Genomic DNA, 128,049 nt, shown 5'->3' with positions numbered 1-128,049 from the left:
GGGGGAGCGCGGCGCTGGGGCCGCCCCCGCCCTGCCCCGCCCGGGGGCAGCCTGAGGGAGCCCCCGCGCCCGGCCCCTCACGGCCGCCGGACCCCGGCCCGCCGAGACCCGCAGGGACGCGGGGCAGCCGAGCAGGCTCGAGGCGGGCTGGGCGCTGCCCGTAACGGAGCTCCAGGGGGGTGTGCGGGATGAACGGAACGCAGCGGCAATTTCACAGAACGGGTCCCAGCGCCCTGCTCAGGCAGGGTCATCCCACAGCACATGGCACAGGACTGTGTCCAGACGGGTCTGGAGTATCCCCAATGAGGAGATTCCAGAGCCTCTCTGGACAATCTATCACCCTTCTTTCAGTGAAGAAATTCTGCCTCCTGTCCAGGGGAACTCGCTGGTATCAGTTCCTGCCCGCTACCCCTGAGCTGCTGATCTGTATCCAGGGAAGGTGGCAGTGATGGAGATTTGGGGAATGATTGCTGCTGGGTGAAGAAGAGGGACGGTGCTGTGGCCTTGGCTCCCATCAGGATGGATCCTGGGGCAATTCCCCTCACAACAGAGCCCCAGCTGTTCTCCAGGATCTCCCCTGACCTGCTGGGAATGCTCCTCCTGAAGATCCTCCTGAAGGTCCCACCAGGACACTCTGCTGGCTCAGGGAGTGCTCGTTGTCCACCAGCACCCTCAGGCCCTTCTCCTCACTTCATCCCCATCTCCAGACAGATTTTTGGGAAGGATTTGAGTGCTCTGGAGAACAGCTGGGGCTCTGTTGTGAGGGGAATTGCCCCAGGATCCATCCTGATGGAAACCAAAGCCAGGGCACCGTCCCTCTTCATCACCCAGCAGGAATCATTCCCCAAATCTCCATCACTGCCACCTTCCCTGGATACAGATCCACCTGGAGAGGATGAAATAGAGAACAGCAACAAAATAAAGCTGATCCCACAGAATCAGTTGGGGTGGGAAAGTGGAAAAGTTAGTTTAGTGGGGAATTCTGAAATACAGAACACAACAAAATAAAGCTGATCCCACAGAATCAGGCTGGGAAAGACCTCTGAGATCATCGTCCAACCTGTAATGCCAAGAGAACCCAAGAACTCTACTGGAGATCAGCAGGCACAGTGGCCCAGAGATCTTGTCCCACTTTTATTCCTCATCAGGAATGTGACTTCAATTAAAATCCATGCAAATTGGGAAAACAGCACCTGTGTGCTGTGCTGGTGACACGGGGGACAGGCACAGGGCTGTGACCTGCCATCCCAGCATCACAACAGAAGGACAGGATTTCATGGAATCACTATAAAATAAATTATAAATAAATATATAAATAATTATAAAATAAATTTTCCCTTCCATTAAGTCTCTGTCCATAAAAACATTTCAATCAGTCAGAACCCATTTTAAAAAATAAAATAGTTGTTCTTTTGGAAAATCCATTTTTCCTCTAGCACAGTTCCCTGCAGTGTCATTTACAACACAGTAAATTTAGCTCTTAATGTTGTCAGCATTGCTATAAATGAGTGAAGAATAATTTAAATATTTGTAGCCATTTTTAGACACGAGGCCAACCACAAAGAACAGGCAAAAAAGAATCCAGACCTGAAACATAAAGAGTCTTAAAAAGGAAATTGGAAGAATACTTTGAGTTAAATTTGGTATATGTGGCAATTCTCATCAAGAAAATCTAATTCTGATGAATAATTCTTGACTAGGTTCAAGGTGCCACTTTAATTATCAGCTACAGATTAAAAATCTCCACCAAATAAATTTTAGAAATTGCTTTAGACCAAACCAAAACAGGTTAAGAACACAAAGTATCTTGGACTTTTTTTTACCTCTAAAATGAACTTTTAAACTACAGTAATCAAAGGGATTTTTGGTTTATTATTTAAAAATTGACAGCTGACAAGCTTCTGTTCAAGGGCTGTTTTTTTTTTTTTCCAAACAAGCAATGTTCCTCCTTTTCCAATATTTGCATTCTTTTTAAAAAAATAAAATCATTGGAAATGAGAGGTGTGAAGGGTTCATAGATGATGGGATGTAAATAATTCTGGGATCATGAAAAAGGAACACTTTTCTCCTAGAAATACTGAAACATGAAATATCTCCTCAAAAATTATCACCAGACAAAGCTATTACAGCAGAAATATTGGATCTGCTCAAACACCATAAAATTTAGTGATGGTCATGAAGGAACTCAAGCAGAGTAATTAACTTTATCATTAATTTTCCACTTTGAAGGTGGACACTGCTTCACCTGTAACCAGTGCTCATTAATTCTACCTACAGCAATTACCTCCTCAAAAAATACCTTTTTTTTGGTCCTTTTTGATGGGCTGCAGGTGTCCCTGAATTTAAGTCATTCAAATTTAAATTGCATTGCTGAAAGAACTCAGAAATGAACAGTTTGGTATTAATGGCACAAACAAAATTCCTGCAGTAAAGAGTTCCAGAGAAACTTGAGAAAACAGGAATATATTCAGAGGATATATAAAATATCAGAGAAATATACTTTTTTTTTCTTGATTAGAGATAAATATTTAAAATATTGTATTTTGTAGGTGGAAGTATTCATCTTTTCCCCCAGTGTTCATGTCCAGGTGACACCAGCCTCCCAAAAAAAGAGCTGTTCCAGGAGGAAGAGGATGCTGAGCCAAGGCATGCAGGTATTTCCTTAAGGAATCTCCTCCTGTTGATTAGAGGTTTCCATGAAATATTTATATGACTTTGAGTCCTTTTCTGGAGCTTCCAAACCAAACCCTCCACGTTTATGCTTTGATCTAAACAGTCTTCCATTTTCTAAAATACTTTCATTGGGTCTCAATACTGCTGCAGAAGCAAGAAATATTGTTCAATTAAATCTATTATTAAAAAATAGAACAGTAACTTCAGTTGTGCTGCTGCACAACTGATAAACCACCTTGTAATAATTTAATTTAGTTCATTAAATTCCCTGCTAATTAAGAGTAATGTACCCAACCCCAGCAGTTGCATTTGTAGCTCTCCTAAAAAGATAAATTTCCCTGTGCTTCTGCAGCTTTGAATCATACCAGCCATATATATTTTATCATTTTTATGGAATGAGCGTGCATTAGAGTTGTAATTCCAAACATTCTTCTGGAATTACAGGTGCACTCAGGCAAAACTGTCCAGGCTGGGCTGCTGGAAGGTGTCCCTGCCCATGGCAGGGCTGGAATGAAATGGGATTTAAGGTCCCTCCCAACACAAACCAGCCCAGGATTTTGGGATTTTCTGGGATTCTACACCCAAAAGTACAAACAAACTCGGATCTGTGCAGGTAGAGTGAAAGCCAAGACTGACACATCTCTTGGACACAAGACCCACCTGATATTCCCAGGTACTGGGAATGTATCTGTGAGCTTTTTAGGTAAGTGATGGCTCAATGAAAGAGAAATCAAACAATTCAATGTTTCCTGCAGGGGATGTGGGCCCCATCAGCTGCTGCCCATTCCATCAGAAGAATGGATTTTACCATCACACCTCATGTCAACAACACAAACCACGCCATTCCCTTTTGTGCCTGCTCTTCCTGCTCCAGCTGCTCCCTTTGTTTCATTAAGACACTGAGATTTTGGATCCACGAGTTGCAGGTTTCATTTCAACACCAATAATTCGTTTGGTGATGATCACCCAGATCACCTCACAATGCACACTGCATCCAAAACACACCAGAGGTGCCAAAAGGAGCTCCTTTATCCTTTTCTTCCCTAAAAATTCCAACACTTCTAGCATTCTCACTGCACCACTCCATGACATGCCCAAACTTGGGATGTTTCTTTACTCCAGCTCTTCCACCCAGGCACGAAAACTCTCTGCCAAACATTTGAAGTGGAACCTGCTGCCAGTGGATTTGCTGCTCCTGCATTTGGGAAGGATGGATTCTCTCAGGATCAGCCTGCTGAGCAGCTTCTCCTTGCTTCCACTCTTTAACTCAGTGGCCTGCAAACAAACAGTGGAAAGGTGGGAGAGTTCAGAGCTGTAACTTCCAGAGTGAGTAACTCCTGCAAGGAAATCATTACTGGCCTCTGCTGTCATGGGCTATTTTGGGACCTGTGGTCTCTGCAGCAGAATTTCAAACCTTTGTTGCGCCGTGCATCATTAGCAGATCTGTGTGGTTGTGTTTAAAGGCAGCAAAAAAAGCAGTAAATATCAAAATAAACACCACACAGCAAAGCCAAGTTCTTGAATAATAACTGAGAACAAAGGAAAATGAGATCAAACAAATACAATTCTCAATAAATGGCCCAGTTACTCACAGGGGAACCTCTGCAACACTTTCTCCTGAATCAATGTCCTGCTTTAAATCACCATTCTTCCCACACAGGCTTTCTTTTTCCTCATTCAGCTTCAAATTTAGTCATTAGTTGTTGGAACCAAGTGCATTTTGGCAATTTTAGTATTAAAAAACATCCAAATGTTGCTTGGATTCCTGGCAAAAGCAGGTCCAGCCCCACATTCTTACCAGGAGTGTTTTTATTGGCCAGCCCATGAATGTAGTGCAAATGGGAATTCCAAATAAATCAGTCTCAGATTCCCTAAAAGCACCAATTTTCTAGGAACTGGAAACTGACAGTGACAATTCACAGGGAATTACAAAATCATTTACCACCAAAAACCAGGGAAATCATAATGCTGGGAATGAAGGCATTCCATAGGGTGAATCCATACATCTCCATTCCTGCTCCTTGGATCTGGCTAATTATAAACCTGGAGGAAATTTGCTGTGATTAGCCGAGGAGCTGGGATGGACTGGGAGGGAGCAGGCATGGGACCAGCAGTTTGTTTGGAGAAGATAAACCAGCCCATGATTTCTCCCTGCCAGCAGAGCCTGCAATTTCCAGCACCCTCACAATATTTTGTCTTTAAAAAACTTGTTACACATGGAAAAAAAAAACTTGTGCAATATGGAAAGCTGGCCTAAAGGAGGTAACACAAGAGAAACATTCCCAAAAAATTTATGAGGCTTTCAAATGTTCTGCTGTTCAGTTAGAAAAGGTTTCCATAGGAACTGTCACCCAACGTGCTGTGCCTGATTTCTCCATGTTCAGAGTGAAAAAAATCCATCCCCTTCCTGTTTTCCAGGTTCCCTGGCTGAGGTTTTTTTGCCTTGTTTATGGAGATTTTCTTGGCTCAGCTGCAATAGAAATAAATGATTAAGGAGGTTTTTATTATTATTTTGCAGCAATTAGATCATGTTAATCACTCAACCTTTAATCCTGCATGTGATTTGCATGAATTATGCCAAGAGAATGAATATTGGGAGCAATTTTGTGGAAGTGTCAGAATGTTGGAGAAGTGAAAAGAAGGATATTAAACTCTCTGACTGCATTCCCAGTTTCCTGCTGCTGGTGCCAGCCCATCTCAGGGTGTCTGCCCAATTTCATTACCTCGGTGCAATGGAAGAGTTTTAAAATTGGAAAAATCCACCCGTGCTGGCCCAACTGGAATGGTTCAACTGGATTTAAGGAAAGACCACCAGTTTTGTCAGGACCTTGCCAACACCTTCCTGCACGTTTTTTTCCTGCAAAGTGAATTTTTTTCCTGTGAACAGTGTTGACTTGGCAGTTTTGGGAGCTGTTCCCTTTCTCCATGGAGTTGTCCCAGAGCCAGGTGAAGGTGGGGTGCAAGGATTCCTTCTGCCCTGTGCCCTTGGCCAGCAGGTTCCCTTTTCCCTGCTGTCACTGCTCCTGTTCCAGAAGAGGCAATCCCAGCAGAGGGCACTTGCTAGTGCAGTGCTGACCTGGTGGATTTGCCAGTGCCTGCTCCAAAAACCTCCAACAAACCAGAGCAAACCAGGATTGCTCCTTCCCAAGGCAGCTCCCAGCACAGAAATGAGCCCAGGGATCATTTTTTTCCACAAGATTTAGAAGAGGCTCCTCTGAGCTGAAGAAAACCTCCAGATCCAAGACACGTTCTGCCTCTGCCACCACGTTCCCACTCCTCTGCTCACAGCAGGGCTGTTCCACAGGGGTATCCATGATCCCATGGGATCTTCTCCCGAGGAGGAACCAGCAGTGCTTCTGAGCAAGGGCTGGCACTCACCCCAGCTGTGTCTGGCACCTCACTAACGAGGCAGGGCTTGGAGAACTTCACTCTTGGACCGCAGTGTCCAAATTCCACTGCAGCCTTGGCTCCAGGAACGCCAGCCCTTCTAGGCCAAGGTCCTTCCGTGCTCAGCGCAGAGCACAAAGCACAAAATCATCACCTCTCATCAGCCCAAGGGCTGCCAGGCAGGAATATGAAATATTCCGTGGCACTGATGGTCCTTTTTCCCTCTTAGGCTCCCTGGCAAAGGGGGGTTTGTACAGCAAAACAATCCAATGGCTCCCGAGTTAACTGCTGCAGGAATTAATATTCCAAACATCACTGACAGCCCAGAGCAGGCTCCTTTGAAAACCCCAGCCATAGCTGGGAATCTCTTTTACAAACAACTGAAACGGGCAGCCAAGAGCTGGGAACGCTGCAAATTCGTCTTGGAACTCACCAACAGCCTTTTGGATTACCTGCACTCTCTTGGATCCAGACTTTTGCATCCTAGTTTTTTCTCCTTTTCCATATTTGCTGCCAGCTTACTCCCGCAGTTTTTCCTCTGACAAATCCACTTTCTGTGCTCTTGCCCATTTCTGGGTCACTTGACAGAATAAAGCCTTTGAGAGATCTCCCTTTGCCCAGTTATAGTCACAAGTCCTGCTGCATGTGAACGTCTCCTGAATTCCCATCCATCCTCCCTTCCCTGCCCTTGCCAAGGGCAAGGATAAAGATAATATTTCATGGCTTAAGTGGCTTTATAAAATGTACACGGGTAAACTGTACCAGGCTTTGCAAATCCCACTTTTTAGCCAGGCAATAACATAAATAAATTAAAAAAAAAAAATCTTAGTGTATTTTCAATCAATATATTCTGCCCAAAGAAATGCTTCTCCATGATTCCTTGGATATAGGAAAATCCATACACTTAGCAGATCTCAAACACTCCAAGCATCGAGTCAATTTAAAATTCATGAACAAAAATTAAAGGCAATGCTCATTTTCACTTTAAAAGAACCTTTCTTTTGTTGTTGGGAGAATGAACGAAAACCTATAGGAAATTAACCCAACTAAGTTGGGAAAATGAAATAAGTGGAAAATTAATGGCCATAAAGTCTTATCAGTTCTGGGGAAGGAGGATCCAGGGTTTAACTGCTGCTTTTATGATCTTGCTCCTCAGTCAATACAGTAAAACAATGCTGGGGAGGAAAGGCCATGGCAGAACTCAGGCAATAAAAGTGAAGAGCTCTCCTGCAGCTCCTTGTAAAGCCCAATCACATCCATTATCAGCAGTGCATCCCCTTTACTCCTGCTGGGACAAGGTCAGTGCCAGCACTGGAAGCTGGGATTTGGCACACCTGGAAATCAGAGTTTTCCCTGTAATTATTTTTACCAGCACGAGCTCGGGCTCTTCCCATCACTTCAAGTTAAGCAGGGCTGTGCAGACCCCTCAAATCAAGAACCATTTGTTCAGAGCAAACCAGGAAGAAGAAAAAAGATCCAAGAAGAAAAGAGATGAAGCAGCAGCGAGGAGAAGCTCTTGAAAAGCTTTTAAGGCAAAAGCAAAAGGGGTTTGATTGTTGGACTTCCAAGAGCTGTTCCAAGAGGTTCTGGAAGCTCCCGTGTTCCTGGCAGAGCTGCAAGAGAACCCTGCAAGGACCTTCTGCTGGCAGGGAAGGTGAGGAACCACCTAAAAACCTCTCTCCTGAAGTAATATTGTAGTTCAACCTGATGACTTTTTCCAATGGACGTGGCTATTAAAGATATTTCTGATCCATTTTATCCAAAATGATTTGTCCCACAGTATCCAGGCACCAGCATGACTTTGGATTCCAAACTGGAAATGAATCCCAGCCTGGTTGATACCCAGGGCATCAGCTGCAGAGCTCTGAGAGCACAAAGCAGAGGCTCAGTGGATTCCTGCACTGCCTGCTCAGCAAAAAGCCTCCACCAAATCCTGCACAAACACAGCACAACAGCAAATCCAGAGCCACTGAGGAGAGGATCAGGAAAATAAAACCCTTAAATTATTTGCTTTGGTGACTCTAAGCAGTGGCTGACCACTTCCAGAAACAGTAATTTCACAAATAATGACCAACCAGCTAAAAAAAGGCTTTAAAACTTCCATCAATACTGTCATTTATATATAAAGTTTAGCTTTCTCAAGGCTGTTGATAAAACTGGAGCAACTGGAGTGAATTTTCAGTCCTGTTCAGCCAGAGAAGGAAACTGAGGCAGAATCATTTCAGTGCAGCCACTCCTCCACAGATCTACACTTATATACAGTTTATTTCACTAGAGATTTTAATTTTATACATAGTATAAAGGGATATCCTGGTATCACACATAGAGTTATTTTACTGTACTGTTTAAGAACCCATTTTTTACATAATACAGTATTAAGTACCATATTAATTAAAACAAGTGATTTTTTAAAAAAAACTACATATAAATGGATGTTTACCATATGCACAGTGCAAGAACTGCTTGATAGCATAGTAATCACAAAATGTGAATCTAAAATACAACACTGTGATTGAAAACATATTGATAATTATGATGCCCTTTGTTGTAGACATTGATTAATCTCTGTTTGAATTACCAAGCAAGGTTAAAATTCCAGACAAACAGCAGCAGCTTCTCATTATGGTTTCAAGGTTTCTTCCACAGTACCCAAGTTTTACAAAACACTGGTTTATCCCTACTTGTGGTCCAAGGAAACAGAAGAATGGCACAGATTCCATTTGGGATTATCTGGTAACTAATGCTAAAGAAATTCTTTATTACTTCCACACAGGAATCCTTTAAGGATGAGCGAAGAGATGAAGATGGAGAAGTTTCTGGGCAGATTCTGGGTAGAATTCTCTGAATTTTAATAACGGAGTACAGGATTTCTCCTCTGCAGACAGGAAGACAATACTGGAATAGAAATCAGGCTGTAATATTTACAGGAAACAAGTGTGGAAAAGAAAGCAATCCTAATGTAAACACCGAGGCAGAGAGGGCTTCTTCATTTTCCCTTTGCAGAGTGGGGCACTGGATGAAGGTCAGCTCCCAAGGAACAGCTGTTTTCCTGGGAAGAGCCCCTTCCCCAGCACAGAATGCACGTGGTACTCGTTGAGAATCCCTAACAGGTTTTCTCCCCTCCCTCCCCCCAAAGTTTCAAGTTCAATAAATAGTAGAAAAATAATCCTTTACTTAAAAATCTTGAGATGCATTGTCCCAGGTCCCGCAGAGCAACGTGGGCACAGGGAGCCCTCCACCTGCAGAGAAGCCAGCAGCTTTCCTGCTCTGTCTGGCACTTCTGGGCTCTCCAGCTGCAGATTCCTGCTCTTCCAGTTAAGGAAACCAAATCATCTCTGGCTCTTTAAGCTCTCTCTCTGCTCTTGGCTCAGCACAACAAACTCCAGCTGCTGGATAAACTCCCATCCCTGTTCCTGGAGGTCTAACGTGCCTCCTGCTCCATTTTTCTCCATGTTTTGGCAGGTCCATTCATCAAGCACGTTTGCAGGCCAGAGCCAACCTTCCATTTGTAAAAATGCAAAGCTCTGATGCCTCAGTTTGGTGGGGAAACCTGTGAGGTTGTCCCTGGGGAGCAGCACAGTCCCCATGGCTCTGGAGTGGCATCTGTGGTGTCCTCAGTGCACGGTGCCAGCAGCCTGCAGGTGGTGGCCGTGGTGTCCTCAGTGCCACAGCCTGCAGGTGGTGGCCATGGTGTTCTCAGTGCCACAGCCTGCAGGAGGTGGTTGTGGTGTCCTCAGTGCCACAGCCTGCAGGTGGTGGCCATGATGTCCTCAGTGCCACAGTCTGCAGGTGGTGGCCATGGTGTCCCCAGTGCCACAGCCTGCAGGTGGTGGCCGTGGTGTCCTCAGTGCCACAGCCTACAGGTGGTGGCCATGATGTCCTCAGTGCCACAGTCTGCAGGTGGTGGCCGTGTTGCCCTCAGTGCCACAGCCTGCAGGTGGTGGCCGTGGTGTCCCCAGTGCCACAGCCTGCAGATGGTGGCTGTGTTGTCCTCAGTGCCACAGCCTGCAGGTAGTGGCTGTGTTGTCCCCAGTGCCACAGCCTGCAGGAGGTGGCCGTGGTGTCCTCAGTGCCACAACCTGCAGGAGGTGGCCGTGGTGTCCTCAGTACCACAACCTGCAGGTGGTGGCCGTGGTGTCCTCAGCACTCGGCATCCACGGTGTGCACGGTGACAGCGGCCTGCAGGTGGTGGCTGTGGTGCAGGGTGGGGTGGTGCAGCCGGTAGTGGTGGAATTTGTGGCTCAGCAGCGCTGCCGTCTGCGGGGGCGTGTCCAGCTCCAGGTCCTCGTCGTGGGTCCCCACGTCCACGCCGGCCGAGAGGGGGTCGTTATTGCAGGGGGGGTTCTCGCTGTCCTCCTGGGGGCTCATCGTGCTGTAGCCTGGCAATGAACAGCAGCAGTGAGCACAGCAAGGCTGGATGCTCAGAATTCCCAGGGCTGGCTGGGTACTCTTTGTGGAATCAACACAGGGTGCTTAGAGAGGGAACAAAACTGTTTTCTTACTAGAACAAACCCCAACAGACTCATCCTCTTCTCTAAGTGTATAACAGATCCCTTTCCCTGCCACTCAGAATTCCCAGGGCTGGCTGGGCACCTTCATGGAATCACAGAGTGCTTAGAGAGGGTGTAAAACAATTTTTTTAACAGAACAAACCCCAGCGAACTCATCCTCCCCTGACAGTCCATACTGGATCCCTTTCCCTGCCATCACCTTTGGTTCAAAGCTTTGGGGACCTGTGGTTTGTGCCACCCCAAACAGTAACAGCACCCACGTGGTCAACAGTTTGTAACAACAGAATTGCTGGCACTGATTTCAAACCAAAACATAAAAAATACCACCCCCAAAAAATCTGTTAAGATATAACCTGGATTTATCCAAATCAGCTGTTACCACCCAGACCAGGCTGCAGGGCAAACAACTCTCTCTCAGCATTTCTAAATACAAAACCAAATGAAATTTAAAAGGAAGAAGCTCTTGCTTGAATTGGAAATAAATCTTTCTCAAAAAACAAGGACTAAAGGCTGAGGAAGCACTGGTGCTCCTGAGCATCTCACTCAGGTTTTCAGCTGGAGACACCTAAAAGGAGGGTGGTAAAAATAGCAGCTGAGTCCCCAAAGCTGCCTCCCATTTCCCATGCTCTGAGTCATGGCTTGGAGCTGGCATGGAGGAATTGGGGAAGAAGCCTGGGCAGCCCTTTGAAGAAGATGGAATTACAGAAACTAAAAATAGCAGTGCACATTCCAGATGGAGGTAGACAGCTCCCCTGCTAACCCAGGATGACTAAAAGATGGGAAGGATTTGCTGGGACTGCAAGAAAAGGAGCAAAGGGAGCATTAATCTGGCAAATCTGCCTCAGCACAGGTAATCTCAGCCCAAATCCAGGGTAATTCCTCCTAGAGCAAGATTGTCTAGGAGACATCTGTTCATCCACGTTCCAAGGCTTTGGCCTTTGGGTTTCCTGTCCCAATTCCATTAGTGCAACCAGAGTCTTAGTGCTGGGCCAGGTCTGTTGGAAGGTCCTCAGCCTTGCAGAGCTGACAGCTTGCAGACTGCCTTGTCTAGCCCTACTCTTCCTCATTTCCTAATAAATTAAGCCTCTTCATGGGTCAACAGCATTACACCCTTCTAGCAGCTTTCCAGATTTAAGAAGATTTAGTCTCAGGGCAGGGGAGACACATCCCAATCCCCTGAGCCTAATGGTGCCCAGCATTTGCTTAAAGGTGCTGGATGATCACCAGAATGGTTTGGGTTGGAAGGGCCAATAAAGATGATCCCATCTCACCCCTGCCATGGCAGGGACACATTCCACTATCCCAGGGTGCTCCAAATCCCATCCAGCCTGGTCTTGGACACTGCCAGGGATCCAGGAGCTCTCTGGGCAGAACAATTCCTTCCTAACCTCTGATCTAATCCCACTCCCTTTCAGTGTGAAGCCATTCCCCTCGTCCTGTCCCTCCAGTTCCCTCAGGGGGAAGAACCTTCCCCTGATCTCCAGCCCAACCCTGCCCTGGCACAGCTCCGGCCATTCCCTGGTCCTGTCCCTGTCCCAGGGGGCACAGAGCAGAGCTGCCCCTCGGGAGGACGCTGAGGACCCCCGTGAGATCTCCCGCAGAACAAACCAAGCCAGAACTGTCCAACAGCAAAGCCAGAAGGAGCAAAGCATTTAGTCAGGCTTTGCTTCTGCACAGAGCCAGCCTCCTGAGGGAAAAAAGCCCCCAGTCCCCGGGGGCAGGGAGGGCCCAGCACTCACCGTGGTCGCTCTCGGTGCCCGAGCGGCCCCAGTAGCGGCGGCGGCGCTCGGGGCTGTGCGCGTGGCGCTCGATGACGGCCGCGATGAACCGCGTGTTGCTGACTGCGACAGACAAAGACAGCTCAGAGCACAGCCACAGCCTGCAGCCCCGCTGCTGCACGGGGCACTGCCCAGCCACTGAGCTGGGCTTTACACGGTCAGCATCCAGCCAGGCGCCTTCACCTGGGCTGAGGGTCCCGTGGCAACAGTGTAAGGACTCCAAAGGAAATGAAAAGGGACGTGGAGAGGCAGTAGGTGCAAGCCACGGAGCTCAGATATGCTTATTTTTCCATCTTTGATTGTTGACATGGCTTCAAATCTCGAATATTGTTTAGTGAGGGCCCAGAGCCAGGGATCCAGTCTGACCTGGAGCTCCCTGGAGTTTGGGTGCAGCAGCTCAACTTACAGCACACCAGGATCATGCAAAGTGCCATTTTTATTGGACGGCAGAGAACTGCAGGCACCCCAAATCAATGCAAAAAAGATTTACTGCCATGTTTGCTGACCATACTTGCCAGACTTGGCTTCTGCTTTCTAAGGCCAAATAAGGGGAAGGGTATTCCATACCCTGTGCTGTCACAGTGGCAAGTTTTAAGCTGATCAGAGCTGTTTCTGGAAGTGCTCATGACAAGAGGTTGTAAGGGGCAAAACTCCTCCACACCTAATGGAGAATTATCTTTTAAAAGTGAAAAATGTCATTTTTCAGCATGAGACTAAAGGTGCACTAGATGTCTGAATTAAAACATTGCTCTGTCATTTTCTACTGCTGATCAGCACAGGGCTTCCTCACATATTCAAATCTAGGGTGTTAAAAAACAAATGGCTGATTGAATCTCACAGTTTTTCCCAGTTTTTTTGGTACTTACTGATTCCTCTGTCTTCATGGCTGTCGTCGTCCCTCTCATCCCTGTCATTTTCCAGGTTGGACATACGCACTGACATTTCTACACAGAATTACAAACAGAAAACACAGCTGGTGAGAGAAAGGTTCTGCACCATCTGACTTCCAGCTGCCACCCCAGGAACAAGAGTGGAAGCACTTTGTGTTACTGGTCTGAGCTGGGGCTGCTCTTCTTCCAACGTGGGGCTGGGATAGCAGAAAATGCCTCATCCCACCTCCCCCTGAAAGGAACTCCTTAAAGTTCTGAAGGAACCGATTTACAACAGAGCTGGGAGATGATCAAATATAGAGGTAATTAGCTCTGATCATACTTAAATTCCCAGAATGGTTTGGGTTGGAAAGGGCCTTAGAAGCCCACCTTTTTCCAGTCCCTGCCACAGGCAGGGACACCTCCCACTATCCCAGGCTGCTCCAAGCTCTGTCCAGCTGGCCCGGAACACTTCCAGGGAGGTGTCCTCACCTCTGGATCTTTATCTTTGTACCAGTATCCCTTCTCCCAGCACAATTTTGCCTCTCAGACTTCAGTGGTTTCATCTCTCTATGCACAGACATTCCATGAACATCACATGGACCAGAATGAGGAAACACAAGTGAAAGAAGACACATGCCAAACCCAAGGCAAAAGGGGGTGAGAAGTGTGTCACTCCCAGCAGCTGCACAAAATAAACGCATGATGGATCTGCTGGGCCGAGCTGCAGAAAGCCGGGATTAGTGTCTGAGCTCTGGCAAAGCTTAGCTTATCTCCTTCTGGGTCTGGGCAGGCTCCTTGGGCAGCAGCAGCAGCTCTGGCTGTACCCAGGAGAGGGCAGCAGGACACAGCCCCTGCGCCAGGCTCGGCTCCCTGCAGCTCCAACACGGACTAAAACCGGGGAAACACTGCCACAAAACTGGGGTACAGCTTTGGGATTGCTTTTCCTTTGGGTTTAGTTGTGCTGCTGGGTTTTTTTTCATCCCCAGCCTGTTGCTGAGTCCCTGAGTCGAGCTCACCCTGTGCTGCCAGCGGGGACATGTGCTGGTGGCTGCGGCGGTGGATCTGGTGCCGGTACGCGTACACGGCCAGCACCAGCACCATGATGCAGCCCATGATGCCTCCAGCCACGGGGCCCACGGGGGCACTCTTGATCATGTTCAGGGTGATCACCTCATCTCCTGAAGCAAAAGGGACAAAGCAAAGGGAGAACAACACCGTAAATGCTTTGCAGGAAGGGTTAAACCAACATGGAACATGCAGGAGCTCTGCAAGGATTTCTGTGTGCCTGACTGTGCTCACTTGGAATAGGAGAAGGAACACAGAGAGGGTGCAGAAAGGGTTAAACCAACAATATGGAACATGGAGAAGCTCTGCAAGGATTTCTGTGTGCCTGACTGTGCTCACTTGGAATAGGAGAAGGAACTCAAGAGAGAAGACAGTTACACTCAGCTCCATATCAGCATTTTCCAGAAGGTGATATTCACCATGTCTTTGCTGCCTGGTGCACTCTTTATGCTGATTTAACACTGGCTAAGAGGTAAATGTTATGTGCAGAACCTGCTGCATGCTCTGGGACACAAACAGCTGAAGGCAGCACCTGCTCAGAAAGGCAGAGTTACCTATTGCTCCCAGGTCATCCACATAGGGGCTCTTGGCTCCCACGATGCCACCAAAGCATTCCTTCTGAGGGGCACAGTAGGACTTGTCCAGGTGAGTCTTCCCATCGCTGTCCACCATGCACCACTCGCAGTCCAGCACTCCAAAGCAATCCCTGCATGGCAACACCCAAGCAGGACATGGTTACTTTCCAGTTTAACACCTCTCCTTTGCAGAGCTCAGCCTGGGTTAGAGGAATGAGACAGGGGAGGCCAAAAACATCTGTAAACCCTCAAGTACGTGAGTGTAGCCAGAAAAAATTCCATGGAAGTGCTCAAGTACCACAAGGGAAGTTACACAGGGAAGCTGCATTTCCAGCATCCCTTTCCCAACTCTGTCTGCTTTGGTATTTTCCTGCACCACTCAGCCTGAGCAAAGGGAGAATCCTACTTGTAACTCCTCCAATTAGACATTTCTTGGTGTGGTGAAGTCTGGCTGCAGTTCCAGCCTTTCTCTGCAGCCTTTGGAAGAAGGAAGAAAGGATTTGGGCAGTCTGGTCAGAGCTTGGAGTGTTTTACCAATCTCAGGTCCCTGAAGACTGCTCACAATAAGCAAAAATGAGCCCTTAGTGCCAGGAGTAGAACCTCATTCTGGCATCATGCCCTTTTTTCCCCCTATATTTTTTTCTTCAAAACATTTAAATCAGAACTATTGCAGCCTTTGGAAGAAGGAAGAAAGGATTTGGGCAGTCTGGTCAGAGCTTGGAGTGTTTTACCAATCTCAGGTCCCTGAAGACTGCTCATAATGAGCAAAAATGAGCCCTCAGTGCCAGGACTAGAACCTCATTCTGGCATCATGCCCTTTTTTCCCTATACTTTTTTCTTCAAAACATTTAAAGCAGAACTACTTCCATTGGATTATTTCCCAAGGGGTGGGGAAGGCCACCTTACCCACTCTCTGTCCTCTGGTTGCACTGGGTGTTGATGCACTGGGGGAGTGCATCCTGCAGGCTGGGATCGATGGCCGTGAAAGTCATCGGCTCCTGGTGCACCTCACAGCTCGGATTCCTGCAGGGCAGCAAAGAACAGAGCACCCAAAGCACAATCCATTAAAAACATCTTTACCTCCTGCATGTCATCTGCTTCATTGTACTGAAAATTCTGCCTGTGGGATCTCAGCAGGACCAACAGGGAATTTGTTCCTGCCGTGTCCTGGCTCTCACCTGCTCTCGGCGTTGGTCAGGTTCCCAGTGCACTCGTTCACCTCCAGTGGGCACTCACAGGGACACTCACACTCATTCTGTTCCATCCTGCAGGGCAGAAAACACAGGGAAAACCCATCAGACACCTCTGGGATTTTAACCCCACGGTGGTGCAGCTCTGGAGCAGCAGTTCCCATGGAAAAGGCTGTGCAGTGACTCTGCTCCTTCCCCAGGAACAGGGATTGCTCTGTCCTGCATCAGGACTGAGGGGGATCCACCCCTGGAATTCCAAAAGCCAATTCCTCAGATTTGGCTGTAGGGATCTTTCCTGGCAGTGCCACAAACACCTCAGGATGGTGTGGGCAGAAACTCCTGGATCCCCCCAATCCATGTAAAATCATGGGAATTTCTATGCCATGGGAATTTCTGTACCTCCTTCACAGTAACTGCTCTTGAGCCACTGGATCTCTCAGTGTCTTTCAGCATTACCTACCTGAACTCCCCTGAGTTAAACTCTCTGACAACCTGGCATACCCTGCACCTCTTACAGGGAGCACAGGCAGAGCAACTCTTTATTTTCCCTGATCTCATGCTGAATCAACTGATGAACTCACTGTGCTCTCTAAACCTCAGACCAGGGATGAGGACAGGAGTGTCCCAGCCCAGCCAGCGCTGTCACCTGTGGCAGTTGAGGCACAGCCTGTCCACCATGCTGCAGGCACAGAAGGCCAGCGAGTCGCACGTCTCGTTGACGATGCCCACGAAGGCGTTGGTGCCCGGGATCCTCGTCAGCCTGTACTTGGAGCAGTGACTGCCATGCACCAGGTTGGTCAGGTCACCCTGGGCAAAAACAAGGTGTCAGATATTCTTTTAGGGAGCTGAAGACTCTTCCCTTCCCCAGGGATCCTACAGAGCTGTGGGGGACATGAATTCTGCCACGGCTTTCAGAGGTGGTGGCTCCCCTCAGGAGTTTTTGTGAGGGAGTGCCATCCTCACAAAACAGAGGCTGGTTAAGGAGTGGATAAGTTTTTGCTACCCAGATACTTCTGGGTGAAAAGGCTTTGCTGAAGATAGAAAGGAATTGGCTTAGTTGTGAAAATGAGATGTGGCAGCAGAGGTGACATTTCACTCCTTCCCAGCGCTCGCTGACCCGTGCCCACAGTACCAGCCCTCAGTGACCTCCCCAAGGCTCTGAAGGGAGCCACCACCACGTGCTGGAAACTTCCTGAGCCTTAAAAAAAAGCCACCACAGCACAGCCCAGCTCCTGCAGACTCCTTCCTGATTCCTTTCTACAAGTTTCTGCTCCATCCTACACAATTTCCTTCCCAACATCACACTTCCCACTTGGCATTTCAAGTGTGGGGAAAATGTTTAAGCCAACCTGACATAAATCAATGTATTCTGACATGACTTGCAAATATTATCCAATCTTCTCCCACAGTGTAGTAGCTTTGGAATCATTGTGGAGGGACTTTGGCAGGGTGGATGTGTGGCTCTGTGAGGGATGACAGCCCCTGGGTTAGACTGCTCACGAGAGGAAGCTCACACAGGATCCATGGAGAGCACAGAGTGTGTAGGACCCCAGAGATTTCAGTCTCACAAATGACAGTCTGGGAATGCTCACCAGTAAATGGATTTATTTGGGCACCTAAAGGTAAGTTATTAGAGACCTGACAGGAGGATGTGACACTGGCCAGAGCTGGAGCCAGAGGTCAGCTCAGATCCAAAGCAACACATCCCAGCTATAGCTGGAAAATCCTCACCCAGCAACAGCAAACTGCCCTTCTCTCCCTGATGCTGGCTGAGACCCTGCAGACAGCAGCCACACTTGGCCAGGACTCACATCCACAACCCCTGGATGTCAGGGGACTCTGTTTGTGCAGCCTGGTTTGTGTCTGGAGAAGGGGAACAGAGGCCAATCCCCACTGAAGGCTGGCTCCCAGCCCCGGCTGCTGAGCCTGGCAGGGACTTGTGTTTCCACCAGGAGAAACCCAACCCAACCAAAGCCCACTCAAAAGCAAAAGCAGACAGAAACCACGCTCACCACTAAGCTGGTGTTGAATTTATAGAAGCGCTGCACGGTCCTGTCGCTGAAGCTGTTGCAGAGGTTTTTCTTGACGAAGTTGGGGTGGTTCAGGATGTCGTTTGCTACCAGAGGCTCCTAAGGGGGCAAGGCAGGATTTGATGCCTTTGGAATCAGACCCAGACAGGAATGAGAGGTATGGAATAAGGCAAGGGAAAGCAGGCAGACCTTGTGTGTGATGTGCTGCTGCTCCACGGGCGCGTGGCCCTTGGGGTCGATGAGGGTTGGATGCGCCACCAGGTACCCCCTGTCCTCCATGATGAAGCACCTGCCCCCAAAACACAGCAAGAGCCTCCTGTTAGACCTCCTTGGGCTTCAGGGGAACAGGGTGAAATAAAATATGGTCTTAAAGGGTTTTTAAAGGTTTCCATTTAATAGGGCCATGAAACAAATTCCCTGCAAAATGTCCTTAAAGAATGTGTTGGGTATTTCCCCGAAGCTTTTCCATCTGTTACTGCTCCAGAGAGCCAGGGCCATCAAGGAGTTGAAACCAGAGCTGATTAAAACCAGAAAGGAAAAGCCATCAGTGCATTGTCTGATTGGGGGAGAGCCAGAAATGAACAGAGCCTAATGAACTTGGAAAGCTTTAATGGTTTATTAATTTACTATGTGACTAATTAAAGAGAGATTTCACACTCTCCTTTAATGCCCTCCCCCTTCAGAATTCGATTTGAGTGGGAGATAAATCACTCCTGCTCCACTCCCAGCCCTCCCAAGCCATCCTCTCCCTTGTCAGCTCTTCCCACGTTGGAGCTGTGTCCCAGTCCAGAATCCAGGAGTTCAATCCATCCCTTTTTCCTTTTCCCCCTCTCCCGTTTCCATGGCCACAGACGGCAGCTCTGGGGAAGGCACAGGATCCCTGGCCAGGGTGGCACCGACATCAGGGACTCGGTGGCCATGGAGGGGACAGGGGGAGCTCCAAACCCCACTTGGTGTTCCCAAAAGCTCAGCAGGGTGGCAGCTACAGCCCTGGCACAGCAGGGATCTGCCTGGATCCGGGGCTGGAGCAGCTTTCAGTGGGATTCCCATGGCATGTGTCAGGTACCCACAGCAGCTCGGGGGAGCAGAGAGCAGGGGAAGCCTCTGTGCTCTTTGGGGGTACAAAGGAGGCAGGAAAACTTGGATTTATTGGGGGTTTCCATTAGAAATACACATGGGATGTGGTGTTTGCTCTTTTTCCTGACAGAAAATCCTTAGGAGAGATACACTACAAAACCCCAAACACCTGCTTTTATATCGAGACTGGAAACACTGGATCCAATTTCTACATCAGAATGGTCTGAAAAACATCCTCAAAATTCCTCATTTGGGGAATGCAGAAACAGAATAAAGCATCTGACCTTGCTGATCAGCAGCAGTTTTTTACTGGGAGGGAGTGATGCCAAACCAGAAATCCTGATTTGTTTTTTTTTATATGCCATAAAATATATAGAAAAATACCCAAACCAGAAAAGTACTGGGAGGACGACAGAAAACCACTTCCCTTCCCAAATTTAAGGTTTAAAAACAAACAAGGAACCAACAGCAATGCCCAAACCACGTTATCAAGTTACTCCAGATCCAAACCAGAATTTATCCCACCCCCACAGGATTTTTCAAAAAAGGAACAATTAAGATACACAGGGGTCTGACTGAAATTAGATACTCCAGATGAAATCAGACTTCTTCTGCCTAGGCTGTGCTATGGATTTCTGAGAAAAACATCCCAAAATTGTATTTGAATAATTGGAGTTAAAATAACTGAGATCCTGTATCATTCTTACACGCTCACAGGAACTAAAGAGGTTAAATTAAAACAAACAGGAGAACTAGGAAGTGTGTTCATTTAATAAGGAATGTTTTTTCTACCCAGAATTTCAAAGAAATCTAAATATAACCAAAAAAATCAAATCAAATATATTATCTTCTGCTTTTGTAATCCTGCAGATTGTTTATTTAGCTGATGGCAGTTTGATCTGGAATAATAAAAACATCCACATAATCTTTATGAGAAGGACAAGCACAAGTTCTACTGGAAATCAGAGAACACACACTGAAAGTAACAGAATCCTTGGAGAAATTAAGTTGGAAACGACCCCTGGGTCACCAGGTTAAAGAAAATAAATATTTTATTTATTTTTACCTGATTTTGTTCCCCCCATCTTGGTTACAAACTGGCAGCAGGTCCATGAGGACTTTGTAGAAATATCTGAGGGTGAAGTCAATGCCCATCACGGCCACGGAGTGTCCTGAGGACATCTGAGCACTGCAGTGAGGAGGAAAGGGAGAAATTATAAATACTATAAATAATAAAAAAAATTTTATTATTAATTTTCCAGTGTAATAATAATAATAATTCCTGTTTTAGTCACCCCTTGTACAGCCAGCACAGGAGACAGCCCAGGAGTGGATCCCACCTTACACACACCCCCACCACCTACAGATATTTAATCCTGATTGACAGAAATTAGGATGAAAAATTCCCCATCCACACAAACAAACAAAAGATGCAGCCCCTGAATTTTCCAATTCCCCACAACTGGAAGGAGTTACCTGCACCTCTCCTCTGCTCAGCCCCCAGCAGGAGGAATGAATGTGAAGGTGCCAGACTTTGAGCTAAATCCCTAAAACTCCGGAGTGTGGGAGTGATTATGAATGGCAGGCAGAAAATGAGAAGAAAATAACATTTCTTGGGGTGAGTTTTGAAAAGGATCCTGTGATGTGGTGGTGTGCAGCAGCCTGAGGCTGCATTTTGTCCTTCCTCCATTCCTAACACCCCAGTGCTCCCAGTTTGCTCCCAGTAGCACTGAGAGGCCACAGCCAGAGCAGTTCCCTCTCACCCCTGCAGGACACAAAAGGATCAGCTCAAGGCTGTGGGATTTGCACCCATGTGGACCTTACACCTCTGACTTGCTGCTCCTCAAAATTCACTTTTCTCCTTAATTTAATCTCTGAAGACAGGAACAAAAATGTTTAGAAAAAGAAAAAAACATGAAGATGCTGCAAGGCCCAGCTGGACTGCACAAACAGCTCTGGCCACCCCTGCTCTGTGGAAACCCAGCTCTGTTTACTGGGCTGAGGTTTGTTTGCTTTTCAAAGAGGTGCAGTGGACATGCAGTCAAATCCCATTTGTAGACAGATAAATATAGATTTTTAAAACCTGCATTTGATTTATTGTTCACATTTCCTGGAGGAGGAAGGGAAGGATGGCAGTGAAGCAGCACAGACACATTTCATGTGTGACAAGACATCAAGCTCTGAAGTTCTGCTCTGTCCTAACAGACATAAAGCCATTAGGATGTTGTAAATATTTTAGCTTCATTTTCAAGCATTAAATCCTCCTGCTTTGCTGATGCCAACTGCATTAAACCACATCAGGCATAAATCTTCTCTTCCCAGCCTCCATAAAAAGAAATAAGATATGCATAAAATGGGAATGAGAGGTGTCAGCTCTGGCTGCCCTGATGTGGGTATTTAAACCCTCCCAGCAGTCCCTAATGCCAAAATTCCTGTTAACTCCACAGATTCCTCCCCACCCCTCTGGATTTGGAGCTCAGGCCTCTTTGGGGATTATAACCACATGTGACTATGAGCTTCAGAGGTCATATTTACCCAGGAATCACACTCACATCTGCCAAACTTTGTTTAACTGCTCTTTAATCATGTTCTAATAACCCACAGGAGCTTTAAGTTCTTAGAGCTGAGTAAACCATCCCTTGCTAGATAAAAATCAGAATTTTGATTAATTGCACTTCTCTCCTTACAGAAGTGTTTCCCCAAAGTAAATTCCTCTGTGAGAAGCACCACGCAGGGGCTGGGGCTGAAAATGCTCCTGCCAGAACACACAGGCAGAGGTGCAGTGGTGGGAAATCCCACACAGAGCAGGGGAATCTCTGGAAGAGTGGAGGAGCCACGTCCTGATCCCTGCTGGCTTTGGGGTCCCTGGTTCCCAGTACAGCACTGGAAGTTCCCTCAGTACTGGTGGGCTGTTGGGTAGGGAGCTTGGAGGAGACTCCATGTAAAAACCTGGGCAGGTAACTGCTTTTTTGGGAATTTGGGAGCTTGGGACAGCAAGGTTGGGTCCATGTTTTACAAACTGGGCTCCTTTAAACATCCTGCATCCCTAATCCTGGCCTCAGCCTGGGGCCTGGCCAGCAGGGAGCTGGAACAGCAACAGCCTGGTCCTCCAGGAAAAAGTCATGTCATGGAACCATGGAATATCCTGAGCTGGGAGGGACCCACAGGGATCATCCAGCCCAACTCCTGGCCCTGCTGTTCCCACTCCAGTCTGTTCCCAGCAACCCTGGAAGGGCTCTTGGAGATGCACAGGCTTTGGAAGCCCAGAAGTGCTGGACTGAAGCAGCCCAGGAGAGGAGCTCCCCCATTCCTGGAGTAAGGACAGCTCTGTCCTTAACCCCCTTTGTGGCCTCCAGTTCCCTTCCAAACACCTCCCTGCTCCTTAAAACCCCACAAGCAGAGGTGTGGGGAACTTCAGGGAATGGGGAACTTGGCAGTCCTGATGGAGAAGGACTGAACTTCCAGCAGAGAGGGAACACTTCCCAAACTGCCTCAGGAGAGCAATCCCTCTCCTGCTCCCAATTCCTTGGATATCCCACCTCGTGTTTATCCAGGAGCACTTTCCCACCAATAAATCCTTTTTTAAATGTGCTGTTATTTCTCCTCTACCAATAAAGCCACAGAATGCACATATTCCTATAAACTGGATTTCTCCCAATGTTTCAACACCCAATTTCCACAAGGTCAGATGACATTTCACCACCAGCACTTTAGGACCAGCTTTGGTTTTCAGTTCTTGAGCAAAGAGAGTCACTCAGCTCTGGTAATTCAGAGTCCTCCTGCCTGCCCCAAAGGCCCAGAGCCCCTCACCTGGAGGAATGGACAGTGTGGCTGATGGTCACCACATATCCAGCCCCTCCCACGTCCAGGTAGGGCCCAGTAAAGGTGATTAGTCCTGGATTGGCCACTGCATGCAGGTACCTGAGGGAAACCAAAAGAAATGCTCAGAATCAGTGCCAAAGTTTGTAACTTCAAAACAGAATCCTTGACTTTCCCAAAATAACACTGAATTTTGGGCACTGTGAATAACAGGCACCAAATTATTGGTTTTTAATATCAAACTAGTACCTAAACACAACTGGGACTCCAAACTAACCCAGACTGGCTCAATAAATGGTCCCCCAGTAGATCCAGCTGCATTAAAAAAGCTCAGTTTACTTCTTCACAGAACACATTTAATGTAATTTCAGACATTTTCCCCCAGAACAATGCGGGACTTGGTGCCAGCAGAGTCTCAAACTCAACCCTGGCAAAATGATTATATTGCAAACTGAGGAGAAAAAACAGAAGTGAGGCAAGAAAATTCAGAAATATCAGACAGTGATTATAAATTACAACCTCTTAAAACTTCCATCAGCATAAAATGAACCACAGTCATTGGAGAGTTGTTAAAACTGTCATAGGAAAGTTGATAAAACTTTTGGCAACACTTTTCTGTAGGAAAAAGTGATCACTTTGCTTCTCCCTACCCAGAGCACCAATCCACGAGCAGCTGAACCCATTTCTGCTTTATTCCCAGTGTTTGACTTGCACCTTTTCCCCGTAACACTACAAATCCCAGGGAAAACAGGGGGCAGGAGAGCTGCCAGCAGCACTGCAGAGCCACAGGGTTGGGATCTATGCCCTTTCCAGTGTGGCAGCACCTGGCTGGCTCCTTCCCACAGATCCCAGCCTTTGGAGCACACCCAGAGCCTGCTCCCATCTGCAATGTCCCCAGCTCTCTGCCCAAATCAGATGCTGCTGCATAATTAATCCCTCCTTGAAAGCAGTGAGGAAACCCACAGTAAACAAACAAAAAGGCTCAGATATGAACAACCAAAAAGAGCCCAAGGAGCTCAAACACTCCTGAATTAGCTAATCCCTGAAGGGGATGCTCATTTTCTGAATATTTATGTCTCCATCTGCCATAGCTGGGCTATGAAACACCAACTACCCCACAAAATAAAAAGGCCTGAAATTAGAACCAATAAATGTTTGAACTGCATTTAGGCTCTGAACTTTTTCCCCATGCTGAAAACATTTTCAACTAAATTAAAAAAAAAAACCAAAACCAAACAACCCACAGGCTACAAAATCAACTCCAAAAACGAAATCAACTCTAAATATTTCCCTTCTTGCCCTCGGAGATGATTCAAAGCTTTGCTTTGGGGACCCTAAAAACTCACCATTGTCTCCTGGTGGGATCAAATGCTTTGTCCATGAGGGAGCCGGGGTAGATGCGCAGCACCCCATTGGGGGTTGCTATGTAACGCCTGACAATGTAACTGTTGAGGCCACTGATCTCCATCTGGGTCATCCATTCATCCGTGCCGTGACTGGTTGCCATTACTTCATTCCTGACAGAGAACTGCAAAACAAAGGCAGAGCTGGCAGGGTTCCTGCAGCACTTGCATGGCAGGATAATAAACGCTTCCCCGAGAGCCATCGGGGATCATCGCGCCTCAATTACTTGGTTCAAGGCTTCTCACTCCAGACATTCCAAGCAGATTAGTAGAGTGAAATATTGGTGGTGTTATCTCTGTGGCTTTTCTTAACTTGGGGTAAATGTAAATATTGTGCTGCACACACAGAAAATAGAGATTTCTCAATTGTATGCCTAGGAACACCAAGGTGTTTCTGCTAAGAACTTAGTGTGGTTTTAACTTTTTTAGTGTTTGTTTCAACAAAGTCCTGCCCTCTTAGATCAGATATTGGGAAGGAATTCCAGGCTGGGAGTGTGAGATTGTCCAGAGAAGCTGTGGCTGCCCCTGGATGCCTGAAAGCATCCAAAGCCAGCTTGGAGTGATGCCTATTTTGGGGCTTACCTAAAAGCAGAGGCCAAAATTAAGGGAATAAAAAGCAGTTCTATTTATTGAAGGGCCTTCTGGTACCTTTAGGGCAGACAAAGTCTCCCCAAGGGGCTACATCCAAAAATGGACCATGGGACACAAATTTTCACACTTTTATAAGTTTGGCCTATTTGCATATTGGGGGTTAATTTTCCAATTACAGCTTCAGGCAATGAAGTCATTCACCCCAAGTTTGCTCCCCCAACTCCCTTTTGTTTCCATCTCTGGGACCTGAGGCAGTGAGGAGTCCCTGATTGCCAGGCCTGGAGAGGAATTGTTGAGTCTGCCCAAAATGGGACAGCAGCAGCTCACACTGAACATGGAGTTTGGAGTTACGCACTACAGAACTGCAGGACCACAAATACATGAAAAATAGAAAAGTCAGAATCCTAAGGCATCAGGAGCACCCTGGGCTAGTAGAAGGTGCTGGCCATGGCAGGGATGGGATGAGATGGGCTTTAAGGTCCCTCCCAATGCAAACTGCTGGGATTTGGGGATTGCTGGTGCCCACCTTGAGGCCGGGGTTGGCGATGAGCCGCGTGTTGTCGCTCAGGTAGGCCGTGTAGTGCTCCACCATCCGCTTGGTCTCGGGCTGGCTCAGGTGCTCGTAGGGGGAGGAGAAGCTGCCTGCAGACAGCATCACTGTGGGGCTCTCTGCAAACACCAAAGCACCAGGAATTTCAGCGTGATGAGCTGCACATATGGCAGGTGAGGTGTTTGTACCACGGGAGGGTCCCTGACGTGCTGTCCTTGTGGCAGGGATGACCCCGCTGCTCTCCCACACCTCAGCACACAAAGTGTGTGACCAGCTGTGACCAAACCTTCCCAAATGTGGAACAGGTTTTACAGTGACTTCTGTGAGCCAGAGAGAAGTTTGAGAAGAGGATCCATGTTCACCCCTGAAAGAATTTCCTACCAAGGTTGTTGACATAGAAACCAAGACAGAAAGAAGGATAAATAAGAGAAACCTGCAACTATTCCATGAGCACTTTGTCTTTTGTGACTAAATGAATAAAGTGTAAACTTCTGAGTTGTGTAAGAATGTATAAAAAGCATGCATGCTAGAATAAAAACAGATTGAAGCCTTCTGAAAATGGAGTGTGTTGCTCTGTATTGTCTCCATCTCACCTATGACACCCAGCTCCTGCAGGATGCTCTGGACTGAGAGGGAGGGCAGGAAACATCCATTTTTCCACCCAACCCAGAGCACTTCCAGCAGAGTTTCCTCCTAAACTCAGGCTGAACATGAACTCCTCCCCTTCTTGCCTCAAAACACAGAAGTCACAGCATCAGCCCCCTCCTCTGATGTCCGTGTGTCATTTGGTACTTAATGCCCTTGTTGCCAAAGCCTCAATAATTTCTGAATTACTGCTTTCTGTGAGATTACAGAAGCTGTTTTTCCTTAAGAAAAGATGATGGGCTAAAGAAGAAATTAAGTATCCCTGTTTAGGTTAGATATCCCAGAGGAAAATGAAAATGAGCATTTTCAGTTCCAGGAATGAGCATCTGGAGAATCCCAAGTGCAGAAGAGGAGCTCCCCAATAAAAGTGCAGCTGTCTGGAGTGGTTTCCAGAACAAACTCAAAAGCAAACTTTCATCATGCAAAATCTGCAAAACCAGACAGCTTTTCCTTTTTAAAAAAGAGAAATTATTATGATGGTGCAGGGCTGGGGGTTGAGAAGATCTTTCCTGAGGATGTGACCCATGGAACCCAAATTCCCTGTGTGGAATGGTCTCCAGAGGAGAAACTGCAGTGCAGTATGTGAAGTGCTCTGCTTATAGTCACATTCTTCTCAAACACATCCCCACATATGTGCTGCAGTCCCCGCTTCCAAACTTCTACTCCAGTCCTTCATCTGCTTCCCAGAGCAAATATTCTGATTTTGCTTACGTGAAGTTTTTCCACTTGACAGCTTAGTACTGTATTTTTGGGATATTCTCCATTTATATCTTTCTAGATATAAGACAATCAAGATTAGGCACCACATTAAAGAAAAAAAAAATCCCTGTGTTTTAAACAACTGGCAAAGCAATTTCCACAGGTTTGTCAGGTCCCTCCTCTAGTCTGATCTCACTGAGCTATTCTGCAGGGCTCCAAAGAGCTAAGAAAAATCTCACAGCTGTGCCACTAATTCACCATTAGACCTTCAAACCCTGCTACAAGCAGAAGCATTTAATTCAGAACTTCTTACAGTACAGATTTTAGGGACCTCCCAAGGCTATACCTAAATATGACAGCTTGCAGTGTATGATGTTTATGTAAAACCTCTCTGTTCTTGGGATATTTCTGGGTTTTGAGTTCTCCATCCTTCCCAGACACTGGAACTGCCATGGACATTCTCCCTTTTCCCCAGCAATGTTTGAAATCAGTCAGGAAGAGCAGAATCACTTTAGCCTATCAAAACCTGAGAGCTTTGAAGCAGGTGAGGAGGGTCTGGAAACCATCAGAGCACTGAAGTTCTCCTTCTTCCCAACAAGTTTAACCTCTGCCTCTGAAGGTATTCAATGCTTCTGGCAGTGGAAAACTCCCATGAATCCAAAGCAAAAGAGCAGCAGTCCTGCACAACTGGCTGGGACTTCATCCTACTCTGCTACTGCTCAGGAAGGTGCTTCAGAGCCAGGAGAGGACTTGGGTTAAGCTTGGTGAGACACCTCCACTGCTCCCACTGCACTGTCAGGGACCCTGCTGGACTCCCAGGGCATTTATCTCCTACTCTGACCAGCAGCCCCACTCATTCATCCTACAAAAAGTAAATTTGTTGGTTAAAACCTGGTGCTGATGGTAACTAAGTTATGGATTCAAACCCTGGGTGGGCCCTTCCCTCAGAGCTGGGCTCCATGATCCCTGTGGGATCCAGCTCAGGCTCTGCTGTGGTTCTGGAAGAGCTCAGCACTGAGCAGGTCACTGTGACCAAGGAGAGCTGTGAGAAGGCAAAAGCTGATCAGAAAATCAGCCTTGGAAATAAAACCTTCTCAAGGGAAGAGTATTTCCCACATTTTGTGAGAAGAGCTTTACTTTGTGCTGCCACGCTCTACAGAAACACACAGGGGGTGTGACTGTGCTAGGGTGGCTCAGGCTGGACAGCAACAGGAATTCCCCATGGAAAGGGTGGTCAGGCATTGGAACTGCCCAGGGATCACTGAGCTATTCTGCAGGGCTCCAAAGAGCTAAGAAAAATCTCACAGCTGTGCCACTAATTCACCATTAGACCTTCAAACCCTGCTACAAGCAGAAGCATTTAATTCAGAACTTCTTACAGTACAGATTTTAGGGACCTCCCAAGGCTATACCTAAATATGACAGCTTGCAGTGTATGATGTTTATGTAAAACCTCTCTGTTCTTGGGATATTTCTGGGTTTTGAGTTCTCCATCCTTCCCAGACACTGGAACTGCCATGGAGATTCTCCCTTTTCCCCAGCAATGTTTGAAATCAGTCAGGAAGAGCAGAATCACTTTAGCCTATCAAAACCTGAGAGCTTTGAAGCAGGTGAGGAGGGTCTGGAAACCATCAGAGCACTGAAGTTCTCCTTCTTCCCAACAAGTTTAACCTCTGCCTCTGAAGGTATTCAATGCTTCTGGCAGTGGAAAACTCCCATGAATCCAAAGCAAAAGAGCAGCAGTCCTGCACAACTGGCTGGGACTTCATCCTACTCTGCTACTGCTCAGGAAGGTGCTTCAGAGCCAGGAGAGGACTTGGGTTAAGCTTGGTGAGACACCTCCACTGCTCCCACTGCACTGTCAGGGACCCTGCTGGACTCCCAGGGCATTTATCTCCTACTCTGACCAGCAGCCCCACTCATTCATCCTACAAAAAGTAAATTTGTTGGTTAAAACCTGGTGCTGATGGTAACTAAGTTATGGATTCAAACCCTGGGTGGGCCCTTCCCTCAGAGCTGGGCTCCATGATCCCTGTGGGATCCAGCTCAGGCTCTGCTGTGGTTCTGGAAGAGCTCAGCACTGAGCAGGTCACTGTGACCAAGGAGAGCTGTGAGAAGGCAAAAGCTGATCAGAAAATCAGCCTTGGAAATAAAACCTTCTCAAGGGAAGAGTATTTCCCACATTTTGTGAGAAGAGCTTTACTTTGTGCTGCCACACTCTACAGAAACACACAGGAGGTGTGACTGTGCTAGGGTGGCTCAGGCTGGACAGCAACAGGAATTCCCCATGGAAAGGGTGGTCAGGCATTGGAACTGCCCAGGGAGGTCTGGAGTGCCCATCCCTGGAGGTGACACTCAGTGCTCTGGGCTGGGGACAGGGTGGGGATTGGGCACAGCTGGGACTGAATCCTGGAGGTTTTTCCCAAGCTGGGTGCTGCTGTGTCCCTGGGGTGGCCAGGCCAGGCTGGCAGAGGCTCTCACCCAGGGTGGCCAGCTGCTTGAAGTGCAGGCAGGCGTTGGGCTGGCCCAGCAGGTCCAGCCTGTGGTAGAGCAGTTTGCTGCTGGGGACAGTGTTGAGGTTCTTCAGCTGCTTCACGGGAATTTCTGGCTGGATCACCACCACACACAGGATGAAGGACGTGTCCTGCACCTGCAAAACACCAGCCAGTCACCAAACAGAAACAAAGTGTGGGGGATGAACAGAATTCCTGTCTCGGAGTCACTGAGTTCTACAAAAAAATCTTTGCCACGGTTAACACAGAAAATAAAAATGCTGTAATTTCTTTTCCTGAAAACCAAACAAGACTTTCATTTTGTTGCTCAGTTAGCAAGAATTTCTAATTCTAACACTGTTTCATGGATGTTTTGTCATTAACAGAGGAGAGGCTGCAGGTTTCCAGTTGCTGGGCACACACTGGTGTTACCTTTATGGAGAGTACAGACAAATTAACTCTCAAATGCAAGATTTTATTATTTCCACTCTTAATTGTGTGCTGCATGTGCCACGTGTTTTACTGCTTTAGGTATTTTAAGGACTCTAAATCACACCAGACCAGCAAACCTTGGAGTGTCCCAGCTGCTCTGCAAAGGGAGTTTGCTATTAAATGCAGCATTACAATCTTAGAAAATCAGCTCCAGACACCTTCCTGTGTGATTTTCTGTTAAACAACGACAGATTTAATCTCTTAAAACTGCTCATCTTAATCCTTTAGGTTGGATTTAACTTAATGCTGTGAAATGATCCACAAGTACCTTCTTGAGTTTGTTGGCACAAAGCAACCAATTCTTGCTGGCATCAGTGAATTCACCTGGATTATGTTTAACCTCAGATTCCATTTTAACCCCCAGGCTGAGATTAGTGATCAGATATCCCCAAACTGAAGGAAGGACACTAGCAGAGCCATGAATTCCCTCTGTGCCATCCCACACTTGCTGTCCTCACCATTTTCCAGGCATAGCTGACATTGTAGGCTTCTTTCCCAATTTCCCTCAGCTTGTTGACGTGCCAGGACAGTGAGGAGTTCACAGGAACTGTGATAATCTGGCTGCCCAAGGGAATGCTGCAGTGGCAGATAAAACATCCAGCAGTTTATTAAACACTGAGCAAAACTGTTAGGACTTCAGCAGAATCCTTCTATTGTGTGTTTATATAATTATCATAAGAATTGAAGGAATTAACTGCTATTTGTGCTTGGTGAAGGAAAGCCTGTGTGTGTGCCGCAAACGCACTTATGTACCCTCACATTTTGAGCTTAAAATTCTCAGAATAGAAAAAGGATAAAGAAAAACCCAGACCAAATAGTGGGAAATCTTCCTGACAGAGAAGAGAGATTAGAAGGCATACTCCCCAGATCAGCTGGGAAACACTACATAATAAATGACAACTGAAAAAAGTTGGAGGAAAAATCAAACCAGAATTGCTAATGGGGGAAAAAAATTCATCCAAGTATCCAGATACTGTAGGAAAAGGAATTTTACCTTACATACTCTTAAAACTCCTCTAGGAATACTCCCAGTGCTGCTCATTTGGGAGCTGCATCCATTCCTTACCTGAGGATGTTCTGGCGCACCAGCTCGAATTTGGGAATGTTCTCGTAGTGGATGATGTCTGTGTGGAGGGGAGGCTCAGACAGCAGGTAGGGCCTGGTCAGGGAGGGGTGCATCAGAGTGTACCCTAAAAAACAAACACACAGCCCCAAACGTGGAATGCATTGCAAAACCAAGCCTGGGATAGACATTTTAGGGGGGAAAACAAATATACAGTAATCACATAGAATTTTGGCAAAGATGGCAGTGACCAAACAATCTCGTCATCAAAGGGGTTGTAAATGAAAACCAGCTTGAAAAATTCAGCAATAAAATAAGCTGGATCAGAGGGAAAGAGCTGGGCACACACATTAACACCAGTTTTCCCCCTTTCCCAGAAAACCTTGGATGTCACAAGTGTAGGAAATCCCCACAGCAAGAGTTTCCAAATCAGATCTCCAGGACAGAAGTTTCATGTCATGAATCCACCTAAAATCTCCAGCAACATTCAGGCAGAACTAACCAACAACATGCAATTAAACTTTTAATAAATATTATCATTCATTACTCAGAAATGTGAGAATTCAGAATTGGTAGTTCACAAGCTCAGTGGAACTAGAGGAGAAATTATCTAAGGATAATTAAATAATAATTTATAGGATAGATTTAGGATAATAAACTAGAGGAGATGATCTGAGTCAAAATTACCTTTATTATCAATGAGGAAGGTGTAGGATCCCAAGGAATCCTGGTAATAGGTGACATCTTCCAAGATATAGGCAAGGTTGACATCTACTCCAACAATTCCCAGCAGGAGGTTCCCGAAGTAACAGGGTTTACTGACAGTCATTATCAGGCCTTGGAGGGAGAGAAACACCACAAAACCATCAGAAAAATCATCTGCTTCATTATTTTGAGAGGAAACTGAGCATTTTGAGATGTTACACAATTAAATTTTGTATCTATTCCTTGCTGGAATATGGCCAGGGAAGCTCAGCAGGGTTTCTGTGGTGTCTGGCTGTTGTCAGCCATTCTCCCTAATTAACCTGTGCTCCTGATAGTGGCCTGAAGTATATTCATCAATTCATTAGAACACACACCACCACTGGTGTTTAAGGGGCTGTCAGTCTCCAAGTGGATTCCTTATAGATATGAAATAAATTTGTGTGAAAAGCCAACACAGTATTCTCTTCCTTTAACAGAATTTAAGGCCATTAAAAATAGGAAGGAAGAAGAAGGAAATTACTTTGTCCTTGTAAAGCAACAGTTGGGATGAGTTGTTTCTCACCTACTGCATAAGTAGAATATTAAATCTCTGCTTAACTAAATTCCAGTATTGCCACTGTGCTGGGAATCATATCCATAATTACCCAACAGTTTGGGATTGATCTCATCCCTGAGGTGAGAACTCTGCAACACCTTACTCCTATTTTCTCCACCACTGTTTGGAAACTCAGCAGCTCTTCCCTCACCCCAATATAAAACTCATTTGCATGTACAAACCTTTAAGTACACTCTGAAATCCCTGTAAGACAAACCCATCTATTTGTACCTTTCCCAATCCTTTGTTGCTCCCATTTTCCCTTGGATATGGCTTTGGGAGAGAGCAAGAACAGAGATTAATCACTGAGGGAGGGAATGCAGGAAGGAGAAAAAGCTCAGACTCAGATTTGCTCAGGAACAGCCTTAAATTCAGTTTGGGTCTCAGAACAGTCCAGGTGTGCTGAAGCCAAAGAAGGGCTGAGGGTGGCCAGCTTGGGACAATAATTAACAATAATTAACAATCTCTCCTTGTGCCATTTGCAAGGCTGCTTTTATTCTGCTCTTACACAGGGTGACATGGATGCCATTCTACCTATCTCCCTCCAGTACAAAGAATTCCTTTCCACAGATTAAATTATGGATTATTTGCTCCCATGTACTCATACAGAGGAACAAATTTCACCACAAGAATCCAAAGAATCTGTTGACTCCATGTCTTGTTAGCACTTTTTTCGCAACTAAACCTTCTGCAGATGAAAATGCTACAGACCACAAGGCTTGGAAACACACCTAGAACCAAAAACTTGTAGGATTGTGGAAGAGGTTTTACAGTAACTTCTGAAAGCCAGAGAGAAGTTTGAGAAGAGGATCCATGTTCACCCCTGAAAGAATTTCCTCTCAAGGTTGTTGACATAGAAACCAAGAAAGAAAGAAGGATAAATAAGAGAAACCTGCAACTATTCCAATGAGCACTTTTTTTTTTGTCTGGTGACCAATGAGTAAAGTGCAAACTTCTGAGTTCTGTAATGATGTATAAAAAGCATGCATGCCAGCATAATAACAGTTTGAAGCCTGCTGAAAATGGAGTGTATTTGTATTGTCTCCATCACAGCTATGACATAGGATTACAGTGTTTGTGGGGGCATGAAAGCAAAGAGAACCTGATCCCTGATGCTTTTACTCACCATCTCCCATCTCATCTGAGAAGGGCAGGCTGAACACGGCCTCATCAATCATCCTGTTGGGCAGGTTGGTGTAGAACCTGCCCACGGTGGTCTCCAGGTTGCTGAGCTGGTTGAGGACCATCATGCTGCCCTTGGTGACGGGCAGGGCGCTGCGGTCGGGCACGCCGTACTTGGCCGAGTTCTGCTCAGCCAGGTCCCGCAGGAAGGCCAGCTCCTTCAGCCCTGTCACCCCCTCTGCAGGGGCACAAAACACAAGCAAACAGGTCAAACAAGCTTCATTTCCATCCAGGCTCCTGCATCTTGCTCCAAAGGAAGGATCCATACTCTGTATCACAGCACTGAAAATTCTATATTCTTATTTCAGTGCTTAAAGATTGGTTTGAGGAAAATTAATTACTAACACCAAATGTAAAGAGATTGCCTCTCTCCTACTGTTGCACAGTGCAAAAGATTTGCCATGCTGTTCACATCCCCCCTTTAAACAAAGGCCTTGGTGCAAAGAGCTGTGTGCCCCATAAATCCACAGGACAGCTCTTTGCTCTCCACTGGTGGCTCGCCCACAGGCAGGACCAGGAGCAATCCTCAGCCCTGGAGATAACAGCCTTTGTTCTCCAGCTGAATCATTCCAGTTTCACACTTCACTCAAGTCCCAGGCTCAACTCCTGCACACAAATCAAAGCCTTTTGCACGCCCCAGTCTCAAATGAGTATTTAAATTTACAACCAAATCATATATTGGGTTAAACATTCATTTCCTTGGCTATTTTCAGTAATACAACAAACTGCCTTCGTGCTGAAAATGCTTTTTTGGAAAATGGGTGGGTGATCTTCATGTTTAACTTCACTGTCAGGTTGGTTCCCAGGTTATCAAAGCATTTCAGACTTGGTTTGATCTCCCATTCACCCACCCTGGCTGATGAAGTCACATTTAGTCCCAGCTTGCTGGCCCTGGAAGCCCCCAGGAAGGTTTGCAGTTGCAATAATTAACAAATTTAACTCAGTCTGGACAATCCAGGCCACAATATTTTATATCCCTGTAGCTGCACTGGGATACACAAAGATAGAGTGGCACAGCTATAAACACCAAAGTAACAACATCTGGATGCAGCTTCTGGATGAAATGTGCCAAAATCCATGAACAAACTGCTCCCAGTAAGGCCTGGAATTACCCTGGAATGAGTTTAATAAACAAGCTGTGCTGTGCCAGGAAAGGGAATTTTATGGCCTGGAAATCACAAGCATCTCTCACCATTCATGAGGGCATAAGTGAGGATCATCACTGAGTTATTGAGGAAGCTGTTTTCTTCGTTGATGACACGCAGAGTGGCTTTTTTATCATCTTCTGAGGACTCTTTTGATGTGATCCCAGCCGAGAGATAAATGATGACCATGTCAGTATCTGAAACACAATCACAGACACAGCACAAAGCGCATCAGGGCTTTAACTCTTGTGCTGAGAGCCCTGAAATCTGCCCACAGCAGCTTCCCCAGGGATCCACAGCACCTCCAGGGGATGAACACACTGCAGCCACATGGATTCCAGCCTTTGGTGCTCAAGTTTCACCCTTGGCACTCACCAAACCTGTGTTTGGTTTGGTCCTGTCGGCCACCCAGGAGCATGGGGCTTGTTCTCCTGAGCAAACCCCACAGGCACCTTCTGGCTTTGGAGTCATGGAATGGTTTGGGATGGAAGGGACCTTAAACCCCATCCAGTGCCACCTCCCACTGTCCCAGGCTGCTCCAAACCCTGTCCAGCCTGGCCTTGGGCACTGCCAGTGATCCAGGGGCAGCCACAGCTGCTCTGGGAATTCCATCCCAGCCCCTCCCCACCCTCCCAGCCAGGAATTCATTCCCAATCTCCCATCCATCCCTGCACCCAGCAGTGGGAGCCATTCCCTGTGTCCTGCCCCTCCATCCCTTGCCCCCAGTCCCTCTCCAGCTCTCCTGGACCCCTTTAGGCACTAAGGTCTCCCTGGATCCTTCTCACCTCCACGTGAGGAGCTTGGCTGCCTCCAGACAGGAGCACACAGATCCAGCACCTGGAGCAGCTGCTCCAATTCTATAGAAAAGGCTCCACAAGGTCAAAACCTGCACTTTTCATCTCCTGCCCCTCTGTTCTCCTTCCACCCTGCAATCCTAAGGCATGGAGCTGCACAGGATGCCCTCCATGGAGCAGGGCAGAGCAGAAAGCTTGGGAATTCTGTGAATTCTGTGGGATGTGACCTGGCCCCTCACACTTTCCCTGGAACATGTTTTTCAGGCTGAGGATGTTCCTGGCCAAAGTCCTGCCCCAAAGCCTTTGAACACAACAATTCACAGCCCTGTGCTGACTCCCCAACCTGTTCCATCACATTTATCTCAGCACTGAGAGAGTGGTTTGTGTTTATAATGAACATACAGATCAAAATCATCCACAGAAAATCCAAAGCACTGGGCTGATGTTGTCATGTCCCAACTTTCTTGTTTCACCTGGATATTTGGTGGATTTGCTGTACTGGTTTATTAAACAGGTATCAGTGCTTTGACTTGCACATTTTGTCCTTGTGGCTTGACCAGAATTTCAGCCAGAACTAGATTTTGACACAAACAGGAGGGGCTGTTAATTTGGGGAAATTTCTACCTTAGTTTTTTGTAAGGGCTAAAAGTAGGGAAAAAAGTAAAGCCAGGTATTAAAGCAGCTTTGGGCGGAGTTTAAGGAAAATTGTTGCTGTGTTTCCTAGGCTACAGCTGAGATATTTTATCTGCAGCCAGGCATGGTGCTGCAGCCTCAAGGGGCCAGTCCTAAATCTCCATGAGGGACCAGAGCAAGCAGCTTTTGGAGCATTTTTGGAGCCCTTTGGGATGAGGATGTGCTGAGCAGGACTGCAGTAGGACCTGAAGCAGAAAATCCAGATGTGTTTAACAGCACAGTTCTCCCATCTCACCAGCAGCTCCCTTCTGGCTGCACCAGTGTGAATTTGGGATTGAGGCTGTATCTCAACAGCTTCCCTGACACACCCACACATTGTTCTCTGGGAACAGGATGTTAGAAAATTAACAGTAAAATGAAGGATTTTTTTTTTTTTTTTTTTGCTGGGTTTGTTTTTCTTTTTTAAAAAGATGAAAAGATTATTTACAAGAAAATGAGACATGTTTTATAAACATCCTCTTCTGAAACCTATTGTGTCTCACCCCAGGAATTCTGAAACTCGTTATAAGCACGTTAGATCTTCACAATCTTCCACATGTAGAGAAAACCTAAACTCAAAGCATTTGCATTTTAACTTTCTGTGCTTCTGCCCCAAAACAGTTGTTTGATATGAAACCTAGTGAAGTGTGAATATGCCAAAACTTCTAATCCTAATACAAAACAGTGCCAAACATAAAAACATGGAATCCTGGAATGGTTTGGGTTGGGAGGGACCTTAAAGCCCATCTCATCCTACCACTGCCATGGGCAGGGACACCTTCCACTATCCCAGGGTGCTCCAAGCCCTGTCCAAGCTGGCCTGGGACACTGCCAGGAATAGGGAATAAGCAGGAGGATGCTCCAAGACTCCTCAGCTAATGTTCTTGGAATAAGTCCTGATGACAAATTCATCTTATCCCAGCCAGCTGCAGCAGCACTGCAATGTTCATTTTGCATTTGCTGGAGTTGCTCCCCTGTCATCATTTTGCCAGAGGATGGTAAAATCCTGCCCTTGCCAACCTTATCCTTTGTCCAGTCACACAAAATCTCCCTGTGCCAATGTCCTGAAGCTCAGGAATTGGCTGAACCTTTGGTAGCAAAAGCACCATTCCATAAACCCAAGGAAAGTCACGTGGAATGGGGGTATTTCCTCATTCTTTCCAAAGCACTTCAGTTCCTGGACTTTTCCCTCTCTCTGGCTGTGCACAGCCTCTGAGCTGCTGCCCTTTGGGACACTGAAGGTTCTGCTCTCTCTGGAGCAGGCACAGGGCCAGGGTGTGGGAACTGAGTTACATAATCCAAGTATCCTGATGGAGATGGCTGTTCCCTCCACCCTGCCCTGGCACTGCCAGTGTTACTCAAATCCAAGGAGCACTCAGAGCACAGGATTTGCCTTCCATGGCTTCCTTGCAAGCAAATCTGCCACTCAATTTCACATCCATCTTTTCCACCACATCCTCATCACAAAAAATGCCCAGAAAAACCCCAGTCTTGGGAAGGGGAAGGATAAAGCTCACAATGAGTACACAGAGTTCAGGGGGGTTACCCTGAGATGAAGGAAAATTTAGCCAGGACAGCTTTGTGTTCCACAAAATATCACCCACAATTGGCATTCTCAACAACCCATTGCCCTGGGAAGCTAGGGGATCCACTTCCCCAGGATTCCAGTAATGCATATCATCCATATGCAAATGTGCCAGCACTCATTAAATGAACCTACAGAAGCTGCAATTTTCCTGGAAAGGCCCCCTGTCCCCCCATACAGACTGAGGAAATAACTCAGCTATCACAGTGATCAATCCTGCATCCTCCTCTTTCAGCTCAAAAGAAAGGCAAGGCAGCAAGTTACACAAATGAGAAGGGAATGGACACATCCAACAGCCCCTCACGTGGCCTGCAGCCCAAGCAAATGCTCCTTAAAATAAAAGTAGGAGATGGAGCACGTTTTTGTTCCTGTTCAACACACTCCACTCCATTGGCCTCTGCCAAAGTGAGAATGTGAACTAAGAAAACACTGGCAAGGCCCTGAAACAACCTGGCTTGCACAAGAGGCTGGCTTACTTCCTTGGAGCCTGGTGCCGTTGTTGGTGTTCCGGAGCAGCTGGAAAGCCTTCTGGAAGCCCAGGGCGTGCTGCGTGGAGCTGTCGGACGCCTTGATGCTGCTGACAAAGGTGGACATCTTCCTCTTGGTCTCACTGGTGGCAGGGGACAGGAAGGTCTTGTAGCACTGGTCCAGGGAGCACGTCCGCACCGCGTCGGCCACCGTCAGCACCGAGATCTGCCGGGAAGAGATCCCATGGGGAGGAGATTCCATGGGGAAGACATTCCATGAGAAACAGGTTCCATGGGGAAGAGATCCCATGGGGAAGAGGTTCCATGAGAAACAGGTTCCATGGGGAAGAGATCCCATGGGGAAGAGGTTCCATGAGAAACAGGTTCCATGGGGAAGAGGTCCCATAGGGAAGAGGTCCCATGGGATCACCTCCCCTGGAGGTGGAGCAATGCGCTTGAACAGCTCAGGCCACAGTGTGCTCCAGCCAAATTGTTTTTAGTTATTCTTATCAGAACCCTCAAGGTTACCAAGACATAAATTGTGCTACATTAAGAAGGAAGAGGCTGAAAAACAAAATGCCAAGACCACAAGAATTAGATAAAGGAGGGCCTTGAGGCACTGGACTATAACCACTCACATCTCCTGAAAAGTGCACACAGAAAATGTGGACAAGGTAGAGGCACCAATCAAGAAATGTGTGATTGTGTGTGTGCAGTAGTGTCAGAATGTATAAACAGAGCTTATTGTAAACAATGAAGTGGCTTCTGTTTAATGACATTGATTAGTTGTCCAGGAGTTGTCCTGCTCTCCTGCATGGAGAACACAACACACATCCTTACATCATCTTCACACACCCAGACACACAACACTGGGAGAAGCCAACAGAGGAGATTCCGTGGGTTTAAAACTGCATTGTTGGAAAAGAAATGCTTGAGGCACAAATCTGTCAGATTTCAAAAGGATTATGTGGAGTTCAAGGAAAAGAGATTTGGGTCTTTGTTTCTCAGCAGAGTCAGCTTCACTCTGCTCCCTCTCAATGGTCAATGCACTGCTCTGGGCAGAGCCTGAGTGGGCCAGGGAGAGCTGACAGGGAATCAGCAGAGAGCACTTTCAGGAAAGCCTGGAGAGCCCAGAGAGAAGTGGAGTGCACTGAGAAATGAAAAAAATAAACCAAACAACTCGTCTAAGGACTGCTCCCAGCAAAGCTCTTTGCTGTTTCAATGTTTCAGTCAAAGCAAGGTGACTCTGACATCAGCTTTTCCTGTAAATAAGTCAATGCAAGTGTTACCTCTATGCCTTAATGACATCTAACACACCAGACTCATTAAGTGAGTGACAAACTTCATTAGGGAACATGACTGAGGTAAGACAGCCCCAGAATTAAGCAGTAATTAGATACCTGTGTAACAGGTTCTATAACCACTGAGCTACTGACCAAGGAATAGGTGCCTTAAACATATTCTCTGTATTAACACAAACCTTCTGACACTTGAATTTAAGTGCTATTAATCCTGCTGAGCTGTAAGATTACTTTACATATTAAATCTCTCTAAAAGCACCATGCTACAAGTGGTTTTCCCATACTATTCATGAGAAGACTTAAGGCAAAGATTATCATCAGTTTTCTTCAATTTGGTTTAACTGAAACTCTTCCTGCTCACAAAAGAAAACCCAAGCACAGAGACTGACCAAGGTCTCACCAGTAGTGAGTTACTAAAAGACCAAACTGGAGACTTTTTACAGAAGCACTTTATGAGTCCATGGTTGTCTGTTCTGAAAAAAATGACAGGTTAAGTGACTTTCTCACTGTCAAATGAGTACCAGGGACAGAGCAAGAAATCAAACCCAGATTTCTCAGCCCTTTGCTGGTACCATAATTATCTGTGAATCTTCCAAACACTAATTATATGTTTGGAGCTGTTGAGCTTCAGCTCATATCAGTACTGCAGGAGAATAAATAATTTCCACTTTCACAAGACAAAAAGAGAGGCTCAGAGATGAAATGAATTGCTCAAAGCAGTTTAGGATGTGAGAAGGAGTCATGTTTGGAGCATGGTTCTTCTTCCTGTTGACGACCACTGAAATATCTGCTGAGATAGAGGAGCCTTTAAAGATTGCTCAGGTGCAAGATTTTCCCTTAGATCAGTGGGATATCACTTTTTTCCCAGCCTGCAGATCCCCTAATGTTTCCCCTGCAGCAGAAAGGTTCCAAGAGTGAGCTCAAGGCTCTGTCACCCCTCGGAGGCAGCTCCCAAATCCGCTGGAGTCCATGACTGAAAACACCACTTTGGGTGAGAGCTGAAAACCCAGGGAAAGCTGCTCCTTGCCTGGAGAAACCTCACCTTGTCGTGCTCATCTATGGAGCTGAGGATCACCTGGGCAGCATCCTTGGCAATCTGCAGCTGTGTCTCTGTGACAGAGGCGCCGTGGTCCACGATGACCACGATGTGCTTGGACTGAGGGCGAACGGTGGAGACGTAGACGGGCCTGAGGAGGGACAAAACCCAAACCAGCATCATCATCAGGCACCCTGGCATCCCCACTGGAATGCTCACAAGTGGAAATAGGCAGGAATTAGAACACCCAAGCAAAGAACCAGGCAGAAACAATGAATTTGAACAGGATTTTTTTTCCCTTATGAAAATTTGTACCAGAAAAGGCCAGCTGAGAATCTGAGCACGCAGAAATGCTCCTCACTTCCTGAATTTTTTAACCTAACCAAGTTCTTCTCTCTCTGTCACAGCAAGAGCTTTCAGGAATTAACCCTGCTGCTTACACAGCAGCAGCATTTAGGATCACTGCAGCAGTTCACAGCAAGGTTTGAATGCAGCAAGAAATGCCTCCTGGTAAATCCTGGCTGCTGGGAACTTCACCCACACGTGAACTGAGTGCAACAATGGGGATGTGCTGGGGCCATGACAAGTAAAAACCTGTGCAGCTGCAGGGAGCTGATCAGCCCAGGGTGTTTGGGCTGTTGTAAGAAGGCTCCTGGCCAAGGCAGGGTGCCCTGGGATGACTCTCACTCAGGTCATGCTGCACAAGCCCTTGGTTCGTCCCAGTTTTACATCCCAACGTGAGCTAACACCAGTGGGGACTCTCAGTGCTGCCATGTGTCTGTGCTAACACCAAAAATCTTGTTTTCAGGGAAGTGTTTTCAGATCCAGCTCAATACTGAGAGAGGTGTGAAAGAGTTCACAAGCTCTCACGCCAAGGTTTCAACCTGGAATAAATTAGGAAGATCCTCAGCATGGAGGAAGGATTAAAATAAAATGGCAAGTTTCTCTCTTTAGTCCAGACACAAAACTAGTTACAGTCAAGGGAGAGTTTTGGGATCTAAATTTTATAATATCAAAGGCAGACACAGAAATCTTATTAAAAGGAAAGGAAATGCAGAAGATTTGACACAAGGCACTGCAGTAAACAACTGGCACAAATCAGTTCTTAACTGTAAAACAGCCTGCAGCTCTAGCCTGGATTAATACCTGCAACTGAAACAGGGCCTTTGATCTTCAAAGCACTGAAGCATTAACTAATTAATTCATCCAAACTACCCTCTGAAGTAAATATTAGCAAAAAGAGACCCCTTATTTAGCCATGGAGGAACTATGACCCAGACTAAGTGATTTGGATAAAACCACTGATGGTTTTAGTGTCAAAGTTCTGAGCAGCACTGGGGCACCCCCAGCTCTCACCTCCTCAGACCTCACCTTTCCAAGGCCCCAGAAAACTCAGTCAAGCTCAGAACTCTGTGCTTTGATGGCACACTGAAGATACCATCAGTAAACTTTTGATTGCTCAACCCTGACAGAAAACCAAAGCATCCTTAGTGTCCCAAAAAGGTTCCTGGATGTGCTGCTGCTTCCCCTGCCCAGACTGATTAACTTGTACAATTAATTAATGTGTGACCAGAGATATTAAAGCCACTGCACCTTCCCACCCTCAAGCCTTCATCTATCCCATGGTACTGACAGAAAAAGCAGGGAAAAATACTGGACCTTGAATTCTTGGCTTCATGTCTAGAGAACAGAAATCCCAGTGCAGGAAACCCTGCCACCAGCTAATGCTTTATTTTTACTTTTTTATTTTAGTGGAAAGAAATTTTCACTGCTGCTTCCCTACTATCCATGATGTGCCACCTGAACCTGGGGAAAAATGCTCCTACCTATGTGCCCTTCCCAGTCTCTCATCCTTCCCCTCCCTCCCAAAGTGATGCACCTGCCAAATCAGCAGAATGTCTGCTCACTGCTTTATTAACAGGGGTCAAGCATGAGTCAAATACAAGTCAGATTTTGCCTGCAGGCTGACCTACAATTTCCAAGTCACTGCTGTTTACAGCTGATTTAATTTGGGAGAGGTGAGGAACCTGTTTGGAATTTTAGTTTAGTTCCTTAGAAGTGAAAAGTGGTGCTTTAAAAAACAGCCCTAAGAAAACCCAAGGGACTGCATTAGAAGTTACTTGTGAATGTTGGCAGCTTGGCCAAGGACAGCAGTGAGTGAAATCAGAGCCTGAGGAATCCACTGTGAATGCTTTTCCCAGGAAATTGGAAGGAGGCAAATCCTACCTGCTGCGGTGTTCGTAGCTGCCTTTGCACCGGAACTTGTGGGCTGGGAACACGGTGAAAATCCCTTCTTCTGAGCTGAAATATTGCCACTTGATTCCTGGGTTAGACTTCAGGTTATCAGCAAGGACTGCAGGGTGGAAGGGACAAGGAAGCAGAGTCACAAAGGCAGCCCAGACTCAGAGGGTTTGTTACTCAGGGCCTCTCAGGTGGAGTTTGGAGAAGAACAACCAGGGTCCAACATGAAACACAAACTGCTCTGCTTAGGATGGGGAAAACACACTGGTGAAACTTCACTGATCTGCAAACAGTTCAGGAAACTCAACACTGGACTGGACAGATTTTGTTTAGTATGTGATGACAGTTCCTGAATCTCTGAAGTACACCCAGGTCCTGGAAGGCAAGGCCAGAGTGAGGAAGGAAGAGATTAAGGCAATTATATATAATATATATACATCTCTACATCTCTGTGTAATAATAAATACCTTGTCAACATCCTTTCCAAAGAGGAAAAAGCCTTCATGTTAAAAAACCCTTTTCTTTTTGGTGGAATAACTGCAAAATATTCAACAGGTTTTGTGCTCACAGCTTCATGACCAACATATTGCCAGGGAAAGGAACAGATCCCATGGGCACTGGGAACAGATCCTATGGACACTGGGAAAGGAACTGATCCTATGGACATTAGGAAGAACAGATCCCAGGGACATTGGGATTTCTGCCTCATGGTGCAGTGGGAATGTCCCACAGACCTTGTCTGCTCTCCCTCCATCCTGGAGAGACTAAGGATTGATATTCATCCTTGGAACCACCAACTTTGCCACACCACTGATCTTAACTCTAAGTCCTTTAACACAAAAGGGAAATGCTCCCAGGAGAGAGAGAATGGGAGATCATTAGCATGGGAGGCACAAACCCCCTCAGCACCAGAGCAGGAACAGGATTATTTGCCACTCAGGGCTGAATATCCTCTCTGCTTGCAGCAGACTGAAAATAAAATCTGGATATTTGAAATCTTTAGTTTTTACTGAGCAAATAAAGTGGATCACAGCAGCTTAAAATGCATGAGAAAAACAAAATATTTCTTTGCCATTTCTCCTTTCATGTTCTTTGATTGCAGAACTCAAAGAAGGCAGAGGGGGGGCTCTGATTTCCAGTGCTACACCTTTTGCTCAGCATTTCCCTCCAGCATTCCCTCAGGACTGAAAATAAGCCAGTTTCATCTCCTTCATTATCAAATATGCCAATATTTGGGTTGGAAAGGACTGCAGGGCACATTCAAGCCTTAGCCAGACACTCTACACCCAAATACCCACGCTGAGGACAGTCTGAGCTCCACATCCTCCACACTTTAGCACTTACTCAAGTTTCCCAGACTGGCTGTGGCTGGATGTTCTCTCCACATCCAGCTCAGTGTAATTACCCTGCACAAACCACTGTCCTGGGCTTTCCCCACTCCTCTTTGCCACAGTATTTGACACTTCCCACAGTGCCTACAAACCCCACTAGGATGCTGGGCTGGGACTGCTGAGCTCTGTGCAAAAATGCAGCTTCCCATGAGAACAATTCCCTGCCTTGATGGACCAAGGACTACCAGAGACTCCTCACTCCCCTCCAAAATCTTTTTTTTCTCTGAACTGCTGCTTCCTCCTGCAGGCAGAAGGGCCATGAGACTATAAAACATTTAAATCCTTCTTTTTATGCCCAGCCACCAGGATTTCATCGTTCTGGGAGTGAAGTTGTTTTGTACAAAGAGGCTGAATTTCTGGTGTTGAAGTTTTTGTTTTGAGTTACAGAACTCGAAAAATGTAATTTCAAAGTTGACATGTGAACATTCAGTTAAAGCCTGGATGAAACAACTTGTCCAGTCTCATTTTACCAACAACATTACAATAAAGGAGTTTATAATTTAAAGGCTTTGGCTTTTTTAATCCTTGCTATATTAAACTTCTCATTCCTGCAAGGCCACGAGCTGTATTTATTTCCCCACGAGAATATGTGGATTTAAAAGTGTTCATTTTCCCCATAAAACAATTGGTTTTGAAACTCAAGCTCTGCTGTTCTTCCTTTTCACACAGTTGTGCTCATGTTTCCTCCAGTGAGTGTTAGTTCAATAACACCTCCCCAGGGACCACCAATTCTATCCTAACTCTGCTTTTTCCCCCTTTTTTTTTCATTTTCCTATGACCACAGCAGACAATCTCTCTGCAGATAAGCCATGGCTGAAAAATCCAGACTTTTTCTCTTTAAACACATTCTTATTTTCCATCCACTCAAGCTGCAAGAATGCCCTGCAGATATTGCCTCAATTCTTGCTCCTTGCCAGGACACAGTAGATGATTTTTTCTAACCTAAATCTCACTCACCCCAAACTTTCCACGCCCTCAGTGCCTGTAGTTTATTCCCACCTCCTCCTCCCAGGAAAACCAGCCCCTGGACAGGTTATTCCATCCAAATAAAAAGCTGATCCCTTAGTTCTGGACACAGATTGGGAATAAAAGTGGCCAGCTGCCCATGAGGTGGCATTGCCAGGTCACTCCAAAACCTCTGTTCCCTCCACTTCCCCTGACCCCAAATCCTGCTGCAGACTGGAAAAGTTGGGAAGAATTAAGATGACAGCATCTGAAATGATGGTTCTCTCTAGTTATAAATATCTCACAAGGCAAAAAGGACTTTTAGGAAGAAAGCCCTGTGTGATAGAGTTTATAAAACTTCAAAGGGAATGCGATATGATAACACTTAGCACTTCTAGATACCACTTTACATCTTCAAAGCACAGCCAAATCATTAACTAATTAATCTTCAAAGAACAGCACAAACAGTCAGGGGAAAAAAAAAGGAACTACTGAACATAATTGCTCATTATAAAAGGGTTTCTTACAGCCCTCCTCTTTAGCATTACATTTGCTGAGCTGCCGACCTCGGATCTCATCCCACAAAAACCAGAAAAGTTTAATTTCCAGTTCTCCTCTGACAAGTCCCTCCATTAAAAGCCCTCATGGTGAAGAAACAGCACAAAGAAATGTGTTTATTGCACAAGTGAAGACATCCTCTGACTCCCCAGACAGATCTGATCCAGGATTTTCCAAGTCAAACACAACTGCAGCTCCTGTGTTGTCACCAGGAATAAAAGCTCTGCAGCTCAGCCACAATTAACATTCTGCTGGTGGCATGAGCCAGGACAGAGCCCTGCTCAATCCTCAGGACTCTGAAGGGAAAAGAAGTAAAAAACCCTTTCATTTTAAGGAATGGGTCCAGATTCCTCCATTGGAAGGATTTGGAAGGAGGGGTATTAACTCTTCTGCTCAAATAACTCCCAGCCATTTTAACTCAGCCAAAAATCAGTTTAAAATACAGCAATTTAAGGAACATTCCAACTCCAGATATTTTACGATTCTGAGATTTTAAATTATCAACACCTCGAATAAAACAGACAAAATTTACTGGGCAATTTGGTGCCATCTCTGCATATTTCTGGGGAGGAGCACTCTGCCAAAGCTGCCTGACTTGGAACAGACATTTCAGCACTTTGAAGGATGAGAAGGAGAAAGATTTACTGGTTCCCTGTTTATTCAAAAGGCAAAAAAACCTACAAAGGAATCTGATAACATAATGCACTGGCTCTGGGGAAGATTTAATAAATAAAGGACTATTCAGAGTGGTGAGGACAGATCTCTTCATCTAACTGCCCAAAGCCTGTGTCTGCATCTGGAGAATAAAGACTTTCTCCTTATCTGTTTTGTAGTAATGGCTAAAAGTAATCCAGATGCAAAACTCCAACCAAGATAAAACAAACTCTTTCTAACACATGAAAAACCATTTTAAAAGCCACCTAACATCAAGAAAAAACAGTGGTAAAAGTGATATTTTTTAATGCTGAGGAGACACATCTATTTCCTTCTCCCTCCCCTAAGATTAATGTTTATTTTAACTAAAAAAATCCAATAATAATGGAAAAAACAGATTTGAAAGTTTCATGAGCTCCCTCACCCCTCTTAACACCCTGCTCAGGGTGGAATTTGGGGTTGCTGTCCCTGAGGGCTCTCCCAGGCTCTGTTCCTGCGGCTTTGTGGTGCAAATTCTGTTCCCTTCCAACACCTCCAACTTCAGCACTCCAATCCCACTTTTTACTCTGGGCCAAGATTAACATTTCCAGAGCTGAGCTCGAGGTCGAGCAGAGCTGAAATTTATGTTTTGCCAGGAGCTTTTTATAGGCAGGATTATTTAAACTGCAGAACTCATGTGGGAAAAGGGGGGATACTCATGGGAATTTTGCCTTTTATGTGCAGAATGAACTGAAAAACTCATTCAGGAAGACAACGATGAGAACACCCAGATGTACCCACAGTTTTTAAAGCATAAAAATAAGTGAGGCAGAAGTAGTGCAAACAGATATTCCTCCCCAGCTCTGCATGAGGACACTTATGAGAGAAGAAAGAAAATTATGGGATGTGAGAATTTTTTTTTGTATTTGATCACTGTCTTCTTTCAGAGTGGTTTTAGTTTAATGTGAATATTGATTGATTTATTGAGAATTGGCTCCTGTGCACACCAAGGGCTCTGCCCTGAGGGTAACCTCAAAGGTAAGAGGTCCAACAGAAATATAAAATTAAAGAGTTTTAAGACACAGATACACTAATTAGTATTTTTAAACCCCATTTACAAGGTGACAGCATCTCCCCAGCTGGGGGCATGCCGGGGCACTGAGAGCACTCCATCCCTCCAACCAAAACTGCTTCCCACTCCATTTCTATCCCAAGCCAATTCCTGTCCAGCCCATGAACTCTGGGCACACACAGATTTCCTGGCACAGGTGACAGCCCATGGCTACAGCAGCCAGTGCTACAGACACCACCAACACAACACCCTGAGCACAAATGCCCCAAAGACTGCCTACACGTTTATCCCAGAGCCCAATGTTCCTGCAGTCCCACATTGCTCCAGCCTGCCCAGCCCCGAGGAAGGGGCTGACAGCTGGAGAAGAGAGTGGGAAAAGTCTTGTTTGTCCCTGAAATGAATTCTATCAAGGTTATGGACATGGAAACCAAGAAGAAGAGAAGACAAAGGAGGGGCCTGCAGTTGGACCTTGGCTGAGGACAGTGGTGGAGACTGCTCTGTGCCAATGAGCACTGTGGGGATTTGTTGTGGCCAATGAACAAGGATAAACTTCCTGAAAAGGTATAAAAGGTATGAAAGGTATAAAAGACATAAAAGGTATAAAAGGTGTAAAAGACAGCATGCTGTTAAAATAAGCAGAGAGAAGCTTTCTGAAAGGCATGGTGTTCTTCTGTGTCTCAGTGACACAGCCCCACCCCAGCCGTGCCCTGCTGACCCTCCTGAGTGTCCCCAAGGGTCACTCAGAGCCCTGGTGCTGGGGTTGGGCCGGTGGAGCTCGTGTGGCTGAGACGAGGAGCAGGGATGGGAAGGTGGAACTGTCATCAGTCCCAGCTGTGGCTGCCCCTGGATCCCTGGCAGTGCCCAAGGCCAGGCTGGAGCACCAGGGACAGTGGGAGGTGTCCCTGCCAGGGCAGGGTGGCACTGGATGGGCTGTGAGGTCCTTCCAACCCAACCTCACCTGTGATTGATCTCCCAGACTTTTAAACACAACAAGGACCAAGGGTATTCCTTGGACTTCACCTACACAAAACTTCACTAGGTGTGCACCCAGTACCAAATTGTGTTCCTCAAATTAACCATTTCCATCCTGTTTTCCTGCCTCAATCCACTCTTTCCATCCCATTTCTCTTACAGACATTTCCTCCCTAATCAAAACCTCCCCCCAAGGCTGATTCTGTAAAAGGACAGTCAGAGGAGAGTCTGCTGTCAATAAATCCCTGCTCTTACTCTCCCTCAATTCCCTCTCCTCTCCTGCTGCCCTTTCCTGCCAATGCCATGTTTTGAAGGTTCTCCTTTCATCAGGAATCTTTCAAGCCAGAGGCAAGGGAAGAGGAGGCACTTGAGCCTCACTGCTGAGCCACGACAGCAGGAACCTTGAACACCCACTCACTTTATTTCTCTGAGAATTCAAACCAGAAATTTAAATTATGTTTACAAGAAACTGCAATTTATTTGCTTTTCATCACTCAAAAATAAGGAATATTTCTTGAATACTTCATTAACCTCCAACTTCTGCAGTAGAAAAAGATTTTTATTTAATTTAATTAAAAACCATGAAGTGATTCATTGTATGCTTTGCTCTTACAACAGTGACTCTAAACTTGCTTTCAAAAATTATTCTGATTAATTAACAGCTGCATGTGATTTAAACATTATTTTAATGAGTCGTTTGGGTTTGGTTTTTTAATAAAGAGATGAGTAAAACAAAGCCCTGCAAATCACAGTGAGTGAACAAAGAGTGCCTGGCTTTAGGATGGAAAACACCACACAAATCATGGCTTGTCAGGAAATCAGCCTGGCCAGCACCTGCATCCAAGATGTGGGATACCATGGACGGGATGGAAAACAATCTATGGGGACTGCTCATTTGTATATTCCATTGGAATCCAGAAAGCAAAGCTATAAGAAGCTAACAGTAAAGGAGTTTATAAAAATTTGGGGTTCTTTCCCCCTGTTTGTTGCAACAGGGTGAGAGTAGAATGGCAGGGTTGCCACTTCATCAGTCAAGTTAATAAAATAAATCAGCATTTTATTCCAAAAGACCTCTAAAAATGAAAATAAAATAAATCCCAAGTTTGCATTATTCCTCCAAAAGAATGAACAAACGCCTCCCCAAAATGAAGTTCACAAAGTCTATTAATGTTCCCTAATTTGTAACACCGAGCACCATAAAAAGTTGAAAAGTCAGATGGAACAGCTGGGGCAAAGTCTGACTAAACCCAACTGAAACCCCTGTATTAATCCACACTGATTAGGATGCAAGAAAAAAAAAAAAAAAAGAAGAAAACATTGCTGCAGCAGAGGCCCAAAAGCTGAATTTTTCAGGGATAAGTCATGTGTATTTTGGTTCTAAGCATATTTCTAAGTCCTTAAACGTGTTGAGAAAATGCCCTGACAAGACAAAGACAGGAAATATTTTAAGATGCCCTCATATTTGGTCGTTTTTGCATATCACTGCAAAGGCAGCCTCACATGGGCTGAACTCAGCTAAGAAGATCAGAGAAACTTCCCTGTGTGGCCCCTGCAGCAGCTGACACTGCTGATGCCAAAGCAGACAGACCAAGGAAGGAGAAAACCTTGGAAAAAAAAATAAAAAGGAAGAAATAAAAAGTGCAGAAACCACAACAAAATTATCCACGGTAGGCTGGAATAAAATCTTCATGACATTTTTATAAAGTACTTAGACTAAGGGCATTACTGTAGGTATCAGCTTTCAATCATGGAATCTCAAATTAAGAGCAGTGTGACACTTGCAAGGAGAAATAAAAGCTTGTTGCTATGGCAATCAATGCAAATTCTCTGTGCCAAGGAAATGTTCGAGTCTAATGGGAAAAAAACCCTACAAGAGAAGGAAAAAAACCCCAAAGTAGAACTGGGCTGCTCACCAGAATTTAAGTCACGTCCAGGATTGAAGGCTCTGCTGTTGACAGTGGTCGAGAGTCGATCGCAGCTGATGGTTCTGGACACATTGGTGTTGAAATTCCCATCAAATCTGGAAGGACAGCAAGAGGATCAGCAATCAAACATTATTTATTGAACCTACATTTACACTGAAAACACAGCTTTTTAATGTTTCAATGTAAATATTTATAGAAACACAGAGCTGATATTCCCATCAAATATGGAAGGACAATAACAAGAGCAATAGCAATCAAACATTATTTATTAAACCTTTATTTACAATGAAAACAAAATGTTTTAATGTTTCAGTGTAAATAACTATTAATAGTGAGAGATTAGTGTTGAAATTCCCACCAAATCTGGAAAAACAAGAAAAGGATTCATGAAAAGATGATTATGGAATCAAAGAAGGGTTGGAAAGAGCCTCAAAACTCATCCCATTGCACCCCAACACCTCCCACTGTCCCAGCTGCTCCCAGCCCCATCCAGCCTGGCCTTGGGCACTGCCAGGGATCCAGGGGCAGCCACAGCTGCTCTGGGCCCCTGTGAGGGCCTGCCCACCCTCCCAGGGAGGAATTCCTTCCCAATTTCCCACCTAACCCTGCCCTCCTTTGCCATAAAGCCATCCTGCACGTTGTTGTCCCAAGTCCCTTTGATCGCCTGCGCTGTCCTCGCTCTCCTTTGCCAGGAAGAGGAACGGACAGACAGACGGACACCAAGGTCTCCTGTCTGTCCCTGTGCTCAGCCCCAGGCTGAAGATCAGCCTGGGATGCTCTGACAGACCCAGAGCAGCCAAACCTGGAGCTCTGCACGGGCCCATCCCCTCTGCTGGAGCTCTTTGTTGACATTATTGGCAGTCTCCTCCCAGAGAACTTCCCAAGCCCTCTCTGTCGAGGAAAAGACATTTCCCAGGAATGCAGCTCTTGGATGGAGGCTGTGGCTTTTCTTATCACCCTCAAAATGTAACCACTTCAAAATATCACAGCTCTTTCCAAGAGAGCAAAACTGCTGTTGATTTTTTGTTGGCTGAAGAATCTCCAGCCTAAGATTGATTGATAACGGATGGGTTCCACAAAAATTGTGTTTATCTTGGGGCAAACCCAAAAAACTGCACATTAAACATCTCCATCCTAAAGAAATATTTCCGAACACAGCTGAGGAACAACCCCACAGTGAAAAATAATGACTTTTCAGGATGTAAACGGATTGTCCCAGAGCTCCCATCAAAATCTATTAGTGATGGCAACAGGATGCCTTGTTAGCAACCAACATTATTCATTTACTGCATTAAAATGCTTCAACATGCTCCAAAAATCATCCAAGGCCTCAGCTCTTCTCAGGAAGCCACTGTTAGCTACCCACCAGGATGATGAATTTGTGGATGCCTAAATAATCTGCAGGAGAACTGAAGAAGAAACAAAAAAATTCCTGCAGCCCAATCCTATCCCTCCTTCTTACAGCAAAAAGGAAATACAGTTAATGGGGGAAAAAGTATAAATAAAAGATGAAAAACTGTTTTCAGTCCCATAAATTAAAGACCAGACCTTGAGCCTTGAGCAAGAGCTGCCCCAGACTGGGCTAGGTGGGATGTCTGCCTCAAATCTCCTTCAGCTGCTGTTTGCCTTAAAATTGACTTTTTGCATCTTGCAATGGAGTGGTTTTGGTTCCATGGCACAAGGACCTGGAGGAGAGAGCAGCTCCCATCACAGCTGAAAATCAGGCCCAGGAACTGGCAGCACTGTGGCAAATCTACATTGCAATATTTGTCATCATTTTAATGACACTGCAGAATTTTCCATGTGCTTCTAAGTTTCATTCAGAATGCATTATTAATATATTTAAGTATCTTCCCCATTAAAGCCACAAATAAAACCAAAGCCCAGCACTGCTAAGTGGCCTTTCCAACTGATGTTTGTATTCTTAGCTGTAAATACTGGTTTTACCTTTCCTACCATGTTCATACCTTGCACATCTTCCCCTCAAGTTTCAAACTGTACAGACCTTCCCATCGTTCACTTTGGAAAAAGTTAAACACCAAAAATATTTGTATTTTGATATTTGAAGGCAAGCATTGACCAGCACCTTTTCTCTGCACAGAGCAGACAATTTTTACCAGTGTCTCCCAAAACTTTTACCAGTGCCTCCCTCATTTTTCACCAGTGTCTCCCTAAATTCTTACGCTAAAGTCTCCCCTTTTTACCAGTATCTTCCTTAATTTTTACCTCCCTTAATTCTTAAATGTCTCCTTTAATTTTTACCTGTCTCCCTTAATTTTTACCAGCATCTCCCTTAATTTCTACCAGTGTTTTCCTAAATTCTTACCTGTGTCTCCCTAAATTTTTATCAGTCTCCCCTAATTTTTACCAGTGTCTTCCTACATTCTTACATGTATCTCCTTTTAATTTTTACCAGTGTCTCCCTAAATCTTCACCAGCACCTCCCTAATTTTTACCAGTATCTCCCTTAATTTTTTGCAGTGTCTTCCTAAATTCTTACCTGTGTCTCTGTTAATTTTAACCTGAGTTTCCCTTAATTTTCACCTGAGTCTCCCTAAATTCTCACCACTATCTGTCTTCATTTTTACCAGTGTCTCCCTAAATCCTTACCACTATCTCCTTTAATTTTTAGCAGTATCTCCCTTAATTTTTCACAATATCTCCCTAAATTCTTACCTGTTTCTCCGTTAATTTTAACCTGAGTTCCTTTTAATTTTCACCTGTGTCTCCCTAAATTCTTACCACTATCTCCCTTCATTTTCACCAGTGTCTCCCTTGATTTTCACCAGTGTCTCCCACTTTTCCCAGAAGAATGACCACAAGGCCAATAAAAGCCTCTTGAGATTTCACCCAAGATACTTGAGATGACAACACTTAGAAACCCCTCCAAAATCCTCATCAAAAACCCCACACCAAAATTATCAAGCTATAATTTTGGGGTTTTTTTTTCACAGATTTAAAGCCAATAAAAGACATAGGCTGAGATTCACTTCCAAGACAGCTTCCTCCAGCCCATCCCCCTTCTCCCTCTCTTCCTGCTGGATTCCCTTTAATGAAGAAGGGATGGAAGCTGCATCCCGAGGGAGCAAACAGAGCCGCCACTCCCACTTTGATCTGGTCCCCACGGAGCTCCACGCTCCCTGCCTGCCTCCCCAGATCCTGCCTTGATTGACGTTGGCTCTGATGTGCAAACTGCTTTGAACTTCACACATGAAATTCCCATCAGGCCGCGCTCATTTTTATTCTCCTTCAACAGGATTTACGAGCGGGAGACGGGCGAGCGGAGGAGATAAAATGAATTTGCAGGAGCTTTGAATCTGACATCAAAACGGAGCTCGAGTGAGCTCCAATTGGATTTTGCTCGGCCTGAATTTACAGTGTAAATCAACTTCTTTTGTGTGTTTGGAGTTTAGGGAAAAACGAGGGAGATGTGGATAAAAATGGCACTTGAGCAGCTGCTCAGGGCTTCATATTGTTTTAATAGTCATTTTTTCCTTTTCTCTTCATTCTTACTAATTCAAGCTGACATTAATATGCAAATGAAATTACATAAGTTCACTCAAAATTCAGGGTTTCCTTTGAAATTCCCAACTAAGCCTTGTTTGCTTGATTGCAAGGCAAGATTTTAACTCATATTTTACATAAATACTTAAATATAGGGTTCCCACTGCATCTAAACAGAATGCTGGAAAACAATGTTTTTATGAATAAATTCAACCAAAAAAAAAAAAAAAAAAAAAAGCTACTGATGGTTCAGTTACACAATTTCTTCTGGCAAGGCACCAAAGTTGTTCCCATTATTTCAAGTATTCTTGAAAAATCCAAGTATAGTTGCTCTCAGCTGCAAAGAGAATGTACTATTAGAAGGAGGATTCAACTCAGGAATACAAACTATTCCCAACCTCATTTTTTCACAAGAATTTCTATTCCAAACCCCATTTTTTCATGAGGAATTTGGCCACATTAGAAGCAAAAGCAAGAGCCCAGGAGAGAAATTTCCTAAATGCCTGCTGCACTTTATGGACAAAAGCTGCCAAGGCCAGGACTGTGCAGAGTCCCTCCATCTCCTAGCATCCCCTGGGCTGTACTGCAGCCTGAAACTCTGTCAGAACAGCAAATACATCTTAAATTTCATTTACTGTGGCCCCCCCAGTCCTCCTCTGGAAGTGCAGCTCTTCAGGTACTGCAGCAACCCAAGGAACTGAACAGGATTCCTGTTATCTCCCACTCAACTGCTCCAGAGAGGAAAGATAAACACAGAAAGAGCTGTGATAAAATTGAACTGCAATAGCAAATATTTAACCATCTGTTTAAAAAAAAAAAAAAAAGCAAAAACCAGACCACTTCTGAAGGCAGTATCACAGCCAGGGAGTAAATGATTTTCAAATAGAGGTTTGTAAACTCCCTTATTCAAACAGCTCCATTCATGTTTGCAATGCACCACTGCCAAGCAGGGTGTTTTACCAACAAATATTTCTCCATTCCAGCTCCTTCCACAAATTTGGATAAATGCATTCCCTAAGCTCTTATCAGCATAGTTAAATAAAGAGCAAAAACAGATTTCCAGCTGCCTTGCAAGGCAGCCAGAGTGGGAGCATTAATGAACACCAGTGCCCCTGAGCAGATGGATTTTGGAGACCTGGGGCAGCTTCCCATGAACACCCAGCAGTGAAATCCATTTGTGGCCTCCAGGGTAGGAGGGGGATGAAAAGGCACCACACAGGACCCACGTCCAACAAGGAGGAGCAGTGAGGGACACTGGGGCAGCCTCCTGGGACTGCCACTCTCTCCCTGCTCATATTCCACAGAAACTGCATTTCCTTTCTCTCCCACAGCCGAGGACATGAAACGCTGGAGCACGTCAGAGTGATGGGTCTTAAAACTGGATCAAGATCAGCTCAGGAAAGACTTTTTATGTCCCTTTAAAAGCATCATCTGGTTTTTGTTGGAAAAGCTGCAGGAACAGTTGCATTTCCTCACAAATGCATCTGAATAATGTATTTTATTTTCTGGAAGGTGGTCCTCCTGCAGCCACCGCTGTGTTACAAAGCACTGGCAGGTGCTCTATGAGCTCTAACACAACCAACTTCTCTGGCAAACTGCAACTACAGAAAGCCACTTCTGGAAGTCTCCCACAAGAGAGCATCAATCACAACTTCTCCAGAAAAAGACATTTTGTGTAGTGGGTAGAAGACAAATACTCAACCACTACCCACATATCTGACTTACTCTTAGAGTAGAAGGAGTTTGATTTCCTTTCATCTGCAAATATTCACTATAAACCACCTCTTTATCTGCCTGTAGGCATCCAGGCCAGCAACATCTCTATGAATGAAGTTATTCCAGTCATCACTCCCAAGCCAGACCATGCAGACCTGCAAAGGTAGAACCTCCTAATGCTTCCAAACCTGCTTCACAAAACTCATTTCTTAAATTCCTATTTAGACACTTCCCACAACTGACACACATCCCAGGAGTTCCCACTACAGGTACTCAGGACTTTTGATAAATAAACTCTGTTTATTCTTTCCCTCCCTTCTTGGTGCTCCATCAGCCCAATCCAGATCCAAGATTCCCTCAATAGCTGCTGAGGGCTTTCAGGCAGGAAAACCAGGAGACTCCAACTTGCACACAAAGGCTTTTATCCTCCTCAGGAGAAAGACACTTTTAATCGAAACATTGTCTGGTAAATCACCACCCAGCTCCATCGTGATAGGAAATGTCTGGGGACAGCATGAAATCTGCTCCTCATGGCTTATTGAGCAGCCTGTGTTGGTGAGGGACACAAAGGCTCGTTTTTCCAGCAGGGATTTCTTCCAGGATTAGAAGATGCACCTCACTTGACATCCATTTTGCTTATCTCCCATCGGTTTGCTAAGAGCCTGGAGCACTTTATCCAGATTAACTCTGTCTGCTTGGAGCAGCCACTTCCCCAGTGCCTGGGAAAAGGAGCTGGTCCTGGTGCCCAGGTCTGACCCCAGGGACACAAACACAGCCCGGGCGCTTGGGCAGGCACCAATTTCCACACCAACCACGTGGGAAGAGCTGGGAAAGCTCTGCTCCCTGCCTGCCCCTGTGCCATTCCCAGAGCTTGGCTTGGTAGAGCTGAAAATGCCAACAGAGACCTTTGCCTTTGGAGAAAGGATCAGCAGAAACCAAGGGGGAATGTGGGGATTTTGAATGAGATGATTTAGAGGTGGGACCTCTGGGTCACTTTAGATGATGGGATTTATTTTTCTTATCTTCTGCATAGGCAGCAAGGGTGAGTTGGGCTCACATCTTCACTGCATGGCTCAGAAGGTCACAAGGCCTCTAGTGACAATCCTTTTAAGGGTTTATTAACCAATAAAGCACTGCCAACAAGGATATTTATGCTTTTCACCCAATCCCTACATATTTGGTCTTATGGACCCATGCTCCAGCGTAAGCTTTCTTAGCCAATCATGTTATGGCACACAAACCTACAGTGCTGCATCCTAAACTCCTTGTTACCTTTGTAACTACTTTTATTTTTTCTCTATCTTAAACTCTAAAACTCTAAACTTTCTTTTACTGAGCTTAACATGTCCCTGCTTTAAACTATAAATCCACATTCTTGCTTCTAGCACCTCAGTTTGGGAGCCTTTCCCAAGGTCTCAGGTCAAATCCTGGGTTTAATTCTAAGCTTTGGTTTACAGGTCCGAAGTTCCCAGAGTTCCCTGAATTTCGGATTCCAGCAGGGGAACACAAGTCCCTGCCCTGCTCACTGCTCCTCGGCAGCCCCTGCACATGGGTTTAGGCCTGGGATTATTTCCCTGTGCCCAAGCACATTCAGAGGCTTTGGTAAAGCAGCTGAGCGTAATTTTATCAGGAAATGTTTGTTGAATTAAGGCCTTGCCAAAACCACTCGATAGCCACCAACTGTGCTGCCTCATCCACTTGGGTTTGCATATTCCAATTCATTTCTTTTCACCACTTTCCAAACCAAGGCAGCTCCATTGCACAACCCTGCCTTGGAGGGGGCACAAACACACAACTGCTGGTCTTACACCAGTGAAACCAGAATATTTGGGGTATAAAACAGCAACCAAAAGCACAGTCAGGCTGAGAATTTTAATCCAGACTGGAATCACATGGAAACTCACTCTTTTGGGCTCTTCACTGCAAGAGCCAACACCACGTAATGGCAATAAAATAAATATTGCTTTCCCTGTCGTATCTCACTACTCATTAAACAACCAATTTAAATGCCAGGTTCGTTTTCTAAACCAGTCTGTGATGTTTTCTATCATTTATTTATACTCACCAGGTGTGGAAATCTCACAGTTTATCCCAAACAACATGAAAAACCAACGCTTGGATTTTCAGAAGAAATACAAGCAAACTGATAGATAATTTTCTTAATGGTAACAACAAATACAAACTGAAGTCAGCAATCCATTTAAAAAAAAGAATAATAACAATTTAAAAATCCTTTCCCTGTAGAACAGTTCATCCTTCCCAAGTTAATTTTTTCCTGCAGCATTCCCAACTCAATGTCAATAAATTGGACAATAAGAGGCTGAACACCATGGGACAAACAGCCTTAAACACTGTGGGGAAAATTTTCAAACCTACCTAAAAATACCTAAAAAACCACTGTAGATATGCACTTCTGACACTGTTCTTGCCCCAAATGTTTGCTCAAATGAAGAGGCCACATGAGGAAACAGCCAGAAAAAGAACACCAAAAATAAAAATACATAAAAATACCTAAAAGTACTTGAAAATACATAAAAATAGTATGGAGATAATGCACTTCTGACACTGTTCTTGCCCCAAATGTTTGCTCAAATGAAGAGGCCACATGAGGAAACAGCCAGAAGAAGAACACACAGAGTTCAGGAGCTGTAAGACAAACATTTCACAACCCTCCAGAACGAAAACCACAGCCCTGAGGACTCAGACATGGCCATGGCACAATCTGAGGCAAAGGATCTCATGGAAAAAGTGATTTTCACAGACAAATCTGGGTCTTTTTCCACGTGACCTCTTCTGCAGCAGCAGTTAATAAATACTTTAACCAAAAAATTATACTTATTGTTGCTTTAACACCAACATTAAACATTTCAAACACCAAGGATAAGCTGATATCAGCAGCAGCACATCCAATTTAACTTCCTGCAAGTGCAGACCCAGCTAGTCCACAAATTAAACATGGAAGAATTCAAAATATGATCACAATATCCAGGGGTATCGGCTTCTTTCCTGATATTTTACCTAAAATGGGGAATCTCCCAGAAATGCAATGCCATGGGAAAGGAAAATGAAAGGAAGAGCAGATGGGAGAGGCAGAAAGGGGAGAAAAACTGAAATGATGGCAGAAGCATTTAGACAAATCAGGCAATGAACAAAGCATGGAGCTAAAACTTGGAAGTTTCAAACACAAAATACATTTTCACTTTTTTTTTTTGTCTTGCAGATGATTTCCCACAGACAGCACTGGGTCCAATGGTCAGATTAGCCTCAACCAGGTCCTGCAAAGGACCAGAACATCCTGCAGCTGGTAAACTGGTCTGGGAGGCATTTAATTATTGAGCCAAGCAACTAAATGATGAGAATCACACTGTAGAGCCTGAATGAGCTGTGCTTTGCCCTCTGCTTTGCCAGCTGTTTGTGTTCTAAACCTCTGACTGGGAAGGATTCTTATGCAAGCTCACCACAGGTAAAGATATTTCTGAAGGACTTCCAAGCTATGAAATTTTGGAGGACAAAGTGAAAAGGAATTCACTGAAGTTCCAGACTAAAACCAGACTTCTCTTTTTAATGAAAAATGAGGCCACACTGATAAGGGGGTGATAAATCCCATTTCTCCTTCCCCTCAGCCCTTGCCTGGAAGGTGTTCCTGGTGATTCCTACATGGATTTTGTGATCAGAGGGCAGAAAGGTTTTTATCCTCAAAGAATTCCTGACCCTTTTGTCCACACTGCAAACAGCCTGGATGTGGCAGCATTTTCCACAGGCACCTCATCCAGCAGGAACTGCACAGAGACTCCAAACCTGTGTTCTTGGAGTCACCTGATGACCCAAATTACCTTCCTCCCTCTCAAATGTGTTTAAATCAGACTGAGATAGAAATAATAAAAAACAGTCTGTAATCAAGGTTTGCATAAATGAAAAGTTACTCTTGTTCTTTTCAAGTCCATATGGAAGTAAATGTTTAAAACGTTCAGCATTTCAAGAAAATTACTCCTCTTTAATTGGAAAAATCAGGGCTTTTATCACACATTTCTACAGCTAGAAAACCCAAAGAAATTTCTGCAAATATGCAGCACAACAGAAATTATTAAAGACAACCAACTGCCTGGATTTAGCCTACTCAAAACTCCTGTACTTAAAACCAAACCAAATGGAACATGAACAAATGCAGTTTCCAAGAAATGGACTCGATTTCATTAAACCTCTGCTATCAAACAGCAGCATGTCAACCTGATTAAACTGGAGCACAGTGCTGTTAGCATGTGATGGACTGACCAGCTCGTGATTTTGGCTACTTCAAAGGAGAGGAAAAGGTCCCATGACCAGCCTGAGGAGAGTTATTCAGGGCAAGCAGTGCAAAAACAGTGTCTTGGATCTAGACAGACTCTTTTTGTACAGAACACTATGAACAAACTTTCTTCCTTTTATTGCTTCCAGCTGATTCCCAGCTCTTGTTTAAAGCCCATCATTAAACACTGGTGTGGGAGAAATGTAGAAGAAGATGAGGACAAGATAAGAGGCACCTTTGGAGTTTTGCCTTCTCCCTTTTTACCAAAACCAGCAGAAAACTCAGGCTATTTTGCAAAGAAACCTTTGTTTTCTTCCCAGATGAAATGAGAGCATGAGGAATTCCAGAATTTCATACTCACTCCATCATGGACGGGGGGATGGTGCAGCAGTCCTGGATGGCAGTCAGGGGTGAGGTGAGGTGAGCAGTGTATGAGGCTTCCACGACCTGCTTGTTCCGATTCACAACGTCCAAGTAACGGTTGAACTTCTCACGGATTTTTTTTGCCAACTGAAAAAAAAAACATAAGGAAATTTGAAATCAACCCAGTTTCTCTGTATTACCCCATGCCTTAACAAGCAATTAAAACCTGTGTTAAAGACAATTGTTTTCTGATTTGCTCATTGTGTTTTTATTTTTGTGGCTTAAGCAAGAAATCAATTAATTAATATTGGCTGCAGCAAGGAAACTATATAAGAAAATAAAATACATTTACCTTCCAGCAATGGGTGCTTCGACATAGTTTTGCATGTATGGAAAGTGTGATTTCCATTACACAAACTTTCCTTTCACTAAGAACTGACAGCTGGATGTGACACTGGTGTTTGCTCCAAGGCCTGACAGGGATGTGATGGAGAATAAACCAGGCCACAAGTGAATTTATTGAAGTTCTATACATGGACACTCCAGGAAAGCCCAAATAATGGTGTTAAAAATGCCTTCACTCTACAGAACTGCTACTGCTCCAAGAGCCAAAAGGAAATCTCCCACTGATCCAAGGAACCCAAATAACCCCAAATACTGCCATGAATATTCCTCTGCTCCTCAGCAGCCTCTTCATCAGGTGGATCTGTGCAGAAGTATTTCACCACCTCTTTCATGGAGATTTGGGCAAAATAACCATCCCAGTTTTGCTTTTCTGCTGCATTCCCTGCTGCTTTCCTGGGAGGCTGAGCAATGCCTGGGTGGTTTCCTCATCGATCCAGAGCTCGCTGTGCCTACTCACAATCCACAGCTTCAACCACAAACTGAAAAGTCTCTAACTGATGTTATACTATAGCAGCAAGAAAATAATGACAAAAGTACCGCACCAGTGAAATTCCTCCTGAAGCCTTTTGTTGTCAGAGGGACTCCTTATAAATCAGGACAAGGTTTAGAGGTGACACTGTGATTTGTAAGAGCCAATTTTGCTCCTTTCAGAAAGTAAAACAAACAGGTTGTGGCCCCTCCCATGCAATTCTCAGACCATTAAAAAAAATTAGGGTGGCTCACTTTGAAAATAGCAAATTGGGTACTTCAGCCCTTCTTTTTAAATGCTTCTGAAAAAAAATTAAAAGAAAAGTAAAATTAGTGGGTTTTTGCTGGCAAATACTTCCAAGCTGGTGTGATCTGAGGGCTGGTGGTGCCTGTGCCCTCTCCATGCCAGGCAGATTCCAGGCACTGGGAAGGGCTGAGCCTGCTGGGACACATCCCAGGCTGTTGGAATGACTGTGCTGTCACAGAAGAGCTCATTTGTGTCCCTTCATTAGGCACTTCACAACGAGCCTGGCTAATGACTGCCAAGGAAAATGGGAAAGGAAAAATCTGTGGCTGCTCCTGGAGCAAACGTGACAGTGAACACAGTTACCAGGAGGCATCAGGTTTTACAAGGAACATTTGCTGAGATTTTCACTCCTGGTCTTTCATCGAAGGCAGGAATTGATGAAGTGGATCAGGATTTTTTTTTTTTTTTTTTTTTTGCTCTGCATATTCTGCATCCCTTTCACACCAACCAATTATATATTTAATAACTAGCCAGACACATCCCAAATGAAAGAATCATCTCTTAAGCAACAGACAGAGGTGTTGAATAATCAGAAATACTGCTTTGCATTTCTGCGAACTTCTCCAGAGCTAAATCAGCTCCTCAATCCACAGCACTCCTCTCTCCTGCTCCTGCACACCCCAAACCCTACAGGGATGATTGAACAGTGCTGCTGCTTTTGTGTGCTGGCAAACAGCCCTGGATTCTCCAGATCCCTGCACTAACAAATGTCTCTCCTAACTCTCACCAACAGGCCGTTTTGTCATGATTTACTTGGTTCTGTGAGGCAGGAGGCCTCCCTGATAACAGCACTGCTCTGCCTCCCTGCTCCAGGGAATGCTGTGGCTCCGTGACAGGTCTCCAAGGAGCACAGGTTTAATAGGACCCCGCTCAAATGACTTGCAGAATTACACCTAATTAGTTCTGTGGAATGATTTATTGCCAAGGCACCAGAGGACTGCTAACGGGCTCCTCCATGTTAGACATCCAGCACTATTAAATTGTTCCCAGTTGTTAAGATAATAAGCTGTTGGGGAGAGCCTTTCCTCGTTTCCAATAAACTTTATTTTTGTCTGGCTGTACCCCTCAAATGTGTTTTTAGAAGTGGATTCTCCTGGATTTGTTTAAAACCCACCATTAAACACTGGTGTGGGAGAAAGGTAGAGGAAGATGAGGACAAGGTAAGAGGCACATTTGGAGTTTTGCTTTCTCTATTTTTAGCCAAAGTAGCAGAAAACTCAGGCTATTTTGCAAAGAAATCCTCATTTTCTTTACAGATGAAATGAGAGCATGAGGAATTCCAGAATTCCATACTCACTCCATCATGGATGGGGGGATGGTGCAGCAGTCATACAGCACGAATTGTGTGTGTTCTCAAACAAACACAAACCAAATTTCCTAAATCAAAGCACTTAGATTTGGTGGGTACAAAGTTCTCCTCTCAGGCTGGGCAAATGAAATGCCAAGGTAAACCAGATATTTGAATCTGAGATTTCTTTGGTTTCCCTACCTGAAATCAGGAAGAGGGGAGAGAGCTGAAGTTTGCTGAGCATCATTAGCAGCCATAAAACCATCACAGGGCCCCAGAACAAAAGGCCTCTGGTTTGGAATCAGAGCTGCTCTCTGATAAATGAATGCTGTTCAAGCTGAGGGTTCGGTGTTGATGAGTTTTCACCTTCTAGGTTGAACGATAAAAGCACCCCACAGCCTTTGAATTTCACCCTGCTGTGCCGAGTCTAAAGATCTGACAAATCTGTTTTTCAGAAGATCCTGTACTTCAGAAGCTGACAAAAAGCAAATGCTTTGTTCCCAAACTGCATCTCCCATGGAAAAGCCTCTGAATGGCTCAAAGTCACTCCGTTATTTTTCTGAAACGGGATCCAGCGCCTCGGTCGGGGTGGGGAGTCAAGTGCGTGTCAGCAGCGAGGGATCTGAAACCTCCCAGAGCTCCAGACACCATTCCCTGCCCACAGCTGGAAGATCTGACTTTGTCTAATCTAAAGAACTCTAAAAATATTGCCCTCTGATACCAAGACAATGCTCGCAACAATCTAAACCACTTCAAAACCAGCGAACTCAATAAAGTCACCAAGGACAAGACGATCCAAAAATAATTTTCTGTTGAAAATTTCTTCAAACCAATAAGCTATGATAAGAAACTGAGGGTAGCACACCAATGAAATACTAGAAACAAATGGTTCTAATTAATCAAACTGAGAAGCATCACCCAGATGAAGCCTAACAAAACAAAGTTTTCTTCCATAGCTGGGCTTCACTTCCCTCCCAAACTTTATTTCCTCTGCAGGGTGATGCACTCAGCTGCTGGAGTCTGTCACAGTAAAAGCTGCAGGCTTAAATCACCTTCTCCTCTTTCTAAATAAAAACCTGAAGTTTTTATCCAGCACATACCCTGCTTTTTTTAACCTGCCTGAAGCTGGAGAGCTGCTGGATGCTGATGGATGCCAGACCCACAAAACCTCCAAAGTAGAGAAAAGAGAGATAACAAATAATGAAAGGACAGAAGACTGAACTATGAAACCATGCTTACGTAATTGTTGAAGTATTTTTAAGGCAAAATGGAAAACTGCCCTCAATCAGGCACAGGAAAGGGGCAGGGGTGTCCCACACCTGGGTGGGTACCAAGTGTGACAGACATTTCCTGCTCCCACAGAAATCCTCCAATTCACCCATTTTAATGAAGACTGAAATAAATCTGGATACCTTCAGATTGACATAAAATATTATTATCCCACACAAAGTGCTCTTTGCCTCATCCCAAAAACAACATCAAGGGGAAGCCTCTGTGGGCGTTTTTCGTATTTCTGTGTTTTCTCCTTAACTTTAATAAACAAAACAATGAGCAGTGAGTGCTCTCTGTGAACAATGCAGCCATTAGCCCTGTTTTCCCTGGATTTCCTCTGGCAGCTGACACGCAGCCAAAGCCCTTGGGTTTGCAGACAGGTTGGACTGTAACACCTGTTTCTATTACTGCAGCACCCCTGGGTAATGCACTTCAATTGTCACCATCTCCACTGACAACCTTTCATCACAACATCACTGAGCTCCTCTAATTTTCCCAGAGACATTTCCCTCATTTGCATCGTTCCCCCGAGCTTTTTTTTAAAGCTTCTTCCCCCTCAAAGCTCCACAGCTCTGAAGTCTTCCCTTTGCAGGGAGCTCTGAGGGAAAGCAGAGCTCCAAGGTGAGGTTTTATTTCAGGCTGTAGCTTGAAAGCCAAGGTATTTTTCATGTTTCCAAGCCTGTATATAAAATATGCATCAGTGGGGTTGACAGGCAGGGATGCCAGGACGGACTCACAGCCAGGGATTTAACACTGTCAAGCTCCTTGGAAATGATTGCTTACACATGGAAGAGCTGAGTTAGAATTTTGAGGCTTAAATTCCCTCTGTAAACCAGAAAAATCTGGAAAAAAGCACCTCTCTCCGACACCCACCAAGCATTCATCCTGCTGCTGTATCACAACTGAGCATCCACGGGTTCCTAACCTAGGAAACTTTTAATGTTCATTTATTTTCCATCTGCATGGCTCTTGAAGGAACCACTGGTTTTGTACCAACCCTGAAGAGCCCGAGGTCAGCAGGGACATGGCTCAAGGAAGTACCACAGAATCACCTTCAGCTTTCATCCCACACCTCTGTTTTAAAGGATTCTAACCATTCATGGAATCCTGGAATGCTTTGGGCTGAGAAGGACCTCAAGGATTATCCTGTTCACCCCATCCTGGGCAGGGACACATTCCACTATCCCAGGCTGCTCCAACCTGGCCAGGGACACTGCCAGGGATCCAGGGGCAGCCTCAGCTTCTGTGGCCTTCCCACCCTCACATGGAAGAATTTCTCCCAGAAATCCCATCTAAACCTCCCCTCCTTCCACTTAAGTCCATTCTCCCTTGTGGAAAGTCCCCGTTCCTGCTTCTCTGGATGACACTGAAAATATATTTCATTATTGCAACCAGGATGCAGGAAACCACTTTCCAGTGTGCACTTTGTCACGGAAACCAGCACTCATTTGAGGTTTTCTACTGGCCAGTACCTTTGGCAAAGCTTCCCAAGACTTATTCCAAGGAAGATGTTAAACAGGATGCACAGCAAAACCTAGAGAGAGGTCACAATTCCTGAATCATTCTGGAAGTACATTAAACACACAATAATTGCCTTTTATTGTGAGGCTCACAATTCATTAATGTGTGTGAACACACCACTTCTCACAGCCAGGGAACGTGCTGTGCTCAACAGCTAAATGTAATTTTTTCAGCACATTTCAGATCTATTTCCTCCCCAAAGACCTCTTTGCCCAGTCCAAAACCAACCAAACTAAAAATCCAACCCAACAGCAGCATGGCCTAAGCTTTTCAAGCCTTTTCTCCTCAAAGCTGGTCAATCTACTCCTGCTTGAGAGCACTTCACCCTCTCTCCTGTGTGGAGCCCAGATCCCTGCTCTCCACATCACGGAAAGCAGATGTCTGGCAGGACACTGAACACACACTGACTTCCTTGACATTAGCTAATGTAGATTTTCCCCTCATAAAACTCCTCCTGTCCCACTTTATTTACATCACTAACTCACAAAACTGCATTCTCATATCATATGAGAGTTCTCTGATACTGAAATAACTCACAGGGAAGGAATCCAAGTTAGTTTTGGCCATTGCCATCCCATTTTTAATAACCTATTCAAAGCAGAAAAGTTTTATCTGTCAGGTACAACAGTAATTCTATAACTGCAGACCTTAAAAGTGTAACCAGTTCAATGCTGAGAGGTAAAACTGCTTCTTGTGTGGCACGAAGAAAGCCAAAGGTATTGAACAGTTAGGCCTGAAGGCCAACAGCTGGAATCTTGCACTTTTTCAATAAACTGAGAGTCATTATTTACATGGTTTGGTACAAAAACCCAGCACCCCCACAACAATGCAGTGCTCTGCCAAAAAAAAAATCCCAACTGACATAAAACTGTCATTAATTGCCTTTGGATATCAGTTGCTATGAAAATGTTAATGAATGAGCAAAGCAGAAATGAGATTTCTCTGGCAGGGGATTTCATCTGCTTACATTTGTTTGCCTTTGCTCAAGATGATCCCATTCAATGTCCTACTCTTATAAAATTCAGGTTCTATTGCTGGGGATTCATTAGGGTTAAAAGATCTGGTTATTAATGAACCAGAAGTGCTCAGTTATTCTTCCATCCACTTCACTGTAGAGCTTTTAAGCACAGTAATTACACTTTAGCAGAGCCTCGTTTTCTCCCCTGACAGCTCCAAATCCATCACCCCACCTCCAGTGTTTGGACAGCTCTTTAAATCCACTTGGGATGAACACAGACATCTGCTCTGGGAAACAAGGACTGTCTTTTCCTCAGTGGAGAATCCGCAGCCAGGACTTCAAAGAAGTTTTAATCCAGTTTCTTGGTTTCCCAAAAACAGTTTTGCCTTTCAAAAGCCATCTGATACATCTGATCCAGCCCACATGGCCCTTCTGTGGTGCACAGACCACCCAGAAACACTCCTGGAAATGCTGCCCTACACAACACAGAGCCAGAGAGCCCATCCTGAGGGATGCTGGGATGGTTTGGGATTGAAATTGTTAAACTCAGGTGACAATTACATTCCCATGGTCTGTCTGTTTGCAAGCACCCACCTGGGCATGCCTGCAGGGAAGCCAAAGCCTCCAAAAGGCTGGGGAAGGGTCTGGAGCCCCAGGAGAGGCTGAGGGAGCTGGGAAGGGGCTCAGCCTGGAGCACAGGAGGCTCAGGGGGCCCTTGTGGCTCTGCACAGCTCCTGACAGGAGGGGACAGCCGGGGGGTCGGGCTCTGCTCCAGGGAACAGGGACAGGAGAGGGAATGGCCCCAGGCTGGGCCAGGGGAGGATCAGGGTGGATTTTGGGAATATTTCTTCACAAAAAGGATTCTCCAGCCCTGGCACAGCTGCCCAGGAGTCCCCATCTCTGGAAGGATTTAAAATCCCTGTGCATGTGGCACCTGGGGACACGAGGTGGCCTTGGCCGTGCTGGGGAATGGTCTTAAAGGTCTTTTCCAACTTGAAAGTTCCTTATCAGGGGGCCCTTGTGGCTCTGCACAGCTCCTGCCAGGAGGGGACAGCCGGGGGGTCGGGCTCTGCTCCAGGGAACAGGGACAGGAGAGGGAATGGCCCCAGGCTGGGCCAGAGGAGGATCAGGGTGGATATTGGGAATATTTCTTCACAGAAAGGATTCTCCAGCCCTGGCACAGCTGCCCAGGAGTCCCCATCTCTGGAAGGATTTAAAATCCCTGTGCGTGTGGCACTTGGGGACACGAGGTGGCCTTGGCCGTGCTGGGGAATGGTCTTAAAGGTCTTTTCCAACTTGAAAGTTCCTTAATGATCCCATCTGAACCAGCTGTGCTTTGACTTTTTCCTCAGTAAAAAAATTAAAGAAGACTGGAAATGTCACCATTTCCAGGAAGCACAACTTGGAGAGTTAATTATTTCTGTATTTCAGGAGCAGTTTGAATCCACATGAACATGCTCTGGGAAACCACAGTGGGGATACCTGCAGGGCTGAACTGCAACCCCCTCTTCCCCAGGGAAAGCCCCACTCTGAGGAGCTTCTGGTTTTCCTGAACACTGAAACTGGTTTGATAGGGGTCTAGGAAGGTCAGGTTACTCCTGAAGGTTGAGCAAGTCCATGCTTACACTGGGAAGAAAAGCTGGTTCTTTGTTCCATTTCTTCAACCAAAACCCATCACCTTTACCACAAACACTACTGGGACTTTAATTTCTGAAAGAATAAAACATTACCTACTTGATATGTTTGAAAACTGATCCAAAATTAATTTTAAAAATAGACACATGTATTAAAACGCAAACTGCCCAAGTATTATCTCAGTGTTAAACTGAAGAGTTAAATGTTGAAATGTGTTCCTGTAAAACCCCACAAAATTACAAGCACCCCTCAACCACACCTGTGATGCACCAGGCTGTCCCATATTTCCACATCATAATAATATGAATGGGTTTACTTTGAATTTGAAATTTAAGAAGAGACACTTCCAACATGAAAGCCTGACAATTAATGGGAGTTACTTCATGAGGGCCCTTTTGTTTCCAAGGGACAGCCCCACACCAAGCAGATGGAAAGGCTTTGCAAAATTCTCAAAAGCATCATCAGCACATGCAGCCCATCCCCATTTCCATCCTATTCCTGCCTGTAATCTGAGGTTAGGAAGGGGCCACAAATGCAGAGAGAAAGAACTCCCTGAGCTCACTCTGCCAGTGGAGGTGAAGGGTTTTGGACTCACCTGCTGAACTTCGCTTTCTCCATTCGATATTTTCTCTGTGTACACGAAGGAGTTGAATATCCTCTGCAAGAAAAACCAGAAAGGAAGTGAGAGAGGCTTTTTGGTCATCAGTGTCTCAGGAAAGCAGCTCCAAAGGGTGGATGGGTGAGGAAATGGGGTCAGAGAAGGGCCTGGGGACTCTCCCTATGCCAGGCTTCCCAAGGGGAATCATGTCTCCATGTGGGATCTGCATGCAGAGGTTGAACTTGGAAGGCAAAGACATAATAGGGTTTTTTTTCCAAATATCTCTTTATTTACCAAACTGACATAAGGTGCTAAAAATAGTTCCACGTGCAAACTATGACCCTTCTTTTGCTAAACATTCAACCCAATATAACTACTTTTAAAAATACTTGTTTCCAACTAAAACATGAGAGCCTGGGAGCCAAATTTAGTATGTGGAAAAGACAGATGAGACCCAAACTGAACACAACCAGATTAACCTCATTAATAGCAAAAAAAAAGAGATGTATCAGAATATAGAGGTGAGAGCTGTGTCCTCCTGTGGGAAGTTCAGTTCCCAGGGGGACAGGTGACAGCCATGCTGCCATCCCTGTTTACAGACACAGAGGAAAAAACACTCAGCACCTTGTTCTATTCTGCTTCCAGACTGAAAAATAAGACTGGAAGGATTTGGGGTTACACCAACAGCATTACTAAAAGGTTTGCCTGATCACCTGAGCTTCTCTTCCAAGATTTCTCACTGCCAAGTGCAGCTTTCCCCTTGGGGACAGTGGGGCCATCCCCACTGGAAAATGTACAATATCCCTAAAATATTCCTTTGCTCTCTTAACAGCAATCAGTGGTATCAATAGCTGTAATAGCAATAAATGGAGGTTATTTAGGCTGTCAAGACACTTCTCCAGGAGAGCTGGGGTTTCACAGAGGGGATGGGTCCCACTTCTGTCAGTGCTGAGTCACACACACGGCACTGCATCTGGCCAAGGACAGGGATTCTTAAACACCCTGGATTGCATTATCAGCACTAACAACTGCAATTACTAAAAAGTTTCCATTTCATCCAAATTCATCTCCCTGACAGCTCTTGGAGTCCACAGCTCCAAGGGTTTTTTGATGCAGGTTCAGCTGATTCCCTCCCAGCAGTTACAGGCAGCAAAACCAGCCTGGAAAATCCTTTGGTGTGCTCCCCATCCCTTCCCCTTATCCCTCTCCCTCCTGAGGACTGGAGGAATTTCAAAAATGTGAACTCTTCATTCTGAAGAAGCATTTGGAAGGGCAGCAATAAATCTCCTTGGCTTACAAGGCTCAGAGAGCCAAGAAGGGGGGGCAGGGGAGGGGGAAAAAAAGGTTTCTACTCTTAAAAGCTGCCTGTACATCGAGACTTCATCAAGACCTTTGTTTAAAGTTCTGCTTGGGTACTTTAACTACAAACATGTTGGCTTTTTTCTTCCCTCCCTCATGAGATGAAAAGATAACTTAAACATCAGAAGGAAATACATTAAAGCATGTCATTTTGATGCAAAATGTTTTAAATGAATTGAATTTTTCTGTCCACACAGCGTTTAGTGTGCAGACATCAAAAGGAACGAGGAGGAAATCAACTGTCAGCTCCTGAGAATGGAGCTTTCTGTCCCTAACACAAAGCTGACCCTTCTTCCACCCTTTTCACGTGTAGCCCATTTATGAACTTGCAAAATAATGCCAGAGAACATCACCCGTGGTTATGTAACAGTCACAATGCCAGCAGGAATTTATTTGGCTTGGTTTTTAACCTATTTTTGCTTGATTTTGAGTTAATTTCTTTAAAATGCTCTGGTATATTCTGTTGTTTTAATTAAAAGCACTGTGCATGGCTGAGAGGGGGGGAGCAGGAATTCCTCAGTTAAACTAAACACACATAATGAGTAAACTAACAGTAAAAATCGAGTAAGGATTGAGAATCCAACCCTGAGGCTACACATGAACTGCTCAGCCCCTGCCTGGGTCCAGTCCCTACTCAGGATATCTGCTCCCCACTCAAAAATTCCTGGGCACAATTCCACCCAGGGGGAAAAAAAAAACATCTTTAAGCTAATTTCACTGACTTAAAAGTGCCCTAACTTTAACCAGAAAATCAGAGTTAAGTGGCAACCTCAAATGAAGTTGAGGGAACTTCACAGAGCACAGAGAAAGTCAGCCCCACACACAACCTCGGGAAAACAGTCTAAATATTTAGGAGAACTTACCCTGCAGTTTACACAGCCCATTAGCATCTGTACTTTATTCTCCCCACCCCTCTTGTTTAATTGGCTCTGTGGAGCAGATGGCAGCAGGCTCAGCTCCCTCACAGAACAATCCCACACGTGTTTAATGAGATGCTTGCCCAGCATTATTTGTCATAACCCATCACCACTCGCCCTCCCAGCATGGGAAGGCTGTGCTGGATCAGCATCTGGATCAGCATCCAGCCTTTCCACTCATTCAGTATCCAGCCTTTGCTCTGGATCAGCATCTAGCCCTTCTCCAGCTCAGCATCCAGCCTTTCCCACAGATCAGGATCCATCCCTTGCCCTGGTTCAGCCTCTTCCCTTGAGCTGCTCCTCCCCCAGCCATGGAATATCTCCATCCCCACCATCACTCCTAACATCCCAGCACACATGTCCTCAAGCTCCCAAATGCCACCTTATTATATTTTCCTTCATTTGCCTTTGTATGCAGTAATTAACTGGGAAAAACCCCTTTATCCAGGTGGAACTATCCCAGTGCTGTGACTGAAGCAATGTCTACTTTCCAATACAAAAAAATAGTGTTGGAGAGTTTGATTTATCCTGACACTTTCCACAACAGCAAGAGGACAAGTGGAAACAGCCTTAAGCTGAGACAGGAGATTAAGGTTAGATACTAGAAAATTTCTTGCATTGTTTCTGGGGTCAGGAATTGGGATAGCTTGCGCAGGGTGGTGGTGGAGTTCCCATCCCTGGAGGAGCTCTGGATCTGGGAGATGTGGTTTAAAGGTTCCAGTAGGGGTGGGTCAACAGCTGGACTGGATGATGTTAAAGATCTCTTCCAACCCTGACGATTCTCTAATTCTACCATTTCAAAGCTTATTATAATCTTCCTAAAGATTCTGTTGGGATTACTCAGACACTGGAGACAACAGCACTTGCCTGGCTGTACCTGCAGCTTTCTGCTCAGGTTTAGGCTCAGTGCTGCTCCCGGGGGCTCAGCACAAAGCCCTGAACCATCCCTGGGGCCTCTGGCAACACCCAAACCCTGGGCACATCCTCCTGCTCCTAACCCTGCCCAAACACAAGCCTAGACAGAGAAAATCCTGGCTTCTGCAGGGATCACCACCAGGGAGGGATCCATGACAGCTCCTCAGGAAAGCTGGGAGATATGGCCCTGTGAGCCTGCAGGGAGCCCTGGATGGAGCCCTGAGGAAGCTGAGGTTTGTTTTCCAAACACACATTCCCAAAGTATCCCACTCTTGACTTCCCAAGCTCTTGAAGTACCTGGCTGGGTCAAAGCACTTGCAGCTTCCTAGGAAATTCTTCTGTGGTACCTGCATAAATCCTTTAATGACTCCAACTGTCTGGCTGTTAGCTTTGGACAACAGGTCAAGTATTTGATAAGAGAGAGAAATCAGGAAGTAATGAGGAATTTGGGAGCAGGGGGCTGGGACAGGGAAGATTTGGGCCACCAGCATCTAATGCCTGGCACAGGTGGGGTCTGACAGTGATGGATGGGCCCAGCACCCAAACCACATCTCAGGGCAGGATGGAGTCAGGTTTCCCACCAAGCCAGAGATAAGCTTGAGTTTAGCTCTGTGGTGTCCCAAAAAATCCTTAATTAAGAGACTTTTATTTATCTGAAATTGAAGGCAACTCAGTTTTGAATCTGGGAGAAGACTCTAAACCAAGCACTGCATAAAGAATAAAATGTTAACTGGCTTGTTCCCTCAGTTCCTCAGGATGAAAATGCACTGCAGTGAGAAAAACACCTCCAAAAGCCCCAGTCTGGCTGTCAGCACAGCATCAAAACAAACACAAAAATCCACCACCCCCAAATCTCCAAGGCCCCCAAACAAACACAGGCACCAACTGCTCTGCAGAGCACTCAGCCATTTGCACATCACTTTATTTGCCAGACAAGACACGAATCCATCTCCCTGACAACAAAAATAACATTTCTTTGAGACAAAGAGAATGAGGGAAAACAAACACAGGATTAGTAAAATATCCACTGAGCTGTAAATACACTGAAGCTGCTTCACCATCCATACAAGCCATTTAAAAAACAACAACAACAAAAAACCAACGAACCACCTATTTTTCTGCAGGTTTAGGGCATGGACTGCTGTTAGCTGTCATATTTGGGTAAGGACTCAATGACAAAAATCAGCAATATTAAAAAAGTTACACAGAATAATAAAATGTAGGTGTGTAAAACACAGGCAGAATTAGCTCAGCAGGGCTGTGATACTTTGTAAACTTCAAGCAGCCCCTAACCAGGGTCTGGTTCCTACTTGAAAGGTTAATGTTTTAAAAAGTGGTGAGCCAACAAATATCCAACAAATCCTTTTCCTGGTGGAGCTCACCCAGTGAGGTTGTTTTCAGGGAAACCTGTGGCTTCTGCCTGGAGTTTATTTTTGCAGTGTCTGAAGCCATCTCGTGTTCTGTTTTGTTACCATTTTCTAAAACCAAGGAACATTAACCAGAGACTTCCCAGGAGATCAGGGACATGCTCCGTGTTTTCCTCCAGGAATTTCCACTAAGACATGGAAAGAGCTGAAGGGAACTGGAGGAAAACACTGGAAAGGCAAATCCAGAGGGATGGGAGCACTGAGGGCAGCAGTACAGATCAGAAAGGAATATCCCAACACCAGCCCACAAATGACTTTCTCCTCCTGTGGGTTTCAAAAACCCCATGTTTTCAGAAGGGATTTAACTAATTAATGCTCTTTCTCATTTCATGATTTGTGGAGCAGCCACAGACACCTGAATGAGAGAGAAAAGTGATGCTGAGCTCAGCTCAGTCCCTGCCTTCACAGGCTCTTGGAAATGAGGACTTTCCTAATTCATTTTTCTAACTAATGCCTCCAACTTTTCTAATCAATTGTTGTAATTAATCATGAGCAGTGTGATTTCCACTTCAGCCAGCACGTAGCTACCTTTCTTCTCAAACTCATATTGTTGGAGTTTGATTGAAAAATTGTTGAAATTTGAAGTTTTGCTGAACTAACCCTGATCAGCTTCAATGAAGCCGAAAACTGGACACCTAAAATGCAGATTTTATATCCCTCCAAGGAAATGCTGCAGAAAGCAGAAGGTAAAGAAGAGCCTAACAAAGACAATCAGCTAGAAACTCCCTGTCTGGGAAAAATATCCTAAAAATACTGAAAAATGTGGATTAATTAGCATGAGAACTGAGAAATCAATAACCAGCACAGGACAGAATAATCCTGTTAATTAATAAAGATAATTATATAAGTTAGAACCAATGAACATTGCAGGCTCATAACACAGCTTTTGGGTGCACACATTCCCCAGTATTTTAGGTTTTAATCATCGCCCTTCCCATTTTTTCTTTTCATGAAGGTTGCTCACCAAGTCCCTATTTGGGATTTATCCCAAATTTTGAGTCTTATCCCTACAAGGCTCAAGCTCCCACCACCTTCCACCAAGTGCCCATCACATTTCTGTAGCACTGGAATATGCTCTGGGCAACACAGGAGAACTGGAATTCAAGTTTGACCTTAATTTTTAGGGCCAAAAGCATCTCATTTATATATAAATACAAATATATACAATTAAGATTTCTGTATCAGCTGTGGGGGTAAAATCCCATGGGATCATTTCAGGCCTCAGAGGGGAGGTGGGGAGTAGGCACAACACTGAAAAGGAGCAAAGGAGAGCACAATTGTTATGAATTTGTTTCCTTGGAAAACTCCGGGCATTTCCAAGGAGAGAAAACTCTGGAAAAGTGAGTAAGTGCCAAAAAATGCAATCAGGAACCAGCAGGTTTTTTTTGTCTTCTTTTTCAAGGGAGCAGAGAAGAGGAAGGGAAAAAGGGTGAGAGGGGAAAATACCCCAAGAAAATGAGTTCCACATGTTCAAGAGATTATTCATTTAGCCAGTGTAACTTGACCAAGGTTATTCTCCTGACAATGTGTATGGCAGAAAAAAAGAAAGTCATGCTACCCAACCCTTAAAATACAAAGCAGATGGGCTTCTCAATGGCATTGGATTTCTTTTCCTTACACTTATTCCTCATTCCAGCCTCTAGGATGTAAAACAATATTTCTACGTTTTTTTTTTAGGGTGAGAATATTTTGATTAGTGAACTCTTTTCACCTTTACTGCATCTTGTTGCTCCTTTTCCTTTTATTTACCTAAAATTGAGCATTTAAAAGGAGCAAAATTGAGCAAACCTTCATTCTATTGGGAGAACTCTGGGTTTCAGTTTTCTGGTTTGCTTTCAAACTCATGTCAAAATGACTAAAAATTGGGAAAATGTTAAGCAGCAACCCAAGGCTTGTAAATAGTTGAAATCCTAGAGCCAGAAGGGTTTGATACCACTTTAGTATAATTACTGTGCTTGTCCAATTTGCTCATGAATTCAACATACAGCAAGTCTGCAGAAAAACCATGGATCAACTGATGTAACATTCCAGGCAGGATTGTGTAATTTTACAGTAAAGTCAGAAAAAAATCCCAGAGCACAAAGGGACAGACACACCAAGAGAGGTGACTGCTCCCTCACCAGTTTTGCATAATTAAGGCAGAGGCTGATGGGTTTCACTTGGAGAAATGCTGCAGCACAGGAACGTTAAAAGAAACAATACCCAAGCAGACAACCTTAAATCCCGGGATTTAAAGATCATAAATCACAGGGCCGAACTTCTGTGCATGAAACGAATGGGCTGATGGCAACCTAATTACAGAAATGTTTGCTTTAAATGTCCAAGAGTATAATTTTTCAGGGTCTCTCAGCAGGAAACCATCAGCATCCACAGGATAAATGTCCCAAAAGCCTTCCCTACAACCTCTCTGGAACGGGAGCTGTCTCCCAGTGCCTGCACTTGGAGACACCCATGTTTAAAATCTGAACACAAACTGCAGTCCATGTGCAGGTGCTTGCACCAAAACACCCAGACTTTTGTCAAGAGGTAAATAATTTATGAGTAGTAATCTGAAAAAGACTGGCAGGACATAATTATCTCTCTGTGAGTCAGTGTCTGCAATAAAAACTATAAGGTTGCTTTCATTTACAGTATTAATTGTATTAATAAGTACAGAAGTTTTAAGGTCACCTGCTTAAATACCTCATCTGCATCATTTTCATATGATGATTTGTATATTATTTATATTTTATATAATCCCCACACTTCCTTTCCTGAGCAGAAACGAGGGGGTGCAAATCTGTGCAATTTTAAACCCTTAGGTTGAACCTCTCACTTGAAACTTAAAAGAGCTTTAAAAAATAACTCAAGAAGATAAACCACTTTGCATTATTTATATGAATCAGTCCCTGGGTGTAAAGTTATTTTCAAATAAAAAACTACATTCCAAAGTGGCTGCAGACACACCAGGAGAGGCGTCCTGGCCAAGCAGGGCCTGAGGACCTCAGCAGGTCTGGTGCCACCTCAGCTGCCCTGCAGCTCCCTGGGGACACGAGGCCAGCCCAGGGCTGTGACCCCACATCTAAAAGGGGGGTCAGACACCAAACACTTCCAGAAGCAGAGGAGAGCCCATTTAAGCTGCACTGATCTGACCTCGGGATTTGAAATCCCCTGGGAGGCTCTGTGGGCTCCAGGAAACACCATTTTGCCACACTTCAGTGCTAATGAAAAGAGAATTACTCATCCACCAGCACTGGAAATGGGTATTTTCCCCTCTGCTCCCAAAACAGGGGAGGAATGAACTCAGACATTGAGCACAGTGATGGATCTGACAGCTTGGTATTCCATGAGCCAGAATTCCACCTGGAACCACTGATGCCTCTTTGGGGCTACCTAAAAACAGAGGCCAGACAAAATTAAGGGAATAAAACGTGGTTATATTTATTGAGGGGTCTTCAGGTACATTTAGGGCAGACAAAGCCCCCCCCCCCCCAGGGGCTATACCCCAAAAATTGACAATGGGTCTGGGGTTTTCATATTTATAAGTTTGGCCCATTTGCATATTGGGGGTTAATTTTCCAATTACAGCTTCAGGTAATGAAGCAATTCACCCCAAGTTTGCTCCCCCAACTCCCTTTTGTTTCCATCTCTGGGGCCTGAGGCAGTGAGGAGTCCCTGACTGCCATGCGTGGAGAGGAAATGTTGAGTCTGCCCAAAATGGGACAGCAGCAGCTCACACCGAACATGGTGTTAAGCACTAAAGAACTGCAGGATCACAAATATCTAAAAAATAGAAAAGCCAAAATCCTAAGGCATCATCACCAACACCCTAAACACACTGACAGCACTGACAAACTGCATCCTGCAGCCCAAAAAACAACAGACAGGTGAAAAATAGCAACTAATTCCTGGGTAAATAAAGCAAAGAAGGTCATCTCTGGAAGGAAGTGCTCAAGCACTTTTCCAAGGAGCTCAGCTGTCCCACACCACCCACAGGTCCCCACAGCCCCTGGGACTGTTCTCTCCTTTTTCCAGGGAGCTGTAGCCCAGCATAAAAAAAAAAATTCCCAGTACCAAAACCTTGGGAATGCTCGCTGGGAGCTGCTGCTGAACTTCCCCCTCGTGTTGAACTCATTATCTCGGGACACAGGAGGAGGCAGAGCAGCCCTCAGAAAACAAATGTAATCTCCTGGAAAGAGCACAGCCATTAGATGTTATCAGTGTGCAAAAAAAAATTAAAGATTGAGACTGGAGGAAGCTCATGAATTGAATTCTTACAGCACTTCAAAGCAATTTGTGCATGAATGCAAGCATTTATTCTTCTAATTAAAAAAGGGAAAAAGCAAGCAAAATAGCAAGACATCATTTACATGAAAGAGGGGGGAGTAAAAAAAAACCAAAAAAACAACCAAAACTCAAACAAAACCTCCAGTGTTAATCAAGCACAGTGTGGATTCCAACCCAGAAAAGGGAGAGAAAGCTCCAGATTTAATGAGGGAAGGCGAGGATGAAGGAGAGGAGCAGAACTCGCCTTGGTGCTTTCTCAGCCATCCCACAGGAATTTCTACATCCAGCCTTTGGGAGCAAAAAATCATCAGATGTTGTGCAAAGCAGGGATTTGATGTTATTCCTCCCCCTCACTGTTTTCCAAACAAGCCAAGGGTGGGGGCTCCATGGTCCTGGCTCTGGATCCCAGGGGATGGGATGGTCCCACCACAGCAGGGATGGAGAGGGACTTTTGAAATATGGTTTATCCTAAATAAAGATAATGATAATGATCCCAGCCTTCTAAAAATGAGCAGTGCTGAAATGATAATGAATATATTTACCTTTCAAACAGTGAGCAGCAAGAAGTTACACTCAACTCCAATTTAAAAGTCATGGTGTGCTCTTCTGAGGAGCTCTGATTAACAACCCTGAATGATTTCTGTGTCTGAAATTAGCATTAAATTAGCAGCTGAAATTTGTAAGAACTGCCCCCCTAAAAAATCTCCCTAAAGGCATTTCACCTGTGCAAACACAACCCCTCGGGTCACTATGCAGGATTTTTTCAGTTTCCATTCAGGCAACTCCTCCTTAGCCAGGGGAGGAGCTTTTTGCAGTTATTTCAATGCCAGGGATGCTCTTTGGCTCCAGATTCCCACAAATTCAAGCCACACATCCTTGGAGTCACTCCAGGAGGAGAGTTCTGCTGGGTTATCCCAGATTTCCCACTGGGTATCCTCAAGTTTTCAAGGCAGAAATGCACTACCTGCAGCTTCAGCTCTGCTTGGAAGAATTGCCCATTTGGGGCTTCTTGTGAGGTCAGTGATATTGATCAAAGATAGAGGAAAACATGGGAGAGAAATCACAAAAATCACAATGCAAAAAAGCTGCAGAGCAAAGAGGAAAAAGAAACCAGCCTTGAGGATGTTTAGAAACAGCCTGGTTTCTTTTGGAACATTGTTTTTTCCTCTGCTCTCAGTTGTTTTTACCTCCCCAATGCAAACACATCCAGGAACAGACTGGGCTGAGAACTGCACAATCCCAGCTGTGGAGGATGGAATTAATATCTCAAATTGGTATCAGATTCATGTTCTGCAACCTAAATCACAGCAGATCTTGCCACAAACCTGTAAGCACAGTCCTGGGACCCTGCCCATCCACACAATCTTGTAATTTCTGGCCAACAGAGACCAACATCACGAGGACAGGGCAGCCAACAGAATGTGGGAGCAGATTTCTGCTGTAAAAAAGGGATTTAAATTGGAGGGAAGCAGCTTTCCAGAAAAAAAAAACAAGCCAGGAAGTTGACAGTGGCAGCATTAATTCCTTTCCTGATGTGATATCATTGCCAGTTGGGTTGTACCTATTAGAAAGATCAAAAAGGCCTCAAGTGCACACACACTGTTAAAATTCAAGCACTGACAGAGGCAATTATTATTTTTCATTCCCTCTATAAATATTATCACAAGCTGCTTTTTAACAAAATGTTTACAAACTATGAAGCAAATCCACTCTCCTGGTAAATGGACACAAACTGATTTCTCTTTCAAAACAGGAGAGAATGATCTGACCTCTTTTTTAATCTCCAGTCATGTTTAACTTTGTCTAAATAAAATATTTTGGAATCTCTGGAGAAAAGGCTGCTCATTTACTCCAAACAAATCTCTGCTGTGATTTCCTTCCATGAACTCCCTTATTTGAGAAGTACTTGTGCTGATCATGGGTAGTGTCATCTTCATTAAAGATAATCAAGAATCCCTAGGCAGATATTTGCACTTGCAATTAGATGTTTCATAATATTTCAACATTTCCTAACATCCATTCATATTTAATTCTCGAGGATGCTTCAATGCACATAAAATATGGATCAGTCCAAGCAGTTTTCCAATTAGAAATCATTCTGAGCACGAGGCCAACAGGACTGAGTGGCAAACCTGAAATTGAATTAGGGATTTAAGGCTAGATAGAGACCACCTCCAGCTCAGCAACTAAAGAAATTCCCTTTCTGTTGCCTTTCTGTGCAATTATCTGTGTGTTGCACATCTGTCTGAACACGCAGGAACGACACCATAATCCACTTTGGGATCGGGATTAGCGAGTTCAGGCTCCAAGGAGAAATAAAGGCATTAACACTGCTTTGAATGGAGAATGCAAGTGGATTAATGCTACTCAGGGAATGAATATTCCTGTTGTCTCACAGTTACTCCTGCACTGGTAGCAGGATTTGACTGTCAGAAAGTGGAGGGGGGAAAAAATGTTAATGGGCTGAAAAATTTTCATTACACTGAGAGTGATAATTTATCTTCACAAAATAATGAATAAATTTCAACTTTAATAAATTGCTAATACCCAGGAATTAACTTAGGTCTCTGTTTCAGCATGCAATCTGTATTTTAATTTCCAGATTCCATGTGTGTTTTCACAAGGCAGTTTTTGCATTGGGAACTGACAGACACTGGAACAGCTCAAAACTCCTGTCTCACCTCCCTAGCAGGACTTTTATTCTGGTTTTTCACTCCTAACAAGGACACAAACACAAGGCTACAAAATCAAAAGCATCAGGAGATATGAAAGTTCAAAACATTCCAAAAAGCGATGTCCATCCTCAAACACAGAGGATGAAAATGAAGGAAGAGTGCAAATTTCAGGGTCAGAATGAATTGAAAGAATATTGAATTTCTTATGAAGAAAAAGTCCACAAAACGTTTCCAGTCCGAGCATTGTCTCATGGAAAAAATGGGGAATGCCAACCCAATCCTCCCAAACACCAAGTCAGGCATTAATAAATGAGAATTACTGGACTTTAGGACAGTTTAGGAGTGCATTCTGATTGACAAACACAGCAATCACTAGTTGCTTATGTTAATTGGATATTTTTTAACGTATTTGCATCCGATTTCCACCATTATTAACCACAAGCTACTATTTCTATAAAAGTGATTGGATCCTCTCCATTAAATAATCAAAAAAGAACAGGAGACCCCCACAATGAAGCTAAAAATTACATAAAGTGTAGAAGAAACTGGTGGAAAGAATTAATTTTGATGTGTTCCTTGTGGAGAGAGGGGACACAATGAAACAAGTGGTTTCTACAGTGTCAATGCCATTTTAAGTTAACAAGTTGCAAAATTAGTTTTGTTTTTAGAGTTTGGCATATCCAGATCAAGCACTAAAAGACAAAACCAAAACAAACTCACACAAAAAAACAACACCCAATCTGCATGGTTATAATTAACCTATAATTACAAGTTAATATTCAACTGCTGACAAAGCCCTAATGAAAACAGAGATATTGATTTTAAAAAACCCCAAAGCTGCATTTAACACAAACCCTATTAATCAGCTATTTTCCCACCTGTTCTGAAGATTCTTTTACATTAATTTTACATCTCTGCATAAAAAAAAGAAAAGCTTTCTTTGATATTTGTGGAATCCCAGACTGGTTTGGGGTGAAAGAGACCTTGAATTTGTTCCACATTACATAAAGTGTAGAAGAAACTGGTGGAAAGAATTAATTTTGATGTGTTCCTTGTGGAGAGAGGGGACACAATGAAACAAGTGGTTTCTACAGTGTCAATGCCATTTTAAGTTAACAAGTTGCAAAATTAGTTTTGTTTTTAGAGTTTGGCATATCCAGATCAAGCACTAAAAGACAAAACCAAAACAAACTCACACAAAAAAACAACACCCAATCTGCATGGTTATAATTAACCTATAATTACAAGTTAATATTCAACTGCTGACAAAGCCCTAATGAAAACAGAGATATTGATTTTAAAAAACCCCAAAGCTGCATTTAACACAAACCCTATTAATCAGCTATTTTCCCACCTGTTCTGAAGATTCTTTTACATTAATTTTACGTCTCTGCCTAAAAAAAAGAAAAGCTTTCTTTGATATTTGTGGAATCCCAGACTGGTTTGGGGTGGAAGAGACCTCGAATTTGTTCCACTCCATGCCATTGGCAGGGACAGCTTCCACCAGACCAGGCTGCTCCAAGCCATTACTCAGGAGAGAAAACTCAGATTATTTCACTTAGTTTGAAATAAGAAGATGAAATATTCTGCATGGAAACTTCAGGAGAAGAAAACAAGACTTGGAAATAGCACTGATGAGCTGGAAACACTTCCAGGACCAACAGGGACATGGAGAGCACACGAGGTCCCGATCTCAGACTGTTCCTACAACTTTCCTGTTCAGGTATTCAAAATTGGGAACCAATTTCTTGGGAAAACCAAGGTAACCCGGACATGGAGAGCACACGAGGTCCCGATCTCAGACTGTTCCTACAACTTTCCTGTTCAGGTATTCAAAATTGGGAACCAATTTCTTGGGAAAACCAAGGTAACCCACACAAAGTGACAAGAAACCCATCAGGCACAGCTCTGTGACACCCCCAGGTGCTGCAGCAGGAGCAACCACCACCACTTGACCCAGAAGCTGCCCCCTCAGCAGTCCCAGCTCCTTCCACAGCTCAACTTCATGGGATTCCATCAGGATTTATCCCTCCAATCAAAACCAGCCCTGAGATTCAAAGCATTTATCAAAAAGAAGTCCTCATGCGACACCAAGGTTTGATCCCTGCATGAGCCACTCATTTAAGAGCTGGACTCCATGATCCTTGTGGGTCCTTTCCAACTCAGAACAATCTGGGATTTTCTTTCCCTCTGTTTTAAATATTTATCCCCTTTGCCATGCCTTGGAGGATTGTTGTTCACCACAGAGGTTACACAGATGTTAACAGCCACCAGAAGAGGCTGCCCAGATTTCAATTTCTCAACTAAAAAGATAAATTTCTGCCTTCTTCTCCACATTTCAGCACACAGTGGTAGAGGAGGAGCCACAGCCATGGTGAGATGTGAGGAGTGCATGACCTGCAGCTCATCTGAGAGCACAAGAGCTGAAAACAGCCTCCAACCACTCGTTTTTTGGGGTAGAAATTTACTGAGCAAAGGAAAAACACAAAAGAAAACCAAATTGCCATTTTGTTGCCCAGACAGAAACAAATCCCAACACCACATCTCACAGAGCAAGAAGTTCTGCTCAGATTTTATAACTCCATAATTTATTACCACATTCGTTCCAGCAGATTTTTATTTTAAATATGAGCTCCCCCCCAAAAAAGCCACAATTCGGTTTTCAAAGATTCTTAACTTTCTTTTCCATGAGGTATTACTGTATTTCCTTGTCCTTGGAGAGTTTTATCTGGGATTACACACATGTACCAAAACACAGCTGTTCCACTTCTTGGCTCCTTTATTTTTTTCCCAGAGAAAAACCTGCCTCTATCAGGCACCCAATTAGCTGCTCACTATCAAAAGGCTGCTTGGGCCTTTCATCTGCTTGAAAACTGGATTCAAGTGAGAGGGTGTCATGGAAACTGTGGCTGGGGTCATTTCCTGTTGCAGTTTTTCAGTCACCAAAAATAAAATAGCAATAACAATAATAGAAGAGTTTTTTGCTGATTAAAAAAAAAAATGAGTATTTGTTATCCCAGCCTGCAAAGCAGTAGCTGTGTGAAAAGGAAAATTAGATTATTTTTCATGAGAAATCTTCATCTGACAAAGTAGAAACTGATTTCAATTCCATGTTCAACACCCCCTTAAAAAACTGAAGATCACACATGCAGAACACAGTATATGCAGTGAAATTAATGAAGAATTTAAAATTAAAAGCCCAGTACTACCACAATACTACCACAGACTGCTCCTCTAAGTATTCCACTGAGCAATTGGGATAGAAAATTACAGATAATTATATAGGAGATTCTAGCTAATGAGCTAAGGACAGTACTGAAAACTAAAACAAAACAAAACAAAAGGGAAAGTTCATGAATCAGGGAGCCTTTTGGCGTTGAGTCATAAATAGAGGTAATTAAGAATAAAAAATAATAAGAAAACTTCAGTCCTTTGCCAGATTTTCCTCTATCTTGGTGAAAAAAAATGGAGAGAAAAAAAATTTGCACACATTCCCAGAGAATGGATTTCTTAAACGCAAAGTGGAGGAATAACAGGGAAATACAAATAAATTCCTCTTAGAGAGGAATTAAATCACAGATCTGACTTCTGTGAGTGATCTTTGGTGAGAGGAGATTGAGAAATACCTGGCACACATCCACTCATGAGCACACCTAGGAAGGTCCTCACTTGGTTTATACAGAAAAAGCCACAAGCTCACTGGGCAAGAAGGCCCTGAGTGCTTTGTCTCCAAAAGCTTCTTCCAACTATTCAGATGAAATTCTCTCTCAGCTCAACAACACCAGCGCAGAACATCCTGGCTGATCCTGAGACAAGAAGTGCTTCCAAGCCCCAGAAGAACAGGGCCCAGCCCTCTGCCTTTCACCCCGTTCCTATTCCTCTGGCAGCATTTCCCAGCTGAATTCCCTCCCAAACCCTGAGGGCACCTGGGTGCAGCCCAGCCCTCGCTTCCAGCCTCAGCCACCCCACAACCAACAGCTCTGCCCTCGGAGAAGCTGCAGACACTCAGCTCAAGACAGAACCACTTTGGCTCTCTTGACATGATGGCATCTCCAGCATGGAAAACCAGCAGCAAACACATGGATGAGATGGAGATAGGCAGCCCAAGGCAAGGAGCACGGGGAGGTTCATTGTGGTATCCCCATGTCTGCCTGGAGCTGCCCAAGCAGCTCCTGGATCTTCCTCACTGGGATGTTTTCTGGGGAACACATGAGCAGCGTTTGCACACTGACCTTTCCCACCTGGGATGGCTCAGGGTGGGCACCAGCAGGAATTTCTCCATGGAAAGGGTGGTCAGGCCTTGGCAGGGGCTGCTCAGAGAGGTCTGGCTGCTCAGGGTGGACACCAGCAGGAATTTCTCCATGGAAAGGGTGGTCAGGCCTTGGCAGGGGCTGCCCAGGGAGGTCTGGCTGCTCTGGTTGGACACAAGCAGGAATTTCTCCATGGAAAGGGTGGTCAGGCCTTGGCAGGGGCTGCCCATGGAGGTCTGGAGTCCCCATTCCTGGAGGTGGCACTCAGTGCTCTGGGCTGGGAACAAGCACAGCTTGGACTCCACGGTCTTGGAGAGCTTTTCCAACCTTATTGATCCTGGGATCTGACCAAACTAGAATCACATCTATCCAATTTAAAATTTAATTAAATATCTGCATTTTCCTGTGTATGTTCCCCCACCATTTGGGGTTTTTTTGTTAATAATCTTCTCTCACTTCACCTTTACTCAGCAATTTCCAAACTGGTATGGATTTCCCAAAGTTTTTGCAGGAGCTGAAACTCTCTCTGCTTGTGACCCCACAAAGCACTACATGAATTAGCAACAACAGACAATCAGGACTTTTTTCTTTATCAAACAATCCAGGATTTTTTTTTGCTTAAGTTTCCCTCTTTTTGTTAATGGAAAGTTAAATATATGTCCACTAAATTCTTGTTGTCATGAAGACTATTGCCAGGCCAAGCTGAACACATCCATGACCTTGCAGCTTTATTTTTTGAGGATGAAAGGTAAGGTTAGAAAAAGGTTTTTTAAGAGCTACAGACAGGAAACAAAATGTAACTGAGAGATTAAACAGAAGATGAAAGACATCAAATCTCAGTTGACAAAAATAATAAATAACAAAATATTAAATAAATCAAATGCTGTTGTGCTACGTGGCCCTTACAGACAAACCTGAGAAATAAAGGGACTGAGAAAAGTTGTCCCAGTGTCCCCAGTGTGGACACTGCTGCCACTGCCACCATCCGGGCTGAGATTCCCGGGAAGGTCATCGGGAATGCAAAGCCCCAGCTGGGGCAGGAGGAACTGCAGAGCTCAGAGCCCTCCCCCACGGCCGTCCTGCTCCCCATTATTCTCCACTCAAGCTGAAAGCCACAAGGGCTTTTCCTCGGCCCCGCAGTGTCAGGCAGACTTGGGAAGCTCCGCAGGAATTGCTGAGGGATCCAGGAAGGCACAAAAGGCTCCTGCCACAAAGAGCCCTTTCATCTGGGCCCTGTGGCCATTAAACACGTCCTGCTAATGTGCATGCGCTTTATAAAGTGATTATAAAGTGAAGGCTCAGTCACTAACTCAACTGCACAATAAGATTTTTATGTCTGACAGTGGAAAACTGGGATTTGAAATGAGGAGCTGGGAATGCTGCACAGCTACTGAGTAACACTCAGGGCCTGGTAACCCAGCTGAACGTGGGTTTTGTATGTATTTTTGTATTTTTTAAGGCTTTCATTTCTTTGTTTGGTGACACTCAGGCACCTCACACTGCTCAGAAAAACATGGAAAAGAGGATTCAAGCTCTGAGAGTGTTCCTGCACCAAACATGATGCTCTGAGGACACTGGAATTGCTGCTCTGGCAGGCTGGACACAAAGTTAACAAATAAATAAATAATAGAAATAATAGATCAGATCTTGCTGTTACACCATGGATCAGGATCAACTGGTGAGCTGCCCCTCCTGCTCTTAGCAACACCAAAGCAGTGAACAGCCACTTTATCCTCTTTCTCCATCTTTTGCCTCCCTTTCCTTTTCCCACAGGGGCTCAGCATCTCCTGAGATTTTGAATAACTAAGGTAGGAACAGACTCCTGCCAGCTCTGCGAGAGAGGATGTTATCTTCTGTCCACCAAAAGAAAAGAAATGTTTTTTAAAAAGTAATCTAAAAATAAAAAATCTTTTCTTTCTACATCATCAAAGCAAAGGCAGAAGTTGAGAATCCTCCCCACCATGGGTGTGGCTGTGAGCCAGCTTTGCATTCCAGCCTGTACAAACCACAGCCTTGCTATAGCAAGGTTTCTGTATTTTAAATGTATTTTTAGACTTAGGGCCTGATGCTGACACTGGTTCTAACTTCATTTCTGAGCAAGGATCCCAAAAAGGATCGCAAACAGGCTGTGAATCTATTTTCAGGATTTAAATGAAATGTCCTCTCCCCGCAGCAGCGGCTGAACTCCAGTCCAGCTCCTCATGGGACAAGGGTGGTTGCAGAGCTGCTGGGGTTTGTCATGCACACCAATATCAGGTGTGTGCTCCATCCATCCATCCATCCATCCATCCATCCATCCATCCATCCATCCATCCATCCATCCATCCATCCATCCATCCATCCATCCATCCATCCATCCATCCATCCATCCATCCATCCATCCATCCATCCATCCATCCATCCATCCATCCATCCATCCACATCCCTGCAGGAACAGAGAATCCCACACTGCTTTGGGTTGGAAGGGCCTTAAATCCCATCCCATCCCACCCCTGCCATGGCAGGAACACCTCCCACTGTCCCAGGCTGCTCCAGCCTGGCCCTGGGCACTGCCAGGGATCCAGGGGCAGCCACAGCTGCTCTGGGCCCCAGTGCCAGGGCCTCACAAGGAACAATTTCCTCCAAATATCCCAGCTAAGCCTGCTCTCTCTCAGTTTCAAGCCATTCCTCCTTCTCCTATCACTCAATGCCCACATCAAAAGCCCCTCACGGATATCTTCCACCAAGCACAAAATTCCAGGGGATCTGGTGGCATCCTGTAATTTATTCCCTACTGGAATAATAGGAATAACGTATATAAAAATTTATATCTAATGTAGAATAAATGTAATAATGTATATTAAATAGTACTGTATATAAAATAATAATATGTATTAAAATTACATATATCATTTATATACATGATAATGCATATTAAAATAATAATGTATATAAAAATAATACTGTTGGAGAGGTCCCTGCCACACTGAGCTGCCACCTCAGCTGTGCAGAGTGAAGCCAAGTGCCATGGGCAGGGAAGTGACCTCCAGCACCCCAGTGGCACTGGGAAGCCAGGAGACAGGGAATGGCAAAGAGGGAATGGCAAAAGTGACAGAAAAAAAGCAAAGCAGGCCAGGAAATGGTGGAGTGACACGGGAAGGCAGCAGAAACCCAACCCTGCTGCTCCTGGCCCGCACTGGAGTTTGATGTAGGAACTGCACAGGAAGCCCCTGTGCTTCCCAAGGAGCCACAGTTTGGGATCCAGGGCCCTGGACAAGAAGGGACAGTTTTTGTAGCAAAGTTGCAGGAAGATGTGGGTTAATAAAAACAGGGAAGAGCCTGGAATGAGCCTGACCTACACAGTGTGCACCTGCACTGTACATCAAGAACACTCCAAAGAATCCCAAATTAACACCTTCCTTCACTAAATATCTGAATCACTATTATCCCTTTCCCTGCTTATTTTTCCTCCTCTTCCTCCTGACTTTTCAGGCTCTGTGAAGTCACCAGATGACACACACACCAAGCAGGTCTGAGGTTTCCAACGAGCCTTCCCAGAGCAGCTCTGCATTCATTTCATCCCCACCCCACATCTTCCCTTCCCAAAATAGCCGCTGCACCTTTGCTCCTCCAGGAGAAATCCACCATTCCAAGCACTGAACACCGTGGTGATGGATGTTGGGTTTCATTTATTTTTGGAGGCTGAGATTCTATTCTTGGAAAGGTAGGAAAAAGCAGCATTTCAAAGTCTGAGGTTGCAATTACCAGAATATACTTTTTAAAAAATGTATTTCTAGACTTTCAGCCAACCACTTGCTGAATAAATACATAAATAATGAAGGGGGAGGCAAAATTCTATTTATGTGACATCACAGTGAATTGATATTTTAAAATTCATGAGATTGAATTTCACACCAAATAAAAATAAACAACTGGTCATTTCTATTTCTATTAAACAAGTTATCTCCTACCATGGCTATGTTGGGGTTGCTTTAATTTTGGCTTTGCAACCAGTAGTTTTAATGGAAATACAGCATCACCAGAATGTCAGTATTTAAAATTTCAGAAACCAAACACAACTTTTGGAATAAAATTCTGTGTTCCCAGTGGTGAGCTCAGCACAGCAGAGGTTCCTCTCTGCCAAGAACAGCTGCATCATCAGTGAACTGAATTTAATAACTTCAAGACCATCAAGAACATCCATCAAAGCAGCTACTGAAATGATCTGGGGATTGTAAAATATAACAGCAGCAGAATTCAAAAGAAAGAGCCAGAATAGGATCATTTATAATTAGAGCTTCATTTCAGTCAAAAATAAGAAATTAAAGAGAAGATTTCTTGTTCTCCCCAATTGCACTAATGAGAAGCTTGGCTACTTAGTGCCATCAGGTTTGGGTTTGCAACCTCCACCTTGGTGAAGCTCATCTGAAGCTAAAAAACTCTCAGAAGTTCACAATTTCCATCCTCCTCCTGCAGTGTATGTGAATATTAACTTTCTTCCATTTCTTAAATCAAACCCTCCTTCAAGGAAGACACGAGAGACTGTGTACCCAGGAATAAGATTTTCTAATTTTAATCACACAGATCAAAGACAGAAATTTACAGTTTAAAGGCAGCTGCCTGACCACAGCTGCCTACTGTGACAAACAAGCATCCTCAGTGCTTATTCCTGCCTGCTCCAGAAAGTGCAGTTTCCCTGTAAAATGCTGTGTGCAGCTGAACTCCACCAAAACAGACCAAGGGAATAAATCCCACAGCACACCTGGCAGTCCTGGCCACTGGCAAAAGGAATCAAAGAGAATTCTGAAATTCATATTCCAGACAATTCCTTGGGCAAACAATGTGCCCAAGGAAGTTGAACTACCTACAGCTGTCGCTTATTTAAATTAAATATCCTTTCATTGTTAAAACTGCTAAGTGTATTAACCTCAAATTACAAGCATGTCTATTTTTATCTTTCTGTGCCTTCCACACCACACAAAAATCCTGTGTCCAAAATACTGGTTTGGTCCCTCTGGAACACATCTGTCCATGAGGGTTTGACCAGACTGTTGCCAACTAGAAACAGAGAATAGAGGGGGAAAAAAAAAGGCCTTTTTTTTTGTTTGTTTGTTGTTTTTTTTTGCAGCTTCAGCTTCCAGTAACAAAATATGAACTGCAATTTAGTATCCACAGACTGGAAGTGGCTTTTCCTCCTCATTTCACACTCCTTGCAATGATGGGAGATCCTGTTCTTTCTTATTCTCCCATTAGTTTTTATCAAAAGTCAGAAATCCCGCATGATTTCAACATTGGAGAAAAGAGAAAAAACAATCTGTTAATTCACTGACCACGAACAAGGCAATAAAAATATCCTGGATGTGGCCTCCTCCTGCACCCACCTCCCACCAGCAGCTGCCCTTGGGTTGGTTTGCAATGGACAGGCAACCACTGAAAGCAAAACTTACTGTCTGGAAAATTTACTTCTGCTCCCACAAAATGCACAATTCCATAGCCACGCCAAAGAAACCATTGTAGGGTATTCCCAAAAAGCTCTCCCGGCTTCCAGCACATCCAATACCTCAGCAGCCCAAAAAGCCTCACATCACTCATTTTTCTCTTCCAGTACAAGACCATAATCCCAGTTCCTGGGTTTTGGGAAGCATCAGGAGCTGAGCCATCATCCCATGCTGGAGCAATCCCACCTGACACAGCTCCAGGAATGGTCCCTGGGCAGGAGGAGCAGCTCTGCTGGCACCCCACAGCTCTCCTCAGCTGCAGCACTGCTTCACCAGTTCCCAGTTTCTCATCCGTGTCACGAGCAGGACAAGGAATCACCACTGGCAGGGGGGAGCACAGAGCTGAGCTCCTGGGGAAAGTGCTCTGATTTGGATAAAGCCCAGACCTCGTGCTAACTCCCCGCCCATTCCAGTGCCCAGTGCTGCTCTGACACTCCTGCCCCACACAGTTTGGGGTTCCTCTCTTTTCCAACAAACAAAAGCTCTCCTGGCTCTTCCTGTGCCCTCCCCAAGGGCTGGGAAGCCCTGTCCAACCTTGGCTCAGAGCCTGCTCCAGGCAAACAGGCTCCCACTGCAGCTATTGCTGGGAGCCTGTCCCCTCTCCCCCAGCCCACCACCACAAACACCTCCTGGGTTTTGTCTGATACAAGTCCTGAGGTGAAATACAGCCCAAAAGGAAATGTTTCTAATTCTTCCCTTGCTGAAAGGGAGAGAAGCAGGGTGTGAGCAGGGCCAGGGAGGTCACGGGAGCACCTCAGCCCTTTGCTGTGGTACCAGCACATCATCTCTGCCAAGCTGAACTTATCTCCACGTGCACTTTGGTGTGAAATCCCCCAAAAACAGCACAAAAACAACCCCACCCGGGTGAACACACCAGAAATTCTGCTTAAGGCGTTCCAGCTCCTAGGAACTTTTATGGCAACTTCCAGATGTGTCTATTTTGAAGGGTTTTTTTCCCCTGGCCTCATTCCCACCTGTGACAAGCCAGAGTATAGCCAGAAATTCCTACAGCATCGCAGGGATATGTGCAAAAGAAGGTCAAAACCGGACAGGGAGCACTGGCTAGACAGTTCTGCAGACATGCCGAATGGAAAATTACAGTTTTTTATCCAAAAGGTGGAAGGAGGTTCAAAGCAAACAGTCCAAGTTGTGCAAATCTGTGAGCTCAGAGGCCAACAGCACCACAAAAAGCTGGTTTTATCAGTTGCTCCTGGCTGGGAAGCTGCTAAAGGGAGATGTAATAGTTTGCTTTTACTAATTATTGTAATTGTGCAAATATACTTTTGCAAAATCTCTTGGGAGACTCTCCATGGAGGCAGTTGATAAAGTGACTCCATTAACACTTTTCCTGGGATTGGAAATGAGTGTTCCTGATTTGTGGCACCAGGATTGTTTCAAAAGCCAGCTCAGATTTTCACTGCTAAAGCAGACACATAATTTCATCCAGATTTCTGCACAGGGTAAGAACACACAGAGCACAAGATTCAAGCAATAACTTGGCTTGTGTTTTATATCAGAAAAGGAAAATTTCCATAACAGACATTGCATAAGCAGTAGTGTTTTTATACTGTTTTTCATGGAAAAGAGAACACACGGATATCCTTTCAGATTTCATCAAAACTGCATGGTATTGAACAACAACAAGCTACAGGAAAATTATGATTGAGGAATGCAGGCTCTCTACATTTTTATACTTTATTCTGCACTAAACCTACAATATAAGAGCTATTAATCAAAACCTCAGCAAAATTTCTGACCTACAAAACAAAGATTGATGCATCAGATGGGTCTCTAAAATTGCAATTATTAAGTTATATTATTCATCTACAGAAAAAAAATTAGAAAGAAAAAAAATTACTATTTTCCTATTCAACTGCATCAAAACAAATCATTCCTGGGCCATTATCCAACCCTTATCTAGGAAGCACTGCCATTTCCAGGTTCACAGAGACCCAAGCTCAGGTAGCCCCAAATCCCACTTCCATCTGTGGAGTGCCCCAACAATGGAAATAAACAAAATTTGGGGTACTTCCTAAGAGCTGGGCAGTTCCATACACGAGGGCACTGAACTGACAAGGCTCCAAGCATTTCTTGGCCAATTCCTCCCCAGAAACTGACAAACAAAAAAATCCTGTTTATACTTAATTCTCCCTTTTAAAACACAGATACAAAAGAAAAACTGGGAAACAGACACACAAGAAAACTTCCTATTTTTTTTTTCCAATTCAAACACATCTTGCCTCTCTGAAAGAAGAGAATTTCTCGATGTTTTTTACAACAAAAATTAGGATTTTTTCTCCCCAGTGCCTGGCCAGGCTATGACAGCAGAGCAGCTTCTCAGGCACTCCAAAAAAAAAAAGAGTGCATTTCCTTGTGCGCCTTCCTTGTGTTATCAGCCCTGCCACAGCTGAGATCCCCAATCCTTTCCCAGAATATCTGAATTCCTGCTGTCCCAGGGACCGCGGGATCCTCGGGCACAGCTCATTATCTGCCAGCCCACCTTGCTGCTCCACATCCCAACTTTTATCTGGCCGGGCCAGCTGCATTCCCGGTGTTTGAAGTGGAATGTCAGCCTTGGCCGATGCCACGGCACTAAGGATGCCCCGACCCTTTGAAGAGAGGACTCAAAGCCTAATTAAAAATTCAGATTTGGTTTGCCCTTCCACCAGGACCTCTCGCTGTCTTTTGGAAATGTTTCATGGTAGGAAAATAAAGGAATATGTGTGGAAAAGGATAAAAAACTTGGGCTGTCAGAGAGCCTCGGATAAAGCTGCTGTAGCTGGATTCAAACTAAGGCATAATCATGGAAAACAGATGAGGTTTTGCTCCACTGGTTTCTGCTCCGTAATTATTACTACAGCACACGCTTCTGCCAAATAATATTAAAATAACCCAAAAAGGTACAGTTGAACGCTTAACAGCCTTCCTTACTTATGGGTGTTTTTTTGTATTTCAGCTTCACAAGATGAAAATAATAGGAAAAAAAAAAAATAAGCAGGTTTTTGTGCTGAGGGTGCACAAGGTCCAGGTTTCAGAGCTGGAGGATGTGGGGTTTTACACCACTTGCTGTGCAAGTACCTCACAGTCAGCACAGATTTATTAATAAAGACCCATCAAGAGAAATGGAGAAATGTGTGAAACCCCTGATTTCAGAGATAGAGGACCACCGTTCTGCCATTTAAACTGGTCTGCAGGACAGCTCAAAATGGGATTTATCTCTTCTAAGTAGTAAATCCATTAGCATAACCCAATTAGAAAAAATAAGTAATGCTGTGTTCTGTCAGCACTCATTTTCAAAAGGATTGAAAAAATGGACAGTTCTGGTGACTCCAACTCTCTGCCATTACCCAAAAATCCTCAAAGAATGTGGATTTTTCAGCCCATATAAACCCTTGGACATGTCTGTGTCTCCGTGTTGTGCTTGTCTGAGCACAATCTGTTCTTCTTGAAAAACATATGGCCAGACAAGCTATTAGGGAGATAAATAAATAAAAAATATGCTTGCCAATCAACCAGGAGAAGCCATACTAAGCTGTTATTTTACACATCACCGCATCACCTGATGTATTAATATATTATTGTTTGCACAGTATTAATATTAAAAATAAACAGGGAAAAAGTGACCAGCAAACTGCTTTTTCTTCAGATTCAAAATGCATTTTTTTAATTCCAGCCCCCAAGATCAGAAGCAGACAATGAGAAAGGGCTGTGCTTCCTTCTCAGAGTAGGAGCTAAGGATTAAGATGGCAGAGCTGCCTTCACAAGTATTCGAGGCCCTCTGGGCCTACAACTTTTGTTACTGTCTGGCTGGAAACATCAACATGCATTTTGGGAGTTATAGAGGCATTTAATGCTTTTCATCTTCAAAGCATTTCTTACTCCTTTCAACTCTGGCTGCAAGTATTATATCCCTGTTTTGGAGATGGAAACATTACCTTGACCCACAATATCAAAATATATTCCTCACCTCACCCAGAGCAGATTTAGAGGATTAAACCTCACCAAAACCAAACCAACCACTCGCAAAAGTTCTGATTTATTCTTTTCCTGCCTTCGCCTCCCAACTAAAGAATTTCAGTTGTTTCAACCAACAACCTACCCTGTAATTTCAGGCAGGCCAGAGAAGCCGGGATCAGATGAGCCAGGTAACAGCCATGGTGAAACTCCACCCACAGACCAGGTCATGCCACAACCACCAATTTAGTCATAATTTTAGTAAAAGAAGGCTCTTAAATTTAATTAGTGCTGAGTGTCAGCTCTGCCCAGGAGAATATATTCCAGGACTGTCACACAAGCAGTCATTGACCGAGCTGCAGCCCTTGGGAAGCCACGCCATGGGATATTGGGAGTTTGCTGAGGAACGGCAAGAACACGGAGCTGGGACTGCACACTGCCCCCCAAGGATGCAGCCTGCTGCCAGAAGCGTTCCCTGGAATGACAGGGATGCTGCCAACGTGCTCTGGCTGCCGAAAAACAAAGGAACAGTTACAGGTGACTATGGTAGAGCATAACCCACAATCCCTCTCCAGCACCCTCCGTCCCACAGGAGGGAGAGGAAGGGAGGAGATTGTGGTGAGGTTGTTTCTGCTTGATTTGGGAAATCACTCTGGGCAGAAACAAACAGATCACCTCTTCTGCTCAGGGCAAAAATCCCTGTAAAGATGTGAATGTACACGCCACTCACACCCCAGGACGTGGAAGGGAAGACACAGAATATTAAGACACAGCAACATCATTAACTGGGGGTTTGGCAGAACTGCCAAACAGAGGGGGAACAATAATTAATCAGAGCAACCGAGAAAATCAGACAACTGATGAACTTTCAATATTTAACCACTCCTGGAAAAAGAACAGAGGCAGACACTCAGGAACCCACACACACTGCACAGCCCAGCACGTGTTCTCACTAAGGGAATCCCTGGTACGGTACAAACACGTATATTCTAATTGGAAATTTAAATAAGAAACTCTTAAGCTGCTGTTCAACACATCCAGCAAATGATGCAACTCACGAGTTGTCACCTACACTACATGATCCTCAGCTGCTCTAGGCAGTACCATTCAAGGAATAAATTTATAAATGAAACCAGAGCACTTGCACGGCCGAGGAAACAAAGCACTCCCAAAGGTAACAGTCAGACACTGCCCTCGTGCAAGTCTCTGGAAATAGAAAGCAGTGGTGTGAGTGCCAAAATCAATTGTCACACTGGTGTGCCACCAGAAACCTCTCCCATCCTCAGTCTGCCTGTAGCTTCAACCTCTCTTCCAGCTGTACCTCACTCCTCTCAACAATGCAAAATGATGTGATTTTACGAGAAACACTCGGTCCTCACTGCTGCAGGAGCAGTGCCATGAAGCACAGGTAGAAGGAGAAGGTACCACAGGAAGGAGACACCACGCAGAGAAGGAGCTGCTTCACAGCACCGCCAGCGCTCCCGCAGAAATCTGATCTATTTCATATCCCACAGCCTCCACGCTCATTACTCCCTGCCCCTTCTCACAGGCATTTAAGGCTCACAAATTCCATCCTTCTCCTCTTACCTCGTCCACTTGCTGCTCTGGTGTCTGCTCTGGAGACTCCAGCTCATCCTGCCTTCCTGCACTTACGGAGGCTCTGTCCACACCTTCCTCTTTTCCCAGACTCAAAACACACCCAACCAACCTCTCACCTTCACTCTTCTGAAGCATTTCCACCTGCTCCCGCACTCATTGGATGCTTCCTCCCCACCTCCAGCTCAGACCGACCCTTCCTGCAAAGCCCTCTGGTGACACCACCTCCTGCCTGTTAGCAGGATGTGCAGATGTGGGAGCCACAGCTGGCAAGGGCCAGAGCGTGGGGAGAGCACGCAAGGGAAGCATTAAATCCTGCCACTTCCTCCTCTCTGCTTTATGAAGCGAAATAAAACTAGCGGCTGGATATCAACCCTTCCTCCCACCACCACAGCTTCCCCTCACCAGTCCTGATTTGGGGCCTGTCACCCTGTAAACCAGGACAACACTCTTGGATTTGTACCCACTTAAAGCATGGGAGTGTTCTCACTCTCCTTCCAAAATCTCACACCTTCCTTTTGTCTTTTCTGCAGACACAACCTGTTTGCATCATCCCAAGCGTCCCCACTGTGGCACCTGGCACCAGGTGCTCACCACCACTCACCAACAGCCCTGAACAAACAGAAAAAATGGGGAATTCTGTGCCAGCTACACCCAGCTCTGCCTGAGCAGGCTTTGGAGATTTCAGCCCTAAAACCAAGTGAGAAGCACAGGCTGCAGTGACACATGTCATAACATTTTTTATTCTACGGTAGGAGGTCAGCAAAAAAAGCTTCTAAAATCAGGGGAGGTTTGTTCCCACCGGTTTTTAATCTTAAACAGCTGTAACAATGTTCCAGGGGGGAGCAAAGGACAGGCTGGGCATTAGCGTGATGAGAGTTGAGACAGTCAAAATATGAAGCATATAAAAATAGAGCTGCGTATGAAAAGGGTTTCAGTTTAACTACCAGTTCCACCACATTGAATTACTTCAGGGCCTTAAATATCCAACTAATAGTAAACAGAATTTTAACATTATTTGCATCTCCGTGCACTGGCATCCAGACTGTTCCCGAGCTCGGATCATCGGTACAATTCTTGGAAAGAAAACCTGGCTCATCCTATGGTTAATTCTTGTAACAATGTATATTTTTATGAGCTGCTTTTCCAAATACAACAGACGTTGAGGTGATCGTATTATAATTTTTTTTTTTTACACCAGAAACGGATTTAGCAACGCAATTATACTGCCTTAATTTGCATTAACAGAGACTCCACCAAAGCAAAGGATTATGCTTATGTCTTTTGAGGGGAAATATACACATGCGTATGCACGACAGAAGGGAAAAAAAGGGACTTCCTTGAATTCAGTACATCAATAATGCACCTTGTTAAGTGAAGTCATTTAAATCCGCGTCTTCTCAGCATCAAGGACAAGAGACAGCTCAGTGTTTGCCCGGACAAAACGAGCCCTAGGAGGCCGCCCAGCACAATGATGGTCCAGAGGTGAGAGAATGCAGCCAGTTTAGAGAAGATAAAAGGCCATTTGGGTAGAGACCCCCGCTGATCCTATGAAAGTGTCTCCTTTTCAGTTTGGGAGGCTTTTAAAACTGCATTTGCTACTGACCATACCTTCCCCTGAAAGGCGCCTGGGATCCGATTTCACTTTTCCCCCCCTCCAGAGAGGGTCGGCAGCCGCCGGCTGTACCGCAGGTACCAGCGCTCCCTGCAAGTCCCACCAGCCCCTGGCAGAGCACCCCGCAAACAACACACAGCCCGGGCACCGGGAACAGCCTTCCCCCGAATGCAGCATCTGAACAAACTCCTCTGGCCGCACTCTGAGGCCGGGAACCATCGCTTCCCCCGATCGCCCCGCAGCTCCTGCCCGCGGGATGCTCGGCCGGGACCGGCTCAGCCCCGAGCCCCCCGCCCGGAGCTGCCCCGGGCCACGGCGGGCTCAGCCCCGAGCTCGGGCTCGGAACCTGAGGCGGTTTTGGCTACTACTATTCTGTAAATCGCAAATAAAACAAGAAACTGCCCGTGCCCCGCCGCTACGGCCCCGCTCGCCTTCGGGCGGGAGGCACTGCGGGGAAGCGGGGCCGGGGAGAGCCGGGGCTGAGGGGAGCGGGGCCAGGGAGAGCCGGGGCTGAGGGGAACGGGGACTGGGCTGAGGGGAACGGGGCTGAGGGGAGCAGGGGCTGAGGGGAACGGGGCCGGAGGAAGCCGGGCAACCCGCGCAGGGAGGAGGGAAAGTTTGCGAAGAAGAAAAGAACCGATGGAAGAAAGAAAGAAAGAAAGGAACGGAGAGAGAAAGGGCAAGACAGGAATCGGGAAGAACGTGTGGAGGAGGGAAGGGAAGGAAGGAAGGAAGGAGGGAAAACCAGGCGAGGCGCGGGCCGGGCCGGGCCGTACCTGCATGGTGACGACCCTCAGCTCCTCGGTGGCGAGTTTCCTCATCTGGCTGGCCAGGACTTGCGCCTCGTCCAGGATGGAGAACTCCGCCTCGGCGGCGCCCAGCGCGCACAGCAGCGCCAGGCACAGGAGGCCGAGCGGCCCCCGGTCCCCTCGGGCAGGGGCAGCGGCGGCGCGGGGCTGCAGCCGAGGCGTCTGGGGCCGCCGCGCTGCGGGCGGGGGCCGGGCCGGGCCCCCCGCGCCAGCCCCGCCCCGGAGGCCGCCGTGCCCCCGGACCGGGCGGGGGACACGGAGCTGGGATCGGCCGCGAGCGCCTTCCGAAGAGTCACCGCTCTGCCTCCTTTGATTTTTTAAAATCTTTTCAAACTCTCTTAAAACTTTTTTTCCCCCCCTTTTATTTTATTTATTTTATTTATTTTATCAGTGTTCAACGTCTCCTTTCGCAACCCCGAAAACGAAGCCATCCGTGCCCGGCCACGGCACCGCCCGGCGCGGCCTCGTGTGGAGCAGCGAGCCTTGGGGAAATGTTTGTAGTGCAACTGACATGGGCAATAAACAAATAAATGAATGGAAGGAACGGCGGCAAACACACAGCTGCGCTCCCTGGAAGAGCAACAGGGATAAGGCGACAAGCCGAGATATCTGGAGAAACATCTCCTTTGGGGCAGGAAATCAAAGAATCATTGAATGGTTTGGGTTGAAAGACTTTAAATCCCGTTCAATGCCACCCCTGCCATGGCAGGGACACCTTCCCCTGTGTCAGGCTGCTCCAGCCCCAGTGTCCAGCCTGGCCTTGGGCACTGCCAGGGATCCAGGGGCAGCCACAGCTGCTCTGGGCACCCTCCCAGTGAAGAATTTATTCCTGATTTCTAATCTAAACCTAATCTCCTTCAGTTTAAAGACATCTCCCCCTTGTCCTATCACTGTCCTCTTGCAAAAAGCTGTGTTGATGCCATGTGCACAAGCACACGACAAGCGCTGCATCCAGTGACCTGTAGCAGCATATCAAAATCTAGAATCACAGAATAAGTAAATGGGAAAAGACATCCAAGACCATCAAATCCAGCTAAGCCATGTCCTCAGGTGCCACTTCCACTCCTGACCATCAGGAACCAAGCTGCAACATCAGGTTGTGTTAGAAAAACCTCAAACAAGGAAAAAATTTTGGACCTGGAGGTACTACCCAGCAATCAACAAGCCCAAGAAGCCAAACACCAGGCCCACACAAAACACACACCCGCCAGATTTATTCTTCATTAATTAACACTTAATAATTGTGCAGGTGTAGATAATGTTTAAATAAATCTGGCCTGTAGAGACACAATGGCTTCAATAACCCACATGCACAGGTACATTTTTGAGAGTCCTACCAGAGCCACTTGTGTCCTGTGGCAGTAAATTCCAGGAGTTAGCAATTCATCCAAGCATTCATGCAACATATTATTTACTATAATCATATCCTATTGCCTTGAAATGTGGTTTCTATCTGCTTTAATGGTTGATTTTTTTGACTTCTCCCAGGTGCTGGTGCCCACAGGAATTCTTCATCCCACATTGTCAAGGATGGGAGCTGAGACCTGAAGCTTGCTTCTCCCAGCAGCATCTGCTGGCATCTCTGAGGGACATCAGCAGAACTCTCTTTCATTTGATTTTAATAAATGAAATAGAATTCTTCTGTGCAAAAGCTGCATCAGCTTATCCTTGCCTTTTGTTCATTTAGGTGATTTATGAGCCCAATATTATTTATATGTGTACTTATTTATATTTGTGTATTTTTAATCAATATTCCTGAGAATCCTGGTTTAGCCAAAGCAATCCAAACCCAAAGGATGCCTCTCAAAGCTGCCCTAATTGTTACCTTGTATTTCCATTGCTGAAGCAGTCTTTGCTACTTGAAAGTCAAGGATTTTTTCTTTCCATCATGCTGAAGCTTCTGGACTTCTGCTGGAAAATCTTCCCTGGGTCCAAGTGAGAGGCAAAACAGCCAAATTCAAGCTTAGCAGTGGTCATTTTCATATTATATTTTACTTTATTTTATTAGATTCACCAGTGTAGGACACAAAGGTTTAGACAAGTGGTTTTTCAATATCCTGGCTAAACCACACTTTTAATTTTTTTTTATTTTATTTCTAATACAGCTGCATGTTTGAAAACTTCATATCTGAACTTTGTTACATAATTAATAATCAAATCAAGGTCTCAGCCGGAGCTCAGTCAGTAGCCAGCTGCATTTGGAGCTCCAAGGATTTCCAAGTCATCCCATCCCTGCACCCCACCACAGGGTGAACACTACAAATAGAGTTTTTTGTAAGAAACTAACCCCAGGAAATGAATGAGGCAATTGTCCTTGGGCTTCCAAAGCCCCAGGATGCTGCTGGTGGCGAGGGAACCGCCTGAACAGGTTCCACATTTTCCTGCACAACCAAAACTCACTGACTGCAGAGCCCTGGAGGCAGACCCGGGCTCCTCCTGGAGTTCCCATGTGCTTCCTGCCTCCTCTGCCTCCCTGGAGCAGCAATCCACAGAGGAGGGAGTTGTTCCAGGATGTGGGAACCAGACCCGATGCAGAATTCCAGCCCAGGGATCCACCACTGGGGTGTTTCTAAACCAGCTGGGCTCGTGCTCACTCAGTGCCACATGACAAAGTGCTGAGGGAAAGAGAGGAAAAATCTCTCTCCAAAGTGCCAAGGGGGAAAGAGATAAAGACAAAACCCCCAAATTGAGATTCTGTGGTCTTTGGATGTGAGTTAAAGCTGCCAATTCAGATATTCTGGTGTTTGTCACCTCCTCAAACCTGGTCTTTCAGGGCTGTGGATTAAATCTGTCTCCTCCTATTATAGAATCATGGAATTGTTATGGTTGGAAAAACCTCTAAGATCATCAAGCCCAGCCCCAGCTCCATGTTCACCATCCTCCAGTGCCACATCCACACATTTTTTGGACACTTCCTGGCATTGTGGCTCCACCACTGCCCTGGCCAAGCTTTATCCATGAAGAATTTCTCCTGCTACCTAATCTAACCTCCCCTGGTGCAACGTGAAGCTGTTTCCTCCCATCCTGTTATTTTGCTTTGGAATAAACCCTGGAGAAGAGGAGGATCCCCCTAGCTTGGCTTGTGGCATCCCAAAATTGCAGTATGTGCTGCTGTGGGCTGGAGAGGGAAAGGACCCAAAGGACAAAGAGCTGAAGGCTCTGCTCTGCTAAAAGCATCAAAAACTCAGACTGCAAAATTGAGGCCAGGCTTGAAAAACATCCCTTTTTCTTTTGGAGAACATGGAAAAAGAGCTGGAGTGTCAGTGCTGGAGTGTTGGGAAGAGGAGGAACACATGTCAGATATAAATCCCAGCCCCATGGTGGGAGTAAACTCGCTCTGACATTAGCACAGGCAGATGCCAAGCGGGTCAGTCAGGAAACAGAGCAAGTGGGATGGCTCTGGAATAGCTGGAGCACGCAATGGCCCTCCAGAAAAACACTATTCCTGTAGGGAATGACTCAACATGGCTTACTAATGGTGTATACCCTCTGCAGGGATCAGGATATTGCTGGTGCATCCTCTCCAGTTGCTCTGCAGATAAATATTTCATTTCTGCTCTGAAATTTAACTGTAAATACAGATCCACATGGATGCAGAGGTCTCTTCTCTCCCCAGGCTGCTGTGCTTCCTTCACTCCCTGGCACATCCCTGTACTCTCCCAGCAAATTGGGAGCCCCACATGTTGAAAAAATGTGAGCTGACCATTGGAAAATCCCCTTAAAATGGACACTTATTTATGATACTGACCTTCAGGCCCACGAGCAACACAATATACACTCCAGAAGGTTATCAGGTAGTTATAAGATAGTTTGGAATAATGCAATAATTTGGAAAAATAAAATAGTTTGGAAGCCTCACAGTTCCTGCCCAATCCTCCTCCCAGTCCGTAGCCTGTCCCTAAACTGCACATCCAGAAACCCTCGTAGGGATGGAGCAACTCCCAGGCCCTCACCAAGAAAGGAACTGAGGAACTCTTTGTGGCTCTCTGACCTCCAAGCAAAGGCTAAATTTACTCCTTTGGTATAAATCCAGGATAAAAATAGAGAAAATGAAAGTTTGCATGAGACTACTACTTCTTGCTTTGCTGCAATTCTTGCCCTGCATCGTTTCCCAGTTCACGTGCTTTATTTTATTTTCTGATCCAACCCCTTTTCAATTTGCCTTAATTTGATTGTGGCCATCAGCACACAGGCCAAGTCTGAGGGCTTCGTTTCCCCATGTCGATTTTCATGTTTAGTTTCCCATCCCTCTCATTATGCCTCTAAATATTTCCTCTGGAAGTTACAGTTTTGTGTTAGTTTTGGCTGCAGTTCTTGCTTCCCCAGTAAGTTTGATCTTTGCTCACTCCTGAGAGTTACAAGTTGCACACTGGATTAAGCCAAGGCTAGCAACTCTAATTTGTGGATTTAGGGTGGAATTCTTGGATTTAGGGTGGAATTTTTCAAGTAGCAATTGATTCATGCATCTGGAAGCTGCTCCTCTAAACCTTGTTTTCTTCTATGCAGATGACAAACCATGTTATACAGCAGAAATAACAGTTCCTTGAACATATTTCATTAACTGGGAAGGCACCTGTGTAACTGTTTTTAGGTGTACACTCTTACAAGCACCCATTTTCACAAGTATCATGTGCTAGAGTCTGTAAGGCTTGAAAGAGCTCTGCCCAGCCTCTGCTCCAGGGCAGCCTGCACAAGGCATCAACTCCAAGTTTTATCTCCTAAAGCAACATCTGCCCACTTAATCAGTCATTGCCCTGCAGATTACAACCAGCAATGAAAATGGAAAAAACGCCGTGGTCCCTTCCCTCTGCATCAAGTTTGCCTGTGAGAGCATTCTTTCCACAGCACCATCATCACCAGATAATATATTTAATATATTTAATGAAAGCCATCACGTGTGTGGTGTGGGATTTCAAAGTGAGCATTGTGCCCAGCTGCACAGCTCAGGACTGGGAAAACCTGATGTGAGCAGCAGGGCTGCAGCACAGAATCCCTGCTGTGGGCTCTGATTTTACACTGAATTTTATCCTAAATATCCTAGGGATGATGGAAGGGAGAAAACAAACTTTTTTGAAGGGAGTCTTCAAACCCTCTGCATTGCAGGGCTGAAATGTTTAAGCAAGAATTAAACACAGGGAGAGGCAGAGGCCACGAGGAAGAGGGAGGCAGATGAAGGGCTTGGGGTGGTTGCTGGAAGTTGATGGAAGGACCTGAGGGTCATGGTTTGCTGCTCCTGCAGGTCCCAGAGAGAGAAAATGGAAGGCAAATCCAGAAACTTTGGAGCTTTCTGGTATTCCAGTAAGGAATTTACAGGTATTTTCTTACCTGTCAGTTATGTGGGGTCTGGGCACAAGAACATCGCACTTCTTTAATTTTAGGATAATTTGGAAAATGTTTCTAAAAATAGCATTAAATGCCTTCTCTTTTCTTTCCTTTTTTTTTTAAACTTGTTTTTAATTTCAGTGTCATTTTGTACCTGCACTGGACTAGGAGCACATTTCCCTCAGCTGCAGATGCTCAGGAACCACACATGAACTTTGATGATATATGAGCAATAGTTTTCCAGAGACTCATAATTTGGCTAAATTTGGATTTTCACAGGTGTTTCACAGGAAGGACACATTCTTGGCCAGTGTGGCAAAACTTAACCAATCTCAGCCTCTCTCTTTTCTCAACAAAACAGCTTTGTTTTTTTGTTGTCTACAGCCTCACTTGGAGAAATGGCTGAACCTTTCAGCACAAATATCTCTGAAGTGAAAAATAGCTCGGAGCTTTCCAGCACAAATAGGGGAAAAAGAAACACTACCCAGCCTGCAAACCTGGATCTTATCATTGGGAAATGGCAGGCAGCCTTGGGAACAGGCACTGCTACGGGCAAGATTTGTCATAATTCTGATACTCTAATCTCTTTATCTTCCTGCTGCATCTCTGCTTTTATCTTCGTGTTGATGCCGTGGAATTCATGGCAGCATTTTTATTTTTTTGTTTTTCCTTTTGCTTCATGCTGGAAATTGGAATGGCTTCATTTTTCAGATCTGGGTAAAGCATGGTGTGCCTTCTACGCTGTCCTGGGCTCAGGGCTTGGGATGAGGTGTAATTATCCTTTCCTTGGCTGGGGAACCAGCTCCTGATGGAGCACAGAGCACTGAGAACCTTCTAAGGGCACGAGGGGACCAGGAGTGTCACTGTCACCACGAGATGGGGCGGATGGAGGCATCTGTGGTGACAGGGAGGACGTGAGAGCCACCCATCCCTCCTGGCTCCTGGGAAACTGGATCTATCCCAGCTGTCCTGGCACGGGAATTCCTTGAGGTCCCTCAGCTGAATGTCCCTGCGCTTGCTGAGCAGACACTTGAGTCACGATATTGCTGCTATAAATATCCCTGTCACCCTGAGCCCGGCTCCTGGGGACAGGGATAACTCCTGCTAGACTCCTGATATGGCCTGTGGAGCACTTGGGAAGGAGGCTGGCAGATCTTTGTCTCCCAGAGCACGCTCTCTAATTAGACAGGGGAGGAGGCAGCGTTCCCTGGGAGCCATCCCCACGCACTTGGAATTCAAATCTCCCAGCTCCAGCACACAAACAAAGCTTGGGAAGAGCTGTCAGCAAGCAGGGAGAGCGTGTGGTCTGACAGGTTCCACCAGCCTGGCGGGCTGAGGGATGAGCCAGGCATGGAGGAGGTTGGTGAGGAACATTCCAGGGTGCTCAGCACCACCTGGGTCTCTCTGTCTCCATCTCCTGCTGTCCTGGGAAGTCCTTCCTGAAGTTGTGGTGATGCCTCAGGTTTTGGGTTTTCTATTTTCAGATTCTGAGCTTTAGTGTGTGGGTCTGGGTTCATATTATGGGATGGTGAGCTCTGTGCACAGAGCAGGGAGACAAAACAATTCCTGCTCCAGCTGGGCACCAAGGACAAATGATCCAAATCTCAGCCCAGGAGCACAAACCCCGTGGGCTGTAGAGAGAAAAACAAGCAGGATGGGAGTGCAGGGGCTGAGCTGGAATTGGACACTGAACTGCAATGTGCACATGGAGCAGAGCTGATCCCAGGGAGAGACCCCGGGAGCGCTCGTGCATTTTGGGACCATTTGGGTTCATCTTGGGGGCAGCCCTGGCTGGGCTCTTGTGCTGCCCAAGGTGGATCCATGGAGGAGATCCTTGGAATCAATCCCTGCTTTATTCTGGAGCTCTGGCCAGCCTCTGCTCCAGGGCAGCCTGCACAAGGCATCAGGGCAGGGGGGAGTTCCCATCACCTTTGCCCACTGGCTGCATCCCTCAGCAGCCAAATTCCACACCTGGACACCGAGCTCTGCTTCCCTTCTCTGCATTTCCCATCCAACATTGCTTCAAATATAACCCCAAAAATGGATTCTGTTATTATATATTATTTTATCATAAGGAATTCGATTATATTATATATTATTTTGGCTCAAAAAGGGCCAAAATCCCAGATTTTTTCCTGCCTCATGAACACCCTGCTCTGGCATAACACCCTCCCCATCCTCCTCCTCCTCTGCCCCAGCACATCTGGAATTCCTTTAGCAGCCAGGCTGCAACAGGATCCACACCAGAGCTGGGGAACACCTTGAGCTGGTTATGGCCTCTGAAATTAGGCAGCCAATAAGGGGAATTTTCTTTTATGGCCTTTTTAGGAATACCTAATGTGAACCTAAATAAATGCCTGAATGACACAATCTGCAGGTAGTTACCTTTTCAATATATCCAGCTCAATGGTTTGCAATTTCACCACTCATTAGGACCTGCAGAAGTAAAGAAAAGTAAAAAGTAAAGAAAATGCATATTAACCCAGAAAAGGAGACTTTTGCATATCTTTATCTTGCAAGATTCTTTTATGGCCTTTTTAGGAATACCTAATGTGAACCTAAATAAATGCCTGAATGACACAATCTGCAGGTAGTTACCTTTTCAATATATCCAGCTCAATGGTTTGCAATTTCACCACTCATTAGGACCTGCAGAAGTAAAGAAAAGTAAAAAGTAAAGAAAATGCATATTAACCCCCAAAAAAGGAGACTTTTGCATATATTTATCTTGCAAGGTCTGAGTGTAAATGCAGGATTTGCCTTATTCTGGGGGGCGCTAGCAGAACCAGTGACAGGCTACAAAAAAGTTCCCAAATTTATAAAAAAATCAATATATTTCTCCTTTTTCTGTCATTATTTTTAGGGCCACAAAGCTCCTTTTTGTGACAGCTTTTGCTGCATTTTTTGTATCCCTTTCATTTTAACCCTTTAAAAACTATCCCCTATAACATCATCACTCTACTGTGAATATGTGGGACACCTACTTTCCTCAGCTGGAATTATTCCTGCAAATTTTTAGCCCTCTAAACTATCCTGTGGGCAGGACAGCAAACTGATGGAATCAGGGCCACTTTTAAGGAAAATGATAACTTTAACTACAAAATAACAGCAAGATGTGCCAGTGGAAAGGTTGGAGTGCACCTGAATCTGATTTTTGTCATATTATAAGGTAAATAAGAGAGATTTTCCAGTTTGATGGAAAATATGAGATAATAACATGCTCACTTTAGACTTAACATTTTTTTGACTGATCAAATAAATAAATATCCCTGAACTGGGAAAAAAAAAATCCAGCCATAGGAGAAAGTGGTTTTTACATCTGCATTCAAACTTTAATTGTAAATTCTAAATTGCTTGGCCTACCTGCTAATTAAGCAGCTCATTTACAGGCTGGTTAAATAAAGTCCAAGCATGCCTGTGTGGGTGAACTCAGGGGATGCAGCCACTTCCCTGCTCCTAAAAGAGGAATTTCTCTGAAAAATCAGCAAATGTCCCTGTTGGCCTTGATGGCAGATGGCACCTGTGGCCACGCTGCCCCAGAATTATTCCTGATTATTTGGGTGCTGTTTAAGCACTGCAGCTAGTGAGGGAGTAGAGAGAAGAGTAAAGAGAAGCCCCAGTTGTTTTACCGGAGTTTAAAGGAAAGATGTGAGAGATGGATTTGTAAAGGATTCTCAAAACCTGACACAAACTCAGAGTCTTGTACATCTTTATGCAAACTCTGAGATAAAGTGCAGTAACTTAAGAAAGCCAAAGAAGAGAGATGACATTGTTAAGAGAAAGACTGAACTAGAAACAAGTTTCAAAAGACAGCTTTTAGAATAGAAATACTATTTTAAAAATAATTAACTAAAATTTTGTTTCTTTACATTACCAATTTTTTTAATTATAGAAAAATGTATTTTAAAAGTTTTATTCTAATTCTTATTACTCTTTCTTCTAATCACTATTAATAAATGTTTCTTTATAACCTTTTAAAATTCTAAGCCTACTTTACCTTTTTCCTAATCCTATCTCACAACCAAAAAGATGCATTAGTAATTAACCAAAGCCACCATGCTCTTTAATTCTCTAACCAAAAAATCTCAGAATTAATAAAATCTCAAATTACCAAACCAAAACCACTTACAAAAAGACTAGATATTTTAGAAAATTAAGACTATAAACGATACATTCTAGCAAGACCTAAAGAAAAAAATAGAAATAATTAGTGTTAAAAACAATGACAGCATTGTGCAGCAAAAGCCAATAAACTAAAGGACATTTCTGAGTATTGTAACCAGGAAATAGGTTGGCTTCTGATGGAATGGCCTTGAGTTTTACATCTTTTGTGTCTCACCATTCATCAAGACTGAAAATGGAATCAAATCTTTTAAAACACCTCTCAGCTGCCCTGTCTCTGTAAAAGCTGGGAAAACCAACCAAAAATATATAGGAATAAACTGAAATTGTGTACCAGCCACAAAGACAAAACTTCAGAGCAGAGACCATAAAACTTTGCAGTTTTTTGGGGGTTTTTTTGCACTCCTTGAGATTTACTGAGGAAATCCTTTGGAAGGCTGGAATGGGTGCTCTGGATTTTAAACAGGAAGCCAAGAAGTGAAATCTCCTCACCCCCATCACTTCTCTGGAGTTTGGGATGTGAAATTCTGGTTTCATGGCAATCACAAGTGCTGCTGAGAATGAATTTTACCAGCTGGTAGGAAAGAACTGTTCTGTTTGAAGTTCAGAGCTGCTCTCTTAAGCAACTGGAGCTGGAAATCAGATTTCTTTTCTCTCCTAAATTAAGCCTCTGCTCATTCTTTTCACTTGATTATTGACATCATAATCAGAATGCAATTTGGTAAACATTTCCAGATTATTTCCCAGCAGCACAACACGTATAGTCTAGACTTAATTAAAAAAAAACAAAGAGAGAAAAATCCCAGCTGCTTTTCTTTTTCCATCATCAAGATGGAAATTTATCAGTCTGGCTCTGCCTTCTGATTCTTATCACAGGTTTCTGCTCCACCACCTAAAAAACAGCTGGATGTGGTAAAGAAATAGAACTTTCTTCCTCAGTTATTTGTCATGGAGGTTGGAAAAAAAGTGATGAAAATGCAAAGATCCTCCATGGCATTAAGGAGAAAAGTGAGCCTTTTTAAGGAATCCTTAGTTGATAAATGACTGAACTCATCTGAAAGTTTTCCTTGTCTTTGTTGGAGCAAGAAGAAATTTAAAGGAAAGTTGTACAAGGATAAGTTTGGACTAATGAGGTCAAAATCCACAGGGAATCCTTTGGTGTGTGGGTACCTTCAGCATTCCTGGAAAGGATTCCCTGTGAATATTCACAGGTTCTGGGATCCTCAGCACAGGGAGGACGTGGAGCTGCTCCAGGAGCCAGGCTGGGAGAGCTGGGAATGCTCACCTGGAGAAGGGAAGGATCCAGGGAGAGCTTCCAGTGCCTAAAGGGGCTCCAGGAGAGCTGGAGAGGGACTGGGGACAAGGGATGCAGGGACAGGACACAGGGAATGGCTGCAAGATGGAAAAGGGAGATTTAGACGGGATATTGACAGGAATTCTTGGCTGTGAGGGTGGGGAAGGGCTGGGATGGAATTCCCAGAGCAGCTGTGGCAGTGCCCAAGGCCAGGCTGGACACCGAGGCTGGAGCACCTGGGACAGTGGCAGGTGTCCCTGCCATGGGTTTTTAGAGGTCCTTTCCAACCCAAAACGCCCAGTTCTGTGCAGGCCCAGCACGTCCTGCAGCCATGGGAGGCTCCATCAATCCCAGGACGGGATCCGCGGAGCGCGGCCCTCACAGGCGCGGAGGGGCCTGTGGCCACCACGAGACCCAGGCTGGCCGTGGATTTATCTCGACCCCACTCAAAAACCACCTGGTTTCACGAAGCTGAACAACGCAGTGCTCTCCATCCCTTCCTGGGGTGATTTTTTATCCCAGCCTAAAGGGAAAACAAGGGATTGCTCCAGTGTGAGTCACGAGGAGCGGGCAGTGCCCGGGGCCTGCCCCTGCCCACCCACAGCAAACACCAAATAAATATTCCTGCGTGGGAGAACAGGGGGGGACTTGCCCCAAAGCCTCCTGCAAATTGGCTGCTAATGATTCATCAAAGAAAGGAGGGGTATCGTGGTGGCTAATTCCCAATATCCTTATCAGTGGAACACCCGGCCCTGCAGAGGCTCTCCGAACCCATCAGCCTGATTAGGAACCGCAGGGTCTTGGAGAAAAAAAAAAATAAATAAAGAGGGAAAAGCAGAAAGCTCTGTTTGCTGTCCTGGGTGGATACAGCTCGTTGGACTCCAGGATTCTGCTTTTCTTTGATCATCTTATCTCCAGCGGCCCTCCCTCCCTCTTTTCCTTTCAAAAAGGAAAATGTTCTTTTTGAGCAGCAGCCTTAAAAGATGTCCCAGCAGAGCCCTTGGTGGTTTTCCAGTGGGAATGACAAATCAAGCTGGGGCACAGACAGCACAGCCCCAATCAGGGCAGTGCCACAGGTCACAGCCCGTGTTTCGGCTGCCTCTGCTTTGGGCCCGGGTCCATGAGAGCATTTCTTCTTTCATTTTTCTTATCTATTATTCAGCAATTAAGCAAATTGCCATTGCATTTCTCTTGTGGGAGGAGTAGCTGGTAAAATAGAACCTGGAGCCAAAGGTGCTCAGGCAGCAAAGTGAAAATATTTCCCTTAATTCTGAACAGACCCAACGATCCCAGGCAAAAAAGAAAAAAAAGTATTCAATGGGAGAAAAAATTTAACTTGTGCAAAGTAAATATATTTTAAGTAATTGTATGAAAAATAATAGCTTTAGTCCTTATCTCTGTCTTAAGGATTTGCCACAGAGATATCACATTTATTTTATTTATTTAAAATAAATTTTAAGTAATTGTATGAAAAATAATAGCTTTAGTCCTTATCTCTGTCTTAAGGATTTGCCACAGAGATATCACATTTATTTTATTTATTTAAAATAAATTTTAAGTAATTCTATGAAAAAGTATAGTTTAAGTCCTTATTTCTGTCTTAAGGATTTGCCACAGAGATATCACATTTATTTTATGTTGGCCAAACTGTACCAGTGCAAACTCATTAATATTCATATATTATCAAGAGTAGAACCAGGGTCTTCCTCCTTGCACACCACTGATCTCAAAAAACCCCTCAACCACATTAACTACTGCAAGGCACCTTTGCACTCAGTTTGAAATTGTTCTAAATTAGATTAAATTATCCCCTTGACTTATGAGTCCAATTAGCTTGAACCTAGCAGTAGAACACTTTCTTTTTCTTTTTTTTTTAAATTTTTGGTGGATTTATTAGAATATCAGAGGTATAATTTGGCCAATGTAAAATAAATTTGATATCTCTGGCAAATCTCTTAAGATAGAGATAAGCACTTAAACTATTATTTTTCGTACAATTATTTAAAATATATTTACTTTGCACAAACTAAATTTTTTCTTCTATAGAAGCACCTTTTTCACCCTTAAATGAGCAGGTTATCCTTAGTTTTACCGCAGCTTATTGTCTACAAAATGCAGCTTATTGTATAGAAGATTTTACAGCAGTCTCAGGTCGTGGGTAACAGAGCCATGCCTACAGCTATGGGCAAGCCTGAAGACATTTTAATTTTGGTTAAAATGCATTATATATTTTTCTTTGCTGAGCATCTTCGTACATAATCCACCAATCAATACCTTTACCATTACCTACAGCCTATCACAACCACTCCCATTACCACATTATGGTCATTTTTATCCAGTCACCTCAGTTAGTGTGTTACAGTTTAAGCTTCAAGTTGTTTTTCAGTTTTCTTGCAGTGGAAAATTCTTAGATCTTTTTTCTGCTTGCCACATCAGCATGTCTGTTTGCCTGTGGTATCTTTCTGCTTTTCCTAAGACCTATTTCTGCTTGGTAACATCTTTTTTGTTTGTGGTCAACATGTCCTTTGCTCTAGTCATAAAACCCCCTTCCAACTCGACTTAACATTTGCTTTCTTCATTGTCCAGTAACGACTGGCTCAGCAATTTTCCATTTACACATCCATTATTCTTCTATACCAAAACTTGCTTCCATCTCTGCTCTGCTCCCAGGTTCTGCCTTCAGAGAGCTTTCTGCCAAGCACACATACCTGGGAAACTTTCTTGTCAAGCTTCCATCTTTCCCAACAAACTGGAAGGATGGACAACAGGATATCACATCCCTCTGGGGCTGCTCTTGGAGCTGGAATAAGAAGAATTTGTAGGAGGAACAGACACAACAGGGCAGGTGGAAACCCGCCAGGATGGGTCAAGGAGGATATTGTGTCTGAAGGAGCCAGGAATGCAACACAATATAGAGCTTGGCAAGGCAGGGAGAAATTGTTTGGATTGAAATAAAAGATAAAAAAGACCAAAAGAAGGAAGATAGGAAACTATTGTAGCCCATCTGGAGGAGATCAGGGAGCAGCCAGGAATATTGATGCAGATGGAAAAGGCTCCTGGTGGCAAAGCTCCTGGTATCAAAGCCTGGGACGTGGTGGGGACAGCTGGGATGGTGCACGAGGCACAGGGCTCTCCTGCCGGCTGGATTTCATTTATCCCCTGATTTTTGAAGCTTTTTGAAATGCTTATGACTTACAGCCAGCACTTCTCCTGCTCTCTGCAGCTCTAGAGGCTGTTGGGCTCTCCTCCTCCTCGTCCCTGCCCTGAGGTCACCTCAGTGATCCGGACCTGGCTTAAAACAACCCCTCTGGGTTAAACTTTAAAAACAGAGTGATTTAAGTCCTGCTGAACTCCCCAGGATGGTTCCAAGGAGCTGGAAAAGGGAAGGAGCAGCCAAGGGTGGAGGTGCTGGGACCACATTTCTGTGGGGCTGCGGATGGAGCTCGTTTAATCCCACTGAAAACACAACATGGCAGGAGGGACCAGCGCTTTTCCAGAGGAGCAGGATCCAGCAGGATTCCCCTCCCTGCTCCCTCCTGGACATCTGGAGGCAATATGGGAGGGGAGGTCAGCAGCCCCACACAGGGGGAAAATTTCATTTAAAAATACTCAAAGTCCCAACATTTAAAGGGATGTGGCACAGAAGATGACATAATTTCATTAAAATGAAAATTGAAATGAACGCTGCGTTTGGAGCTTCAAAGCCCTGGCCCTGCTCTGTTTTGGGGAGAGAAAAAATCCCCCCTGGGGTCACCTCCGTGCTGTGGTCAGGTTGGCCAGGGCTGCAGTGCTGCAGGTGCCAGAGGCTCCCACGTGTTCCTGGCTCCTCTGCTTGGACTGGGATGGACTGGGAGAGCTCTGCTTGCACTGGGATGGACTGGGAGAGCTCTGCTTGGACTGGGATGGACTGGAGAGAGCTCTGCTTGCACTGGGAGAGCTCTGCTTGGACTGGGATGGACTGGGGAGAGCTCTGCTTGCACTGGGATGGACTGGGGAGAGCTCGGCTTGGACTGGGATGGACTGGGAGAGTTCGGCTGGCACTGGGATGGTGGGAGAGCTCTGCTTGGACTGGGATGGACTGGGAGAGCTCTGCTTGGACTGGGATGGACTGGGAGAGCTCTGAGTCATAGAGCAAGCTGCTGTGGGACTGAGCCAGCCAGAGGCCACCACCAGGCAGGAACTGGGTGGGGATGGGTGCCCAGAGAAGCTGTGGCTGCCCTGGATCCCTGCAAGTGTCCAAGGCTGGGTTGGGAGCAGCCTGGGACAGTGGAAGGTCCCTGCTGTGGAGTGGGGTGGAATGGGATGGGATTTAAGGTCCTTTCCAACCCAGAGCTCCCCTGGCCCAGCCTGAGGCTGTTCCCTCTCCTCCTGTCCCTGTTCCTGGGGGCACAGCCCGACATGGTGACATTTCCAATCATCTCTAATTTTTTTACTGAGGAAAAAGTCAAAGCAGAGCTGGTTCAGATGGGATCATAAGGAACTGTCAGGTTGGAAAAGACCTTTCAGACCATTCCCAGCACTGCCAAGGCCACCTCATGTCCCCAAGTGCCACATGCACAGGGATTTTAAATATTTTGTAGAGTCTTGTAACTAAGTCTTGTAACTAAGTCTTGTGACCTTCTAAACCATGCTGTGAAAATATGAGCTGAACTCACACTTCTTATTTATGTAAAATATAAAATAAACTTCCTTATCAAAACCAATTCAAAACTCCTGTCTCAAGTTACTTCAGAATTCCTCACAGAAATGCCCATTCCACAAGGAATCATTACCAATAACAAGGAAAAATCCTGAATTTCCTTGCTGGGGATGCAACCCATCCCTGCACTGAGGGGCTGGAGTGTCTCCAGGGCAGGGACCGGAGCTGGGAAGGGAATGGAGCTCCAGGAGAGGCTGAGGGAGCTGGGAAGGGGCTGGAGAATCCATGGGGGAGCTGGGAAGGGGCTGGAGAATCCCTGAGGAGCTGGGAAGGGGCTGGAGAATCCCTGAGGGAGCTGGGAAGGGGCTCAGCCTGGAGCACAGGAGGCTCAGGGGGAACTTCTAGCTCTGCACAGCTCCTGCCAGGAGGGGACAGCTGAGCCTGACTCTGGAAAATCTTCAGTCAATGCTCACAAGGGTGACAGGAACCTCTGGGGACGTGCAAAGCTCCAGCATTGGTTGATAAAGTGAAAATTTGGAGGCCAACAAAGAAAGCCAACAAAACCATTAATGGAAATGAAATTTGCATTTCCATGCAAACCATCCCTTAAGCCGATTTGAAAATGATCTGCACCCCCTCTGCTGGGCTGCTCCCGATGTGCAAACGTTCACCCAAAGGCAGATTTCCAGGAGAGCTTGGCCTGCCAAGCACCTGGAGCAGGGTCCCATCTGTGCACCCACACCACAGACAGCTGGGAAAAGGTCCAGGGAAACGAGAACAGATTGCTAAAATCAGATGGATGAGGAAAGCTGGGAAGGGTTGGCTTTGCTGTGCACAAGAATTGAAAGATTAAAGGCAGTAAAAATCCCCATAGGTTATTCTGCATAAACCCATTATTTGCTGTTTTCCATGTCCATGAAGAATAAAAGTAGAAGAAATCAGTTCAATTCCCAGCAAGAGGGGTTTCTGTCAGATACTTAGAAAAACCAGGTAATTATACTCAGATACCTCAGAGTCTCCTCCCTAAAAGCCACCAGCGTGGGATGGAGAAAAAACAGAAGGATGGACATGGAAAAGAAAGCAGTTCTTTCAGGGCAGTGTTTCCCTAACAAAACCTTCCCATTTTAATTGACATTCAAAGCCAAATTTTTAATTTTGCTGATAAGATTAAGAATTAAAACCAGGTTTTGCTGAATTGCTTGTACTAGCCATTTAGCAGAAGTATAAAATAGTATAAAATCTGATTGCTACTGGAAAATATACTTAACAATGTAAAGTAAGTGAAGTAAAAAAAGCCCAAACCCCAAAAATCCTGTAAACCTCACCCAGTAAATTCCACTCTGCTCCCCACATCTGATTTGCCCAAACTGCTGTCCATGGGGTGTCAGTGGCATCCCCTGGTGTGACCCACACGGGACCCTGCTGTCCCCAGACCCAACATTTCCTCACTGCTGCCTTGTCCTTGGCTTTGCTCTGAGTGATCCCAGCCACAACATCTTAAAAACAAACTCTCAACCTGTTTCTTCCCCATGTTCTGAATAGTCATGCTTTTTTCTCCCCCTATTTAAATCCAAATACCTTTTGGGGTTTTTTCCCCCAGTCCTCAAATATTAAATCTTCCAGACCACGTGGGTGAGGGCCACATGTCCTGCCCCAAAAATGTGCTAAAGGAGGGAAAAGCTGGGATGTGGCTGAGCCTGTCCCAGGGAAGGGAAGGGAGCTGGGAATAGGCAGGAAAGGGACATGGAGACCCTGGGAACAACCTGAGCTTGGCCAGGCAGACCTTCACAAACTCCAGCTCCTAGCTGCAGCCCAGGCAGCACACTGGGAGGTTTTAGGTCATTTTTTCACCCATTAAAATGGTGATTATTTGTCCAGGTAGATACACAGCAGTCAGAGCCGAGCCACAGTTGTTGGGATTTTAAACTGTGCTAGGAGAAATCACCCCCTACACCCACAAAGTTCGGGAGCTCTTTCTTACCCCTTCAATGACACTGCTGTGACTCTTTAATGGCACTTTGAGCTGGAATTTCAGTCTCTAACACAGATCACAACAAGAGGAATATCTGGGAGCTCACACAGCGACACAACTCCGGGCATTCACAGCCTCCTGCAGCAAATGTCTTTGTTAGGGGAAGAGATGAAACTCTGCTGGGCTGGGGAGCTCTGGGATGCTGACAGATGTGCAGCTGAAGTGCTGCTCTGCTCCAGAGAAGTTATGGTGTGCAAGGAAACACCACGGGATGATGAATCACGACTGTCAGGGATGATGACAGAAACGATCGAGCTCACATTCGGGCTGGGGCGCATCTGCAGAAAAGCTGCAGGAGGAAACACGGCCCAGCTCCTGGGATGTTTGGTGTGCTCAGGGAGAGGGGCTGGGGCAGAGCAGGGGTCAGCCAGGCCTCCTGTGGGAACAGGACTGCTCCAGGAGATGGGAACGGGACTGCCCCAGGAGATGGGAACGGGGATGGATGGCCCCAGGAGATGGGAACGGGGATGGATGGCCCCAGGAGATGGGAACGGGGATGGATGGCCCCAGGAGATGGGACTGGGGATGGATGGCTCCAGGAGATGGGAACGGGGATGGATGGCCCCAGGAGACTGGAACAGGGATGGATGGCCCCAGGAGACTGGAACGGGGATGGATGGCCCCAGGAGATGGGAACGGGGATGGATGGCCCCAGGAGATGGGAACGGGGATGGATGGCCCCAGGAGATGGGAACGGGGATGGATGGCTCCAAGAGATGGGAATGGGGATGGATGGCCCCAGGAGATGGGACTGGGGATGGATGGCCCCAGGAGATGGGAACGGGGACGGCTCCAGCCCAGGATCCCAGCTCCCAGGTGAGGCAGTGCCTGTGCAGAGGTCAAACCACCCCAGGGCACTGAGCTGTGACCACCCAGACTCTGCTGGGGCAGGAGAGCAGCAGCTGGAAGCAGCAGGGGGTTCAGAGAGCACCTTAAGGATCACAGGATAAAGGGATCCACCAGGATCACTGATCCAACTGCTGCCCTGCACAGATCCCCAGCAATCCCAAATCCCAGATGCTCCCAGGCATCCCTGGAGCTCTGTCCAAGCTCTCCTGGAGCTCTGGCAGCCTCGGGGCTGGGACCATTCCCTGGGGATCTGGGCAGTGCCAGCACCCTCTGGGGAAGAACCTTTCCCAAAATCCAACCTGACCCTCCCCTGGCACAGCTCCAGCCGTTCCCTCCCCACTCCTCTCACTGGTCCCACAGACCAGGCTGCTCCAAGCCCTGTCCAGCCTGGCCTGGGGCACTTCCAGGGATCCAGGGGCAGCCACAGCTGCTCTGGGCACCCTGTGCCAGGGCCTGCCCACCCTTCCAGCCAGGAATTTCTTCCTAGAAATACATATAGACATGCTGGCCTACAATATCCCATAATCCATTAATCCAAACCCGATGTACTACACGAGCAGCTACATGTGCATGCCTGTATAATTCAATTTTCATAATTTATAAATACAGCCCTTTGTTGTAGCAACTGCTCCTGCACATGTTATGGAAAAACATAAATCAACAAAATAATAGGATTGACTCCCATTCCAAGCCTTCCTGTTACCCCCTCACGAGGAGCTGAGCAGCTCCCCAGGTGACTTGGAAAGCCCTTGGCCAGCAAGGTTCTACCATAAAACCTCCAAGAGCAGCCTGAAATTAAAGGACAATTCCCCCATCCCACCACTGCTCCAACCTGCTCGGAAGATGCCAAGCAGCCCCTAAACCTCTGATTATTATTATTATTATTTCTTCCAGATGCTCCTCTTGTGCAGGGGCTGTCTGGACGCCTTTGATCCATTAAAATTCCAGCTCTGGCCGTGGCTGAGGGCTGGATCTCTCCCTTTGCTGTTCCCTTCCCTGTCAACATCCATTATGGGAGAGCCTGGTGCCCTCCTGGCCACGGGCAGCACCTCCAGCAGCAGCAGCAGGATGAAAGAGCTGATGGATGGGAAGGGCAGGAGATGGGGCAGAATGGCAGAACATCTGGGAGAAGTTAAATTTTCATTCATCACATCTGGGGCCTGCTGACAACAGCTGGAAGCCTGCCTGGTGCTCAGGGACAGCCTCCCAAGGCTGCCTTTGGAAATGGTGTTAGCAGATGGATCTGCAGGCTGGAAAAGCCACCAGGACAGCAGCAAAGGGAGAAGGAGCAGGTTCTGTTTAATCCTGATGGATTCCTGCTGGATCCAGGCTTTACAAACGAGGTCCTGTGTCCCAGGCAATCCATCCTGCAGATCCATCACCGGCCTGGCCCTGGGCAGGGGGGAGAGGAGCTGCTTCAGGGATAAAATGAAGCTGCAAGACTCCCCGGGGTTTTATTCCTCAAAGCATCCTCTCCCAGCATTTCTGTGCTTGGAGGAGAAGGTTTTCCCAGGTTCCTGGCAAATGGAACTGCAAGGTGTACTCCCAATAATGGAGACAATTCAGCTCCAGCTCTTTCCCTGACACATCTGCCTTGGCTAATTCCAGTGCAATCCAACATAAAAAATGTCCTGCTGCACTGCTGGGCTGATGGAACAGCCTGGAGAAAGCTCCAGGAAGGCACAGGGCAGATGGCTGCAGTGCTGGTTTTCCCCCAGTATTTCATTAATCCAAAAGAAAGCAAGGATTTTAACAGTGGATTTTAAACAGCTCCATCCTCCTTCTCTAAAATCAAGCAGCGCTACAAAATCAGCAGTGACTCCTGGACTGCAGCTGGCTGTCATCCTCAAAATCTGCTTAAAGGGCTGGGAAGTGTCTTTCTGGGGAGGAATCAAAAGATGACAGGAGAATATTCCCCAACCTACTTAGATTCCACGGGGATTATAAATAAATCAGACACTTGTGGTATCTTTGGGCTCAGAGAACTCACTGATAAAGCCAAATCACTTCTCTGGCTGTGGCCAAGTACATTTTCTCTGTCTGGCTTTTCCTATGGATATTCAGGAATGACCTTTAAGATTTCAGGCTGTATTTCTGTGACCTAGAAAAATCAAGGTATAGCAGAGGCTTGACATATTCGCTCTTTGCAGCGGAACACTCTGGTTGTTTCCTGCTAGGTTCTCCCAGAGTGGTTCATAAATAAATATTTATTGAGAACTGCCCTTTTTTTCTTGCCAAACTTCACAGAAAAAAATTTAAAAATTAAATTTAAAAAATCCCTCAGCTCCGTGGATGGCTTATTTGACTTCAGTGCAATGATCAGGGTGTTATCAGCAGCTGTGAAAGGGGGAAAACAGAAGAATAGAAAAACACAGCTCCTGTGCGTGGCTCATCATCACCCATCAGGACACCCGCAGGTGCTGGGGGAGAGGGGAGAACCTGCCCTGCCCTGCCCGAGCTTTGGGCTTCTCCTGCCGGGAACAAAGGATTTCTTGTTTGGCCAGACCTTCCCCTGAGCCCTTCCACCCCAGAGCAGCCTGCTCCTCTCCTTCCCTCTTTAACCCTTTAATCCTCCTGCTGCAGGCACTCAGCCCCGCTCTGGAGGGGTTTGGGCTCTCCCAAACATCCCTGCTGGGTTTTTCCAGACTTGGGGAAAAAAGTCCAAAAGTTCCTTTCTGCTTGGAATGAACACCCAGGGTGTGATTTGGAGGCTGCAGGGATATCCCAGAGTCCTTGTGCAGCCTGGGGTCGCAGCAGGTTTGTTTCAGCATCTGCAGAGCTCCCAGGGCTTGGAATTTCCACATCTCATTGAGATCATCTTGGCTTTTGGCTTTCTCCCCCCACTCTTGAAAATCAAGGTGAATTCCCAGACTGGCTGCCAGCCTGTGGGGTTGTATTCCCCTCAGGATGAACCCACCCTGGGCATTTCCAGCTCTGATATTTCTATTTACATTCCTACAGCCTCCAAAATCAGCTCCCTGCCCTGGCTGGCAGCACTTCAGGTTGAAATTATAATGTTGGGGAGGCTGGTTAATGTCAGGGGCTGCTCCAGGGCACAGTCCCCACTCCAGGCCATCCCACTAAATTAAAGTTTGTGGGATTTTAGTTCAGAGCCCAAGCCAAGATCCTTAAGCTTCAGAAAATGAACATGCCACTGTAACCTAAACCAATTGCTAGGGAAATTCCTCTGCCAGCAATGCTGGGTACAGAATTCCCAGCTGATTTTGGGCAGGCTGCACCTCTCCAGCTGCCAGCTGTGGGGTGGGAGACACCCCAGGCACTTTGTGCTCCTCATCCTGCTCCCAAAACCCCACAAAACCCCACGGGCAGAGGGGGCTGTGGATCTGCCCTGCTGCTACTCCCAGCACCAAGGGTTTTCCCCTGCTGGGACGCAAGCGGAATATCCAGGAATTCTTGATCTGCTGGAAATGGGAATGCAGGGGGTTGATTTCCTAAATTAGCTGAGCGAAATGCAGAATTCCCGGCTGATGAGAGGCACACGAGGTGAGGGAAGGGGATCACACTGCTGACAGACTCCCAGGGGAAAAGGCTCCATTTGATCCCGAGTGCAGAGGAGCACATGATAGATTTGGTGTGTGATTATTACAAATTAACCATAAATTGAAAGCCAGACAGTTTCCTGTTCACAGGGAGGAGATGGAATATTAAGCACTTCATGCAATTATGAGGAATTGTTTCCATTTGGCATAAATCATCCTCCAGCCCCCATTATCTGCCTGTAAAAAGCACAAGTGTCTTGGCTTCTCCACATTAATAACTTCCTTGGAAATTATTCTTGCAGGCTCTGTGAGTGATGGGCTAATCCTGTTATGAGATTTTAATGCCAAATTACATATTCAGCCTGGAATGATACTATTTAAACTCCTTCCCTAATCAGAGTTTTTCATTTCAGACATTTTCCCCCCCTAATATCCCTCACACAGATTCCAGCAGGAATCCATGGACAAAGCTCCTGGAGCCTCCAGCTGCCCTCAGATATTCCTGAGGTGTTTTGGTATCTCTGGATCTGAAGGAGTGAGGAACTCATCCCCAAGCACAGGAAGGGCTTCACTAAAGGGTCATTTCTGCATTTCTTTCCCCAAAAAAGCCAAAATATCCTTCGTTTCCCAGGCACACGGTTCCATTCAGGAACAGCAATGGATCAGAGAGGGAAGCTTGGAAAATTGATAATGAAATTTTGAATAGCTGCTCTTGGTAAAGGCTAAAACCAGAAAGCTAAAACTGCTACCCCTGAGTTCTTCCACCTATTATGCCTATCTACCTTTACATTAGTTGCTATAAAATTATTTTTACTATTACTATATAAAATATATTCGTACATATTATCTATTTATGTAATTTAGATATTATAAATATATATATATATTTACAATATAAAACACATTTTACTATTAATCACAACAAACTTTGATTTACAAGTGAGAAAACCCACAGAATTCTGTTTGCTTTACAGGAATACACTGTATAATCAGTAACATCTAAGATACAGCTACAAAGAACTACTTCACTGCCAGAACTGATAATTTTAAATTGCTTTCATGAATTAATTTAATTTTATATATTAATTTAATTACTTTAAATGAAATATGATTCAATAAAATAAATTAGATCCCTAAAATTTATTTTTTTAAATGAATAATTAAAACTAAATCACAGCAAAATGTATAAAAACAGGTGTAGATTTCTCTAAATGTGGCTTTGCAATGAGTCTGAGGAGCTGGTTAAACCCAGTCCCAGTGTTAGCTGGGACAAGATGAATGGCATTTCCCAGCTCCCTGCATTTCTCTGATGCCAATCCAAAGCTCAGAAGATTTTAAATCCTCTCCCCAGAGACAAAATGCTCCCAGATCTGCGAGGGGAGCCGGATAAACCCGGGGGATGTGGAAGTGACAGCCAGGCAGGGAGCTCCAGGAATAGGGAATTCAGGCTGACATGAACATGCACATCAAAATTTAAATGGTGCTGGTGCCTTTGGGGGTCTGAGGTGGGGATAAATGGATAAACCTCTCTGTGCCTGCCCTGAGCTGGGCACAGCTTCACTGGGAGAGGGAGGAGAGGCTCCCGTGGGTAATTCCAGAGGGAAGGAATGGTGGGAGCACAATTCCACATAGACCATCCCCAGCTGGGCAGGCTGGAGGCACAGGACAGAACTCCAGGGAAGAGCAGCCCGAGGGAAAGGTGACCTGAACACTCAGAACCTTCCTGCCCATTAACTCCTCCAAACTATCCCAAACCTGTCTTCAATGGGAAATGTCCCCATTAATTCCTCCAAACTATCCCAAACCTGTCTTCAATGGGAAATGTCTCTGGTTTTTGATTGGAGCAGCCTGGGACAGTGGAAGGTGTCCCTGCCATGGCAGGGTGGCACTGGGTGATTTTGGATTCCCTTCCAACCCAAACCATGCCAGGACCCTGTGGCTGGATCCACTCCCACCCTTGGCTGTGCTCCCAGGACAGTTCCATCCTTCAATCCTCAACACCACATGAAACATCACTCAAATATCCAGTCTGCACCCCCTCCAAACCTTGATCCCCCCTCACGTGCCCCCTGCAAGCAGGAAAATTGGCCTCTGCTCCTTGTGGGAACGTGGCTGGGATCCATCAGGGAGTTGCAGCCCAGGAATGACAAGGGGAAGAGCTCTCCCAAACCACCACAGGGTAATGACAGCCAGCTGTTGTGCTAATGAGAGCCCAATCAATAATTCATTTGATATTCCTGCTGCAATTAATCGTGAGAAGTCAGCAGGGCTTTCATGTGGCACTGAGCAATTCCTGCTCCCTGGTTTTGCCCCACAGCTGCCCTGGCTCTGCAGGCACACGGAAACCAACGGGGCTGCAGCATCCAGCAGGGATGGGGAGGAGCTGGAAACAATTCCAAGGCATCTGGGAGACTCCTCTGCCCAGTCTGGGTTGGTTCCTCAGCCTCTCCCCAGGTTACTCAGACTGTCCTGACTTCAGGACAAAAAACCTTTAAAACATTTGCTGAGTTTCCTTTTTTGTTATCCATGAGAAGTTTGTGGTTGTTCAAATACTGCACCCCAAAAACCCAACATTATCTCCAGCCAGCAGTTGATAAAATACAGATAAGAGTCTAAAGAAGTTGTAAAATTGCTCTGAACTCACCCAGCACACCCAAAAAATGGTATTTTCATGACCAGCAAGAGGACAAGCACTTGTGCATTCTGTGCTCAGAGCTGCCAAATTGGCCAGATTTAAAGGCTCAGGCATCCCCTGCAGAAGGGACACACCTGAGGAAGGGATTTGGGGTGGGTGGGGGCTAAAACACTAATTCAGGTGCCATGCAGGGTGTCAGTAAATTGGTGCTGTCAGGAGAACAGGGAATCATTCTCAGGAAAACCAAAATAAAGCATCAAACTGCTGCTCTGTCGTGCCCCAAATTCTGGGGTTTTCTGAGATGCCCTGTGGAGCATCCAAGGAGAATTCCTGGTTATCCCAGAGCCATAGGAGATTCCAAACTGAGAGAGAGCTCACCCAGCCCGGGCTCCTCTTCAAGGCAAACCTTCCAACCTTTAGGGCTGTTCACACCAGCTGGCCTCAGGATTTCAAACTGTGCCTTATTTTATTTTTTATTTAAGTAAAAGTAAAAAAAAAAAAAAATTAAAAATAAAAGGAAGAAAAAGAAAAAAAAGAGCCAGAGAAAGCAGTTTGCCTTGGGCATCAATCTCATTAAGAATTGCTTCACACATCTTTCTTATGCTCAGAGTCAAAGGAAAGATTTGTTTGATTTCCTCGCTCTGCAAACAGCCCTCATAAAACCCGTGCCATTCTCTCACCTCCCTTTCAAGTGCCATCTTTTTGTCCTTGGATGCTCGCAATTATTAACATATTTTACAGTGTGCCCGAGATAAAAGAGCTCTCCCAGCCCGGTTCTCTCACCCTGCTGGAGGATGTTGCACCTTTGATCAGCCTCCTTGTCGGATGTGGAGCCACGGGACACCTGCGTGGGAACAGGAGCAGGAGCCCTGCAGCCACCCCTGGATGTCCAGGCAGCACTTTGAAGGCATCTGAGCTGTGGCCAGGCTCTGGGAGAGCTGGGAAGGCAGGGCTGTGGAGAGGAGCAAATGCCTGATGAAGGAGTTCCACAGGCACTGCAACCCCGTGGTTACAGATACTCCCAGGTGGAAGCTGCTCCCAGGAGTAACAAACTCCTATTGCCTCGTTTCTCCAGGAACGAGGACTCCTCTACTTCATTAACTCCTCCAAACCTGTCCCTAAGGGGAAATGTCCCCATGAACTCCTCCAAACTATCCCAAACCTGTCCCTAATGGGAAATGTCCCCATTAACTCCTCCAAACTATCCCAAACCTGTCTTTAATAGGAAGTGTCACTGTCTTTTGATTTGGCTTCTTCTCAGGTGGTGCTATGTTCACGTGGTGGAAAGCCCAGGAGACTTCTTAGAGGGAAGTATAAGCAGGGCTTAAATTGGATTTTAGGGAAAATTTCACCATGGAAAGGGCTGTCCAGCCCTGGCACAGCTGCCCAGGGCAGTGGTGGAGTCCCCATCGCTGCGCTGGCCTTGGCAGTGGTGCTGGACTCAGTGGTCCTAAAGATCTTTTCCCACCTAAACAATTTTGTGATTCTGTCACTCCACAGACTGTTAACAGCAGAACTGAACCCTGCTGGTGGCTGACACAGCAAGAAGGGGCTCCTGGGAGCAGGAGCATCCATCCATGTATCCCTGCATCCATGTATCCCTGCATCCCTGCATCCATCCGTCATCCATCATCCATCCATCCATCCATCCGTCCATCATCCATCCATCATCCATCCATCCATCCATCCCTCTGTCCTCCCAGGAGCTGCAGTGTGTCCCAGGCAGGGCCACGGGGCCATCTAGAGGAGAGGATGAGGAGGAAAGAGAAGGAGAAGGAAGGAGCTGGAGCTGGAGTTCTCTCAGCCCTGGTGGCACCTGCAGCACCTGGAGAGGTTCCAGCTCTCTCCTGGAATCCCAGTGCAGGTCCAGAGGGAAGCTGCAGCTGGGAGGTTTCTCCACAGGTGGTGGGGATGTCCCTGAATGCCACCCCATGGGACACAGGTGTCCCCTCCCAGGGCAGGGACACGGGCTGGGAGCTGTGCCGGGACAAAGGGCACGGATAAGGGCTCATAAAAGAGTGTGGAATTTAAGGTTCAGTTCCGTGTCCCGTCTCCCTTTGTGGGTGAAAATCCCGGAGCTGGATTTTCCCTGGAAAAGGCGCCGGGGATAATTCCCACAGGAAGGATTAAAGGGATCTCCCCTGCTCCAGGCTCAGCCCAGCTGCCCTCGGGCATGGATTGCTGACATTCCCACCGGGATCTGCTCCTGGTGATCCCATCCAAGGTGTCCTGCAGAGCCCTGCCCTGCTCAGCCCGGCTCCTGCTGTTCACTCCTTGTTTCAGGTGCTCATCCCTGCTCCTCACCCACTCCGAGCTCTCACAGCCCTGCAGAGATGAGAAAACACAAAATACAGCAACAGCTCCTCCAGGCTTCCTAAGGCTAATGTGGGAATTTTCTCAGAAAAGGGAATTTGTTGGTAAATTCTGAGGCTGCTGCCTTGCTCCAGAAACATTTCCACAGCGTGATCCTCATCGGCTCTCTGCCTTCCCAGGAGGATCTCAGGCACATCCCACTGGTGGTTTGAAACCAGGAACACCAGCAGTGACTGAAGGAAACCTGGAAAAAGGAGAGAGGACCACCCTCAACCAAGCCAAACAATCCTTTTGATTTTAAATGCAGCCCCAAATTTGTCCTGGTCCATGAAACTGCATCTGCTGGGAGCACACAGCTTCACATGGGCTAGAAATATTTGTGTAACAAGTTGCAGAATTATGCAATAAAGCACATTTTTCATCTGCCCGACAGCTCTGCCTCAAACCTGCCCGTTAATCTGAAATCTCTTCCCAAATTCCTCCTTTTTAACCTGTCCCAAATCAAGCTCCTTTCCAGAGCTCTGTCACTTCAGGATGAAATCTCCCTGCCAGCATTATCAATATTAACAATTCTGTCAGCAGCCTCCCTTTTGCTCTTTCCTGGCTGCAGGGCTGAGCTGTGGGAAAGGAGCTAAAATTTGTTTTTGTCGGGTAATCCAGCCCAGATGCTCCAGCCCAAACAAGGCTCAGCTCTGTTGAGAAAAGGGGGTTATTTTTAAATGGGGTTTCTGACTAATTTGCAGCCAGTTAGTGATGTCAGGGCCTCGAATGCCAGAAAATCACAATGCTCCAAACCACTCAACCCTTGCTTTGTGTACTAAAGTGAGGGAAAAGAGAAGGTTTGGGAAATTTGTGTTTTTCACGTGTGGCTGAAAAGCTTCAGGTTATGAACCAGCAGCCCAGGGGGGTGGGGACATCCCTGTGGGTTTAGGGTGGAAGGGACCTCAAAGATCATTTAGTTCCAACCTCCTCCTTAAGGTCTTGACAGAATCATCCTCACTGTCACCCATTTTCTGAGATAACCAGGATTTCAAGGGAAAAAAGCAGTGGTGGGACAGTGGAATCAAGTGTGGGGGGCTCTCCATGAGCTCCTCCCCTCTCCTGGCCGGCCAACCCCAAATCCTGCTCCTGCTCCAGAGCATGAAGTGATTTCCTGGGCAGGATTTTTCACTTTTCAGTCTTTTCAGCCCTTTTGTTTTTCAGGAGATGACACAGGTGGCTGCAGCTCTGGGGTGGCTCCTGTCCCAGTTATCCCAGTGATCCCAGTCCCAGCTCAGCCCTGCTGGGTTAGGATCTCCCTCCGAGCCATGGACATCCCACATTCCTGATGGCTGCTTGGATGTGGCAACAAAAAGTGGAAGATTTTCCCCTCGCTGTGCTGTGGTTCAAGTTCTCCTCCAGGTCTAACTCTTGAAAGGAAAATCTACTCCCAATATTCTCTTTTTAAAATATTTTCTCCCCCTGATTCAGAGATTGGATCATTTGAGGCAAACCAACACGATGCTGCTTGGGTTTGTATTTTATCCATCAAAGAAGGGTTGGTTTGGATCAAAGTAAAATCCACCAGGAATACCAGGATAATTCCCTTCTCAGGGGACAAGAATGAAATTTTGGGAGCCACTCACAGAACTCTCATGAAGAAACAAATATTTTAAATTAAAGTGTAACTGTTGTACTCCAACAGTTTCTCTACATAACCTTATATCTGTTATTTGTTCTCCTCTGGATTTAAAAAATTCAAAAGTAAATGATGAAAGTGTGTAAATCACCTCCTGACTTATGTAAATCCCAATTATTCTCCCATTTAAATCACTTTTAATCACTTAAATCACAAAAGGAATCCTGATTCCTTTTGCTTATTAGGGAAAAATCCAAGTTACCAAGCCCAGCCAAACCAAAATGCAGTGCCTGGGTTGGAGCAGGCCAATTCTCACAGCAGAAAAGACAATAAATTTTTGCCATTTACCCTTCTGAACAGGTCAAAAAATAACCTGTGAGCACCAGGAACATCCTGGGGAGCTGCACGTGGATTTATAAAACACTGATTTTTCTTCCACAGCGTCTGGTTCTGCCCATAATTTCCTGGAGGATTTTTTCCCCTGGCTGCAGCACATGAAAATCCACAAATGACAACATTAAAATACTCAGGCTCAGGTTTGAGCCTCCCAACAGTGGGAAGAGACAACGAGGCTGTGGCAGGTTCCCAGTGGTGAAAGAAAGAGGGGAAATCATCTCCTGCATATTCCTGGGACACATCAATTGCTGTGGCACTGCTCTGCCCGGGGATGGGGCTTCTCCTGCCCTGATCTCCTCATTTCCCAGCCCTGGCAGTGCTGCTTTTCCTGGAAAATGGAAACAGCTGTAAAAACCTCCATGGCTTCATGGATAAAATCCATTTAGCAGACACTTCTCTCAGGCCATTTTATATTTTATATATATTCAATTTTATGTATATTCAATTTCAATTATATATGTATTTATATATATACACATATTATTTCTATTATTTGTATTTTTATATTATTTTTATTATTTCTATTACTTATCTGTATTATTTGTATTTTTACATTATTTTTATTAATTCTATTCTTTATATCATCTGTGTTATCTGTATCATTTATATTATTTATGTTATTTCTATGATTTGCATAATTTGCATTATTTATATTCAGGCAATTTTAATTTTATGATTTCCAGCTGCTGCTGGAAATTCCAGATCCAGGTTGGACGGGTTTGGGACAGCCTGGGACAGTGGAAGGTGTCCCTGCCATGGCACTGGATGGGTTTTAGGTCCCTCCCAATCCAAACCATTCTGGGATTCGAGAGCCTGGCCTTTCGGAGGGTATTTTTTACGTTCCTGCTTCCTGGATATTAATTTTTCCAGCGGTTCCTGAGCGTTAATTAGATGTTTAATTAACACCTCCCAAGGGAAGCCTGGGAATGCTCGGGACGGAGCAGCCGCTCCCTCGCTCCTTCCCTTCCCTCGGCAGCCACGAGATGGCAAAAGAGCTTAAAAAACGTGCCAGGAAAACCCGCAATTCTGGGCTTTTTCAGCAAAATCCACCGCAAACCCGCCTGGCCGCGCTTCCCAAGCCCAGGGGGCACAGGGGGCGATCCAGGTGCGGGGACATCCCAGAGGAAAGGGACATCCAGCCTGGCCTTGGGCACCGCCAGGAGCAGCCTCAGCTGCTCTGGGAATTCTGTGCCAGGGTCTGCCCGCCCTGCCAGCCAGGAATGCCTTCCCAAAATCCCCAAAATCCCCATCCAAGCCTTCCCTGTGGCAGCGGGAATCATTCCCCCATGCTGCCCCTCCAGGCCCTTTCCTGGGCTCAGGGAATTCTCTCAAAAGTGGTTTTCAGTCCCATTTCTGTCCCTGTCCTCCAGCCCCCCATTCCCAGCCCGTGCTGCCCCCGATCCCGAGCTCTCCCCGGGTGAGAATTCCCGGCATTTTATCCCGTGTTTCATCCCATGAGGAAGGCGTGCAGCAACCCGCTCCTTCCTCAGCACAGACCCCGCTCCCCGAGGCTGGCACTAATTAAAACCTGAGCCGCTGTAATTAATGAAGATGTGAAAACCCCACAGGGCCCGGCTTTCCCAGGAGCGCTCCACGCCAATCGCAGCCGGATTTCCAG

General features: G+C 45.5%; 1 protein-coding gene across 1 annotated transcript; it reads right to left on the bottom strand.

The window, feature by feature from the left end:
• Positions 1-8,307: 8,307 nt before the first annotated feature.
• CACHD1 (cache domain containing 1) lies at positions 8,308-99,549 on the bottom strand. The gene is made up of 28 exons (XM_041483210.1): positions 99,537-99,549; positions 97,679-97,887; positions 68,449-68,511; positions 59,998-60,146; positions 50,120-50,226; positions 42,621-42,747; positions 40,401-40,545; positions 38,067-38,283; positions 34,587-34,736; positions 33,339-33,572; positions 31,600-31,749; positions 30,916-31,039; positions 30,308-30,425; positions 29,347-29,515; positions 25,498-25,640; positions 24,324-24,505; positions 22,969-23,079; positions 20,225-20,347; positions 18,271-18,370; positions 18,064-18,180; positions 16,698-16,858; positions 16,040-16,126; positions 15,768-15,884; positions 14,841-14,992; positions 14,238-14,399; positions 13,216-13,293; positions 12,311-12,412; positions 8,308-10,439 (listed from the first exon to the last, which is right to left on the bottom strand). The coding sequence occupies exons 1-28, from the start codon at positions 99,547-99,549 to the stop codon at positions 10,201-10,203; spliced, it is 3,849 nt and encodes a 1,282-aa protein (XP_041339144.1). The 3' UTR covers positions 8,308-10,200.
• Positions 99,550-128,049: the final 28,500 nt, after the last annotated feature.

The sequence above is a fragment of the Pyrgilauda ruficollis genome, unplaced genomic scaffold, assembly GCF_017590135.1.
Source record: "Pyrgilauda ruficollis isolate IOZ18807 unplaced genomic scaffold, ASM1759013v1 scaffold6, whole genome shotgun sequence".
In the NCBI taxonomy this organism is placed as follows: Eukaryota; Metazoa; Chordata; class Aves; order Passeriformes; family Passeridae; genus Pyrgilauda; species Pyrgilauda ruficollis.
This window is presented reverse-complemented; position numbering and strand designations above follow the sequence as displayed.

Bases quoted from the DNA above. Each gene is read 5' to 3' on its own strand.
- CACHD1 (XM_041483210.1), bottom strand. The intron at 40,546-42,620 runs GTAGGATTTGCC...GTCCCTCCTCAG, and splicing joins AGCTACGAACACCGCAGCAG to GCCCGTCTACGTCTCCACCG. The intron at 13,294-14,237 runs GTGAGCTCGACT...AATTCTGTGTAG, and splicing joins GTCCCCGCTGGCAGCACAGG to AAATGTCAGTGCGTATGTCC.